The sequence below is a fragment of the Cyrtonyx montezumae genome, unplaced genomic scaffold (genome assembly GCF_038088225.1).
Source record: "Cyrtonyx montezumae isolate F1298 unplaced genomic scaffold, pur_monq_1.0 scaffold_8, whole genome shotgun sequence".
Classification (NCBI taxonomy): domain Eukaryota; kingdom Metazoa; phylum Chordata; class Aves; order Galliformes; family Odontophoridae; genus Cyrtonyx; species Cyrtonyx montezumae.
This window is the reverse complement of record NW_027072089.1, coordinates 75,982,072-76,119,482: the sequence shown is the minus strand read 5'-3', so window position 1 is coordinate 76,119,482 and position 137,411 is coordinate 75,982,072. Positions and strand designations below refer to the sequence as shown.

The 137,411-nt window shown below is 42.6% G+C and overlaps 58 non-coding genes and 2 pseudogenes across 58 annotated transcripts; all 60 read left to right on the top strand.

Annotated features, from left to right (window-relative positions):
• Nucleotides 1–76,664: 76,664 nt before the first annotated feature.
• Nucleotides 76,665–76,773, top strand: LOC136059532 (5S ribosomal RNA; annotated as a pseudogene).
• Nucleotides 76,774–80,191: 3,418 nt separating this feature from the next.
• Nucleotides 80,192–80,310, top strand: LOC136059529 (5S ribosomal RNA). The gene has a single exon (XR_010623233.1). It is a non-coding gene; the product is annotated as a 5S ribosomal RNA (ribosomal RNA).
• Nucleotides 80,311–80,544: 234 nt separating this feature from the next.
• LOC136059522 (5S ribosomal RNA) lies at nt 80,545–80,663 on the top strand. The gene has a single exon (XR_010623226.1). It is a non-coding gene; the product is annotated as a 5S ribosomal RNA (ribosomal RNA).
• Nucleotides 80,664–81,232: 569 nt separating this feature from the next.
• Nucleotides 81,233–81,351, top strand: LOC136059572 (5S ribosomal RNA). Its single transcript, XR_010623267.1, has one exon. It is a non-coding gene; the product is annotated as a 5S ribosomal RNA (ribosomal RNA).
• A 234-nt stretch (nt 81,352–81,585) lies between these two features.
• On the top strand, nt 81,586–81,704 carry LOC136059528 (5S ribosomal RNA). The gene has a single exon (XR_010623232.1). It is a non-coding gene; the product is annotated as a 5S ribosomal RNA (ribosomal RNA).
• A 569-nt stretch (nt 81,705–82,273) lies between these two features.
• On the top strand, nt 82,274–82,392 carry LOC136059571 (5S ribosomal RNA). The gene has a single exon (XR_010623266.1). It is a non-coding gene; the product is annotated as a 5S ribosomal RNA (ribosomal RNA).
• Nucleotides 82,393–82,626: 234 nt separating this feature from the next.
• Nucleotides 82,627–82,745, top strand: LOC136059521 (5S ribosomal RNA). Its single transcript, XR_010623225.1, has one exon. It is a non-coding gene; the product is annotated as a 5S ribosomal RNA (ribosomal RNA).
• A 569-nt stretch (nt 82,746–83,314) lies between these two features.
• On the top strand, nt 83,315–83,433 carry LOC136059570 (5S ribosomal RNA). The gene has a single exon (XR_010623265.1). It is a non-coding gene; the product is annotated as a 5S ribosomal RNA (ribosomal RNA).
• A 234-nt stretch (nt 83,434–83,667) lies between these two features.
• LOC136059520 (5S ribosomal RNA) lies at nt 83,668–83,786 on the top strand. Its single transcript, XR_010623224.1, has one exon. It is a non-coding gene; the product is annotated as a 5S ribosomal RNA (ribosomal RNA).
• A 569-nt stretch (nt 83,787–84,355) lies between these two features.
• LOC136059568 (5S ribosomal RNA) lies at nt 84,356–84,474 on the top strand. The gene has a single exon (XR_010623263.1). It is a non-coding gene; the product is annotated as a 5S ribosomal RNA (ribosomal RNA).
• Nucleotides 84,475–84,708: 234 nt separating this feature from the next.
• Nucleotides 84,709–84,827, top strand: LOC136059527 (5S ribosomal RNA). Its single transcript, XR_010623231.1, has one exon. It is a non-coding gene; the product is annotated as a 5S ribosomal RNA (ribosomal RNA).
• A 569-nt stretch (nt 84,828–85,396) lies between these two features.
• LOC136059567 (5S ribosomal RNA) lies at nt 85,397–85,515 on the top strand. The gene has a single exon (XR_010623262.1). It is a non-coding gene; the product is annotated as a 5S ribosomal RNA (ribosomal RNA).
• Nucleotides 85,516–85,749: 234 nt separating this feature from the next.
• LOC136059597 (5S ribosomal RNA) lies at nt 85,750–85,868 on the top strand. Its single transcript, XR_010623291.1, has one exon. It is a non-coding gene; the product is annotated as a 5S ribosomal RNA (ribosomal RNA).
• A 569-nt stretch (nt 85,869–86,437) lies between these two features.
• Nucleotides 86,438–86,556, top strand: LOC136059566 (5S ribosomal RNA). Its single transcript, XR_010623261.1, has one exon. It is a non-coding gene; the product is annotated as a 5S ribosomal RNA (ribosomal RNA).
• A 234-nt stretch (nt 86,557–86,790) lies between these two features.
• On the top strand, nt 86,791–86,909 carry LOC136059526 (5S ribosomal RNA). Its single transcript, XR_010623230.1, has one exon. It is a non-coding gene; the product is annotated as a 5S ribosomal RNA (ribosomal RNA).
• A 569-nt stretch (nt 86,910–87,478) lies between these two features.
• On the top strand, nt 87,479–87,597 carry LOC136059565 (5S ribosomal RNA). The gene has a single exon (XR_010623260.1). It is a non-coding gene; the product is annotated as a 5S ribosomal RNA (ribosomal RNA).
• Nucleotides 87,598–87,831: 234 nt separating this feature from the next.
• Nucleotides 87,832–87,950, top strand: LOC136059596 (5S ribosomal RNA). The gene has a single exon (XR_010623290.1). It is a non-coding gene; the product is annotated as a 5S ribosomal RNA (ribosomal RNA).
• Nucleotides 87,951–88,519: 569 nt separating this feature from the next.
• Nucleotides 88,520–88,638, top strand: LOC136059564 (5S ribosomal RNA). Its single transcript, XR_010623259.1, has one exon. It is a non-coding gene; the product is annotated as a 5S ribosomal RNA (ribosomal RNA).
• A 234-nt stretch (nt 88,639–88,872) lies between these two features.
• LOC136059524 (5S ribosomal RNA) lies at nt 88,873–88,991 on the top strand. Its single transcript, XR_010623228.1, has one exon. It is a non-coding gene; the product is annotated as a 5S ribosomal RNA (ribosomal RNA).
• A 569-nt stretch (nt 88,992–89,560) lies between these two features.
• LOC136059563 (5S ribosomal RNA) lies at nt 89,561–89,679 on the top strand. Its single transcript, XR_010623258.1, has one exon. It is a non-coding gene; the product is annotated as a 5S ribosomal RNA (ribosomal RNA).
• A 234-nt stretch (nt 89,680–89,913) lies between these two features.
• On the top strand, nt 89,914–90,032 carry LOC136059595 (5S ribosomal RNA). Its single transcript, XR_010623289.1, has one exon. It is a non-coding gene; the product is annotated as a 5S ribosomal RNA (ribosomal RNA).
• A 569-nt stretch (nt 90,033–90,601) lies between these two features.
• On the top strand, nt 90,602–90,720 carry LOC136059561 (5S ribosomal RNA). Its single transcript, XR_010623257.1, has one exon. It is a non-coding gene; the product is annotated as a 5S ribosomal RNA (ribosomal RNA).
• A 234-nt stretch (nt 90,721–90,954) lies between these two features.
• LOC136059594 (5S ribosomal RNA) lies at nt 90,955–91,073 on the top strand. Its single transcript, XR_010623288.1, has one exon. It is a non-coding gene; the product is annotated as a 5S ribosomal RNA (ribosomal RNA).
• A 569-nt stretch (nt 91,074–91,642) lies between these two features.
• On the top strand, nt 91,643–91,761 carry LOC136059560 (5S ribosomal RNA). The gene has a single exon (XR_010623256.1). It is a non-coding gene; the product is annotated as a 5S ribosomal RNA (ribosomal RNA).
• Nucleotides 91,762–91,995: 234 nt separating this feature from the next.
• Nucleotides 91,996–92,114, top strand: LOC136059592 (5S ribosomal RNA). Its single transcript, XR_010623287.1, has one exon. It is a non-coding gene; the product is annotated as a 5S ribosomal RNA (ribosomal RNA).
• A 569-nt stretch (nt 92,115–92,683) lies between these two features.
• On the top strand, nt 92,684–92,802 carry LOC136059559 (5S ribosomal RNA). Its single transcript, XR_010623255.1, has one exon. It is a non-coding gene; the product is annotated as a 5S ribosomal RNA (ribosomal RNA).
• A 234-nt stretch (nt 92,803–93,036) lies between these two features.
• LOC136059590 (5S ribosomal RNA) lies at nt 93,037–93,155 on the top strand. Its single transcript, XR_010623285.1, has one exon. It is a non-coding gene; the product is annotated as a 5S ribosomal RNA (ribosomal RNA).
• A 569-nt stretch (nt 93,156–93,724) lies between these two features.
• LOC136059558 (5S ribosomal RNA) lies at nt 93,725–93,843 on the top strand. The gene has a single exon (XR_010623254.1). It is a non-coding gene; the product is annotated as a 5S ribosomal RNA (ribosomal RNA).
• Nucleotides 93,844–94,077: 234 nt separating this feature from the next.
• Nucleotides 94,078–94,196, top strand: LOC136059589 (5S ribosomal RNA). Its single transcript, XR_010623284.1, has one exon. It is a non-coding gene; the product is annotated as a 5S ribosomal RNA (ribosomal RNA).
• A 569-nt stretch (nt 94,197–94,765) lies between these two features.
• Nucleotides 94,766–94,884, top strand: LOC136059556 (5S ribosomal RNA). The gene has a single exon (XR_010623252.1). It is a non-coding gene; the product is annotated as a 5S ribosomal RNA (ribosomal RNA).
• A 234-nt stretch (nt 94,885–95,118) lies between these two features.
• LOC136059588 (5S ribosomal RNA) lies at nt 95,119–95,237 on the top strand. The gene has a single exon (XR_010623283.1). It is a non-coding gene; the product is annotated as a 5S ribosomal RNA (ribosomal RNA).
• Nucleotides 95,238–95,806: 569 nt separating this feature from the next.
• LOC136059555 (5S ribosomal RNA) lies at nt 95,807–95,925 on the top strand. The gene has a single exon (XR_010623251.1). It is a non-coding gene; the product is annotated as a 5S ribosomal RNA (ribosomal RNA).
• Nucleotides 95,926–96,159: 234 nt separating this feature from the next.
• On the top strand, nt 96,160–96,278 carry LOC136059587 (5S ribosomal RNA). Its single transcript, XR_010623282.1, has one exon. It is a non-coding gene; the product is annotated as a 5S ribosomal RNA (ribosomal RNA).
• A 569-nt stretch (nt 96,279–96,847) lies between these two features.
• Nucleotides 96,848–96,966, top strand: LOC136059554 (5S ribosomal RNA). The gene has a single exon (XR_010623250.1). It is a non-coding gene; the product is annotated as a 5S ribosomal RNA (ribosomal RNA).
• A 234-nt stretch (nt 96,967–97,200) lies between these two features.
• Nucleotides 97,201–97,319, top strand: LOC136059586 (5S ribosomal RNA). The gene has a single exon (XR_010623281.1). It is a non-coding gene; the product is annotated as a 5S ribosomal RNA (ribosomal RNA).
• Nucleotides 97,320–97,888: 569 nt separating this feature from the next.
• On the top strand, nt 97,889–98,007 carry LOC136059553 (5S ribosomal RNA). The gene has a single exon (XR_010623249.1). It is a non-coding gene; the product is annotated as a 5S ribosomal RNA (ribosomal RNA).
• A 234-nt stretch (nt 98,008–98,241) lies between these two features.
• Nucleotides 98,242–98,360, top strand: LOC136059585 (5S ribosomal RNA). Its single transcript, XR_010623280.1, has one exon. It is a non-coding gene; the product is annotated as a 5S ribosomal RNA (ribosomal RNA).
• Nucleotides 98,361–98,929: 569 nt separating this feature from the next.
• On the top strand, nt 98,930–99,048 carry LOC136059552 (5S ribosomal RNA). Its single transcript, XR_010623248.1, has one exon. It is a non-coding gene; the product is annotated as a 5S ribosomal RNA (ribosomal RNA).
• Nucleotides 99,049–99,282: 234 nt separating this feature from the next.
• LOC136059584 (5S ribosomal RNA) lies at nt 99,283–99,401 on the top strand. Its single transcript, XR_010623279.1, has one exon. It is a non-coding gene; the product is annotated as a 5S ribosomal RNA (ribosomal RNA).
• Nucleotides 99,402–99,970: 569 nt separating this feature from the next.
• LOC136059551 (5S ribosomal RNA) lies at nt 99,971–100,089 on the top strand. The gene has a single exon (XR_010623247.1). It is a non-coding gene; the product is annotated as a 5S ribosomal RNA (ribosomal RNA).
• Nucleotides 100,090–100,323: 234 nt separating this feature from the next.
• LOC136059583 (5S ribosomal RNA) lies at nt 100,324–100,442 on the top strand. The gene has a single exon (XR_010623278.1). It is a non-coding gene; the product is annotated as a 5S ribosomal RNA (ribosomal RNA).
• Nucleotides 100,443–101,011: 569 nt separating this feature from the next.
• On the top strand, nt 101,012–101,130 carry LOC136059550 (5S ribosomal RNA). The gene has a single exon (XR_010623246.1). It is a non-coding gene; the product is annotated as a 5S ribosomal RNA (ribosomal RNA).
• A 234-nt stretch (nt 101,131–101,364) lies between these two features.
• LOC136059582 (5S ribosomal RNA) lies at nt 101,365–101,483 on the top strand. Its single transcript, XR_010623277.1, has one exon. It is a non-coding gene; the product is annotated as a 5S ribosomal RNA (ribosomal RNA).
• Nucleotides 101,484–102,052: 569 nt separating this feature from the next.
• On the top strand, nt 102,053–102,171 carry LOC136059547 (5S ribosomal RNA). Its single transcript, XR_010623243.1, has one exon. It is a non-coding gene; the product is annotated as a 5S ribosomal RNA (ribosomal RNA).
• Nucleotides 102,172–102,405: 234 nt separating this feature from the next.
• On the top strand, nt 102,406–102,524 carry LOC136059581 (5S ribosomal RNA). Its single transcript, XR_010623276.1, has one exon. It is a non-coding gene; the product is annotated as a 5S ribosomal RNA (ribosomal RNA).
• A 569-nt stretch (nt 102,525–103,093) lies between these two features.
• LOC136059535 (5S ribosomal RNA) lies at nt 103,094–103,212 on the top strand. The gene has a single exon (XR_010623235.1). It is a non-coding gene; the product is annotated as a 5S ribosomal RNA (ribosomal RNA).
• Nucleotides 103,213–103,446: 234 nt separating this feature from the next.
• Nucleotides 103,447–103,565, top strand: LOC136059579 (5S ribosomal RNA). The gene has a single exon (XR_010623274.1). It is a non-coding gene; the product is annotated as a 5S ribosomal RNA (ribosomal RNA).
• Nucleotides 103,566–104,134: 569 nt separating this feature from the next.
• On the top strand, nt 104,135–104,253 carry LOC136059525 (5S ribosomal RNA). The gene has a single exon (XR_010623229.1). It is a non-coding gene; the product is annotated as a 5S ribosomal RNA (ribosomal RNA).
• Nucleotides 104,254–104,487: 234 nt separating this feature from the next.
• On the top strand, nt 104,488–104,606 carry LOC136059578 (5S ribosomal RNA). The gene has a single exon (XR_010623273.1). It is a non-coding gene; the product is annotated as a 5S ribosomal RNA (ribosomal RNA).
• A 567-nt stretch (nt 104,607–105,173) lies between these two features.
• On the top strand, nt 105,174–105,292 carry LOC136059523 (5S ribosomal RNA). Its single transcript, XR_010623227.1, has one exon. It is a non-coding gene; the product is annotated as a 5S ribosomal RNA (ribosomal RNA).
• A 234-nt stretch (nt 105,293–105,526) lies between these two features.
• On the top strand, nt 105,527–105,645 carry LOC136059577 (5S ribosomal RNA). Its single transcript, XR_010623272.1, has one exon. It is a non-coding gene; the product is annotated as a 5S ribosomal RNA (ribosomal RNA).
• Nucleotides 105,646–106,214: 569 nt separating this feature from the next.
• Nucleotides 106,215–106,333, top strand: LOC136059591 (5S ribosomal RNA). Its single transcript, XR_010623286.1, has one exon. It is a non-coding gene; the product is annotated as a 5S ribosomal RNA (ribosomal RNA).
• A 234-nt stretch (nt 106,334–106,567) lies between these two features.
• Nucleotides 106,568–106,686, top strand: LOC136059576 (5S ribosomal RNA). The gene has a single exon (XR_010623271.1). It is a non-coding gene; the product is annotated as a 5S ribosomal RNA (ribosomal RNA).
• Nucleotides 106,687–107,255: 569 nt separating this feature from the next.
• LOC136059580 (5S ribosomal RNA) lies at nt 107,256–107,374 on the top strand. The gene has a single exon (XR_010623275.1). It is a non-coding gene; the product is annotated as a 5S ribosomal RNA (ribosomal RNA).
• A 234-nt stretch (nt 107,375–107,608) lies between these two features.
• On the top strand, nt 107,609–107,727 carry LOC136059575 (5S ribosomal RNA). The gene has a single exon (XR_010623270.1). It is a non-coding gene; the product is annotated as a 5S ribosomal RNA (ribosomal RNA).
• Nucleotides 107,728–108,294: 567 nt separating this feature from the next.
• Nucleotides 108,295–108,413, top strand: LOC136059569 (5S ribosomal RNA). The gene has a single exon (XR_010623264.1). It is a non-coding gene; the product is annotated as a 5S ribosomal RNA (ribosomal RNA).
• Nucleotides 108,414–108,647: 234 nt separating this feature from the next.
• On the top strand, nt 108,648–108,766 carry LOC136059574 (5S ribosomal RNA). Its single transcript, XR_010623269.1, has one exon. It is a non-coding gene; the product is annotated as a 5S ribosomal RNA (ribosomal RNA).
• Nucleotides 108,767–109,333: 567 nt separating this feature from the next.
• Nucleotides 109,334–109,452, top strand: LOC136059557 (5S ribosomal RNA). Its single transcript, XR_010623253.1, has one exon. It is a non-coding gene; the product is annotated as a 5S ribosomal RNA (ribosomal RNA).
• Nucleotides 109,453–109,686: 234 nt separating this feature from the next.
• LOC136059573 (5S ribosomal RNA) lies at nt 109,687–109,805 on the top strand. The gene has a single exon (XR_010623268.1). It is a non-coding gene; the product is annotated as a 5S ribosomal RNA (ribosomal RNA).
• A 992-nt stretch (nt 109,806–110,797) lies between these two features.
• On the top strand, nt 110,798–110,915 carry LOC136059533 (5S ribosomal RNA; annotated as a pseudogene).
• Nucleotides 110,916–137,411: the final 26,496 nt, after the last annotated feature.

The window sequence follows — 137,411 nt, the reverse complement described above, 5'->3', positions numbered from 1 at the left end:
ACTTCACTTCACTATGTCCTCTGTCATCTCTCATGTATTATTTTTTCCCCCACCCCATGTTGTTTGTATTTGTGTTCTGCCTAGCACAGTGGAACATTAACATTAGCTTGGACGTGCCGGAAGTATTGTAATATGAACAAGTACTTTTATAAATATTTAATCAGGAATATGATGAGCCATGTCACAATCCCACTGTAAAAAAATATCAGGTCAGAATCCCTGTTCATTGTGCCTTATTCTTCTTCGCAATTGCTTCCAAGAACAAAACAGGACTGTACTAGGCCAGAAAACTTCCCTTGGCTTGACATGGAGTCATTAACAAATGGCACACCTGAAAAAGCAAGCATAATCGCACTTCAGCTTCTTCAGAGAGCAGCAAGAATGGACTGCACTTCACAGAGAAGCAATCAGCGGTCTGAAGATGAGAGTAAAAGTCAGGCAAGGCAGCTGAACATGCAGAATAGAGTGGGTCTGGTCAGTGACCTCAAGCAGGGCCAGGCATACACTCAGGGCACCAGGCAATCCCTTCAGGATGAGGCAGGCCTGAAGCCAAGCTAGGCAGTCAGCAAATGTGATCAGGTCAGGATCATTAGAGCTCACAGTCAGCCACAGATGCAACACAGCTCAGGCATGGGTTTGAGCATAAATATGTCTCCTGAGGGAGAGGCTTCTCACACAACTCTTTTCCCAGTGTAACACAGATGCAACACTTCAGAGCCAGCCTTGAGCACAAGGGGCTAAACTCCAATGAGGGCCCTGAGATGTGCATTTTGGTTTTCTGCTCTATACAAAGCTAAGCACTTCCACCCTTCTGTGGCCTCAGCATTACCGAGGAAGAGCAGTTGTTAGGAAAGACATGTTCAGATCAGGCACTGAAAGTGTTCTGCAGTCCTGTGTACATCTGTAGAGATGAGTTCAACACATCTCCAGGGGCACAAGCAGTCTGGCACAATACACTTCAAGTAATTTGTTGTCATGAGCTGTGATGCAACTAGGTCAGCCACGGGTTCTGGTGCACTGCTTACAAGAGAGGCTCTGTACCACAGTTAAGAACCACCATCTTAACTAAAAGCACTAACAAAATTTGCAAGGCTGAAGGAAAGACTGGAGCCACTTCTTAGAGGCTACAGTTACTGTATGCTGTGCTGAACTTCGAAACTCTACATCAAAACAAGATACAGTCATTTATTTTTATAGCAATAACACTACAGGAAGATTAAAAACTATGCCAGACTACGTACCATTATGCAGAGAGCCGAAGACAAGTAAGCTACTGTGTAACATCTGTCCATTAACTTTTTTTAGTTCAGAGCCAAATAAAACATATCTACATGTGATGCAGGATATTCCCAATTCACCTGGGCTACTTCCAATCCCCCACATTCTTATGAAAAAGAAAAGAAAATAACTTAATTGAGGTTTGATTAAAAATTATGAAAAATAGGGCTGATGAAAAAGTATTGGTAAATAAACTTTATTAAGAAATGAAATCCCACACAACTTCATTACTTTGCAAATTGATAAGGGATAAAAATAGAATTCCTCCCCATATTTCTGCAATTCAGAAACAAAAACTCTACAGGAATGGTGAGGTTTGATACCATTTTGATTTATTAAACAATCAAAAATGATAATTTTCAAAGAAATATGAAAAATGGCTTTCACAGATGCAAATATCAATGAAGAATCTTTTTATAAAAACTAATAGAGTTAAATATGAGTCACAAATTTGGACAAAGCTCCTGCTAATGTAGAGAATTAATTAGCTCATCCCGTTCTGAAGCTGACATGATACTTCAGCTTTGTGATGGCACGGTGAAAATAGTCACTGGATCCTTTTCCAAAACATCAAAAAATGGAACAGGTTAGTGTTGCCATGAATTTGCAATTCTCACTTCTTTATCTCTGCCTTCATGGACTGTATTTCTATCCATACAAGAGAGAGATCCTTGATTTTCTAATTTTGCATCATCCCATTACTCTTATTATCTCAAAATCTGCTGTAGTATTCCTGCTCATTAATTAATTGAAAACAAAAGCCATAGAAGTGAAAGAGGAACAATGAACAAAACTTTTTTCTTACACGTAACCACAAAACTATGCCTGCCTGCACGTGTGACTGTCCTCGATATTTGAGGGCATGCATCTATATGCCAAAATCTCATTTTACAGTTACAAAAGAGGAATACACAGTAGTGTGAGACATACACAATGTTTCAAAATTTTCTTATTTAAAGGAACTCTGTTCTATAAAAACAGTAATGCCAGGGAAGAAAATACTGCCTGGTCCTTACAGTACTCTTCAGAGCTCACCCTGAGGTACACAAATCACTGTGGTGAACCAATGGTTCTACAGTATAGCCACTGGTTTGTAAAGCCATGTAGGTTTGTAGGTGATGTATGAGCCTGCACATTAGCTGTGGATCAAAACTGCAGCTTGTGGTGCCTTTGCTATAACTGCCTTTGGATATCACCTGAGAAAGACAAATCTGTGATTCTTCTCTTTAAAATGCTTGGGGTCTGGTTTCCCTTCCATTTGCACTGGTGTAAACTAATAGGAAATCTATTAAAGTTATTGGATTTTCATTAACATAAAGCTGCTGCAATGAATGGAAAAATTACCTTGCGGTTCAGCCTTTTCATCTTAGAGGGTTCCACTGACAACTTGATCCAAGCACACATACAGGCTGGGCTTGACTCGCTGATACTGCTTTTCAAAGTAATGCAGTACCTTAATTGTAGAATCTAGATTATGCTATTTATATGCAAGACAATATAAGTCAACAATGAAAGTAGTAGCAGCTACTAACAGATCTTTTTGTAAGAACACAGTTAAAAACAGGGGTATAGTTATTGCAATTCAACAGAATGCTAGTGTTTCATTTTCTCCTTAACAAATGAAACAAGTTATGAAGAACCAAAGGACCAAAACTGACTGAAATTCTCAACCTCATCAATATATTATCTCAGTCTCTAAAGCCAGGTTTGTTGTTCAAATTTTATTTTGGAAGACACTTTGAAAATAATTCTAACAAAGTCTGGACCGTTCTGCCACTTGGAGAATGAGGCTGTTTATTCTATATTTATTTAAAAGACGAAGAATGAAATTAAAAAGAAAATGGACCACAGCCAATTGTTTCACTCAGTCCAGACTGATCTTCTGGATTTCATTCCAATTTGAAATGACTGGGAGTTAATAAATCTTTGACTGTACCTCTGCAGAATTTCTGCTTCTAACCTTTCTGACTTTTATTTTTCCTCCTGATTTTCAAATAAAAAACAACCTCAGAGAGTTGAGATCCAGGATTTGCATAGATTGAAGGGCAAGAGACAGAACAGTGACTATTACTATTAGCATCCTCTAATACAAAGTTAAATGGAGCAATTTCTGCATCAGGCCTATCCACAAAATTCCTATTTGAATAATAGCCTAACTTCCAGTAAAATTTAGAACCTTCAAGGAATGGAGTAATGATCTGTTTAGATAAGTTCTTCCAACACAATTACACTCACCAAAAAGTACGCTTTGGTTTTCTGTTGATATATTCTTATCTACTTGTTTTACGGAGCCTCCCCTATTGCATGGCAGTGCAACATGGTTTGCTGGAGTTCAAGATGTGTCTGGACAATGCTCTCAAAAATATGGTATGATTTTGGGATGGTTCTGTGTAAAGCCAGGAGTTGGACTCAACTCTCTTTATGAGTCTCTCACAACTTGGGATATTCTGTGATTCTATGATTGCCTTGTTTTCCCATTTAGCTCACCGCAGCCTTGTACTCTTCCAGTTTTAATGAAGATTAAAATACTGTTATTAAACCTGACTTTCTGAGTTATTTCCTTTCCCTCAAAGGCAGATGTTACGTTTACCAGTGTAAAAGTTTATGCTGTTTAAAGCAGATCCTTTGACCACTGCTCCAGACAGATTTGCAAATCTCTTTATTTACTACTTAAAGACACGTGGCATCCACAAGTTTTACCAGCAACATTTCTGATTTCCAAGTACTGAATAGAATCCACCAATTTTTTTTTTTTTTTTTTTTTTTTTACTGAAATCACGTTCTCTATCAAAATCTCCACTACTGGTCTTCTAATAAGAAAACAATCTTATTATACCTCAGCTGAAAATCTACTTATTATTTTCCTTTTAACATGAATGCAAGACTTACCATCAACAAAAACAACAAAAAGAACTGCCACAATACAAACACATCTGACAGAAATGAAATATCTATCTTGTTATCAGTCTCTGTTTCTCGGCCTCGGCTAGAATGTGTAACTTACAAAGAATTTGCAAGCACCTGTTTTCTCACAGGAGTCTGTGAAGATGAGACATTCATCATAGTATGATAAATTCGAGACCTTAATAAGATTATATGAAGACACGATGAATTCAGTGCACTCCAAAAATTTTAGAACAGATAATTTTTTTTCCTGCAGCACATACATCTTGCTTCCAAATCCCAGCTGTGGACTTGAACCTGACCCAGTATTGTTCTTGTACTGCACCATGATGTAGCATCTTTGCCCTGCGACCATTAGAACTGAGATACCACTGACCTCAGAAGCACGAATCAGAAGCTTCCACAGGTGTTACTAGAGAGCAGCAGGGAGAAGGTCTACTGAAATAATATTTTACATAAATTTAAAATGTCTGTGTATTTGTTAACTGATGTCCTTGATAAGATTAAGAGTATATATGTCTTGGAGTTTAATTTCAGAGGCACAGACATTGATTAGGATAGATATAAGGGAGATGTACAGTATACCCCTATCTATTTTATTTCAAGTATTTCATTTGTACAGAAATCTATAGCATAGAAATGTGAAGAAATTATGCTTATGTCTGTATTTTGTCAGTCTTGGGTGACTTCTCCCTAGATAGTTAAAGGCTTAAATTATGTGAGAAATCCAAGCAATAGATACAAGACCAATTTACAGAGCAAACATTAACAACTCATGTGAAATTTTTGCTCTAATATTGATCTCTTATCACTCCCTTGAAGGCTGAAAACCACTCTGTAATTTAACACTGGAACACAAGACAAAATGGAGAAGAAAGGCATCCCTCCTTATTCTACTCATTCAGCCTAAGGCATTGTGTAGAACTTCTCTGAAGACAAGTCCAAGGCACCCACAGCCTGTGGGGCTCAGGCACTGGGGCAGCCTTCCTACCCATACTGCTGACCTGGGGCTGTCCATCCCCAAACCTCCATAGCCCAGGCTGACCCAGCAGGCCCACGAGCCTGCAGCAGTAAGTCCCAACCTTTGCTTGTATCCTGACTAGCAGCAGCACCACATAACTCTTGAAAGCAAAGAGCTACCACCCAAGGGTTCCAAAGCCTACAGTTAAATCTGAAGGTTCCAGAATACCCCAAATACCTCCCAGAGGAAGATCACACAGGACAGCATGCCCATCCTTGTGCAGACATAGTTGCCAAACAGCTTCCAGGAAGGTTGCTAGGGTAGGAGCCCCACACAGGGAACCTCCAGTCCCCACTGGCCAGAGTGGTTCAAATACATAAAGAATTCTATAATCAGGCAAATCGAGGGGCCAGCATGTGTACTCTTCAGTTTTACCCCTGCTAGTTTTGGCCAGCAGATAGGGAACCTATCTTTCACACTGAGAGAAGCAACAGGAATGAATGGAAAACATTTGAGCATCTCAGTGTGCACAGGGTTTTGACTCACTTTGAATTCAAATGAAGCCAGTGCTGCAAGCAAAACAGTTACAACTCAGAGAATTTTACTTAGCACAAAGTTTTAGTTACAAATTGATGCATTGTGGGGAAAAAAAATTACCAAATGCTCAGGGAAGCACCATTTGTTCCTCTTCCTGAGGCTCACTTAAAGTACTCTCCTTCCCCCTTTTCCTCTCCCCCTTCCCCCTCCTGGTTTCATCATACCACCAAGTTTTGCTCTGTACTGCATTCAGTCCCTTGGATATGGCAGCGGGTGACAGTGGGGATATAGGATCATTTTCTGTCTGTCCCTCTTTCATTCCTTGCTTCTCACTGCTTAGCTGCCCCAGTTTGGGCTGCAGTCCCCGGGGTATATATCCACTTAAAGGAACAAATCACTCTGTGAATAAAGCTTAATCACATGTGCCTTGTATCAAAGAGGGTGTGAAGCAAGTGTTCAGCCTGAAAGCACTTGGAACAGCAAAGCTGATGGCCAGACACAAGAATCAGTGCCAGGTTCAAGTGCAACTCATTGTTTCAGAAGAGAGGAAGAGCAACAGAGAGGACATAGTTCAGCTGTTGCTGCAGCAATGCACATAAAAACTCAGGATTTCTTCACAGTCACACAGACCACTCCTTCTCATTATTACATTTTTAGATAAGAAAGCCCACAGTAACAATGGTATTTAATTTGGACACACAGTACCATTTATACTATTCAGTAAAACGATACAAATCAATTGCACTTGAAATTTCTTTATTTTAAAAGAAATGAATAATTAATCATAACCAGATCAATTTGTTTTTATCATGGAATTCAATAGGGGTAGGAAAACATACTTCCACTGGCATTGAACCCTCTCTCAGGGCGAGAAAGGCTTTAACATACATAAATGTCTACATGGGGAGTAGTACCAGGCTACTTTGCAAATGCAAAATCACTGGTGTGGTACAGTGAGACACGAGTACATGGCATTATGTGGCCTGGGGGAAGAAATTTTTGTACCCTCAAACTTAGAGGTGAAAGGAATTAAGAAAAAAAAGTGAAGATAGTTGAAGTAGAATTCCCTTCTCACTGATTTTATGTGCTGGGAGAAGTACACAAATGTTCTTTACAAAAAGGGGAGCATTAAGGGTTTCACCCTAACTCTCATTCTTTCTGAAGTGGCAAGAAGACTGACCATATCTCACACACAAGAAAATATTAATACAAATAATCATCTGTTTGATTCAACTGATCTGTCACCTTCTTTCCTTCTGGGTGCAAATAACCCAAACACCACCACCACCACCCCCCCCCAAAAAAAAAAAGAAAAAAAGAAAAACCAAAGCTTAACTGTATTTAATTTCTGCAAGTATTTCAGTGAGAACACAGTAACTAGCATTTCATGCCAAATATAAAAACTCCCTCTCAGTCCAATTTCTTCTATGCACCATTGATTACTAACAGGATTGGAAGGGTAATTATGTGAAATAATTCAAGTGATCCTTCCTTCAGTACTCTCAGTGCCAGTGTGTGGACCCGTCCTGATTCCACAGGTCTGAAACCTAAACCAACACTTCCAACTGAAATGACTACTGATTCTGACACAGAACTGGAAAATAGACAATGTGGTGGAGGTCTGGAAAGCATATAAAGAGCAAATCAAGTTAAGAGATGTGCTGCTTGCTTTTTGTTTTTGTTTTTCTTTTTTTAACTTCTCAAACTATTTATTTGAAATGGTTGTTTTTTCCTCAGAGCTAAGAGTTAGATAACAAAATCTGTAAAGTCCCCTGCAGTAAATGCAGCAGCAGGCTGTAATACAGCAGCATTTTCTGAGTGCTGAATTTAGAACTCAATATTGTTTTCAAAGTGGTTTATTAATTCGTGTAATATATAATTAGCTAGCCACAGGTGCTGGGTGTTTTTTTGTTGTTTTTTCATTGTATTGCATTGCAAGTATAGAATAACAGATTGCACCTGCATTTATTTATTTTTTTATAATGTCATGTAATTTCTCAATATAATTAATACAGACTTCTTAGAGTCAATGTCAAGAACAGGCCAAAAATCTCAGGTGACACACACTGGCATAAATTGTATAAAGGCAGCACTCTTGTGCATTAAATAATTGTGGAGGTGAAGAAAAACTAAAGAATTTGTATGAGCGCTACCCACAGGGGCATGGGCACATACAACTCAAACTATTAATTAAAAGGCATCTAAATCTGTGTAGCCTGCACTCTAGGTCTGTGAAGAAGAATGTATAACTAGAGAGAACTCACAACATTTATTTTATCCTACATGCTAATCATCTTAGCTTGGACTCTTTCAGAACGTGTAAGCTTTTCTTCTATCCGTTTCCCAAAAGAATACTATAGTGCAAGTCACCTCAGATTTTACTTGAGAAAGACAGCAAGATTTAAAAATATGGATGAATAGAACTAGGATCAATTCAAAGTCACCACTGTGAGATCCGTTAGCCCATCCCAAGAGATTCAAGTTCTAAAACAGGGACAACCCCAATATCAGATAATTTGAAGTGTTCTATAAATGTGTATTCTCTGTATTTGAATGTGCCAAAGTTCTCCATATAAGAAGAGTAGAGATTTATTTGTAAGAAAGTTTTTTTACATGGACACTATTGGCCTTTTTTCACCTGGGAACAGTAACTCTCATTATCCACCAGTGATGACGGTGCTTTAGAAGTTTCAAATTTAGAAATTGAACCAACAATAAATCCTGGATGCAAAGAAAACCCTCTGATCAGAACAAACAGACTGACGAGATCTGCAAGTCTGAAAATTGTTTGATTTGGTAAAGTCCTGAACGGTGTAAGAATCAAAAACACTAATCAACTTGCAACCAGGAAAGAATGTCCTCAACTCTAACCAATACACTAACCAGTAATCCATAGCAGGTTTTAGAAGTATCCTGCCTTGAAAATTACCAAAGCAACATTAAGGAGATATGACAGCAGAATCCCTACCCAGAGTGGGTCATCATCTCCTTTCATCATTCCTTACCTAAAACCTGAGCTCAATGCAGGAGGATTCTGAGCCTCTATCATTGCAGCACCATTCCATTGCTCACTGAGATATTAACCTGTTTCATCATGTAGTCAACCTCTCCTTTTTTATTAGATCTATAGCCTCCATACATACAAGACTTGCTCAGTTTGTCAACATATAAAAACAATTTCAACTTCATTCTCAAGTGATTTTTTGGTCCAGCTGATCAGATTTAAGACTCAACTAGCCAGAGAATCATTTCTTTCTCATCTTCTATGGAAGTAAAAACTTATAAGCAACTGCCCCTGTTTAGTGTATGACTAGACTAAAATGAATCATCCAGATTCAAAACATTTTTGCTTCTTTAACTATCTTTCTTGACTATATTCTCCAAGCTGAAAACATTTTTTCCTTAATGAAGCCAGTGATGGGAATTGCTTATTTTTTACTAATAAATCTTACTCCAGTATAACACTTGACATGTGGAATATGTTATAGCAAATCACATTTCATTTGCATGATACTAACTGAAGCGTTAAGTTGATCTCATTAAATTGGAATGCTGTCGTATTGTGTAAATTGGTGCTGGTAAGAACCTTGGAAAATTTTCAAGGTTATTTACCTAAAGTTTTAAGCACATGCAGCCACACTTATGAACCCTGGTGGAAGTGCCCTCAGTTCTTCCTGACAAGGCTTCAAAACATCAAACACATTCATAAAGTTTAAAAGAATTGCAGCTATTCAGTGCCTTGGAGCAGGGAGACAACATGCAGAACATACAGCAATATCTTTCATGCTTATGATCCTTGGGGTCTGCAGAAGAAGTCATTCAAATGCCTTTTATTTTTTTTATCTCCATGGTCTTATTTTAATTGGGTGACTTCTCTTTAGCTGACCTTTCGTGAGCATGGTTAGTCAACATTAGTGGGGGAATAGCTCAAAAGTAAATAACTTACTGTGTTTTACTTATCACATTCCTTAGAAACTTTCAATTGACATCTCCTCCTTAGCTGCATCATCTCTCACTAGCTGCTCACATGCCAAATACCGCACCAAAAGAAAGGAAACTGAGTTGACATTTCACTGTAATTGAAATGCACAAATATAAATATTTATTGTTTATTCTATTTACCTTCACTCCAACAGTTAAGCATTATGGATCAGATCAACCTGCCAATTATTATATCATGATGGCATGGATTTGCATTTTAATTACAAGATTTAATTTTAAAGAGAGAGTGAGAAATTCCATGATAATTAAGGTAGGAAATTGCTTCTTTCAGGCATAGCAGTTGCTGCTGTTGGCCTTATTTATATCAAATGAGGCAAAAAAATTTCCTGCACTGAGACACAGATACATGGCCCAGTTTTTATTTTGCTTTCAACTCCCTTGGAAAATATTTGGGCTGTAAGTTGATGTCTATAATGGTAAAGTAAAAACACTCTCCCCGTGGCCTGCTCCACAATAACCGTTCCTTGCTGTCACTCTCAAGCCAGTGCACAAGTCAAGAGAAGCAAGAAAAATAGAGAAACTAAAGGACAAGGACAGTAAGGACAGTTTACTAAGGACACAGTGACATGGTGTTATTTATTTGCAGGCTGCTTTTTGCAGGAGGGACTGAAAATGAAGGGGCAGACCAGAGCCTTAGATTTCCAATTCTCAGAAGAGCGTTCTGAAAAAAAAAAAATCTATCATCTGTTCTGGTGCTTCTTTGCATTAACTCCAAGTTTTGTATAAGATTTTGATATTTATTAGAGAATAATTTGGGTTGGGATGAACTTTAAAAATCATTTAGTTCTAATCTCGCTGCCACAGGCAGGAAGAACTTCTACTAGATCAGGCCACCCAACTTGTAGCCTAGCATTTTCCAGACTTAGATTTGCAACCAAATGATAATCATGCTTGGGTTTGTGCCTCCATTAAGATATGTCAGCACAATTTGAACTTTAGTGTATTCATTTAATCTTAGAACATTTACATTTCTAGAATCATTTACATCACAAGTTCCAGTGGTTACAGTCTGACTAGCACATTGCCAGAAATCAAAGTAAGTACATCCTTGACAAAGAGGATAAGCTCTTCAGTATTTGGAAACTGGACTCAACTAGCTACAGTTTAAGAGTTGAAAGGAATCTCTGAAACTCAACTAGTCCAACCCCCTACTAAAGAGGACTCCACACCCTCTCCAGGCAGACTGTTTCAGTGATCTCTCATCCTGACGGAAAACAAGTTTTTTCTCACGTTCTTATGGAGCTTCCCCTGTTCTGATTTGCAGCCATCACTCCTTATCTCGTAGCCGAGCACCAGCAAAAAGAGCCTGTCCCCCTCCACTTGTCTCCCACACTTTCCATTATTTATGATCATTGAAGAGATCCACTCTCAGTCTCATCTCCAGGAGAAGTAGTTCCAGATCACTCAGCCTTTCCTCATATGTGAGATGCTCCAGGCTCCTCATCAATTCTGTGTCTCTTTGCTAGACTTCCTCTAGAAGTCCTTCCAGAAGACCCAGACTGAGTTTAATTCCTGTTATTTGGAAAGTCTCCAACTGACTAGGCTGAAGGGAAGCCTGGGGAAAAAGGACCCACTCTGAAAATACATAAAATAAGTTTATAAACCTGAGTCCTCTTCCCATTCTATTTCCACTTCAGGTTGCATTTTCTTCACCTTTTAAGAAGTTCTTTTCTACTTTATATTTGAACTGAATGATCAGGAACTTGTCTTTTAAAGGGTGTGGGAGATCCTGCTCAAAGCTCCAGACTCCTGAAGGGTCCATTTTATTGTGGTTTAACCCAGCAGCAGCTCAGAACCACACAGTCATTTGCTTCCTCCCCCCTAGGTGGAACGAGGGAAAGAATTAGCAACAAAATAGTTTTTTATCTCAGCCTGAGTACTAAGAGAAAAACAAACAAAAATGCAATGATAGCGACACACAGTTGTGATGCAATTACTCACTACCTGCTGACCCCACAACTCCAGAGCAGGAGCTGGCCCTCAACCAACTGTCCATGGCTTTGTAACCTTTCACATGGTGTCACCTTATATAGAAAAGGTCGTGGACTAATTCAGGCCACTTGTCCCTGCCCTGCACCACCAACTATTGCTGAGGCTCAGTTCAGCCCAACGTATGCTCCCATCACTCAGAAACAACCAGATGTCAGTGTGCTGTTAACAGTGTTTTGGCTGAAGCCAGGACACACACACACATTTTAAACCAGTGCTACTTATTCTTTAAAAATTCTGAGCCACCATGGAAGGATGTCTCTGTTCTTTCTGCCTCACTTATAGAATCATTTTAATTGGAAGGCATCTTTAAAGGCCACCTAGTCCAACACCCCAGCAAATAACAGGGACACCTACAGCGAGATCAGGTTGCTCAGAGCGCCATCCAGCCTGACCTTGAAAGTCTCCAGGGATGGAGCCTCCACCACCTCTGGGCAAGCTGTCAATTACAATACACTTCTGCTTTACTGTAAGACAACCTGGACTGGGGGCAGAATCTGCTCTCAAAAAATCTTTGTATTACGTGTCCTTCAATTTTGGGATTCAGATCTGAGACTTCTAGGAGAGTACCATGTTCCATGGACCAATATATATTTATCTTCATGCATACTTCAACTAAGAAAAGAGAATAACTTTAAAACTTAAAGCCAGAAATTACTGGAAGTCACACCTGGATTGTTTATTTCTTAAAACAGAAACATTAATGTTTTTAACTTTTCCTTAATCACTTACATGCCGTTTCCCATAGAAATGTAGAGTAAAAATAATCTTCAAATCAGCAGTTTACCTGATATGAATAATAATCTACCCAGAAGGGTCATAACACAAATACAAAAATGAGGAATGGTAATTTATTTCAAAATAGATCAGTAATATATGACAAGAAGGAAAAGAGCGCTCAGTATATAAAGCAAGCTCCAGCTGTTAAAAGACAAATATGTACATATATGAACTACCAGATTTCATGGATTTAGTATCTTCTGGATAAAGCTTTCTGCTTAGAACTTCCCAGCAGAGACCTTAAGTACTGTATTCTAACCTGGAATTCTGCATCACTGGGTAGTGCAGACTACCAGTAGGAATCCCTAAACCAAAGAAGGAGGGAGTGGGACAGAATTCTTCACTCTTTTTTCCAATAGTTCTGAAACAGCCAAGACAAAGCCATGCTCATAGGACAGGTACAGGTGTTCAGGGTCCTAACTTGGTGTAGTGAAGAGATGCAATGAGGAAAGCACTCTGTTCTGCAGATGTTGACTGCATTTTACTATTCCACCATCCCTGACCCCCCCTGAGCCTGACATACTGTGAAAAATTACAGGGTACTAAGAATCCAGAAGGTGCTATAAAGGACATAGGACTACTTGAGACCATCCAAAGGAGGGCTACAAAGGGGAAGGATCTGGAGAGAGCAAGGTGTACGAAGAGCAGCTGAGGGCCCTGGGTTTGCTCTACCCAGAGCACAGGAGCTGATGGGAGGCCTGATGGCAGCTGCAGCTCCTCATAGGGAGCAGGGAGGCAACAGGGCCCAAGGGAACAGCATGGAGCTGTGTCAGGGCAGGGGCAGGTGGGGGTTAGGGACAGGCTTTTCAGCAGAGGGCATGGAACAGGGCAGCGGGCACAGCCCCAAGTGCCAGAGTTCATTAAGTGTTTGGGACAACGCTCACAGACATTAGGTCTGGATTTCAGGTGGTGTGTGGAGCCAGTATCTGGATTCAATGATCCTTGAGGGTCTCTTCCAACTCAGTATATTCTATGATTCTGTGATGTGGGCAGTAACGTTCAAGGAAAAGGAAAACTAATGTACCTGTGAGTTTCAAGTGAGTGCTATAGTACCTTTCAGGTTTTGTGTATGCACACAAATTTGTACTGCACCAGTTCAGAGTGGAGATTTTTAAGCATTGATTTAAACTGGAATAAATCCCTACAGAAGCATCATTTAAAACTGGAATATAATGCTTCTGTTTAATTCAGTGAGCTACTGAGCTCAGCTTAGTCAATATTTTATTTATTTTGATTTAAATACCTGAAGACACCTCTCCAGCATGTTCAGAGCCTAATATACTAATAACAATGCATTTTAAAATTCAACAGTATAAAACAATCAATTCAGGGGAACTCATCCAGCTACCTATTGAAAACTGCTTTTTCCTTTTTGTCATTTCAGAAGGAGACCTCAGCATGCCTAAGGAGCCACTTTCTGAAAGGGATTTTGCAGCAGGTTGCAAGCTCACAGTGAAACGCAATCTAAGACAGATGTGTCAGCAGCAATTTAATTCCAGTTAATTAGAAACTGCAAAAACGAAACGGTCTCAGTTGAACTTGTTAAACTTGCATATTTGGCTTTTGAGAGCAAATGTATCTAGAGTAGGATAATACTCCAACTTTTTACCGAAATGCAAGTGGCTTTTAGATAATGTGCAGCCAGCTAATGAATAATCGAGCTTATCAGAGAATTTAAATTGGCTCTAGTGATATCATTCAAACTAAATAGATAATTTGCTTTACATATGAGCTTGATATTGTAGAACACCATAGTGACATATTCATGCAATAGAAACTAGGAAACAGGGTTTGTAATTACCCATCTTAATTATGCCTCTATAATCAAAGTGAATGCCTAAGTTGCACAAATGAATTAAAAACCTTCAGTTTTATCTCTTGGCCTACTAATAATGAAATATGAGCACTTGTTTCAATATTTGTTATATATGTTGAAGATAATATCATATAAAGAAAAATTGTTAATGCTATCTTAAATCTTCTCAGCATTTTTAAACAGAAGGAATAACTGCTGATTTCTCTGTAGTCATGGGAGTAAGAGGACAGTGTTTCTGCTATGAGGTCTGGCACCATGAGACTGCACATTGCAAAGTTCCTTTGCATAACCCTTCCCCACAAGGTCAGCAATATGATGATGATGAATGGCTTTCCCAAAGCAGTGCACCAACACAGCTGTTGTTCCAACATTTCTCCCCCTGCACAACTGCCCTACATTACCTCATCATCTTCTGCAGATTCCAGAGGAGGAAAGCTTTCTGTCCTAACATCAGATGTTAAATGCTGCAAGTCTGTTTTTTCTTATTAGGAGAGCAGAGATGTAGGTGGGCCAAAGCTGAAATTTTCTATCTCACCTTAAGGATTTGCAGACCCAAATACCATTTACTTTTGATAAAAATCACATCTCCAATCGCCTTAGGCAGCTATAAACCATGTCCAGCCTATGTAGCAGAAACATCAACAACTATTCCTGTTCTGCAGAAAATAAACATGTCCTGAACACACTAGAAATCAATCTTTTTCCCACTGTCACATGACATTACTGCAATCTTGCTGTCTGAGTCACACAAGAAGCAGTTTGTGCTTGTACCACAGAGAGATCACAGCAATAACCAACATGTTACTCAGACAATTCAGTTAGGCTTTTTCAAAGCTCAGTGGGGTAAGCAACCAGCAACACCCATCTGCTCTGCTGGAGGAAGGCCAATCCTTTTCAGTTGTATTAAATCATATTATTTACGTCAAAGTAGTATCCCAGTAGAGTTAGTTTTCTTCCTGAATGTTATTTATCACTCTTCTACCTCATCAATGTGCAATATTTAACTTCTGCTAAATCCAAATTTCTCTCACAGCAGGTTGAAAGATATTCACTTTAAGAAACAGGCTCAACAATCAATAAACCATTCTAAGCACACCATTCTCACAGTAAACATTAGATGTTGAGTTTCCTTTGCAGTTCCCACCACCATGTGACTCTCCTTGTCACTCAGTGCAACACATCCCCCTACAGGCTCTATAGGTTTCCTGGCTCAAACCACATAGCTATTACTAATGAAAAAGTAAAACAACATTCTTCAAATCCTGGACTCAAAGTTAAGCTGTAAAGGAAAAATCAGCTGTTGTCATTTCACATACAAATTTTCTGCCAAACATTACATATTCTGCCTGATTGAGTTTCACATTATGCTGTATTTTAACTGGAAGTATTTACTTCTGGTATGTCAGCCTTTCAAGCCACCTACTTCCCATTCCCATTTCTTGTTTACAAAGTTTCTTAACACAGCGCAAGCTTTGTGCCTGTATCTCATCATCTTCACTAACAGAAGTATCTATGCTCACTGAAGAAATAATGTTATGAAAAGGTATTCCTGTTTTTTGTTCCTTGACGTGGACAAGTATGAAAATCAACCAAGTTTAGTTTTTATCCCCCCCTCCCCCCAAAACAGTCAACCATTCTATACTTTCCACCTTACACTTAACTGATAATTGGCCTACATTCCTTTTCCAGGAGCTGAAAGTTTTAAAGACATTTTTACTTTCCAAGGAAGTTCGAAAATATTTTAAAGCGTACATGATATTTGCCATCTTAATGATTGATTTGTTAACTCTTTGAGGTACAAATCCAGTAGGAGGGAAGTGCCTCTGATGCTTGCTGTGGTACATAGGATGGACATTTCCTCCCCAATTTTCATGTCTTCAAGGGCATGAAAGGCCTATCAAAATACAGATGGACTACGCTGGTAATGAACATAACAGAATTTTAAAGGGCTGATGCAGAGGGAAGAAGAAAAAAAACCCAAAGGAAAAGGTTATTGTTCTTGTGATAGTGCACTCCACAGGCAATGGAACAAAGCCATGAACTGATTTAAAATGGTGTAAAGTAATTTCACAGGTAACTTAGGACTTCTTTTGTACTTGTGAGAGGATAAAAAAAAGAAAGCATTCTTAAAGCAGAGAAACAGTATAATTTCAGGACAACCAAATGCCAGAGTTAGATATATATATATATCTATATAAATGTAACTAAGATAATAGAACGTTATCTAGAACAAATTCAAGAAGAGATGGGACCAACTGGACATTTTGCTCACTTTCACATTCTCAGAAATGCTATTTCTAGAGGTAGAAAGGATCAGCTGACAAAAACTTATAGTGCAGAATATGGTTGCAGATGAGTTTCATCTCTGGAGGTGGATCAATGGAACTTTTGACACAGCTCCCTTCACAGATTCCCTGTGTTAAATGTATCAGGAGAGTTGTTCCTATGGTCAGTAGCCATGCAAAGGTGTTTTTTTTTTCCCCTCCAATCTCTCTAAAACACTTCAGCAATTCTCTCTGCAGAATAACTTGCTTTAAATTTTTGTTTTGTAGTAGCTGAATAAGAAATAATGCACTACTTTCATGAAATAAAAATCTTTAAAGTAAGGCTGACTGTAATTCATTTTAAGAAGAGATAAATGTAACAATCTCATTACTTGCAGTAATTTATGATGGTACTGCATGGTCACTTGAGGTGACAATGCAGTAGAAAGCATAATAATATTAGTTATTCTTAAACATCATTACTTCAGTATACTTTCTATTGTATTTTGCACAGTAGATTATTTTATCACAGTGAAGCGTTTTCTGTGTATATATATGTATTCAGAACACTTAGAGGCAACAGAAGATTTGCTGCCTGCACGGTGCAGCACTTTTGTTAAAACTTTGAAATACCATTTTGTTAAGCAAAATGTATCATAATGCAGAGATTAAAATGCATTTTCAATTGATTCACATTTCCCATTAAATTTATGGGCAGCAAAGACATAATGACATTATCCACAAAATTGTACCAGATATGATAATAGCACCCAACTGCATCTGTGCCATAAAAAGTATAACAATAGTGCGCTATCACTGGTTCTAATTACCTACTATTCTTGAGAGAGTGGCAGGTGGCCAATGAAATGTAGATATAAAACCAGAATATAATCAGATGAAGGAAGATGAAGCTGTTATTGGCTTTTAGTTATGCAAATTAAGAATTTTACTCAACAAGTTATTTAGTCATTCTGATGAGTGGAAACATTCATTCGGAAGACTAATTATACAGTAGTTACTATGATTAGAACACCCAGTTGTACTTTATACTCTCTGCAATGAAATCATCTTGCATTATATTAAGTTAGCAATAAGAATTAATGCTACTTATTTTTTCCCCCACAGGAAATCTTTAAAGAAAACCAAGTACAGACAAAAACAGTTGAGGTGGTGAACCTGTAGGAAGTACCCTTCTCTTCTAATTCAACCTCTTTCACTCTGCCTTTCAGACCTTCTCAAAGTCAACATCTCATGCACAGACATACCCAACTACCAAATAAGCCTTTCAGATGAAGCACACGACAAGCAATCAGGACCTCTAATGTCTTGAAATGGCATAGTATGTTTGCAAGGAGAACAGCATTAGCTTGTATCCTACTAGGATTTCTTCTCAGCTATTTGCTCAGCCTAGCAGCTCTTTTTCCTCCATAAACACTTGAGTGACATACAAAATGAACTTGTACTGTGCCAATCACCATACCACATTTACTTTATGCAAACATGGATGTTTCCTACTAGAAATACTCACTGAAAGTACAATCTTTACTGAGATTGCACCAAAGGGGAAAAAGCCTACATTATGCTCATGCCTAAATGCTGGGTTACTTAACAATATAAGTCACTCCAATAAGCAAGAACAATAGCATTTCATGATATTACAGACTGGTTTGTCAATAAATGACTTACACAGGTGTGCAATGTACAGACAAACCACACAACAAGAATGTAGATTTTGTATTACAAAAAAAAGTATCATAACACTTCATTCATAAGGGGAATGAATGAAGACTCTGACATAACTGATCTAATGCTGAACATCGTGGCAATGTGGCAGGTGAGAGTGGTGGTGGGTAAAGATAAGGAAAACAAAGGAGTAAACAGAGGTTATCACCATCAAAAAGTAGCAATTTCTGTCAAGTTCACTATGAAAATTTACATTGATTTTGTATGGAAGACGCTAGAATAAAGTATATTGTAGCACTGAAAAAAACCTAAAAGAAATGGAATTTTAACTATTCATTACCTTGGGTACTCTAAGTACAATTATCATACTTCACATTTCTACTGACAGATACAACAGAAAGGAGACACTTTTCAACTTTAGGATTCTAAAGTATTGTGGCATGTTTGGATTAAGTAGGCATATTTATTGTTGCACATTCCGCAATCATGGTAGCCTTTGCCTTCTTATCAAAATGCCTTATCTGAATCAACACTTCCAGATTATTTTTTTCTAGTTTTTCCAGATAGCTATGGTCTGTTGAATATCCAACTTTTAAGCTTTCAGTAAAGGCAAAGTAGAAAATTTTCTGATTTACAGGTATTCTATCCACCTCTATCTTTTCTATGCCAAAATATGACAGGGTTTCATTCAGTTCCTCCACTTCGTATCTTACTTAAGAATAAAGAAAGCCTGCTAATGTATATATCCTACTGTTGTGCTATTGACATTCACTTCATTTGGAAGCACTGTCATCTACTCACTCCAAGTTGGAACTGATTTGTATGAAAGATATTGTAGAGATAACAGGATAGCCTTAAACCCACAACTGCATTTAACTACAGCAGGATACCCTCACTGAATCAATGCTCTACAGTCTATGTCTCATTTTCTCTGAGGAACAAGACAAAAGAGCACAATACTTAGGGAGTCCTTATTGCAAAGATGGTATTTGTTAGAAAGAGATTTCAGGCCCAGAGGATGAACCTGAAAGGGAGCAAGACAATCAGCAGGGGGCATAAAGTTTTGGGATGGGCCACTAACCTTGCCACGCTCCTCTTGGAGTTCAAGTATCCACATGAGGTAACCCTGCACAGCCACACACCTCCAAGTAGTCAGACCACTCTTCTAGCCATGGCTTGCCTTACACCTCAATACTTTGTCACTCTCACTGCTTGAGAGACAGAGATGAGGTCTGCAGTTTTGCAGTAGCACAAACTAAGCTTGAGAACAGGGTAAGAATGTGATGAGTAGTTTCTGTCTTGCAGAAGATCTCTCACAGAGTCCCAAGGAGCAACATTAAAAAGCACTACAGCCCTTGCAGCCAATAGGCTGATAATATATGTAATCTCTCCTCTGAATCCAGTACCCAAACAGCAACAGGACACTCACACACATCCTTCATTTCTTCCATAAAGCATTTAAAGAATAACATTGCACCTACTGAGACTGCAGTACAGAAGGTCTCCACAGGAAGTTCATAGTGTTGACTGAAGAGAGAACCAGGCCAGAATATTGTCTCTACACGTATCCATATAGTGGCCTTCAACCAGGTCCCACCACGTGCAGGCTGCTCTGAACTGAGTGATAGAACAGTCCTCAGATCCAGTGAGTCTAACCATCTGATAAGCTTAGTAGTGTGTGTCCATCTAAGAGGCAGTTGTAGGTCTCTGTAACAGAGCACACTCGCTGCATCCCTCACATAGCTTGGCTGGCACTATGGTCTTCACTTCCTCACAGCCCTTGCAAGTCCTCTTCCACCTAGTAGCAATTGTAAGATTTAGAACCTTCTAACTCTTCTACTGAGATCTCTACCACTGGAGAGACTTCTCATTCAAAATCTGTTTTGAGAGTCTCAAGAGCAGCAGGAAACAAGCAGCTGCATTTACAGGGTAGCCTAGGCCAGGACTAATTGTCTCCAGCTGAGATGAAATTGGACTGCTGGGCTCAGATATAACCCAGGTGAAGCTAATCATGACATTAAGTGTCCTCAGGGCTCTGTCAAACTAGGGATTAACCCCAAAACTATGCTGCTGCTTTGAAACAAAACACTAATGTAAACATGGATGTCATGGATAGGCTGCAGATCTCTATATAAAATAAGGGTAGCAAGGTAGCTGCAGTCTGCTGTGCAGCTCTGTCCAAAAAAATATATATGCATATATATATTTAACATTTATCTTTTATTTTTTAAGGAAGTAGGGAAAAAAAACAACTCAGAAAAACCCTCTATTGAATCATGTAATTTAATAATAATTTCATCAGACACAACAAAAGTGATATCTATTGAACGCACATTCTGCTTTAAACAATAGCTGTAGGGTGAACAGGCTAAAACTAAATCTCAAAGATTTTCCAGTTCAGTGGCACAAGACTTGCACTGAGATTACATCCTTTAACTTTCGTGTTGCTCTTTACAATAAGTACCAGGCCATCTGCTTGCCAGCATTCCCTCTTCACTTCCTAACACAGCAACAGAAAACAGTTTTGAAGTTGCGTAAAAATCACATCCTTTTTGAATGTAATATAAAAAAGACACAAATAAGTTGACTTATCATTTTTTTGCCACGTGTTTCTTTCTTGTCAGTTTTTTTTTTTTTTTATAAAGTAAAGGAAACTTGAAGTCAGTCTAAGAAATTATTTCATTTTCCAAGTTGAAAGTTATTTAAATGGTGCATCAGAATAAGATTATGCTTCTGAAATCTCAAAATCTATGATAAAGTCCAGAGTCAGACCCCATATTTGCAGGAGGTCTCTAGGCATGATGGAGAAAATCTAATATTATCCAGCTGAACATGGATTTTTGGATTCAAATCAGGACCAAAATATTGTAGAGTAGGTTACAATCTAACAATCACTTAGTAAGATTTTATTTTTATCTACAAAATCTGAGAAATACTTTTTGTAGCCAAAAGGACAACACATTCCTTTTCTGAAGTTCCATCTATTTAAATTACTATTCCACTCTCCCTTTCAGGTTAGCAAAATGGGTGTTCTACTGACACCAACAGGGAAAACTAAGTAAGGAACCACATGTCTCTGCAGAAAACAGGAAAGCAATCTGCAGCCTGCTTCTTAATAATGCTTTTGTTTGAATCTCCGTGCATAATTTGTACTTTATTAGTAGAAAGAAGAGGAGAAAAATAAGGATAAGCATTCAGTAGGTCAACTATTGATATAAGAGTCTGAGCAAGCAGCTGCAAAATTCACGATGGTAATTTATCTGCATGGGTCAATGGCCATTGACTGACTGAAAATAAAGGTTGATCACAGTGATAGATTTCAATGCCATTGCTATGAGCATATATTAATAAGCACAGCACAGAAGTGATTTTTGGCTCTGTGGTGGAAAGGACAGGTAATCAATATTTTTGTGTCCTTGCTGAGGCTGAACTTTGTACTTGGATTATGCTAATTAAAGGCAAAATAAAGTTCTGATGTTCCCATATAATTAAGAGATGGTGGAAAATAATCAAGTGGTAAGTGGCTTCTGTTCGCCATTACATTCTGAAATGAGAAAACAAAACACTGAAGCCATCAGAGAAAAGCAACCTTTGTTGTTTGCAAGTATCCTCTTCTGTCTCAGATTTTACTTCCACTATATTTGTTACAAGGGCAGGTACAGCATTTTATGCCAAAAGCAGTCATGAACAAGTGGTGTGGATTTTATTATGTACAAGAGCCCACAAGGTCTGGGCCACTTTTTGTTCAGATAGGTGCCCAAGACATATAGATCCACTCAGCCCTCGGTGTTTCAGCCAGACCAAGCACTGTTTGTCAGGCATATAAAACTCTTCTTTGGGTGGAAGCAGAAAAGAGAATTCCTGGCACATGAATGTTATGATCCCCTTCACCTTGCTCACATTCCGTCATTCCCAGCACAGATGAGCTAGGTGAGGAAGCTAATTCAAGCAGAACCTCACCATGTGACTTGTAAGGTCTGGGTGGCCCTGGAGCAGCTTTCCTCTCTCCACATGTGCTCACCAAACTCATGAGGTTGATAGTGGGACTGGGAAACTGGGGCAGGGCTCAGTAGGTTAGATATAAAGAACCATGAACTACGGTGGATCCACCTTTGCAAGTTGCAAAGGCGTGATGATAAATATGCATCTTGTCATGTGTAACCTATTGTTCTGTGAAATTATTGAGTTTCAGTCACTCAGCACAACGACTGACACAACAGGTACATTGTTTGACTGCTCTATCTGGTCCTTACATGAAATGCCTGCATTATTCAGGTATTTCAAGAAATACATGGCATTGCTATTACAGTCATGCTGTGAAACCAGTCATTGAGTGAAATGACTAAAATTTCTATTCATTTGGAGAACAGATCCATTGTAGAAATAAGTCCTAATTTTCTGAAATGATATGTAGCATTCTATGTGGATGGAGGTGAGTACAAAAGATTCCAGATCATTACAAACATGTATAGTAGAAGCAGTTTAAGTTCTCTTTTTTACTTTCAAATTCAAAATAATCAGGAACTTGGTATTTTACACAATATCTGCTAATTATTTTCAACATTTCCCTGATATACAAATAAACACTTTTGCCAATTCTCAAAATGCTTGGACTTACAGATGTGCAGTAACAGTTCTTTCTTCTTTTTTCTTTTTTTTTTAATGTATCCTATATATGATCTAAAATTACATTTCATGCAAAATAAGCAGTTTGATTACATATAAATACCTACAGCAAAACGTGGAGATTCCTAGGTGACAAGTTCCTGGATGAACCTGTCTTTCAAAGCACATAAAAGTACACAGAAAGTGGCAGCTGCTATTAAACTTTGGCATCCTTTCAAGCCAGATATTTGAAATGTGGATGCACTTGGATAAACCTGCACCTAGGTGGCAGCGATACCAAGCAGTCAGTGTGGCAATAACCATGTGCTCAAAGTGCCATCCCTTACACAGAACAAGGTCATTTTATATTTGCACTGTGCTCTGTCTTGTTGTTTTTTTTTTGTTTGTTTGTTTGTTTGTCTGTTTTGTGTGTGTGTGTGTTTTATTTTTATTTTTATTTTTATTTTTATTTTTATTTTTCATATTCTTTCACTGTGCAGAAGTTTTCATCCCTTTTTGAGTCACAGAACAACGCCTATCCATATTGCCATGTAAAAGCACTGAGACATGCCAATAATATTGGCCATAAAATAATCATTAGTTAATCCATTAACTACTTTTCTTTAATCCTTTTCTTTTCCCGATGCCTCTCTGCACTGAAGTTAAACATTTTTTCCCTTCATTTTTCCTCTGAACTGAACCACAGTACCAGGCTGACTAGCTTCCTAGTGGCCCCATTGGTGAGTTTTAACTCAGTTCTTGAAACAAAAAGGAATTCTTAGCAATGTACTCAGGATGCTTCTCTCTTTCAGAAAGAATTGAATTTTTCTTGAATCTTTAGTCTTCATATTATCACTTAAGTTGAATGCAACATTTCAATATCTCTACTTCTTTTAATTTCCATGTTACCTTCATTTGCATGTGAACTTCAAGCTCTTAATTTAAAATTTAAAAATCTGCATTTTCCAAATGTTTTTCAACTCTTTTTCACTGAAACTAAAGGTCAAATTTTAACTGATTTTATGACTAGTTTTTGTTGGTTTTTAAGGGAACTTAGTAGTCTCAAAAAAAAAAAAAAAAAAAAAAATTCCCCTGAATGAGCAGAAATATCTACTTTCAAATTAACATTTTAATTCTTGCTACATGAGAACTGATGTGAAAAACAATATGAAATTGATAAAATGTGAATGGTGAGGTAATTGAACTTGCCTCTCTCTAATGATGACTTCAAACCAGTGTTGTCCAAACTCTAATTGCTACATTCACCACAACTTTAATTCCAGATATTTTAGTTGTGTACACAGAAACTCTGGAGATCACTGTTACACACTTACTGTTCTCTTATTTAACTCTTCCAGCTGTTTCATACTGAGTACTTTGTTTCAGAGGGCGCAGAGGAGCCCTGCTGCCATAAGGTAGCCTAAGCATTAACTCAAGCTGAGAGTGTGACTCCAGCCAACACCCCTAACACACTGCTGTGCTCATAATCTCCTCAGTAATTTCCATAGTAGCAAGTGGATTAAAAATTACTGAGAGTGGTTATAATATCTCTTGAAATCTCTTCAAGATGAAGTATAAAGCACTGAGAGCTGTAATTTCATTTCACAGATGCTGTCTCTAACTCTTATCAGTCTCAGCAGGAAAACAGTAACATTTGCAGCACTTTTCCATGAGGGCACTTCAGGAACTGGAAGGGGCTGAACAGGTTATCTTGATGGTGGAAACTTGCTCCAGGCTTACTGGACAAACCTCTTCACTGTTATTGATTCTTTTCTTTGAGTTCTTCAGATTTTCTGAGTGCATGCCAGGGATAGGAGAGCTCAGCCACCCTCAGGGGTCTGCCAGCCTGAGATGGGAGCAGACCCATCTATGGGGCTATGCAGCTGTGCAGATCACTTCCAAGGGGTTCCTTCACTCTGATTTTTGGAGGCTAACTTACATTCATGAAAGTTCAAGTTGTGTAATTTTTATTGTGCATTATGGTGGGCAAAGTGAGGAAATCCAGGGGCTTCCTTCTGATTTACTAAGCATCAATATGTCTCTGTAAAGTGGATACATGTCATAATTCATCAGTTTACCAGCCAAAAAATGATGCCTGGCATACACGTCCAGGTCAGTTGTAATTCCTTTTGGGTACCAAAGTGTTGGCCAGAACAGCCTGCTCCAGAAGTGCAACACATCCCACATGTAGAGATGCCAGAAACACCTGTGCTTGTTAAGGCTCTATGAAGAACAGAAATACAAGGGAGTCCCGAATTGACGTCAGTTAAGAAGAGCTGGTCAGATATCTGCTAAAACATTTTTAATAGAATTGTCAGAATTAGTAATGGAAAAAGATGACATTTAACAAGTCTCTAGATTAAAAAGTTGTGTTTATTATTTTAAAGAAAAAGAATTAATGTCACTGCATCTCAGTTTCAAAAGGAAATATTTTCCTGTCTTCTTGCCTATAGACATTTCAGTGCATTAATACCATGAAAAAAATTGCAACAGAAAAATATTTCAAAATCAGAACAGTTTTATTGATTCAACTATTTATGTATTAGCCATTAAGAAATACTTTCAAGTTCTTAACCCTTACAGTCTTCTCCTGGAAGGAAAAATGACCCCTTAGCCACCAATATTTCACATTATTAGGATCACTAATATTTCATGGCTAATGGAACATAGCTGCTGCATGTCCCAGTATTGTTTTGAGGTGGGTTTTTTTGGTTTGTTTTTTGTTTTTTAATTCTGCTTGCATCATTTTTGCTCAAGTGATTGATATTTCTTCTTTCCCCTCTTCCACCATCCCGGTTCTCCTCAGCCTCTTCCTTCATCATTGTCACGTCATTGTTGGGGAACAAGGATGATCCTCCAAAGGGCTCTCATGGCTGTGAGCTCAGCACTGTGGGTAGAAACATGTTCCCACTTCCCTACTTGGAGGGCCAAGTGGCCATGGCAAGGTGACAGGAGAGCTAGCATCTTTATTCTGATGGAGACACTGGGTGGAGAAATGGTGGGAACAAGACCAGTATCAACACCCCACAGGTCCCAGTTCTGCTCCTGGTGACTCCACAGGTGAAGAGAAGAGAACAATGTCAGGGCCAGACCTTCTGTCCTAATGGTACCAGGAAATGGCACGGATAAGTCAAGGAGATCCTTGTGGGCAAGACAAGACCTGATGCTTATTTTCTTAGGATAAGTATTGTAGAGAGAAGAGGAGATGCAGGAAAAGGAAGGGGCATTTCCCACCCCACAGAGAGACGCAGAGTTTTATAGCCTTATTTTACTGGTACTTAGTAAAGTGTAAGACCATAAACTCCACAACTTATTCAGAATGTCTTCATAGGTACATAGGTGGAAACCAGGCCTACAGTCCAAGATCTCGAAGTTCAAAATGAAGTATCTTAGAAGCATCACTTCTCAGTTATTTGCTTTTTCTCTTTCTGTAAATCAATCCTCCTTTTCCTCTGCTGGGAAAGATATAGAAAATCATTTAGTATTTTCTCAACCCTTAAGAACTTCACCATGGCTGTAGATGGTCCCACAACATACACTTAGCATGCAGGACTGGCAACATGAAGTGTTTGCTTCATGAAACAGCATCAGTACACCACTACATTCTGGAGGCCAAATCAGCGTCAGTTTCTACTAATATTTCATTTCTGTATATAAACAAAGCAGTCATGACTCTCCTGTGTCACAACTGCCAGAGGATGAGATGTAGATTTTATCTTCTATAAACTTACAGAAATTCTTTTCTCACCCCTCAGTACCTGCTTGCAGGTATTATTCACAGAGCAACAGAACCAGCTGACTAAAACAGCTAAGGCTTAACCATGTCTTAGTTTCATCTGGTTAGGAATTGTTTTCTTCAGTGTCTGGGTTGATGCTGTGTTTTACACACACACATCGTAACTATTTTCCTTTTCTCTGTCTTAGTAAATTGTTTCATCTTAAGCCAATGAGTTCTACTTTGTTTTTATTTCCCCAGTTCTTTCCGCCAGGGATTCACAACAGACAACCCCTGCACACCTTCCAGTCCCACAGCTACTTCCAAGAAGTTGCCAGAACTGAACTTACCATGTTTTCTTTCTCCTGCAGCTCGATGGAGAGCTTTGTAAGAGTGAACCGTCTGTGCCACCATGTGGAAGCTCGCAAGAAGCGCAGCACCCGGTCTTCGGAGCATTTCTGTGCCAAGTCTTCCCTTAAGTGAAGGCAACGGCAGGTACTGCAGTGCTCTGCCAGATCCTTTCTGCAAATCACACCAAATGACACGCGTTCAGGAAATACGCTTAAATTTCTCCTGCCTGATTTACCCGTGGATTAGCATTAAAAACACACCTTCAAACTGCCCAAACTCTTGAATTTGAGTATGCTCAGACTTTGAGGCATTTGTAATCTGGAGCTGTGTATGCCACAAACAATCATATCCTACATAAACTACCACTGACTAGTGAGCAGCAAGGAGAGTGTTTTCTCAGCAAAAAATGGTGAAGGGGGAACTCTCAGTAGACATGGCTCAAATGTATCAATGAAATGTGGGTTAGCTGCTCAAAAACCATTTGTATTTTGATGCAGGCAATTGTAAGTAATCCTAGGGCTGTGAGCATACATTTTAAAGCACTCAAGGAATAAATGTAGGTGGAGTAACAAATAAAACACAGATGTTAAATAAACAGATCATTTTGCATAGACTGTAATATTAATGGAGAACAGAAATGGGCATCTTGGCCTGAGTACACTGTAAAGCTTTTCAGCCACTTAAGTCCTATGACTGTTTTGGGCATGGAACTTTCCTAGGCAATGTACTGGGCATTGCTAATACATGGTACATGAGAGAGAATTTGTCATGAGTACCTTTCCAAAAATATTTGTTTACCGTATGTTTGTTTAATCTACCAGGAAATTTTCTGCATCTATCACATTCACACACACACACACAAAAAGTGGAGGTAGGTCAAAGAGAAACGGGTTTAGATCAGAGATGTGTGCACATTAACACAACCATCAGTGCTTTCTCATCTTATCCTGCAGCCCATCCAAAAACATAGGTCATTTTAATGCATTATAACAAAGCAAAGAAAACCCAAAACCCTTCATAGAGATTAAAGTAATGATGTAAAACTAGAAAAAAAAAATCACCAGTTTTCTTAATAAATGCTCTTTGTTCTTTGTATACATTCACACAGATATAAATGTGTGCATATATAAATGAATATACATTTATATCCACTGTTCTTTACGCTCAGGAAAAAGAGAAACAATACATGATCATCTTAGCTGCCTGTGGGAAGAACTGTCATTCTAATATCTGCTAATAGGAGTACTGCAGTGAATTCCCATGGAGCCAAAGGTTAAATGCTGTTGACAGTATAGTCTGACAGAGGTGAAGTCTTCAGCACCCAAGCTGGTCATGCAAAAGGAGGGGGAAAGTGAAATGAGAAATAGTGACACTGCCCCAGTGTTTTCCATCAGTTTTATCCAGACCCAAGTTAAATGAGGTTCTGTGGAATTCAGTTTGCTAATTACTGAAATAATAGGCTCACTATCTCCATATGAGTCATATATGTATTGCAAAATTTTAGATGTGCATGAATATCACTACAGCTGTCACCATCATTATGTCTTACTTAACTTGGGTGACTTTTAAGTAATTCTGTTAACCTTCATTTAAGTCTGACTTCTCATGCAATAGCCCATCTTTATCTTGCTAACCTTTATGTGCTGACTGAACTCTTTCCGTGAAGCATTTGAGAATATCTTATTAGCTACAGACAGACATAAAGATTGTAATTAAAAATCAGCTGTAGGAGTCAATTGCTTTAAGCACCTTGCATAGAAAACTGAGCATATTGCAGGACTGTGATCCTGTAGATTCTCCAGTGTGAACATAGGCTGTCCTATTCAGTGATCACCATGGGATGCTACTGTCATGTAGCAATGGCAGCATTATGGGACCCTAAAGAAATATGGAGCTTTGGAGCTGTTGCACTGAGCTGGAGATCAGGAGGATCCAGACCTTGTTTCTTGATCCACCAAAGACTGTTACTGGTCTTGCAGCCCACACTTCCTACCACCTAAAAAAGTCCCTGAAATCTCTGCCCTCGCATAGAGATAAGCAGACAAAGTTAAGCTTAGCGTCATGCCTCACTATCCTTATGCAATGCAATGACAAGCAAGTCATCTATGTACCGTGAGAGCCATCAGTCACTGCTACCATCCTTTCTGACTGCAGTTAAGGCCAAAGAGGTCCTTTGTCTCTCTGCGTACAGAATTTGGCTACAGCAGCTCCACATGATTAATGTGCACCAAAGGAAGGATCCCTCACTTCTCCTGGCCTTGTCCAGCAAAGTAGTTGATGACATGATGCAAGATAGAACCTGCTCTCTCAAATATGAGGAGAAAATGGAGATTGTCACAAGCCCAACATCAATGGCTCAGTCATGCCCTCGATAAGGTGGGAGTCTGACAGAAGCAGCAGTTGCTAAATAAGGAGAGCAAAATGGTATCTGCACTTGGAAGTTCAGAGAGCTATTCCTTTTCAAGATAATTCTAGCAAGGATTAAATAAAGTAAAAGATACTTACAGCTATGGAAGCTAATTACACTGCTTGTTATTATTATTTAAACAATACATCTACTAAAACAGATGCAGTGAAAGTTAAACAAACTCACTAACAGCTTCATTTTCAATCCAAGGCCTTTTTGGAGACATATGAGAAACACCAGAGAAAAGCTCACTATCTCCAATAATATTTTATGTCACAGTTATAATTTTATTCCAGAACTGCCTTGTTTCAGCCTCTGAGAGTAGTATTGTAACATCTTAGAGACTGCTACATAGAGTAATTTAATTACTATCAGATGGCTAGATCAACAGTGTGAGAGCATAGAGTTGTAACTGATGAACAAGCCAGCAAAATTAAACCACTCACTGGAAACTGCTCCTTAACTACTTTACAATAGCAGAGAAAATTGTATTACTATATTAAAACATCAAGTCATGCTTAATATCTTTTTTTTTTTTTTAACAAAAAGTAATCATTAGCAACAATAGATGGGATTTTCAGAATTGCTTCAACAACTACGGTTCTTACACTCCATTTCCAGAAAGATCCTAAATGTCAGGAAGCCTGTAATTAATAAAATCAATTATATGTGCACTCCAGAAACGTTAGAAGGTATTTACAAGAATCACCTAAGCTATCTCAGCAGAGAAAAGATGTATTGAACTTCAAATTAGTTTTCCTGAAATCTTGAAATGGGAAAGTTCTCAAAAAAAGTATTTCTGAAAGCCAAGATATACAAAAGTAGTTTCAAATAAAGTCGCCGGAATTTTTTGTTTTTCATCTGTAAGAGCATAAGTTTGACGCAGGTTAAACCTAGAGAGCTCAAATGTTACATGGGAACAATTGCCATAAGATAACTGAACAAAAGGACACACAGCTGATTGATCTTTCTAATCTTATTTCTATGCCTCTGAGGAATAAAACACAAAGTTTTCACAATTGTAAGCTCTCTCTCTGCAACTGAGCAGAAACTGCTGTGAAAGACAAGAGATGAGAACCTCTGTATGGTGCAGGACTGAGGAATGACTGCCTGTTGGCTAGTCCAGAGAGAGCAAGAGTTAAAGCACACTCAAGGAATAATTCTCTTTGGCAACTGATTGTCCATGGACACAACAGGGAGCCCAGACCAGCCCCAAGCTGGCACAACCCAGCTCTTGAGAACATCTTACATCTCTGCATGGACACAAGGTGCTACTTTTTATGGGGAGAAAATGTCATCTATTGGTTTTCTTTGTGAGCAATATTATATGAAAATGAAGTTGCAACTCTTTTCATATTCTTGAACAATGAGTAAACTTGGGACTGTGCTAGAAGCAGTTTGCTTTTTGCTTAGTTCAAAATTGCCTCTAGTCAGTTTTACGTCATTACCATTCCCTGCCTCCCCTTGCTTTCTATCCTGGGTTCAAATTCAAATCCCTGCTTATGGCCTGCTATCTTCATATCCCTTGGCAATGACTACAAGAATAAGCAGGTATTCTCTTGTCAATTAATTGTTAGACTTGTCCTTTGATGACGTAAACAGACATTTCCTAGAATCATTATTAATGTAAAACACTTCCACACACAGAGTATCAAAGTTGGTATGTTCTTTTTATAGCCTTTCTTTTCCAAATGTGGGGAAAATTAAGCTTCAAAGATATCCTGAATCAAAAGTACCATTTACCATTTACATCAAAACTATCATTTACTTTTAAAGTCTGAGATGCAATCTAGTTTTATGACTGCTTTCAGTGACTGAAAATAAAAGTATCTCTATTCATTTAAAGTCAGTGTGTACTCTGACAATAGCTCAAATTCTTCTTTTTCTTCTTTTCTCTCTTTTTTTGCCCACTTGAAATGAGTATTAAATGACATGTTCCCATTTTTACTGAGTAATTTAACCGAGTAGAAAATCATAGTATAAACTTAAGATATTACTGACAATGCAGGGTTTTGAAAAAAAAAATAATTAGACCTGCTGCACTGAATTACAGGAGAGTTGAATTGGCATTCTAACAAGAAGCATTGCAACATTTCATATAAATGGACCAAAAGAAGAATAATTATGTTAAGACTCCTAGTGGGTAGACAAAATCTTTCACAGGTTTTTAAACAGCGTGTATCATTCTTTTGAGGATATTTCTTAGTTTCACCCTGCTGAAATTAAAGAGCTTACTTAGAGGCAGAGATTAAATGGGATTCACTTATTGTTTTCCAATTAGTATTTAGGAACAAATGAAATCTATGTGGATGCTAATTTAAGGAACGAAATAACAGCATGTCAGCTTTCTACAGCTTAATAATGTACAGTAATAAAATCTGCTATAGTGATGACTATTCATTGGGTTGTTCTTTTTGTCTTGCATATTCTGGAGTGCCAAACAATGGTAACTAAAACTGCTCAGAATAATCTCAGACAGAGTATGGGGAGGGCTTAAAAACATTAAACAGACTTTCAAGGACAGAATACAAATGATCATGACAAAATAAACACCTTTCAGGATGACATTGACCCTCCAGACCATGATGGTGCCTAAAAGGAGATGGTCTTTTCAAATCTGTGATATAAGAGGATGTTTCTCCAGTCAGAAGTGTTATGTGGCAGTTGGGGTTTGCCTTCACTGAGAGCATAGAAAGTGGCTCTGGGTTGAACTGAGGCACAAACACTTGCATTGTGCAGTACCAGATGGAGAAGGTGGGAAGGAAAGGACAAAAACAGGAGACAGAAAGGGAAAGAAATAGTGGTGCAGAGGGGCTGATGTAACTGCTGAAGAGAAAACACTGAAAGAGAAAGAAAGCTGATAGCATCCTGACAGAGATGAAACTGGGTCAAGACATGAGTAATGTTTAAAGACCACAAAATTCTCTCTGTACACAGTATCAAAAATTGCCATCAGGCTACAAAGCTTCTTTTTCTTTTACTGTTCAATACTGCAGTTTGTACAACCTAAGAATGACAGATGAAAGGGTACTAAAAGACTTTGCTTAATATTATTACCCTTTGCTACAATTTTCACAAATCATTACATTTTTAAAAGAGAGTCAGCAGTTTTAAAATAACTTCAGTGATCTTTCATTACTGTTGCTAACCTACATCACACATACAGTATTTTTCTTTGCATTCTGAATATACAAATCAATGGGCAAACTGTCCTGTAGAAATTGAAGTAACTCCTGAAAAACCTTTTGCCACTCTTTGCAAAAAGATGTCAAAATATTTTTCCAGTTCTTGAGTGATCTGTCTCCTTGAGCTTTCAGTAATCTCTTATTAAGGAATCTAAAATTAGCTTTATTTTGTATGTTTGTTTCAGTAAATTGAACTCGTTCTCTTGTTGTTAAAGCACAAATAAATAGATTAGTAAAAAGAAGATAGAGGTAGTACTAGAAGTTGCACAAATTTCAAGAAGCTAAAAGAAAAATAGCACCTAATGGACAAAAATGATATTGTGCTGGTATGATATCCCTAAGGATGCAGCAAAAACTGCATTGATGAAATAAATTAAAATGAGCCAAGAAAACCAATTTGAAGAACAGTGCTTAGAGGATGGGGTAGGTTATTACAGGATGTAACTGTTACCATCAGGTTCACATTCAGTTTTACTGTTTGTTTACAGAACATTTTGTACTTTAAAGAGTGTCTGCATTCCACAGGGTCATACACATACCACTGCATAGGAGAATGGAAGCAAGTTTGAAAGAGAAATAATTGCATTTTTAATAACTTTGATATTAGAAGATTCAAATAAGCAAACCAATAGTAGAAAGCACTGTATTCCAATAGTTATCTACCAAATTTCATGAGAAATAACAATTTGCATCTCTTTGGAGAGGTAATATATGAAATGCCCTGTGGAGCAGCCATTGTATTCTTCTCAAATGAGCCTAAAGTGGAGAAATATACAAGCTTGAGAAGAAATATTTAGATACAAATTGCAATACAAATTTATTTTTTCTTCTTGCCTTCACTGAGTTGCCTCCAGGTGGCACACATCTTCTTGAGAGGAAATACACAAAGGTGGACACAGCCACCTTTGGCCTTTCTAATGCTACATAAAGATAATAGTAATATCTCTAATTCCTGTGGAAGAAGTCCTATCTCCCTTAGGAGCTTTAAGATGGCATTCTTTTGCTCATCTACATAATAGACAAAGCTGAGAGCTACTGGAAAATGAACAACAAATTGAATAATCACAGAGGGAAGTCTTAAGCCTTTTTTAGGCAATAACACAGATAAACAAGACAAGCTACAGAACTCAGTGCTGCAGACACAGAATGCAGATGAAAGCACATGAATATATTAGAAAACACAGCAGAAATAAGTACTCAAACTACTAAAGAGATGCAACAATATTTTCCACAAAGATGTGATGCAGTGTAGCAGAAAACAACCAAGAACACTAAAACAGTCAGACTGCTAAACACAGCTTCAGAGCTTCCTCTTGACCATATTAAAGAAAGCTGCAAGTCAAAACCTCTCAGGTTATGACTCTGCTCTACTTACTTTGCTGACAGGAGAGGGAATGCCATTTCTATAGTACTTTGTTCCAACTACTGGACCCAAATATACCAAGAAACTAAATCGTAGTCCCAAGCTGAATCATAGAATGATTTAGGTGGGAAGAGATCTTAAAGCCCACTCATTTCCAACCTCCTGCCCTGGGCATGGCTGCCACCCACCATCTGAGGCTGCCCAGGGCCCCATCCAACCTGGCACCCACAGCTTCTCTGGGCAGCCTGTGCTACCTCCTCACCACTCTCTGAGTAAAAATTTTCTTCCTCACATCTAACCTTAGTTTTTCCTCTTTTAGTTTAAAGCCATTCCCACTTACCCTATCACTATCAGACTGGGTAAAATGTCAGTTCTCCTCCTGCTCATAAGCTCCCTTCAAGTACTGAAAGGTCACAATGAGCTCTCCCCAGAGACTTCCCTTCTCTGGGCTGAACAAGCCCACTTCCCTCAGCCTGTCTGCATAGGAGAGATGCTCCAGCCCTCTGATCATCTTTGTGGCCCTCCTCTGGACCCGCTCCAACAGCTCTGCATCCTTTCTGTACTGGGAACCCCAGGCTTGGACACAGTATACCAGATGGGACCTCATGAGGGCAGAGTAAAGAAGGACTATCACCTCCTTCTTGCTGGCTGCTCCTCTTCAGAAGCAATCCAGGGTACTATTGGCCTTCTGGGCTACAAAAGCACACTGCTGGGTAGGCTTTAAACTTTAATTATTTTGAATTGAAAAAAGTCTTCTGCTAAAAACGGAAGAACTCAGTTAAGGAGGCAACATACAACAAGTTCTGGGCTTTGTGTAGTAGTAAAGAATTTCACAGGTAAACCAGTGCTGTGAAAACCTCTGTGCTTCTAGCACATAGCAATGGCAACCTTTAATCTAAAATTGAGTGATACAGCTAACAGGATAGAAATATTCTTCTTCTATATTTAGATGCTTCATGATCAAGAGATTAATCATTGGAAATCTTGCCAAATATTTCAATTTCTTCAAAGAAGAAGTTATCGTCTGTTTTCCTCATCACTGGTTTAGAGAAAAAAAACTCAGCTTTGTGACCTTGAGGTTGGTAGCCACTATTATCATTCATTCTTCTATCACCTGTAGTTTGATCTTGGAAGCCATCTTAATACAGAACCAAAATGAGTGTGTTTAATGCCTTTCCACCCCCCTCCAAAAAAAAAAAAAGACAAAAGCTTATTTCTCCCTCTCTGTCGTAGCTGGCTTTGCAATATAATGTAGCATAGAGTTCAGCCCAAATCAGAACATTTCATAGAAAAGTGTCCAATTGAAGAGAGGATTTGCTGGGAGAAGATCAGTGCATTACTTTGACTGTAGTTACCAATGTCACATGGTCTTTATTGAAGCCAGAAAGAACTCTGTTTGAAGAAAGTGGGAGAAGGGGATGGAATAATCATGACACAGAAAGACAGCAAGCCCCTGGATTTGAAATCATTTGATAAAGGATTAATGCAAATGCTTCATTTTGAGGATTAGCTGATGTGTATTTGATGTGACTAACATTTTCAGCAGTAATATTTCAATACTACAGCCCTATGACTAGTCAGATTAATGTTTGTTTCCTTATTAGTTCAAAACCCCACTAAGAAGTTTTCATATTGGCTAAATAAACAAGGGAGGCACCACAGAAATAAGGATGCTATCCCACCCACTGCAGTAAAAGATCACTTACTCCAGTACTACCTCTACTTCCCTGCCTGGTCTTGCAGACAGACCCCTGCTGATCCCATCTAAGTACAAGGTATGAAAATCCTTCAACTCCTTCCTGACTCTACCACAGTGCCACAAAAGGTGGTCATAGATTTCCTTAATCCTGCAATTGCAGACCTCTGTGTGTGGAAGCTCATTCAGGAATCATTAGGACTGCTCTGGGAGTGATGATAGTGCCACAGACTTAGCATGGTAATGGCTGGGTGACTCAGACAGCAACATAGGACAAGTTAGAGAAGACTAGTTGTATCAACACATCACAGCTTTGTTAATGTTGATATAACACATACTCGGATTTGTACTACTTCTGTGGTATTAAAGCAAACCTCTCCACTATCATAAAAACTTTATAGGCTGTTTCATCATTTTATTTGGAATATAAGTGCATGAGTTCTTATTTAGTTTGTGTTTGGATTTGCCTGTCCTGCTTCTGACATTATTGCTCTTTACATCTAACTCAAGCATTTACATTTGAATGCAGGTTACACTCAAGCAAAAAGAGCCTATTCTGTTTAGAATTACCACTAATTTCCTTAGCATCCTTCAGACTGATGGAATAATGCTAGAAACGTTACCTGATGAAGTAATTTATTCCATTCTAGTCCATCTGGCCTTCCTTTCAAACCTGTTAGGATGTACCAGATTCACACACTAGTGAGTTCAGGCTTCAAAAAGAAAAGAAGTTTCTTCCTATACCTAGGAAAGCCTGAATCATAAAAAAAGTTTCTGCTCTTCGGTCTGAACTCAGAGGCTTGACCATGAGTTGAGTAGTACCTATATGACTCACACTCTGAGTAACAAGCATTTTCCAGGAATTCTATTCTGTATCTAGAGAACTTATGTACTGACCAAAGCTAATAATTACAACAAATCAGTATGACCTCTTACGCCCATTGTGCTTGTTTTCTACAGAATTTTTCATCTATTAGAACTTTATGCCATAAAATATTGAGCACAATAATCCCTACATGGAATAACATTAAAGCAGGTGTTCAGTTGTTCTGAAATTACCTGCAGTACAGGATGTAGGCCCAAGAGTGCAATGCCACACAGAAAGCAGTCCAAATCTCCATTATTTATTCAATGCCAGCACTCTAAAAACAAATCATTCAGAACACCAATGAAAATAAGACTATATTTTTAAGTATTTTTAACTATGAGAGGTTCTAGTCAATGTCTTATCAAACCAATTCCTCAGCTGCACTCAGTCACAGAACTGTAGGGGTTGGAAGGGACCTCTAGAGATCATTGAGTCCAACCCCCTTGCAAAAGCAGCTCCCTAGACCAGGTTGCACAGGTAGGCGTCCAGGTGGGTCTTGAATATCTCCAGTTTGTGGCTATTTCCTCTTGTCGTGTCCACACAGACCACTGAAAAGAGGTTGGCCATATCTGTTTGTCTCTCACACTTATTATATTTATAAACATTAATAAGATCCCCTTTCAATGTTCTTTTCTCAAGGCTGAACAGACCCAGGTCACCTAGCCCTTCCTCATAGGGAAGATGCTCTAGGTCTATGAACTCTCCTCCCAGCTAAATGCTAAAAATAATTAATATTTTAGTCTGGTTTGCTACCTATAGTTGCAATTCTGAGAATGTTTGCTGAAAAAAAAAGAAAAAAGATAAGTTTAACGATGTCTTGTTTCTACAATAAATACATACTATCAGCAAGAGTATTCTCAATTATACAATATGACTGATGTTAACTGGAAAATTCCTGCTTCAATTAAACAAGAAATTAAAAAAAAAAATACTGTAAGCTATACAAGTTATACTCTTAACAAAGAGGACTGACTATGTGAGAAGTAAGAAGACAATCTGCAGAGAGCAGAAAGATATTTAATTTATCCATATTTTCCTTGTATTAAATACAAGCTCAAAGTTCTCTTGAACATGGTTCCTGGTAAAGGTACAAAGGAACTTCAATGAATCTTTGATAAGACTCTCAAAACCCAATCTTCCCTCCTGAATATCAATACATTTAGAGGAATGGCTATCACAATGAAATACATTCACTACATATTACACAGAAAAAATTATGTTGATAGAATATTATAGTCTACACTTGTCTGAGAACTATGTAGAACTGTGTAGAATATGCCAGCCATAGCTACATGGAAGTCAAAAGCTATTATGAAATAATACCATTTATTTAATAATCATTATTTTTGTAATTGAAACAGTACACAATTTATAAGGAATCTAGTCACCCTAGATTGCCAGTGATAAATATCGACTTTGTTTTTTGCTTTTAAACTGATAATATAATTTTCCATTTAGTGATTAATAAAAGTCTACTTCATTAGCTAATACAATACTTTTAGATTTTGAGGGTTTTAGAATTTGGCCTTATTCCTTGCCTGAAGGATTTCTTGATTTTTCTACATATCAAACTTGTTTTCATGAAATATAAATCAAAAAATGAAAAATTTCAAAGTAGCTTGAACTTACTATAGATCACAATGCAACATGATTGCTTGTCTCTTCAGCGTAGAAAAAGGAAGATTAGATCAGAACAACATTTTTTCTAAAAAGATGTACTTTGTCATAACATTTGTCATTGTGATTAAGTATAAAAGCAAGCGTGCACATTTTACATTTTACATTTACTATGTCAGCTTCTTTATAACTATACACTACTTCATATCTGATATGTATTTATCTAATTTGAAAAGAGCAGCGACAGTTTTTAAATAAAATGCAAATTACATACATAGACAGAACTATTTAGAAAAGAAAAACCAGCAACACCTTTTCAAGGAAAGGGACGTATTTTAAACATTAGAGGCTGGAGGTGTTTGGAAAACAAGGGTACACAACTAGAAATGTGCACTATTGCTGTCATAAAGCTGAGAAAGATAGAAGCTGAAAGAACTCAGCAATACCCACATGAATTTATACAGGCAGTGCAAAGCAATGGAGATACAGGCTTTTAAGGAGCATTAACCAACAAAGTTCACATGCCTATCACAGACAGTGCATCAGCCAGCACCAAAGCAATTAAAGTGAAGGACGCTATTCTAGTACAAAAGTCGCAGCAAGATCGTACAGCAGTTGGTAGGTGCCACTTTTATTCACAGATCTGGGATGGCAATGAAACTGAAAAATACAGCTATCTCTAGTTTTCCCCTTTTCCCCCTTCCCATAGAATCCTAAAATCATTAAGATGGAAAAAGACCTCTAGGATCATCTAACCCAGTCATCTACCTACCACCAATATTGCCTACTCAAACATTGCTCAGTGCCAAATCTACACATTTCTTGAACACCCCCAGGGACAGTGACACCATCTCCCTGGGCAGCCTGTTCCAATGCCCAATTACTCTTTTGGTGAAGAAAATTTTCCTACTATCCAAACTGAGCCTCCCCTAGTGCAACTTGAGGCCATTCCTTCTCATCCTGTAGCTTGTTACTCATCCCATAGTTTGTTACTGTCCTATAGCTGTTACCCAGGGGAAGAGGCCAACCTCCACCACACCACAACCTCCATTCAGGCAGTCATAGTGAGGTATAATGTCTCCCCTGTGCCTTCTCTTCTCCAGACTAAACAATCCCAGTGCCCTTAGCTGCTTCTCCTATGACCTGTGCTCTAGACCCTCCAACAGTTTTGTTGCCCTTCTCTGAGCATTGTCCAGGGCCTCGATGCCTTCTGTCTAGCACAGGGCCCAAAACTGAACTCAGAGGCGCAGCCTCACTAGAACTCAGTACAGGGGGGACAATCATCTCCCTGGTCCTTCTGGCTGCACTATTTCTGATATAAAACAACCCATAAAGAGGCTTTTGGATGACACGTTGGTATTTATAACCAACATAGAGATATGTATGTTCTGTCTGGAACAGATAGCCTGTGTATATCTGCTTACAAGACCATAGGAGATCCTAGTAAAACAATGTGTACTTATATAACTATATATAACATTTTGTAAAGATATATGTGCAAATAACTAGGAATAGAAAGAAAGAGAGAAAATGACTAACTGGAGATTTAAAGAAAAAAAAAGACTAAGATCTCTCCTTGTTCAAAGCCACACCTCCATCAACTGAAAAGAAATAAAACTTAATGAAGCAATGAGAGAATTTCTCTGGCTTACAGCAACAAAAAATAACAAGAAAACATGAATAAGAATAATGTGATATTAGAAATGATCACTTTCCCATATCTGTCTTTCAGGCATTTAATTTTAGCCTTAAGGAAACAGCTTTCCTGCTGTTCCCGTGGCTAAGAATGACAGTACCTTCCTTGGTAAATCTAACCACTAAATAAGCAAACCAGTTTACGTCCCATAACAGCTTCTCATAGATATGTCGAGTGCCTTTGCCATACAATATTAATGTTGGAAATAAATACTTAGAGTTCATAATCCCAAGTGGTAATTAATCAAAGCAACAGAAGCCATATTCCCCATGTGGGCTCCAAGGATTTGCATGAGAAGTTGCTTGCTGCATTTTGAAAGCTACTCCATTTTGAGTACTGGAAGAATTATTTGCTTAAGAAAAAAAAAAAACAAAACACTGAAAAGTAACTATCATGCTCTAAGTTTACACCATTCTGCTCTCTGTTGACTTCTCCCTTAAAAAAAAAAAGCCTCGGACAAACTTAACTCTACAAAGGGATTAAGGCACCCAGCAACACAAGGAATGATTTAATTTTTGCTAGGGTGTATTGTGCCTGTCAGGCTTTAATGTGGCAAGCAAGATTTGCTGTCAAAAGAGCAGGAGCTTTTATATTTATTTCTATAAGAAGGTGAAAGCAGTGAATAGTCTGCTATTTTGAATTATACAAAGAAAAAATACTTAGAACAGCAATTAACCCTTGGATGTGATAAATCCTTTTTAAATCTCCTTATTCAGTCTAATTCCAAATGTTTGAAATGGTTTAGAAAAAAAAAAAAAGCTTGGATTTGTTGGAAGAAGTCTGTACCATGTAAATTCAATAATAATTCTGTTTTTCAGTTTTACAGCTAAGTGTAAACACAAGATGGGCTTGTACTGCTTTGCAGAACTATTTGCTTCTTTTTGGGAAGTTTTCTGAACCAGATTCAAAGACATCACCTTTTTAGGTATTTCCTAATAAAATAATGCTTCTCGTGTGCCTAAGAATCCATGAAAGACATACATCCATTTTATGCTCATATTGAGTTTTGGAAATTGGTCTCATGTAGGCAGGGACACATCTCTCTCTACTCTTTTGACCAAAGCTGAAGAGGAAAGCTCCTCAGCTCTACGATGGTTCTGGAACAGGAAGCAACACTGGGGGTACTTAAGCTTTACAGCAGAAGACAAGGCCAACTATACTAACTAGTAGAAATCTCAAAGGAATACTGAAGAACTGGTTTTATTCTACCTTGATGCTAGGCTGAGCACTAAGCCAGGTTTTATGTTTCTAGCATTAATGGATCCTCAGATTCACTCAGAAGACTCATGCAAAATTCACTGTGGTAGATGTGGCCTATTCACTTTACCTTTAAACAAACAAGAAAAGCTGAACACTGCATCAGATGTCCATGACAGTGTCCTAAGTACCCCAGACTGATCTTACATACAGAGGCTTGCTTAACAGTAACACATGAACACCAGTCTGCATAGCACATTATTTGTGCCACACATTATGGATATGTTTTTCACCACAGAGCAGTATAGACTAGCATGATAGTAAGAGAAACCTACCTTCAGCAGCACCACAGGCTACTCTGTCCAGATTTGGTGGTTTAAACTAGTTGCAGATATCCATACAACACTTCAATCTACAATATAAGTAGAGCTGTAAACTCAGAGTATAAAAGAGACACAAGTGAACAAGTACAGAAATGAGAAGGTATCACTCTTAAGGGAAAAGCACTTCCAAGAAATTCGAAGGAAAAGAACAGAAAAAAATATATTTTAAAAAAAGAAAAGTCTTCTGACACATAGCAAGTATGTGCCATTTAAGGATTGCACTATGCCAGTATTTTGGTATGATATTCTAATATTTAGTATAACAGAATAAACTGGTTGTATTTGATTTAGTCTCAACTGTACAGAGTCCCACTGGCTCCAATATGGTTTCATGCATCAGTTAGACAAGCAGTATTTGGTACAATCACAAGAACTGAAACATTCTGATCACCTTTATGGCAATCCACGTTTCACTGTTTCAGTGAAAGAATGACTTCATCTGAAATTAAGCTTGATCTATAGCTACAACTAGTTGAGTTCCATGAATATTGGAAAAGAATTTGTCCCTGTATTCATTCCATTTTCCTTACTCATTTTAATTCCCCTTTCCACATACCCTGACCTCCTACCTTTGAGGTGCCAAACAACAGCTACCAGAGCAAGGCTACCTTACAACAAAGTTTCCTCATCTGTCCACATGATTAGATTGAAATCATCTTCATATTATTAAAAAAATTACAGGCGCAGCTATTTCAGTGGAATATATTTGTTATACTTCTAATATAATGTAACTGTACTGCAGGTAAAATGAGTGCTACATACATCAGATTCAGCTACTTAAGTGTCACAGACATTTTCCTAAAACGATTTCTTATTATTAGATATGCAAACCTAAGCACAGCATTTTTTTCTAGAAATTTACAGTCGATAAACTAGGGCTTTTGTGAACCTCAAAATTTGAAGAAAATCAGACTGTTTAATAACAACAGTATCACTTTAGAAGTAACATGTGTTATATTACTACAAGACTGCAACCTCCCAATTTGTAAAAAAAGCAGTCTATACCAAAAAGTATATAACCCCTTCCGTATTATTTTTACCCCAACAGTATCCATTCAAGCAAAAAATAAAGGCCATTTGTTTCATAATCTGGGGAAAGTGGCTCAAACAGGATTAATCTCAGTCCAAAAGTCTATAAGAATGCCACACAAGGTTTCCAGAAAGCCTTACAATCACATGCAGCCAGAGCTTTGTTTCTCATACATTAGCAGTGCCAGAAGGAGGCCAAAGGCTCCATCAACTGTGGTGCCAGCAGTGGCACTGATCAAGTTTGATGTAGCCCTGGAAGGGATACAAGACCATACATAAGTGCAAAAGAACTTCAAAGCATTCAGCTTTCCACTCACCTCCAGCAGAACTTACCTCTATAATTAATAATTTTAATAATTAATAAAAGGTTTTTTTTTCTGTATTATTCCATCTCTTTCCATTTCTGATATTCCTATTTCTCTTTAGAGTGGACAGGAAAAAGAGAGCTATCTTCGAAAAGAGAATCAAAACAAAAATACATAACAGTTAATCTGCAGGACCGCCAAGGTAGCATCCATAGGACACAACCCAAGTATTATCCACCAGAAAACTTCCATTGTTATTCATTTATTTTTTTATTTACCAGAAACTATTCAAAGATACCACAAGTTGTTAAGTGTTTTTGCAAACACAGATCCTATTCCTGCTGTGGTGGTAGTGTACCCGAAAAGCTTATTCTGAGCTTTCATGGCTCTTCTTCCAAACACAAACACAACTGTTTCAGTATTGGAGAAGACAATTGAACAGTAACAAAAGTCCTCATTTCAGATCTACCTGAAATGAAATATTTAAGCATCAAGTAACATAATTTTAAACCATTTTTTAAATAGTTCAAGCTGCAAGCCAGAGTCAAAATAGTTTGATAGTTTCGTGCTTTGTTTTAAAAAGTGAAGCATTTCATATTTTCTTTCATTTGAAGAAAACTGGCTAAAACACAGGCTAGAATTTGAATTAGCAGATAGTATTCACTGTCTTCAAAAATAGATTTTCAGCTATTTCCTGAGGGAATGTATCTATACGTACATATATCCTGCTTTGTCTTTTAGAATCATTATCAATGACAATTTTATGAGTCAACACTGCCAGAATTCAGATAGTACTGCCAGAGTCAACTCAACATTAACATTAAAAATAAGTGAAAGCAACAACCTGTCTTCTGATTTCCAGTATTCCTGTCTCTAAATCGGATGGAATAATTTTTGCTTTCTATCAAATGTTGATATGAAAGAAAAAGAAAAAGAACAAGGAATAGAACTGTGGTTTATTCCTCTGAATACTGTTTAAATATATCAGAGATCAAGTATCAGATTCTACTTCTAGGTACCTACTTCTAAGCCTTCTAAATAGTACAGCAGATGGCTAAAAATAACAGTCATTCAAATAAACAGAAAATGACAGCACATGCTCAGACAGAAGTTCAGATGATAGATTCCAGCCATGGCCATCCAAGTTTAAGATGCCATTTCCCACCATTGCTCCAGGGTGCCCAGATCCCTTTGCTCAGGCTGAGGTGACTGGGAAAGCAGGGATAAGTCTCCTACACTCCCATCTGCACAATATGCAGAAGATCTGTGATATGAGCAAGGGCCTCTCACCCCACACCAAATTCCTGGTCTCCTTTAATCTCTCAAAACCAATGTGTTGCAGGTCAAAGAAGCTGGAAAATTATCACAGCCCTGGAAAGGCTAGGGAGAAAAGAGAAATCTCTTCTCTCACATCTGTTTTCTTTTTCACATTTCCTGAAATGGCTGAACAAATAATTACTCTTAGAACAGAAGATGGAAAGAACACCATAGCCCCTTAATCCAAAATATTTTCTGCCACCTTGACTCAAATGAAAGAGCATGGTCTCCTACAATAAACACTGTGATTGGGGATCTTTTCTAAAACTGCTGAGTACTGTTGTCCAGGCCTGGGGTCCCCAGCACAAGAAGGATATGGAGCTCTTGGAACAGGAAGGTCCAGAGAAAGGCCACTAAAGTGATCAGAAGGCAGGAGCAACTCTCCTTTGAGGAAAGGTTGAAGAAATTGGGCTTATTTATCTATTATTCTATCTTGGAGAAGAGAAGGCTCCAGGGAGACAACATTGTGGTTTTCCAGTACTGGAAGGGAGACTATAAAACAGGAGGGGGAAACAACTGCATGCACGGGTTGATAGTGATAGGACAAGAAAGAATGGTTTTAAACTATGACAGGGGAGATTTCAAATAGATGTTATGAGAATGTTTTTCTCTCAGAGGGTGTTGACACACTGGAACAGGTTTGCCCAGAGAGGTTGTGGTGCCCCATCCCTGGAGCCATTCAAGGCAAGGCTGGATGTGGCTCTGGGCAGCCAGGTCTCGTGGTTGGTACTCCTGCCCACAGCAGAGGGGTTGAAACTCAATGAGCTTTGAGGGCCTTTTCAACCCAGGCTATTCTATGATTCATTCCACGATTCTATGAAGTGTTCAATGACTTTTTTCCCCATTTTGTTCTGCAGGTAAAACAGTCACTTCATTATTTATTTAATCTTAAATGAATAGAATAAGACCCCAGTAAAACCTTTTTTTTTTTTTGGACAGTGAACTTCATTTAAAACAGCCAAAGTTCATGTTATGAAATGAGTTTCCCACTAGGAAACAGAACCAAAGACATACTACATTAGAGGTTGTTAATCACAACAAAGTATTCCTGAAAGGCATGGTTAGCTTCAGGAGCTATCCAACTTCTGTAGTGCATTCAGTTGAGTTGTACTGTACCATCCCTTATAGGAAGCTAACAAACTTTACTCAGAGGGTTTCATATTGAGTACTGATAAAAAGGCCTTGTGAATGTATGCGCATATGTACACGTACACACCTAATGATAATTAGCTAAAAGTATGGTACTCAGCAATTTACTAATCAATTTCTTTCTGTAATTCACAAGGCAGAAGCAATGTCATAATGTCACTTGTAATTTATTACAATATTATTGAGCAAGACTATCACATACGCACTGAATATCATTAACCATTTAATTAGTAGCAGCAATACAACATCTGAATCATGGTTTCCTACCATATGTTTAATTGAGCTTAAGTTAGCCTCAAAGCCTTAGGTGAGAACACTGAAGTGTATAACTACTTAGCATTTCTCACATCAAACATTATAGGGGCTGTGCAAAACAAATTTATCTGAACTATTCTCCACTGCTTTTGTTTGGATGTTGATAACCTTTTACTACAAAGAGAAAAAGCCTCTCATGTTTGAGGAGACACCATCAATATTGCTAATTCTGTTGAGACACTAATGTCAGCTTTTACACACCCAGAAGATGTGGCTATGTTTCACAAATCCTTCCCTGCCCTAACCGTAAGTGAAGGGAAAAAAAACTGAAGACAACACTTACTCAATTCGGCCATGTGTTCTTTTGGTTGAAAACAATTTCAGTTTTGAAGGACTTTTAGGTCTTCAAGCTGTAATGGAAAATAAAATACATTATTAGCTGTTCTGTTTCATCAAAATGAAATAATTAAGTCAAACAAAAGGCTACTCGATGACATTCTCATTTGTAAAGAAAGGAGACATACTTGGTTTTGTCTGATACTTAACTGCTCCTTCAAAATGTCAAAATTACACTGTCTGGGAGCGAAAAATAGCAACAAATTAGAACTCCATATGTGTGCTCCTTGAGCCTAACTTGCTCATTGAAAGGGACAGCAGAATAGTGTTGCTCCTTCCATTCCTTACAGTAGTAAGCAGAAAGATGCACAGTCCAGGGATCTGCCTTCAGGAAGCATTGGTTTCTAGGTTAAGTGCTTATAAACAAACCACACTGTCCTTTACTCTATATGATACAAACTAAGGATCATATAAAGGTTTAGGCACTTAACATTAACATCTACATTCTGCAAACATCACAATCCAAGTGATAAAGAAGCACGCAGCACTGCTGGCTCAAATGTAGGGCTAGAAGTTCCTACATCATTAAGAATATTTTTTGCTTGCAATTCAAAGTATTTGGTGTTTTTCAGAAGTCACAGGCTGCACTCTAGCACAGGCATCATGGCACTCCTCACTGATACTGCATCAGACAGGCAGCATCTGAAGCATGATTGTGGTGAAATACTTACACGTTCAAAAAAAACAGCACAAGCCTTGTGGCAGCTCAGCCATGCCTGTAGTTTTAACCTCAGGGAAAGACTCATGCTTAGCCAGTAAGACACTGTAGAGGTTTGATATGATCCTTATCCTGGTTGCAGAATTGATTTTCTTCAGTGTCTGGGATAATGCTATGTTTTTTTGTCCTTAGGAGACAATACTGATAACACACTGATGTTTCAGTGGTGCTGCACAGAGCTGAAAACACTTTATCTTCCTGTACTGTGTGGTGCTGGGCTGATGCCAGGTGAAACAACAACAGTACCACCTAATGGCATAGCTATGGTACAAAGTTTTGAGTTTATTCCTTTTGCAGAATTTGATTATCATGTCCTCAATCTTGGGCAAGATCAAGGACACAGTACTCAGATCTCTAGCCATACATGAATTCATTGAGAGGTAAGAGAGTACTTCTCACATTGCCTACTGGCTACTTGTACGATCTATCAGCTGACCACAGAGCAGAGTGTTTCCTCCTTGCTGTTCAGCCCACTCTCTACCTCCTCAATTTTGACAAGACTAGAAAACTGAGCTTCATACATAGAGGAAAAAATAATTGGAAGAACTGTGGAGGAGAAGTACTCTGCATCCTCCTCATAAATCACGCCTGCAATTTATGTCTTTTTCACAGTTTATTGTTGTGTTGTTTTTTGTTTCTTTTACTCAGGCTACTTCCCTAATAATTACTTTGAAGAAACATTTAATTCTAGTACTCCCAAACATGGAAATGGTTCTGAGATATATGTATATATTTAGGGTGATAGAATTATTTAACCATATTTTCTGCTACATTTCAATTGTCACTACTTGTTTGTTAAAATGTCAATTTTGAAAATATATAACCCAAATGATGTAACTTCACAGTTCCACTGCTGTTTGCATTGGGATTAAGACTAAAGATCAAGTTATTACTTATTTATCTTGATACAAGCTCTTTTGCTCCCTCCAAAAGCACATCCTCCTCAAGAACCTGGTTCAAGTTAATAAAGTCAGCTCAGTAGGACTGGAAGACTTCATAGGCTGTTCACAACACACAAGGGGATAATTACTTTGCTCTATTTACCAGAAGAAGAAAAATACGCATCTGCTTCAAATTCCCTCCATGCAATATTTTCATTCATTTTCTTCAGAATAAGCCATTCCACATCAGGGAACAGAGGAGCTATTTCACATGTAAACCTAAACATACAAGCATTTCTGAAAAAGGAATAGCTTATGTTAAAAGTATTCTCCAGTGCAGGAGAAAACAAAATGGAGATTCTGAAAACCATGGAACACTAGGATTTGCCTTTCTGTAGCAAGACAAAGATGCTACATTTCCAATAGCTAAAAATGCAAATCATTTATGTCCATCACTGTCCAGTCAGTGACATGTTTTCTAAAAACTGTAGTTTTTTCTGATTTTTGTTACTAGATTTACATGATCTGTGAGTAAATTCTATACTGCAGCACCACAAACATCCTACAGTTTTATCATACCTGAAGTTTTACGTGCTGTAAATTAACCCAGGACCACATAGCACAGTCTCAGTTCTACACCACTGCATTCAAGACATTCTGAATGGAGTACTGATACATAGCTATCACATACCTAAAACATCAGTTGGTGATTTAAGGCAAAATTGCTATCCTGACAAATTATGTGAAGCTAGGGCATTTAACAGCTACCTGATGCCTCTAACAGAGAGTTATGGATTCTGTACCCAGATCAGATCTGGGGCAGGCAGACCAATAGAGTCCTTTTAGGACATGGATAGTACTGTATAGTAGAAGCCCAGTTCACCATAGAGTTCTAAACAAGCTGGCAGATAGACGACTATAGTGAGTCACGTAGGTACATGACTGAGAAAGGCTTACACAGTCAGTTTTCAGTCTCTGTTAAAGCTATGAACAGTACACCACATTGAGTTAGATTTATAGAACTGTTGTGTTGTGGTCTTTGATTTAACTAGAAAAAAAAATGAGCGTTTCAGTGTCATGCCTAGTAAGTCTGTATTAAATGAATTTGTTATATTGGGTTGTCTCTAACCCTTTATTTCAAAATAATTGAAAATTAAAAGTCTTACAGGAAAGTTCAGTTGAAAGAAAAGCAGAAAAGATTCCCTAGGGCTCCAGTACTAATCCAAAGTGCATAGCTGTACTTCATAAGCACCTTTGTCACAGATTTGTTTTTAGGTATGAATCTGTACAATTTTCTCACCTGACAGAGCAGTGTGAGCTACATAAAGATGATGAACAGTGCATGCAAGCTATCAAACAGTGCAGTTTTTGCATGTAGGGTAACTCACTTTTGCCCAAAGTCAATCATTATCATCTCACCAGGCTTGGTTAATGTATTGTACCATCACCTAAACTGAAAACCAGGCCAGAATAATCCCAACCTTTAGGTTACAGGAAGCAATATATATATACATGTATATGTATATATATACATGTATACATATATACATGTATTATTCTGGCCTGGTTTTCAGTTTAGGTTATATATATATATAATTTTTTTTATTTATAATATAATAATTTTATTTAAAATATAATAATTTTAATTATATATATATATAATTTTTTTTTCTTGAAGAACAGAAATCAGGAGCTGTGTTTTAATGCAGGAAAGAACTCTGAAACTGCAGACGACTCTCTACTGCCCCCAGCTCCATGGCCAAGTTTGACTGCAGTGCAAAAATACAGGCTAACAAGAGATAAAACATGTTCACATATCAGCCTGTCCAAGTGGTCCTCAAATTAATTATAAAGAATGGCTTTGCAATCTCTGATGAAGCCAAATACATATCTAAATTAAACATCAGGAATGAAAAATGGGGCATATGACCCATATGGCACACCATATGACACTACTCACATTTTTTCCTTGCAAGTTATATCACAGCTTAACAAATGAGGCTGACAGACATTTTCAGTCATTAGCAAAAAAACAAAAAAACAAAAACAAACAAAAAAAAAACCCCACAACCAAAACAATGAAAGTGTCCTTCTCCAAACATAAACTACATATATCCAATGCTAGGGAATTACTGCTGGCAAGGTAACATTGCTAGAGAAAAGAGAACAAGTCACTGTCTTAAAGATAAAATTACCAGACATATACTGCATAATTTTTTCAACCTACCCAAATCAGAGCAGCTTCTCTGCTTTAATTCATTCTATTTTCTTTTTCTATTTTTCTTCACATACTAAAGAGCAAAAGGAATGTTCTGACTGGGAAACAGGGGTGGAAACATTGTTTCCTGAAGCTGAATAAGCACCTGCTACTTCCATGAAAATACAAAATCCTGCATCTCAAAAGTGTTTCTCCTCACAAGTATAAATACACTGCTTTCTGCTCCCATACATTACAAACCACCACTAAGGTACATGCTTGAGAACAGACAATATAATTACAAGTGGGACAGAACATCCTAAGCTAAGCCTGCAACCATCAGAACTTTCCATTAGCAACTGCAGAAGCACTTCTCATTAACCTCATGATTTCTTTTCTTAAAAGCTTCTATTTGTTTTCCTTTATTCATGTATTTTAGTGCTATTTCCTTTCTCTCAAGTAGAACATTTCTGCTAATTCTCTCAAGACCATTCTTGCTCCATTCTTACCCTTTCCCCACTTCTCAAGAACTGTAGTTTCAGCCTTTAGCTCTACCAAAATATCTTTTGCAAAAAATCCACTTTTATTTGTGTTCACTCCATGTAGTTAAAAAAAAAAAAACAACAAAAAAGGAATTTTGGACAAATATCTATCAAACCTTGTACTGGAAATATTTTTTCTACTCATCCATTGCATTTATTTTCTACATCACATAAGCATTTGTTAGACATTCAATTTGGCAGATGTTCAGAAACATATCTTTAGAATTAGAACTTCAGATGGCCTTGAATTTCTCAACAAAACCAATTCACTTTGTTCAGATGTGTTCTTCTACTTCCAGGACAGACCTACTGCACTTTATTCTTCTGTAAATACAGCAGAAATCAGATAAATTAAAAAAAAAAGTAATAAAAACTGGAGATCAAGTAAGCGTCTCAATGTCTAAATGAAGAAGGAGTTGGGGAAAGCAGGAAAAATAATCCAGTCCTGCAAAAACATTACTGTTTCAAAAAGTGCTATTATGCAAGAGCAAGAGGGACATTTTCTTCATTTATACATACATATTGAATTTATTTAAATAATGAAATAATTCTTAATTTTAGGAGCCTATTCTTAGAGTAGTAATCTAAGAACCCATTCTTTCAGGGACCATACCAAGACCACAAAACAGTACTGCATCTCTTCCCATAAAATGCCACTATAGAGCTATAGAGACTCCAAGCATTAACTTTATGTCTCTAGGTTTAGAAAGAGTTTCATTGTATACAGAAATATCATCGGGAGAGGGGGGAGAATAAGAAAACAAATGAACATTGTTACTTGGAACCTAAAAACTTCAGAACCTTAAGATTAGCTCTTCACCTTATCCAACTGAAGATAGGATCTGTTACTTGACTATATTTTTTGGGTCTCACACAGCAATGATGCTGAAAAAAGCATCAGCTATATTTGATGACTCATTCTGAAAAGCAAACAAAACGTCTCTTTAAAATGAGACATACATGCATTCATTTTATTAGCTTATAGTACAACGCAAGCTGCCCTATGCTTTTAGCCTCTGATTTACAATCAACTGTTACATTTGCTAACCAGGAAAATTTAGCAACACTAATTGGGAAAGTCAGCCTTTAGAGAGCAAAGCCCACAAAAAAGCAGTATCTCCCCTAGAGCAGCAGACTACACACTGCTAGGTTTGACATACAACTGCTAGCACTAAGGTTCAAGCATCCAAAGAGTCCCAGATGATTCATACACAGAGCTCTTCAGAGTAACCAGGAAAAATGATCCACTAAAAGCTTCTCCCAGCCTAGACCCATGGATTTAGTAACACATTCCCCTAGGGAAAAACACTCAACCAAAACTCCTTTCTAGAGTAAGGAGTTCTGTTTTTTCTTAATTAAAGTTTCTGACCAGTTCAGAGCAGAAAATTGGTGGCATCTTTCTTTTATTGGGTATCAGCAGAAGACCCATTTTCAAAGCTTATCTCTGCCTTACAGCCACGCAAGGGATGAATCATCTGAGACAGGACATAAGAAAAGAAGGATCACACCCTCCAAAATGTCAAACTGAGGACTGGTCTTCAAAGGGCAGTGAACTGGTATACTGCTCTTGAAGCTGTAACTGTCTGGACATTTGTTATTAAAACTTACCTTAGCACTCTCCTTTGCCATACTCACTTCATGTCATATCTGACAGGCATTCTTAAGTGAGAAATCAGGTACTACAGATATTCCTCCTGACATCTCAGATGTCTATAAGAATAACATAATATACTGTTTTATGCACATTTTGCAGCAAGCTTAATCCAAAGAGAACAGCCTTTATAGTAGAAGCCTTAAACTTACCAGTTTAAGATAGAAGCATGCGATTTGTTTTTGTCATGTTAATGAGATATTTATCAGGCTGGGTTAAAAGAGCTATGGGCTCCCCATTGCTGTCAGACTTGTTTCAATGTACACATGCCAGGAAAGAACCTGTAACACCGTAAAGCACCATCCTTTGTCTGCATAGTGTCTTGCATCCATCACTGCCATATCTGTGACACTAACTTTTTCTTCTTTGTACAGATATGCACTGTCCCATGGAGAGGTATGGTCAGGTCACACCTGATAGCCACAGGAAAGAATTGATCTTGGGACAATTCTGACCGGCACTAAACCACATACTCATAGGGAAACAGGAATGTGTAGTGGTGCTGGCTCACACCTGCTTCCTCACAGTATGGCAAACAGACAGCTTCTGGGAGATAGAAACATGCCTCCATCTGCACATCTTCACATACATTAATCACTCACTGTCAGTCAAGAACCAACACTGTAATTTACATGTGGGCTAGACTACCCTGTTAGTCAACATTGAAGGTTAATTAAGTAAGCAAATTCAGGTTAGCGAACTGTCAATTCTTGCAGCCCATCATGCCAAACATTTCAGTAGTACTGATGCAGACACAAACCTAGTGAAAGGTTGCCACCAAAGGGGCATCTTTGTCCAACCCATGCTTTTCCTCAGACATTGGCTAAACATTCGTATCAACATTAGCGATCCTCAGGCCATGCAAGTCACATCAGACCACTGATACAGCAATAAACCTCATTCTTCAAAGGAGAAAACACCAAGAATATGGGGCTTGGCAGCTTACTCTGCCCCCTGCATAACAACACTGCAGAAATACAGGCAGAGGAGAGGATGAGGAAGGCATGCTGGCCCTTTGAGCAGCAGAGACTTCGATCAGCTTTAGCCAAGTGCTAACTTGTACTCCAACTCCAGCAGAGAGGAATGCAGATATAGTTTTCAAGATTAAATGCATCAATGAACTTCACCTCAGTTCCCTGTTATTTCCAACAGGCTTTTGTTTCTATGAACTCTTCACTTAAGTCATTAAGTAAGATAATGTCTTTCAATACATGGAACTATTCAGAAATAATAAGAGGCTATCACTTTACTTTCAAAAGGATTAAACTGTTTCCCTATCGTGAATCTTAAGAAGTTTAAATGGTATTCCTTTTGCTATAAATTACTCAATGGAAATCACAGAAAATAACTCCACAGATTGGTAAATGCACATGCCAGCTTTCATTAAATATTCTCCTCATGGCATATCCTGGTGGCAAAATACAGAGCCTAGTTCCTATCCTTTTACAGCAGAGAGCTTGATCCACAAGCAAGGTTCCTTGGCTGCACAGTGATGGAGGTCACACCATAGTTCACCCATAAGTCTTGGCTTTTGTATAAAACACTAATGTTTTGACTTTGAAATATTGACTTCCCACCTGTTCATCAGAATTATATCATGTTGTTTAATGACATCGAGGCTTTCTTTCAGATTTTGATGTTTATTGGCCTTAAACCAAAAATCAAATCTTGAAAGCAAAAAAGGATGCAAAGTTTTAGGAAGAGATTGAGCACATACTTGAATTTACTGTCTAAACAAAAGAAAAATTCGGTGAACAGAAGGGTAGTATTCAGCTTTCCAGAGTTTAGCTTCAAACAATCTAGCAAATAGAACTTTCAGAAGTATGACAACTTCCTTCAATAAGCAGAAGTACATTTGTAATCAGTTGGCTGGTTTCTTATTTGCAATAGTCTTTTTGTAAATATATTATAAATGTCACTGATATGTCAAAAACATTGGTCATCTGAACTTTGTCACCAACTTACTTTTGCTACCTCATCTCTATATCCTTTCACTGCATCAGAATGCAGAGAAAAAAAAAATAACCAGAACAGTTGTTAGGTTTCTATTAACTTTAATGGAGGGAATCACTTTCACTCAAGCAAAATAGATGATGCAAAAATAACCCACTTATCTGCAGACAGTTTAAGTCATTTTAAAAAGTAATAATAAGCCTCATTACTTTCCTTCTTGACCCCAAGTGCAATAAATGGAGTGATTATTTTTTAAAGGGTGTTAAATACTAAGTAGGATCCAGAAATATTATGACATTTTTAAACTTTCTCATCTTATTTATAGTCACTTTGTGATTCATACCTGTGCTTCTCTGGGTAACAGTGCAGAGCAGGAAAGTACAGGAGTTGCGCTCACAGTTTTAAACCAGAGGCAAGTAGGGAATGTTAGCTTCAGGACTGTCTGCATCTGTAGCTATCTTAAGCGCAGAACTGCATTCTTCCAGACTAATGGGAACTCTGAGTCACAGCTGGTAGGTACATAGACTGGGTCTGCTTTCGTTACATTTTACTGTGGCTGAACCCAGCCAGTTTTCACAGGTCTCTTATCTGTACACTACATTTTCCCTCACTGGTCCCACCATTTCCTTTAGGCAAAAAAGAGGTGGTGCTCTCATGCCTGACATTAACTCTATATTTGAAAACTCAGTGCTCATCTGTGGCTGTAACTTTAGATGTTGAACACCTTCTAGACTCAGCATGTTCAAGAGGAATTGGTAATGTTCAGGAAGTCTTAGGATCCAGCTATGCAAGTCACAATAAAACCTCTGTTCCACCAGCACAGCTTCCTCAGTCTCTAGCATGACCAGTTGGACTAAGTACCTCAGTTAGCATTGTCTCACTTTTCCTGTCTGACTATCCAAAAGTTATCCTCAGAGCTGACTTAGGTTCCAATTATTTAACGAGTATGAAAAAAATCTTCATGCCTCAGCTGACATACCCCCAAATCCAAATGGTGGAAAACCAAATAAAGCAACTGGATATGGGCTGAGATATCTGAAATACCTCCCTTTCTCAAACAGGCCTGTCTAGGTAAGAGATAACATTTTTGTCCTTGGAACCATCAAAACAGGTCTATAGACTGAATGAAGAGATGAGATTGAGATTTATATAAGCATCAGAGATAAACTTCCCAGAACCCTTGAAAATCTTTCTGTCATTAAGGCTTCGACGAATCAACTTACACTTGTAAAACTTCTGAAGCTTAGTTTTGTATATAAGACCAATGTTTTTCTCTACATGTTAAATTTTTAATATACCCGTGGCATTAGTAGATCCATTATCAGGTAGGTACTAAGAGCCAGATTTACTGTTAACCATAGAAACAATGTCAGATACCAGGCACTGCAATTCAGTAAATTCACCTTTTGCAAGTCCTTTTCTTTTTTTTAAATAAAAAGTAATGGCTGAATCTTTGACATTAGTGAGGCATAGAATCACATTCTGTACTATCCAAATAAATGTATCACTAAGAGGTATAATTAGTATTATTAGTATTTCACAAATTTAAATTAAGGATTATATTGGTTCAGCTCTGTTTCACTTGTTATCCCTGAAAATAAAAATAAAAACTGAGACTTGAAACAAGTTTTTTTTTTCTTTTTTAGTCTTTTGTTGAGAAATATTTCTCAATGAAAAATGGAAGGCACTTGTCATTTACATCTCTCTAGTTTCTGGGTATTTCGTGGATATATTGTTTACTTCTCATCAATGTGTCAAATGTTAAAGTCCATCTGTAATGAGTGTTTCTCCACAGTGCAGAGAGGAAGGGAGAGAAAAACATTTGCAGACTCTGGTTGTGAAACTTGCAACATAGGCACAGACAAGATCATAGCTGTTCCTTTTGCAATCATCTCCTACTTTGTGGAGATATCTGTATGCTGGGGTCATAATGCTTCTGAGGTCTGCTTGGATTTTTCAGTAGAAGATACTCTCACACTGAAATTTCCTTGTCTTCTTCTCCATTATAACAGGGGATTACAGAAGTGTTGGCCTCTGCCCAGCACAATCACCAGAAGTCCCAAGTTAAATCACAAGGCTTGTTTCACCAGACATTTTAGCTACCACCCAAGTAGCAGACACACAGCTGCTTCAAGTTTCCTCTATCTTAACAAATCACAAGCTGAAAAAGTCAGCAGCGGAATCTAGATGTATCTTCAGTATCAACAGAGCCAGGAGAAGCTGCTTCAGAATAGCATTGGGTGGGGTAGGTGATGCTGATATACCCTATTATAGATTTGGGATACATTTCCAATGCCTAATACAACATTCAAACATAGTAGAATTCTGCTTTTTTCTTCTTTTCTGACACAGAAAAAAAAAAGCCACCTACATGCTTATTACATAGGCCATGAAAAATGTATACTGTGTGGCAGAAATTGTTCATGCATTTCTAAGCCCATGAATTGTATACAGACAGGTTTTATAGAGTTTTCCTCTTTAAAATTTCATCTCTCAGCTAGCTCTATCTGATTTCCATTATTTTTAGCAGGAAGCATGTATGAAAATGTAAAAGATTAATCATTTGCCTGTAATGACAGTTTAAAATTAAAATCATTAAAATTTACTAAACTTCAATGTAGAAAAAGGCCAGTGGTTAACTTCACACTCAAATTTTCTCTAATACAAATTTTATATCATAATAAAGCTCTGCCTTCCTGAATCTCATATTTTAATTACTGTTTCAGTGGAAAAAAAAAAAAAGACATGAAAAGCCAACTACTCTCTAGGAAGAAATACTATATTAACATTCTGAATATCAATTCTTTTTATACAAGGATAGAAGGTTAACCTGAATAAATTTCCATCTGTTGAAAAGGATCTACATGTACCATAAAGTGTTAAGTTCTAAACACTGAGATTAAAAAAATGTTTGACTTCTAGTTTAGCAACTGTCAATTTATGAGCTAAATGACTATAGAGATTAACAGAAGTTGAAATTGCATTTCATGCCACAGGGAGTGCAAATATTTCTTTCCTCCCTGACTCTTCAGAGATTTTTGGATCTTGCTTTTGGAATTTGACAGAACCACAAGAGGGCAGACCAGAACATCATAAGCCAGCTCATTAATTCTCTCCTGAAAAGTTAGCCTCACTGCACTTGCATCCCTTCTGTCAGCCAATATGTTTGCCAGCCTAGAGAAGCAGCAACATAATCAGCAGTCCATATAATCCTAAACTGACATGTTGGGTGCTGTACACCCACCTCTTTCTTCACACATCAGAGCAAAACACCAAACAAATAGATGCATTAAATTCACCTAAGTACAAAGATTCTGCCAAGTAAGCACTGCTAGTCTAATGTGGGAAAAGAACAAGGCATAAGAATAGGCATAAAAAGAAACACACTGTACAAATAATTTTTGTTTTGAAGCCTCTCTCATCCACCTCCAACATAAGCCCCTTTCTTCATGCTTTAGGAAATCTAGCTAATTTTTACACCAGAGTAATGCGTCAGTTGTGCACCTGCATGCATGAAATATAAATGTAAAACAAGAAGCAGCTTGATTTCCCTCTGAATTCATTTGTACAGAAAGAGCTTGGAGACTTAACAGAGAAAAACATCTCTAACCCTCAGATTAGACATCATCTTTGAGGCACAAGCTAGCTTCCTCACTTAGCATATGGAAGAGGGGCTGAGAGAAGGACTGAAAAGGTTTTAAAGTGTCTGCTCACTTTGTATTTCCTCAGAATAAGAGGAGACAAGGACCACACAAAAGCCTGTCACAACAATTTTGGAAGCTGGAAAAACTACATTTGCCTTTTAAACAACTTCTTTGAGCACATCATGTCCTCAACAAGAATAATCAAAAGAAAGCTTCTACAGCTTCTGAAATGCTTGTTCCTGTTCCCTCTTCACACAGATCAAGGACAATAAGAGGGTAATTACTAACTCCCTGAAAATATACAGCCCAAAAAAGGCTTGAAAATGAGGAAGAAGATTGTAGAGTAAAAAAGTAAAAAAATAAAAACAATTTTAAAAAAGGGTGCCCTTTACTCATTCTTGCCCTGTTCCTTAATTTGCTAAAAAAAAATTGGATGAAGAGGGCTCTTCACCTTTGTTGAACATTTATTTTTAGAGAGTTACTTTTTCTCCTTGATCCTCCTTAGCAACTTGCACTGCCAAGTTGAGACCTAAAATTGATGTACTTTACTACTGGAGGATCACCTTCACTTGGGTGCTTCCTCTGTTTTTCAGTACAGTATTGTAATTACACACATATCAACTTTTCCTCAGGCATCAAGGAGGTGACTCTTCCAGCCCCGACATTTACACTGCTTCAAGGTTCTCTCTGGACAGATCTTCATATGACAAAGACAAAAGGTGCCCACAATACAAATGGGTCAGCATGAATGCTAAGATAATATCCACCCAGCTATGTCAACAGCATCTTTCTGCTTCTCTCCTCATGCTACCACCCCAGAACTCTACAGAAAGCCAAGAGAGATCTTGGACCTAAAACACTGTTCAAATTCTGCTCACTTCTTTCTATCAAGAGGGAGGCTGCAGCACCATGAATGGGTTTCTTCTAAGCACAAGAGATAGGGCAAGTCTGCTTCCTCAGCTCCAGCAGTAATTTCTGTAGTTTTAAAATGGTGGTGGTGGAAGACTCAAAGAGATGCGCTGATGGGTCTTGTTCTTACAAACAAGGAAGGACTGGTTGAGAATGTGAAAGCTGGGGGCAGCCTTGGATACAGTGAACATGAGATAGTGAAATTTGGGATCTTATGTGGAAGAAAAAAATGCAATGAGCAGAACTTCAATTCCAGATTTCAAGAGCCAACTTTGACTTCTTCAAGGACCTACTCAGAGGTATCACATGAATTAAAGCACTTATTTGTCTAAGAGGGCTAAAAGAATCCTGGGAAGCATGAAAAAGAGTTTGGCTAAAAGGTCAAAGGAGATGATCTTCCCCATTACTCTGCCCTGGTGTGGCCATATCTGGAGTACTGTGTTCAATTCTAGACTCCCCAAACAAACAAACAAAAAGACAGGGATCTCCTTAGAAAGAGTCCAGTGAAGAGTGAAAAAAAATTATTACTGTCCTGGAGCATTGCCCTTGTGAGGAAAGGCTGAGAGACCTAAACAGAGAAAACTGAGAGGTATCCTTATCAACGCTTATGAATATCTAAAAAGCAGGAGTCGAGTGAATGAGTTCAGACACATTCCAGTTTTGTCCACTGACAGGACATGGGGCAAAGGGCACAAACTAGAACACAAGAACTTCCATCTGTACACATGGCAAAAATGGGAAACCCCTTTAGCAGGGTGTTGGACTAGATGATCTTCAGAAGTTTTTTCCAATCTCTACAATTCTGTGATAATGGGATGACTGTCCATAACAGGATTTCCTGTGCAGTGATGCTCAGGATGTGGGATAGACTGACACACAGATTAAGAGACATAAAGAAACTCAGTCCCATCTTGAAAAAAGGCTTCAGATCTACCTTGAAAAATCGAGTATTCAGTGTGTGCTAAAGTTGGTATACACACAGCTTCATCTCCAGGGCAAAGGAAGTCATTTCACTGTGTATCTAATCTGGGGCTAGAACTGCTGCTAGATAATAATTCAATCCTCAAGACCTAGTTTGCAAACATGACTTCTGACCTTCTGCATTGCAGACTGTAAATTTCAGAAGAGGAAAACTTCTAGAAAGACTTCTGAGTAGCACACGCACAGCTTTCATTTGTAAGCATGAATCACAATGGAATCTGCACATGAGATGTTTTGCTATACTGCCTCTTACACTAGTATCCAAAAAACAGTGCAATTAGCAATGAAGTGCAAAAAAAAAAAAAAAAAGCAAAGAATAAACAAAACCAACTAATAAAAAGCAACCAAAATCGACAGAAATGTTCCTTCCATTACTTAAATATGACCCTCAAGCTTTTATGAGATCAAACCTCTTCACACAATTATGCCCTTGATTAAAAGCATGCATGAGTCATTTTTGAACACTTTACTGTGATACTGGAAATGCAATTTCAATACATCACAAAAGGGGAGCTTTCATTTCTGTATTACAACAAGCTACTTCAAACACAAACTCCACCAAAAAACAACAAGCATTCAGTGAAAGGATGAAATATGGAAAACAAAAAGGAAGCTACAGTTATTGATGTTCTTTGCATGCGACTTGAGAGCAATTCCCCAAAGCCACCCCAAAAACCTCTGGAGAATGCCAAACAGTTCTTAATGTCTTCCTGCTGAGGGCAAGCATTTGTCCCATTTGTGTGATGGATTAGTCCTGTGTCAGCTAATAACTATCTGCTTCATCTATAAATTAAATAAATGCTGTTGCAATCACTGGGAAGTGTTCCAGAAATAAAATAAAAATTTTTAAAGGGGTAAAGGGAGGTGGAAGAGAGGAAGTGGAAAACCAAAGCAATTCAGACAAAGCTTCACACCCAAATAATAAGAGTTAAGATTTGTCTGGCAAAATGAACATGAAAAGGCAAGACAAAGCAGTGGGAACAGGCTGGAATAATGGAAGAGTACGCTGTACGTAAATAACAAGGAAAACCACAACTTTATAAATGCAAGAGGGTCACATCTAAGACTTAAAGCATGCTAACCATTTCAGAGCACCAGCTGGTTAGTAATAACAGGCCACAACTCTGAAAGAATTCTTAAGGAGAATAATTACGGTTTGTAGACTAGGAACCAAATGCAGTCTTGGTTTCAGCAGTCAAGACTTACACCCCAGGAACTTCTTTCCCCTTTTCATTCTGTGTCTGCTTCTCCATAGGGAAGACCGTTGTCACAATTCTGTGCTAAGGGGTGGAAGCAAAGAACTGGGCACAGGGGACTGTTTTTACCCAGGGGTTTGGAGGAACCTGGGGCACAGCCTGGCCCTCCCAAAGCTAGCTCCCTAGCTGATGCTATGGCTCACATAAAGTGAAAGCGCTATAGGAGTGCTCTTTCACTGAACAACACAAAGCCAAAACAAAGCATCGCATCAGACATGAAGAATAAATTCTGTCCCAGCTGAACCCAAGGCAAATTTGGGATCTGTATAACAGAGACAGCATGATTTCTGCAAGTCCTTCGGAGAGCAGTGCAACTAATTTAGATAATTAGTACTGCTTAGAAGCAGTATCCACCCTGGACAGCAGTGTATAGTATTTTTTTTTTCCTAGGTGTATGGATTAAGTCAATTTCAATCAGCATATGAGTACAAGCAGACAGAAACAACAAATCAATGCCATTAATCATGCATTAATAAAAGCTAAGTAAAAAAAATAATCTCTGTGCTTCACGGTAATACAAATTTAGCAGTGACCACAGCCAAAAAGAAATTAAACAGCTAACAGATAAAGCATTTCTGCAAGAGGCTACTGCACATTTTCCTGTAGGGATCAGCTCTCAAATGTTTAAGAGCTTTCACAACATTTTAAAACAATCACTCATGCCTCCAATTTCTTACAATTCACTATATACACACATGCTCTCACATGAAGAGTGCTCCAAAACTAATGCCTCCTATTTTATTATGTTGCCCCACAACATCAGAGGTGGTATGGCAGTAGAGGCTGAACCTCCCCACCATTAGGTTTTACTGCCATTTGACAGGTGGCAGCAGAGAGGAAGTCTAGAGTCTGACATGGAAGTGCATATGAAGCAATGGGGTGCAATGCAATTCCTCCATATGGGAAAAACAGTACGCAGTGACATTCAGAGATGTTTGCTAAATGTTCATGGAGACTGTACAGTGGACGTGAATACACTAAGAAGTGCACTTCAGCAGTGGGGGTAGTTAGGCCACCTTCACTGCTGCAAGTTTTTACAGGATAAAGCTGATATACTAGCAATTGTAGGCTTGGGGTGAGGAGGAGACCCCAAGTAACATTGTGAAACCTTTTCCATACTCACAGTATAAATGCAAGAATTTTTGTTGGACTCAACTGCCTGACTTCAGAAGGGTACTGAGTTCAGAAGGGTATGAAATCCTTAACTTTCTATAATACAACCACAACAATTTTGCTTGAAATAGAATCTGAACAGAAGCTGGAACTATCTGAGAATTAGACAGTCTATGCGCATCACCAAATAATGGGTTTCTGAAATACTGCAAGAAAGCAATTAGCTTGAATAAGGAAAAAAAATCAAAATAAAACAAAAAATACTATATTTAAATAACCACATTTAATTTTACAGATTATCAATTATTTATAAAAACAGTGGGTTTTTTTTACTTTTTGACTTCATAGAAAACAGGGAAGATACAATTATTAGTTTTCATTAGGGCTGTTGTTTTTCTTAATAAATAAATCTGAAATAATTTCTTATTTAAAAGACTCATTAACTCAGAGTGAAAATCTTGTTTTCTATTCCAGGAATGACATTAAGCAAAAAAAAAAAAAAACAAAGGAAAGGAGAAAAAAGGAAAGGAAGGGGAAAGGGAGGGGAAGGGGAAAGGGAAAAGAAGGGGAAAGACATAGCAGAAAACAAGACTTTTTTCCATTAACTTCTACTTAGTTATCAAAAAATGCTCATATATTTCAATGATTAAAATATACCAGTACTCAAGTTTTGAACAGTAATTTTAAAAGAAATTTTTCTTTTACCAACTTTTTAATAGCTTATGTTTTCTTTCCCTAACATTAAAAAATGATTATAATAACATCTCATGTAGGTCTCTGGTCAACAGCTGTAGTCTTGTCATTGATAAAATCTTATTGAAATGTACTCAAAAAAGTACACACATGTACCTCTGCAGAGCTGCTGAAACAAAACATCCAATTGATACTACAAACACATTTCATACAGCATTTAAAAAGTAATTTCTGTCATGTTTTCAGGTGGTATTATTCCTTCTGTAAACACTGTCTTTAAAAGAAAAAAAGCACTCCACATTTCATTTTCCAAACATGACCTTTAGCTTGAATCACAGAATTGTAGGGGTTGGAAGGGAACCTCTAGAGACCGAGTCCAACCCACCTGCCAAAACAGCTCACTAGACCAGGGAGGCATTCAAGCGGGTCTTGAATGTCTCTAGAAGAGACTCCACCACCTCTCTATGCAGCCTGTGCCAGCACTCAGTCACCCTCACTGTGAAGAAGTTCCCACGCACATTTGTGCAGAACTTCCTATGCATCAGTTTGTGGCCACTTCCCCTCATCCTATCACCACACACTGCAGAGAAGAGGCTCATCTCATTCCTTTGCCCCCTGCTCCTTAGATATTTATAGATGTGGTTATAGATATGGATCAGTTCCTCTCTGAGTTGTCTTTTTTCAAGGCTGAACAGACACAGGTCTCTCAGCCTTTCCTCATAAGAGAGATGTTCCTCAACATTCGTCATCTTTGCAGCCCTCCACTGGACTTTTTCAAGGAGATCCCTGTCTTTTTTGTACTGGGTAGCTTGCTCAGATAGTTTTATATTAAAACATATTGCCTCCGAACTTTCATTGGGACCAGAACATTTCTTCAGGGCCTTTCATCTTTGTTAAATGACAAAATTAAATCAGTAGTCAATTATTGTAGCCCAAAGCAGGTGACTTCTTTACTTCCCTTAGTTACTATGTTTAGGGATTCAAGACAAACAGCCATCCCAGCACTGCAGTACCTCCAAAATGAAAACTGAGTTGAATGGCCTTGTACTTGCTCCTGCCTTGTTCCCCTCTGCATAGGGAAAGAAAGGGACAATAGTGACTTCAAATGGAACACAAGCAGTACAAAGCACTAACATGAAGTAAAGAAGGAAATTTGGCCCACCCCTTCCAACAGCCAGCAACAGCTCAAGAAACTGCTATGCAGAAAGATACTGCTCCTTCAGCTGCTAACCCTTAAATGAGGGTGCAAAATGGTGGATCCTGGCTCCACTGCTTCCAATCACTCACGGGCATTACTTGCACCTGAGTTCCCTGGGTTAACAACACCTTCTCACCTGGTGATCAACCATTGGTTCAGGTTGTGACCTGGCAATTTCACTGCACCCTTTATCTTAATTGCTGAGCTTTAGAGCAAGCTGAGGGAACAAGTATCTCATAGATGACATCCCATCATGAATTATTTTTTTTAAAAGTAGTATAATACATGAAGAAAAGTGAAACAGAAAAAGAAAACAGTAAATCATGACCAGGAAGTCATCATTTTATAGACTCTCTTTGATCTCAGTTAGAACCTTTGTGATGCATCTAAAACCACAATTAGAACCAGTTTAGGTCTTAAAGAAAAATCTTTTCAACCCTAGATATTTTTTCCTCCATTGTTGAAAGATGAGGGCTCCTGGAACCAGAAGCTGTTGGCAAGATTTCTCAGAGCTCAGCTTGCATTTCACATAAGAACAAAAGACAGAAACATGGCACGTTCACAAGCAAGGGTGTTCTTTAGCAACAGCTGTGGATCATGGTAAGGAATCTTCTAGACATAACTGATTTAACTTAAGGTGTCCTGCAGGCACATTTGTACCTAGAGAAGCCTGGTAGGAAGGAGTCATTCTTCCTTTAGTGTTTCTTGGGAAATGCACTCTTCATACACAGAAATCATTCCAAAAGAAGACTTCATGGTTTTACCTAAAGCCTTTTGTTTATGTTGAAATGATCTACGCAGAACTATCAATGCCAAAATTCAGCCTGCATGTCTCTGGGAACAAGATGCACAGCATCTCCAGGCTGGAAAGGCTTTTGTCAGTCATAGCTGCTTTAGTAAGCACAAACCACACAACACCTTTTGTGTGCTCTCTCTTATTTACACATTCAGAAAGGAACGAATCTAGAAACATTTATCGACTGTTTCCTCCTTTTCTGAAGAGTTTACAAAGTGCATTCTTCCTCTCGTAATATTTGGCTGTTCTGTGATCTCATTGCATCAGAATGCAAGATACGACATGAGATGCAGTACAGTTATATTTACATCAAAACACCAGCAATTACATAAGCATTTTAGTGTCTTCTATAAGCATATATGGCCTCTTCCCTTTTTTAGTGAGCAAGAGGTATGCTCACTCATAATACTTGAATTTTCTTATTTCAAAGTAGCTGTTAGCACATAACAAATCAGCTGAATTGGAAGGCATGGAGGCAGCACCGAGAAAAGTGTTAAAAGAGTAAATGTATTCTTAAATTAACTAGAAAGAAATCCAGAGAGTGAAATAATTTAAAATTACCTAAGGAGAGAGAAATGAAAGAATTTTCTCCAGATATGAGTGTGTTGCAAAGAATTATATACTCTACCTGCAACCTGGGTGTTCAGAGCAACCAAAAATAAAGTGGATTATTTGTAGAAAAAATCGAGATATGTCTAATATATTCTGAAGTGAAGAAACAGTTTTAAACTACAGACTACCCATACCCTTCCCACCAAAATTTCAACTCTATAGCCATCCAAGCACACACAGCAAATTTTCTATAGGCTGGGCTGTAGCTTTCTGTCAGGCAACACTGCTTTTCCCTTAAGTAACTCAAATAAGAGAATACTAAGCAAATATTTAGGAATATGCCTAACCAGGAGAAACCTTTCTAGCTTTCTGAGTGTTATCCCAAGAAAAATCAGAAATATGGAAAACATATTAATTATTAATATTTATATATTAATATAAAAATATTATATTTATATATTTATTTTATTATTACATATTAAATAATTATATATTATATAAAAATATTGATTTCTAATAACCATTTGAGAGGTTAGTAGGAAGAGTTAATCCCTTTCCTCAGAGCTGTAGCAACAGTCAATTCCAAGAGACTCAAAGAAAAAGAAGAAAAAAAAGAAAAACAAAACAAAATATAAACCACTAACACCAAAACAACAAACCAAAACCAAACCAGGTAGGTTGAAATCAGTCTGGAAGGGTGAATCTGTTCCACGCTGCTTTTGATCAATAGGAAATATTTTCCCAGCTCTGACATGGAAGATGACACAGCACCACCTTGTGAGAGTCCTTAAAAAATGCTCTTTAAGAGAAGAAAGACCCAGTCAGAAGCACAGGGATCAGTCTTGGAGCTTGGTTAGCAAAATGAATGAAGGCTCTGGAGCCTCCTCCCCATGATTCTATTTCTCTCTTATTGTTCCAATCTAATTTTACATGTATTTTAAAAAAGGATAAGTGAACATAATTACTCTGTATGTTAGACAATGTTTTAAGAGTGTCATATATATATATATACAGCGTAACATGCTGTTGTCCAAACTTTTGGCTTGCCTGGGCCTCACTGAGTGAAGAACAATTGTCTTAGGCTGCTGGAGGCAGAGCTGCCACCATGATGGCAGAGGGGAGAGGACAGCCTCAGTGCGATGTGGGCTGGGCTCAAGTGGTCCATAGGCTGGACATGGTCCATGGTGTTACTCTTCCATAAATTATATTCCATACAACACCCACTCTCCATATATTCTATATAACATCCCATCCATATAACATTGACATGCCACACAACACCGCCCCTATAAAAGGCTTTCCTCCATGTAATACCCTTGACCACATAACACCTTCTATATACCCTCCATACAACAGAAAAAATTCCCAAGTAGCTCACACTAAGTTAATAAATATGAAGATACATGTTTTACAGTTCAATTAAAAATAAATAAATAAATAAATAAAAAACTGACAGGAAGAGAGCATTTGTTCCAAAACTATCCTGCACTTAGAAATAAGTGACCATAATAATTCTGTATGCCAGGCAACATTTTAACAGTGTCATATATATAGACAGTGTAATACTTCTGTAAGTTAACCTCCATGAAACACTGTTGTTATTTCAGTCAAGACATGCATGTCCATCCTACAATACCTGCGCCTCTGTAAAATACTCCAGTCTGTATAACATTCATTCCCTCTGCACAAGGCCCTCTTCATGGCCTAGCCTATCAAACCCAATCTGACACTATTCAGCACCTTAACAGGAGAGAGGTCTCTAGATCTCACGATAATGAAACAGGCCATGTGGTTTCTCCAACCCCTGCGACGGGCCCTGTGGTTCAATTCCTATATGCAAGACCAAAAAAAAAATGGCTGTGAAAGTCAGCTCATTTAGTAATGAAAGAGAGTCTTACTAAAATGAGATGTAAGAAGAAGATGATAGAGAGCCATCATGAGGATGAGAGGAAGAAGAGTCAGTACTTGTGAAGAAGACAACAACCATCCGAACCCTTAATATGGACAAACTGTGAAACACTCTAAAAAACTTCAGCCATCATTCAGATGAGCACATTGTCATCTGACTGCTACGATGCTGGGATAACAGGGCCAGTAGCCTGTACATAGTGGGCAACAAAACCAGGCAACTAGGATCTCTTGGTAATCAATGTCAGTGGACATTGGCAAAGCAATTGGAAAAGGGACATAAGCTTTCACTTTATGGAGGCCACTCTTGTCAGTAGATTATCCCTTAGAGGAAGATCCGGTACATTACACAGGCAAGTGGACCACCATGCAGAAAGGTATCAAATTCCTGAGAACATAAGGTGTGCTGAGTGATAATGAGTTATCCCAAGATACAGATGATGTCAAGTGCTTGTGACCAATGAGGCAAAAATCTGTATAGAGTGAACCATCATTGTATGCTAATACACTGGAAGCCATGGCCTGGAAACATGAAGCAAATCCAATGGTAGATGAAATGTCGAGCCTACTTAGACAATACAAAGATCTCTCTTCCTCTCTGCAGGCTTGTGTCTCAGCTGTGGACAAATCCTCCAACAAGTATGAGCAATTAAAAAATGGTATGTGCTACTCCCCGCCTGTCTGGACCAGTATCTCAGCTATTAGAAGTAAGAATTTCCTTACTCAAGAGAGCAGATGAAGTGGATTCACCCCTGTTCCACCGTGTAGTTTTACATGTGTGGAGAAACCCCAATGGCAGCCTGCTGGGTTAAATCACAACTCTGTCTCAGTTATTTACTGGACCAAAAATGTGAATTACTGGACTGTAAAATGTAAGCCATCCTATTTCTATTAGTCTGTTACACAGAGGCTATCTGGAATGGTGCGCTATCCCGAGGTTCATGTATTATATGGAGGGGTAAGCACTACACTAAGATGAGCACCGTGAGTATTGCATGGTGGATTATTTATGAAGTACTATACAATGGGGATCGTTATTTGGAGGAAGCATTTTATTGAAGTGCAAGCATAATATGGAGGGATAGGCTATATATTATATTATATATATTATATTAGAGGCATAAATAACAGCTATGGTAATTTTTTGTTTTAAGTGATAGAGATTGTATTGGAACACTGAGAGACCTTGTTTTCTGTTGGGAGTTAAGCTTTCTGTCTCAGTTCTTTATAGAACTGTAAAATGTGAAGCTTTAAATTCGTATTATCTTAGTATGCACTGCCAGAGAATTTATTCTGTGCTACTGAGATTGTATGAAGGCAATTATAAGGGAGCTACTACATAAACAGCAAGGTATATGGAGCTGTGCAGATTCTATATGGAGGACAGTTATATTGAAAAGAATGTCACACAGAGGAGGTGAGGGTTGCAAGGAGGTTGGCACTACATGAAGTTGCAGGGTTTATAGGGAGAAGTGAGTGTTATGTTTAGGGGGTCATTATAAGAAGGTTAATTCACAGAATTATGCTGTATATGTATATGAAACTGTGGAGATATTATCTGGCGTGCAGAATGACTATGATCAGTTATCTAGACTAATACAGTGTCATATATATGGATGGTGTAATATTTCCATAAACAGTCCTTCATGTTATGTCCACTATATAAACCCTGCACCATCGTATAATGCTCCTCTTCCCTAAAATGTTCAGACTCCACATAATGCACTCTTCAATGAATCACACTGACTGTTCCTTTGCTTGCATTATTGGTTCTCTGGAACAGAGGGAGTTGGCAAGAAGCTCAATTCCACCACGTTATTCTGTTCACCAAGGCTTTAATTACTCTTCTGCTTAATAATTGCTTTTAAATTTCGTGTGCCACTGAGGTCCGATGAAAAATTTGCCAGAAGATGTGTAATCAGTAACATCACCATCTGACACAGCTCACCTCTTGACGGTTGCATGGAGATGCGCTTAAACTCATAGGGCATAGAGGGTGCTGTTGCACCGAGCATCTCTCAAAGGCTTGAGCACATCTCTGGGAAGATCGTTTCTTATCCATGTTTTTATAGGGCCTCAAGCAGCTGAAACTCAGAATATTACTGTCATTTGCTAAAAGGAAATACGATTAGAAATCATAATTCACTTTCAGCCTTGTAAAAATGAAGATGAGAGGACGGAACTGTCAGTTTTAATAGCAGTCCAATTTCTATTTCATAAGCCCAGTAGCAAAAGAACTGATTTCAATGCCTAATATACACTGTAAGTCTTCAGCACCATGAGAATTGTAAGATCAATTTGTGTTTCAGAGAACCTCATGTGGAAATCGTTTGTTCAGTCTCTTTTTATTATGAATCATAACAAACAAAATATGGCCACTTCCATTTCTCTTGCAATGGCCAATACCACCTCTGAAGCAAGGGAATGTGACAGGGCAAAGCAATCAGGCTCACAGGTGAACTGAAAAGGAACTAGCACTCTACATTACACTTCAACCCAGTTTTCAAGGCAGCCTACTTTTACACTGATCTTTGCAATAAACAAGATACCCTTTTTATATTGCTCATTGTCTCCAGTCTGCCAAAAGAGCATAACACCGCAGATGTACAAAGGAAGCCTAACTGCTTCTTAACAGTGGATTTCCCTTGCTGAAGAACAAGATTCTATCTTTTTTTCTGACTCAAACAACATGTTGCTCTCATTGAAAGGAAGTTGGTATCTAAGATTTCAGTTCAGGTACTCTGGAGAGCAGACATTTATTTATCTCACCTTACAGGCAACCTTGTAAGCCATTGAAATGGCAAAACACAGCAGGCAGCCATCGCCTTAAGGCAGGTAAGAGGATCTCTGCGTAGGTACAATTGAATCTAAGAGCGCAGAATCATTTATATTGCACAAATCTCAAACTCCGTGTTAGGGCCAACTTTCTTGTCCACATGCTCTTACCACTGAGACATCAAACCAGGGACATCCACTGAATTTTACCAGAGACAAGCTTTCCCCACTTGCTAGAAATAAAATAAAATCAACACATGTAATACTGTACTATGTTGTCAGAATTCAGAGAATGCAGGACCCTGTGACCAACTCCCTTCAGCAGCTCGTTCATTAAATCAGATTTCCTTCAGAGAGAATTCTTACTGGTGACAAGCTTGTATTGCTGTCCTTGTAGTCGATTTCAACTAAATTGCATGAAACAAAAAGAAGGGTGGGAGGTTGCTTCCCAGATGTCTAAAATCTACCACACAGTTAGTTAAAACTAAGGGAAGGGGCAGGGAAGGAAGGGAACAGTGTTGGGAGATTATTAATGAACTAGGCCTCAGAAAAATGAGAGCAGCTAATTTTACACTGACACAAAAAAAGACAAATACATCACATCTATCCATACTCTTCTGTCTTTTCATCTGACTCTCTCAGCTTGTCTGCCAGGTGACTCCATTATGGCTTTCAGCAGCATGCAGCTACAACAATATTAGTTATGTGTCAGAGTACACCTAAACATACCCAGCTAAAATAACAATAACGGCTCCACTATATTCTGCAGACATTTGGACAGAGCTAGGATGACTCACTCAGTCCTATTGCCAACCCCCTCCACTCCTCCCTTCCCTCTTCCCCCTCCAGTGCCTGACTTCTAAGTCCATCTGGAAAGATAAGGAGTCACTCTGAGCTGACCTGATCAAAGACACAAACGGCATCTCTCTGCAATGCAGCATATGTGAAACACTGGAGAAAGCAGGTGAACATACAGAAAGACATCTCAATGCAAATACATCAACACTGCTTCTTTCCCAGCAGGGGCAGATTGAAGGACTCCATAGGCTCATGTCCTAACTCAAAATAGGAGTGTGTTTCCTAAGGACAGGGCGCTCACTGAAGGGACATGAATGTTAGATTAAGAACAATCATTTTTAAGTGCCAGTTTCATATTCTCTTCAGTAGACATTAAGGAGTAGTAAAGAGTCCTGACTGACAAGAAATATGTGAATCAGCTAAGGCAGTCACTGAGGGACTTAAGCAACCATTGTCTTCATAATCTTCTGATGGAAACCTGGAAGAGTTTGCTTGCTAGCTACCTAGCATGGCCTGACAAGAACACAGCAGATTATGCTTTTTTGGACAGTTCTCAGTAGGCCCACACTTTAAGGGCAGAACATTTTACACTCATTTGTTGATGTCTCTGTTGAAAATGATTGCTTGGATCATAAGCTCTGTGAGACATGAACCTCACTGCTTCAAGTATGCAACTCCTCACAACCCTCAATGATGAGGGAAATCCTTTGACAAACCATACTGCAAACATAAGGGAATACAAAAGAGACATCTCAATGGACTCAGAACCAGTGCAGCCATAGTTCAAAAGGCAGTTTCTACTGTGCAAAGCCAATATTTTAAAGGATTAAGAATTTCATTATTTGACTGCCTCCAACAACACGCTCAGCTTGTCACAAGTAAAAGACATGCTGGCAACTTTAACTGAAAGCAGACAGCAACTTTCATGGTGACCTCCTGAAGTATATATTTTGCTGTCCATTTTCAGGGAATGAGCTAAAGTAAAAGATGACTCAGCTCCAGAGAACTAGCAGCTTATTAGTTTTTATGGGGACAGATGAAATGATGAGCCATAAGAACAGAAAACTGTCCATCAGGACAAGGGACCAATTTTCAGCGTAATGGAAGAGCACCAGCATCTGTACAGATGACAACTCTGTATCTGCTTGGTATGGAGGAAGAGCACTTAAACACTCACTGATACTAACATTTACAGGCTTACAGATACCTTAATTGCAATAAGCTGACTTGCTGGCACCTACATATTACCATTTAAAACAAATCAGCAAGCAAAGGTCAGGCTAACATAAGGTACTCTGAAGTTCAGCCAAAGCCTTTGATTCTTGGCAGAGCTGCACTGACCTGCAGTTCTGCAGCTCTTACTGTGAAAGCGTGGCAGGTTCCTAAATGAGCCTCATTTCTACCCAGCTCTTTTCACTGATGTATATCTATAGACAGATCTGAGTGCAAGTCAGCCCAACCAGTATGCTCTTCTAGAGTTCAAATCTGAAGACTGGAAGTCTTTTGTTTCTATGATGAGCTCAGCTTTGCTTCATTCCTCTGTGCTGTGACAACAACCAAACTTGCTTGCTGTTCTCTTCCTTTTTGAAGCTGTCCTGCCACAATATCAGTCACTCCCTGAATTTTTAGCTGACTGTCTTTTAAACTTCACTTCAGCAAATAGCCATGTTTCTGCCTGCATACCTGATGTCCTACCATGCTTGAAGAGTACCTTGCTAGCACTTCAGCTTCTTGCTGAAAAACCATCTGACTGATCTGTGTTACATGCAATATATAGTCACATCCCAGCTCCATTTCCAAGCGTTTATCCTTTCTTCTTCATTTCAATAGGCTTTTACATATTTATACTAGGATTATATACGTGTTTTGATTTCATTATACCGGTACAGCTATGATCTGGGAAATGGTGTTTTAAGCTAATAACAGAGAGACCTACATTTGAGAGACAAGATATCATGGAACTGGAACTTTCCCTTCTTCCTGATCCTTGCACTCTGGGTTATGACAAGGGAAAGATATTGTGAATTAGTCTTTGACAGGGGTCTGTGGAACACTACACATGTAGGATGTCAGAAACATCATCACTGGGGAGTTCTGCTGTTGTAGCCAACTTCAGTCTATCCCTGTTTCAAGCTGCCATTACAGGAGCCACAGCTTTTTATCTGAGACAGCTCTCTAGCCTGCTACTCACCATTCCTTCACCCTAAAATTTGATATATCATGCTTATGATCAGAATTCCAAGAATAAGACAAGCATTTGAAAGGCAGTGTGTGAAACTGAAATGGGAAGTCCATATTTAGTCTTCACAAAAAGGGCACAAGGTGAATTCATGACTTAGATACAGACGGCAGGCACACAGCACCCCAAGGGGCTACCATATCGCATATAAAGCAATTGCCACACTGCTGAAGCTAGCAGATTTGCTACTGTCAAAGACAAATACTTCAAACAATGAGGATAAATGTGAGAAGATATTAGGGCAAGAGCTTTACCTTTACTTTAAGTCTTTTCACTGAAATTGGACTGTAAGACATATACTGTGATACTGACAATGTAGTGAGACCAGTATCAAGCACAATTTTTTACTAATTCTGTTAAGGTTAGAGATCTAAGGTTTATTAGCAGTCTGGTTATTAAGAAGCAGTTTGTATTTGCCTCTGCTAACAGGAGAGTATCTGCTCTGCCTGTTCAGAAAGAGCTGTGTTTTTCTTCTCCACCTCAGAAAAAGAAGAGATTGGTAGCAGCGTCCTCCTTAAATAAAACAAACTACATTTTATTCTTAAGAGAAGGAGAAAAAGACTCCTACACTTCTACTACCTCTCTGCTTACAGCAGAGAATATGCCAACTCTGGCTAATTTTTTTTTCTGAGATAGCATCACTGTGAGCTTGTGCTGGAAGAGCACATCTGATCGCACTGGAATAGGTTGCTTCCCAGTAAGATGTCCACATCCGCTGCTGCTTCTCCCAACAGTTGCAGTTCATTGGCCAGAGCATACAGATTTCCTGCCCCAGTGACTTATGGAGTGTGCCTAGCCTAAGGATAGCGTGTGAATATTTAGAGCTCTCAAGTGAGATATTGTTGATTCTCCTCAGTTAAAGATGCTCAACAAAGATACCTAGAAATCATCCTTTGTGTTAAGACCTTCCAGTGGCTCCACACATTCTTTAGCTCTAGATGCCTTAACTGTACAGGCAAGCAAAATGTACACATACTTTCCCACATTAAACCCTCCACTGATTTACCAGTGCAGAAACTGGGTAGAATAAAAGGAAAGGGGGAAAGCTATCAAGGGAAAAAAGACAACAGGAAGGCAGGGATAAGAAAAGCCAGCAACCTGCGCAGAGAAAAAAAACTGCCCAGACTTCAAAACCCATATGAACAGCCTTGTGTCACTAGCTGCAGACACCAGTACATACAAGGATGGCTTTGACACTTAAGTTTCTTTCTTCCTTGCAATTCTGTGCTAGGAAGAGGCAGCTCACCTGGGGGTGGTGATCTGATACTGCCTTCTCTAACAGCAGGCTGCCCAGGAAAAAGTCTTGCCATACAACCAACAGCAGTCACCCAGGCAGGGGATCAGGGATAGTCCAGATCCATTTCTGAGAGGCAGAGAGGAAAGCAAGGCCCTACTTTGCCCACATCACCCTTGGAACATCATATTTGTCCCAGCCTCATCCAGCATGTCGAGGAAGGGGTTCACAGGCTGGTGGAAGCCATTTACTCTCTGAAAACTTCTCACAAAGCTTCTCTCCTCAGGAGACTTGAGGTATATGATACTGTTAGGGATGGCAGCTCATGGAGAGCCTATTTGAGTGAAGGCAGCAGCAGTAGATTATTTGATATGCATAAGGAAAAATAATGGAAAGGAAAGCAGATGCCATTTTCTCACTCCCAGTAGGTACATCCCCACTCACTCACCGTGTATGGCATACTTTGCTGCTTGAGCTGCTATCATGACTTTCACATCTTTCCTGTATATCATGGTTTTATGATTTTTTGTTATGGGTATTGAATCACAGAGACTTGTATAGACTTGTTTAAACTAGGCCTCATAGCTTGCACAAACAGGTAAATAGGAAGGAACACAGGGACCATAGAAAAGTGTGCCCCATTGGAGGTAAGTGAAGTAGAGCTGCTGTTTGCAACTCAGTGGCGGGTGGTTCTGTGAAGAGAAGGACAACACAACAATGGGTAGGGTTGCTGTTTACAACACAGTGAAGGGTCCAGTGAAGATGAGTGGAGTTTCTGTTTGCCACTGACTGGGGAAGTCCCATGAAGATAAGGAGGCAGAGTTGCTGTTGTGAAACAATGCAACCCCCTAAAGGTTTGGCAAGGATGTCACCAGATGGGCCCAATTTCTAAGTTGTAAGCATTTTCTTGGAAATGTGATGAGCATTTATACACTGTGCCTATGAATGTGTAGTCTCTGCTTTTCTTGGTGTGTATGTTTGGTGGAACGATCCCCCATGCACCAAGACCTGTGATAAAGGGAATACCTGCTTGACATAATTTGTTGTTGTGACAAGTTACTCGGTCAGTTTCCTCAGCTTCAATTGGTGAGCCAGGCGGGAGAATCTCTGCTCTGTTATGGGACCCATTGAGAGGGGAACTTCTCAGGCCCACCAGGAGCTTTCCCAGGTGGGACTCCAACTCTCAGACAGATCACCTCAGGAACAGACAAGATCCTCTGGATAAAGGTATTCCTTAATATTGGATTCTTTTCACTGGATCTTTTCTCATTTTAAAGCCTTGGGGACATACTCATAAGTCAGGATGGGCACCACATAGTCCAGAGCCATGGAAACTGTATATCAACCCTGAAGGCACCGAACAGGTAATTTATTTCAGCACAGGATGGAAACCATAAATCTGCCTGAAAGTTAACAGGGGTAAGGCCTTGGCACAGTAGCCATATTGGGTAGGACATTTACAGTCTGGGACAAAATGGGTCACTGTCAGGAGTGGCTTGGCAGGAAAGTGACTTTGTGGAAGAAGTAATGTTTGAACTGTCACTGTAATGTTGTATTTCCAGGAGAGCCTTGGGAGGAAAGTTATGAGTGGGAACTTTGCTGAAGGATTAAATGCCTGAACTGGTTTTCTTTCTCTTGACTGTATAAACGGTACTGGTTATTGCCACTGCCTTTTTGATTGTTAAATGCCTGTGTTGTGAGAGTAATTGGGGAATTCAATTTCTTGTTTCAAACACTCATGTCTTGCTGGGACATGTTAGCTAAAACTCATGGAAATTCTTACGGAATTCTTTTTTATAAAGTTACAGGAAGTGTAATTGACAGTATATATGGAATTGAAATTGATGGTATGAACAGTGGAATTGTGTGGGGAAGGAAAAAAAGCAAAAGAAAAGGGGGAGAAAACAGCAAAAGTGTTCAGGAAAATAGTGAGTTTGAGAACTAGAATGAATTAACAGATTAAATTCTAATCTTGCTAGGAGATACTAGTTATTGCTTCCCGAAGGAATTCAGTGAACAACCTTGCCCAGAGGGAGCCGGTGAACTCCACTGGATAGGAGCGACAGTTGTGCAACACGTCTCAGGCGGGAGGGGGAGGGCGGGGGGGAGAAGGGCGGGAGGAGGCGGAGACTCCTGCTGCAAAGAGTGCGTTACTTCTGAATGAGCTAGGAGAGCTGAGCGGATGTTAGAACCGAGAATGGTCGTCATAGGGTAGAAATCCAGGAAACCCGATATCCAAGTGCGAGCACTGGAAGCCTCGGAGGGTTGGAGGTGAAAGTGAATTGATTTTTGTTAACGATGAATGTTTGGAAAGTGATATAGGTAAGGGAAGAGCACAGGCTGAGGAAGGCAAAGGCGAGCAAGCAAGTTGCAACATATGAAAGGAACCGGAAATAAGAAAAGAGGACAAATTAGTGTAGGAGGTTGGAGAAAATATAGAAACAGGAACAGTAACAAAAGTACAGCAGATGCTAGGATTCCTGTAACAGAGTCATGGCTTGAGGACTGAGCCAGAGATCTAGGGGAAGAGGGCTGGAAGGGACCAGGGCAAATTCCACCCCCACAGGAAAGTAAGAAGTTCACAGACTGCAGTAAAAAGGGGAAAGGTAGTTTAAATTCAATAAAGAAAACCAAAGATAAGTCAAAAGGAAAATCAACAGTATGAAAATTAAGAGTTAGCTAAGTATTCGCATTTCCTTTAAATTTCTTTAAAATTCAGGTTACTTTTCAATTCTCCAGAGTTTAGTTACATTTTTCTTGTAATTTCTTTCAGGCTTTGTGAGAGGGAGACTGAGTGCATATTTTCTGTTCTGCTTGAATTCAGCGAGAGCCACGTGCTGGTGCGCAACTTGTGAGTGCCCGAGCAGCAGCTGGAGGTGTCTACGGCCACACCACTCTGGCAACGCCTGATCTCGGAAGCTAAGCAGGGTCGGGCCTGGTTAGTACTTGGATGGGAGACCTCCTGGAAATACCGGGTGCTGTAGGCTTTTCTTCTTCGCTTTCATTTATTGGCCTTCTTGTCACTCGCTTTTCTTTTCCGACGAAATCTTTTCCCGCCTTCTGTCTGGCCTAGCCTTCTCCTTTGCTTCGTCCTTTTCCTCGACGCTTCTATTTCTGACTGTTTTGGAGCCTCGGGGCGTGCTTTTGGCTGCTCGTGCTCGCCAGAGCGTGCGCTTGTGCGCAGCTCGTGAGTGCCCGAGCAGCAGCTGGAGGTGTCTGCGGCCACCCCACTCTGGGATTGCAGAATCGGGCCTGGTGACTATCCGGCCTGGTTGGTGCTCGGATGGGAGAGCTGCTGGGAAGCACGGGTGCTGCAGGCTCTTTTTTCCTTACTTGCTTTTCACTTCTCCTTCTTTTCCTACTCTCTTCTCTTCTTTTCCATTGAGAGAGCTTTAAACTAGCTGTGACGGGGGAAGGGCATAAAACAGGGCTCACCAGTAAAGAGCCCAAGGAAGCTCTGCTGGAAAAAGGGGCGAGGCAGATATCTCAGCTGAAGTGCATCTATACCAATGCACGCAGCAAGGGCAATAAACAAGAAGAGCTTGAAGCCATTGTGAGGCAGGCTAACAGCAGGAGAAAAATACCTTGTGGCTATTACAGAAACATGGTGGGACCTCTCCCATGACTGGAATACTGGGATTGATGGCTACAAGCTCTTCAGAAGGGATAGACAGGGAAGAAAGGGTGGTGGCATAGCTCTCTATATCAAAGAGTGTTTTGATGTTGAAGAACTAGTGGTTGGAAGTGACAAAGTAGAGTGTCTATGGATAAGGATCAGGGGGATAGTCTTTAGGAGTGACATCGTGGTGGGTGTCTGTTATAGACCACCTAGTCAGGATGAAGAAATAGACGAGATGTTCTATAAACAACTCGTAGATGTTGCACGATGGCCAGCACTCGTTCTCATGGGGGACTTCAACTTCCCTGATATATGCTGGAAATACAATACTGCGCAGAGGAAGCAGTCCTTGAGATTTCTAGAATGTGTGGATGATTGCTTCCTGACACAGCTGGTGCAAGAGCCTACCAGGGGAGATGCATTGCTTGACCTACTTTTCACTAACAGGGTAGGACTAGTAGGGGATGTGAAGGTTGGAGATTGTCTTGGCCAGAGTGACCATGAAATGGTGGAGTTTGCTATTCTGGGTGACGTCAAGAGGGTGACTAGCAAAACTATTACCTTGGACTTCCGGAGGGCAGACTTTGACCTGTTCAGGACACTTGTTGCAAGGGTCCCTTGGGACTTGCTCCTGAAGGATAAAGGGGTCCAGGAAGCCTGGATGCTCCTCAAGATGGAAATCTTAAAGGCACAGGAGCAGGCAGTCCCGGAGTCCCGTAAGTCAAGCCGGAGGAGAAAAAGACCAGTGTGGATGAACCAGGAACTTTTGTTGAGACTCTGAGAGAAAAAGAGAGTCTATGTCCTCTGGAAGATGGGTCAGGCTACTTGGGGTGACTACAGAGAACTGGCCAAGATCTGCAGGCAGAAAATTAGAAATGCTAAAGCACAGCTTGAAATTAGGCTGGCTACTGCTGTAAAGGAGAACAGGAAACCCTTTTACAAATATATTAACAGCAGGAGAAAAACTAAGGAAAATTTCTCTCCTTTACTCAACGAGGCAGGCAATATAACCACAGATGATAAGGAAAAGGCTGAGGTTCTCAATGCCTTCTTCACATCTGTCTTTAATAGACAGGACAGTTATCCACACGGTACTTGCCCTGACCTGGAAGTCCAGGACGGGGTGCATAATGCACCCCCTGTGATCCAAGCAGAGATGGTCAGAGATCTACTCCTCCATCTGAACTGCCACAAGTCCATGGGGCCAGAGGGGATCCACCCAAGGGTGCTGAGGGAGCTAGCAGAGGTGATTGCTAAGCCACTTTCTGCCATCTATCAGCATTCCTGGTTATCTGGAGAGGTCCCACAAGATTGGAGGCTTGCTGATGTGACTCCCATTTACAAGAAAGGCCGTAAGGAAGACCCGGGGAACTACAGGCCTGTCAGCCTGACCTCGGTATCAGGGAAAGTTATGGAACAGATGATCTTGAGGGAAATCACACGACACGTGCATGGCAATAAAGGGATCAGACCCAGCCAGCACGGGTTTACCAGGGGCAGGTCGTGCTTGTCCAACCTCATCTCCTTCTATGACTGGGTGACCAGACAGGTAGATGAGGGAAAGGCTGTTGATGTAGTCTACCTGGACTTCAGCAAGGCCTTTGACACAATCTCCCACAGTATTCTCCTAAGGAAACTGGCAGCCCGTGGTGTGGACAGGTTCACTCTTCTCTGGGTGGAGAACTGGCTGGAGGGCCGTGCCCAGAGGGTAGTGGTTAATGGAGTTAAGTCCAGCTGGCGTCCTGTAACGAGTGGTGTCCCCCAAGGGTCAGTTTTGGGGCCCATCTTGTTTAATATCTTTATTGATGACCTAGACGAGGGAATTGAGTGTACCCTCAGTAAGTTTGCAGATGACACAAAGTTGGGAGGATGTGTCAAACTGCCTGAGGGTAGGGAGGCCCTTCAGAGGGATTTGGATAGGCTGAACAGCTGGGCTGAGCAAAATGGGATGAGGTTCAATAAGACCAAGTGCCGGGTCCTGGACATTGGCCACAATAACCCCGTGCAATGCTATAGGCTTGGGGCAGAATGGCTTGAAGAATGTAGAGAGGAAAAGGACCTGGGGGTGTTGGTTGATGCTCGGCTCAACATGAGCCGGCAGTGTGCCCAGGTGGCCAAGAAGGCCAACAGCATCCTGGCCTGTATTAGAAATAGTGTAGCCAGCAGGAGCAGGGAGGTGATCATCCCCCTGTACTCAGCTCTGGTATGGCCGCACCTAGAGTACTGTGTTCAGTTTTGGGCCCCTCACTACAAGAAGGACAATGAGGCCCTGGAGCGTGTTCAGAGAAGGGCAACAAAACTGGTGAGGGGTCTGGAGCACAAGTCTTATGAGGAGCGGCTGAGGGAGCTGGGATTGTTTAGTCTGGAGAAGAAAAGGCTCAGAGGAGACCTTATTGCACTCTACCACTTCCTGAAGGGGGGTTGTGGTGAGGAGGGGGTGGGCCTCTTCTCCCTGATAAATAACGACAGGACGAGAGGGAATGGCCACAAGTTGCACCAAGGAAGATTTAGATTAGACCCGAGGAAGCATTTCTTTTCTGAAAGAGTGGTCAGGCACTGGAATGGCCTGCCTAGGGAGGTGGTTGAGGCACCATCCCTAGCGCTGTTCAAGAAGCGTTTAGATGAGGTGCTAAGGGATTTGATTTAGTAGTTGGGTAGAGATAGTGATAGGAGGATGGTTGGACTAGATGATCTTATAGGTCCTTTCCAACCTTATGAACTTATGAACTTTTCTTGAGAATACTTTCCCCTTGTTCTCCTTTGTCTCGCAGTGTCTGTTTTCTTTGTACTACGGCCATACCACTCTGGCAACGCCCAATCTCGTCTGATCTCGGAAGCTAATCAGAGTCGGGCCTGGTTAGTACTTGGATGGGAGACCTCCTGGGAATACCGGGTGCTGTAGGCTCTTTATTTTTTCCGTTTTCCTTTTGATTCCTGAGCTTGTCCTTCTGTTTTGTTGGCACCGCTTCTCGGTTGTTGACTTGTGTAGCGTTGTTTTTTGTGCAGTTTTGTTTTGGCCTAGTGTTTTCTTGTGGTGGTTGTTGTCGTCTGGGACGAGGGTATCGTCTGGGTTCCTTTTGTGCTCAGAAAAGCGTGCGTTTGTGTGCAGGTCGTGAGGGCAAGAGCCGGAGCTGACAGTGTCTACGGCCACACCACTCTGGCAACGCCCGATCTCGTCTGATCTCGGAAGCTAAGCAGGGTCGGGCCTGGTTAGTACTTGGATGGGAGACCTCCTGGGAATACCGGGTGCTGTAGGCTTTTCTTCTTCGCTTTCATTTATTGGCCTTCCCGTCACTCGCTTTTCTTTTCCGCCGAAATCTTTTCCCGCCTTCTGTCTGGCCTAGCCTTCTCCTTTGCTTCGTCCTTTTCCTCGACGCTTCTATTTCTGACTGTTTTGGAGCCTCGGGGCGTGCTTTTGGCTGCTCGTGCTCGCCAGAGCGTGCGCTTGTGCGCAGCTCGTGAGTGCCCGAGCAGCAGCTGGAGGTGTCTGCGGCCACCCCACTCTGGGATTGCAGAATCGGGCCTGGTGACTATCCGGCCTGGTTGGTGCTCGGATGGGAGAGCTGCTGGGAAGCGCGGGTGCTGCAGGCTCTTTTTTCCTTACTTGCTTTTCGCTTCTCCTTCTTTTCCTACTCTCTTCTCTTCTTTTCTTGAGAATACTTTCCCCTTGTTCTCCTTTGTCTCGCAGTGTCTGTTGTTTTCTTTGTTCTTGTGGCTTCTTTCTGTTTCTACGCTGTGAGGCAGCGCGTATTTTTTGTTGTGCTTGAATTCAGCGAGAGCCACGTGCTGGTGCGCAGCTTGTGAGTGCCCGAGCAGCAGCTGGAGGTGTCTACGGCCATACCACTCTGGCAACGCCCGATCTCGTCTGATCTCGGAAGCTAATCAGAGTCGGGCCTGGTTAGTACTTGGATGGGAGACCTCCTGGGAATACCGGGTGCTGTAGGCTCTTTATTTTTTCCGTTTTCCTTTTGATTCCTGAGCTTGTCCTTCTGTTTTGTTGGCACCGCTTCTCGGTTGTTGACTTGTGTAGCGTATTTTTTTGTGCAGTTTTGTTTTGGCCTAGTGTTTTCTTGTGGTGGTTGTTGTCGTCTGGGACGAGGGTATCGTCTGGGTTCCTTTTGTGCTCAGAAAAGCGTGCGTTTGTGTGCAGCTCGTGAGGGCAAGAGCCGGAGCTGACAGTGTCTATGGCCACACCACTCTGGCAACGCCCGATCTCGTCTGATCTCGGAAGCTAAGCAGGGTCGGGCCTGGTTAGTACTTGGATGGGAGACCTCCTGGGAATACCGGGTGCTGTAGGCTTTTCTTCTTCGCTTTCATTTATTGGCCTTCCCGTCACTCGCTTTTCTTTTCCGCCGAAATCTTTTCCCGCCTTCTGTCTGGCCTAGCCTTCTCCTTTGCTTCGTCCTTTTCCTCGACGCTTCTATTTCTGACTGTTTTGGAGCCTCGGGGCGTGCTTTTGGCTGCTCGTGCTCGCCAGAGCGTGCGCTTGTGCGCAGCTCGTGAGTGCCCGAGCAGCAGCTGGAGGTGTCTGCGGCCACCCCACTCTGGGATTGCAGAATCGGGCCTGGTGACTATCCGGCCTGGTTGGTGCTCGGATGGGAGAGCTGCTGGGAAGCGCGGGTGCTGCAGGCTCTTTTTTCCTTACTTGCTTTTCGCTTCTCCTTCTTTTCCTACTCTCTTCTCTTCTTTTCTTGAGTATACTTTCCCCTTGTTCTCCTTTGTCTCGCAGTGTCTGTTGTTTTCTTTGTTCTTGTGGCTTCTTTCTGTTTCTACGCTGTGAGGCAGCGCGTATTTTTTGTTGTGCTTGAATTCAGCGAGAGCCACGTGCTGGTGCGCAGCTTGTGAGTGCCCGAGCAGCAGCTGGAGGTGTCTACGGCCATACCACTCTGGCAACGCCCGATCTCGTCTGATCTCGGAAGCTAATCAGAGTCGGGCCTGGTTAGTACTTGGATGGGAGACCTCCTGGGAATACCGGGTGCTGTAGGCTCTTTATTTTTTCCGTTTTCCTTTTGATTCCTGAGCTTGTCCTTCTGTTTTGTTGGCACCGCTTCTCGGTTGTTGACTTGTGTAGCGTTGTTTTTTGTGCAGTTTTGTTTTGGCCTAGTGTTTTCTTGTGGTGGTTGTTGTCGTCTGGGACGAGGGTATCGTCTGGGTTCCTTTTGTGCTCAGAAAAGCGTGCGTTTGTGTGCAGCTCGTGAGGGCAAGAGCCGGAGCTGACAGTGTCTACGGCCACACCACTCTGGCAACGCCCGATCTCGTCTGATCTCGGAAGCTAAGCAGGGTCGGGCCTGGTTAGTACTTGGATGGGAGACCTCCTGGGAATACCGGGTGCTGTAGGCTTTTCTTCTTCGCTTTCATTTATTGGCCTTCCCGTCACTCGCTTTTCTTTTCCGCCGAAATCTTTTCCCGCCTTCTGTCTGGCCTAGCCTTCTCCTTTGCTTCGTCCTTTTCCTCGACGCTTCTATTTCTGACTGTTTTGGAGCCTCGGGGCGTGCTTTTGGCTGCTCGTGCTCGCCAGAGCGTGCGCTTGTGCGCAGCTCGTGAGTGCCCGAGCAGCAGCTGGAGGTGTCTGCGGCCACCCCACTCTGGGATTGCAGAATCGGGCCTGGTGACTATCCGGCCTGGTTGGTGCTCGGATGGGAGAGCTGCTGGGAAGCGCGGGTGCTGCAGGCTCTTTTTTCCTTACTTGCTTTTCGCTTCTCCTTCTTTTCCTACTCTCTTCTCTTCTTTTCTTGAGAATACTTTCCCCTTGTTCTCCTTTGTCTCGCAGTGTCTGTTGTTTTCTTTGTTCTTGTGGCTTCTTTCTGTTTCTACGCTGTGAGGCAGTGCGTATTTTTTGTTGTGCTTGAATTCAGCGAGAGCCACGTGCTGGTGCGCAGCTTGTGAGTGCCCGAGCAGCAGCTGGAGGTGTCTACGGCCATACCACTCTGGCAACGCCCGATCTCGTCTGATCTCGGAAGCTAATCAGAGTCGGGCCTGGTTAGTACTTGGATGGGAGACCTCCTGGGAATACCGGGTGCTGTAGGCTCTTTATTTTTTCCGTTTTCCTTTTGATTCCTGAGCTTGTCCTTCTGTTTTGTTGGCACCGCTTCTCGGTTGTTGACTTGTGTAGCGTTGTTTTTTGTGCAGTTTTGTTTTGGCCTAGTGTTTTCTTGTGGTGGTTGTTGTCGTCTGGGACGAGGGTATCGTCTGGGTTCCTTTTGTGCTCAGAAAAGCGTGCGTTTGTGTGCAGGTCGTGAGGGCAAGAGCCGGAGCTGACAGTGTCTACGGCCACACCACTCTGGCAACGCCCGATCTCGTCTGATCTCGGAAGCTAAGCAGGGTCGGGCCTGGTTAGTACTTGGATGGGAGACCTCCTGGGAATACCGGGTGCTGTAGGCTTTTCTTCTTCGCTTTCATTTATTGGCCTTCCCGTCACTCGCTTTTCTTTTCCGCCGAAATCTTTTCCCGCCTTCTGTCTGGCCTAGCCTTCTCCTTTGCTTCGTCCTTTTCCTCGACGCTTCTATTTCTGACTGTTTTGGAGCCTCGGGGCGTGCTTTTGGCTGCTCGTGCTCGCCAGAGCGTGCGCTTGTGCGCAGCTCGTGAGTGCCCGAGCAGCAGCTGGAGGTGTCTGCGGCCACCCCACTCTGGGATTGCAGAATCGGGCCTGGTGACTATCCGGCCTGGTTGGTGCTCGGATGGGAGAGCTGCTGGGAAGCGCGGGTGCTGCAGGCTCTTTTTTCCTTACTTGCTTTTCGCTTCTCCTTCTTTTCCTACTCTCTTCTCTTCTTTTCTTGAGAATACTTTCCCCTTGTTCTCCTTTGTCTCGCAGTGTCTGTTGTTTTCTTTGTTCTTGTGGCTTCTTTCTGTTTCTACGCTGTGAGGCAGCGCGTATTTTTTGTTGTGCTTGAATTCAGCGAGAGCCACGTGCTGGTGCGCAGCTTGTGAGTGCCCGAGCAGCAGCTGGAGGTGTCTACGGCCATACCACTCTGGCAACGCCCGATCTCGTCTGATCTCGGAAGCTAATCAGAGTCGGGCCTGGTTAGTACTTGGATGGGAGACCTCCTGGGAATACCGGGTGCTGTAGGCTCTTTATTTTTTCCGTTTTCCTTTTGATTCCTGAGCTTGTCCTTCTGTTTTGTTGGCACCGCTTCTCGGTTGTTGACTTGTGTAGCGTATTTTTTTGTGCAGTTTTGTTTTGGCCTAGTGTTTTCTTGTGGTGGTTGTTGTCGTCTGGGACGAGGGTATCGTCTGGGTTCCTTTTGTGCTCAGAAAAGCGTGCGTTTGTGTGCAGCTCGTGAGGGCAAGAGCCGGAGCTGACAGTGTCTATGGCCACACCACTCTGGCAACGCCCGATCTCGTCTGATCTCGGAAGCTAAGCAGGGTCGGGCCTGGTTAGTACTTGGATGGGAGACCTCCTGGGAATACCGGGTGCTGTAGGCTTTTCTTCTTCGCTTTCATTTATTGGCCTTCCCGTCACTCGCTTTTCTTTTCCGCCGAAATCTTTTCCCGCCTTCTGTCTGGCCTAGCCTTCTCCTTTGCTTCGTCCTTTTCCTCGACGCTTCTATTTCTGACTGTTTTGGAGCCTCGGGGCGTGCTTTTGGCTGCTCGTGCTCGCCAGAGCGTGCGCTTGTGCGCAGCTCGTGAGTGCCCGAGCAGCAGCTGGAGGTGTCTGCGGCCACCCCACTCTGGGATTGCAGAATCGGGCCTGGTGACTATCCGGCCTGGTTGGTGCTCGGATGGGAGAGCTGCTGGGAAGCGCGGGTGCTGCAGGCTCTTTTTTCCTTACTTGCTTTTCGCTTCTCCTTCTTTTCCTACTCTCTTCTCTTCTTTTCTTGAGTATACTTTCCCCTTGTTCTCCTTTGTCTCGCAGTGTCTGTTGTTTTCTTTGTTCTTGTGGCTTCTTTCTGTTTCTACGCTGTGAGGCAGCGCGTATTTTTTGTTGTGCTTGAATTCAGCGAGAGCCACGTGCTGGTGCGCAGCTTGTGAGTGCCCGAGCAGCAGCTGGAGGTGTCTACGGCCATACCACTCTGGCAACGCCCGATCTCGTCTGATCTCGGAAGCTAATCAGAGTCGGGCCTGGTTAGTACTTGGATGGGAGACCTCCTGGGAATACCGGGTGCTGTAGGCTCTTTATTTTTTCCGTTTTCCTTTTGATTCCTGAGCTTGTCCTTCTGTTTTGTTGGCACCGCTTCTCGGTTGTTGACTTGTGTAGCGTTGTTTTTTGTGCAGTTTTGTTTTGGCCTAGTGTTTTCTTGTGGTGGTTGTTGTCGTCTGGGACGAGGGTATCGTCTGGGTTCCTTTTGTGCTCAGAAAAGCGTGCGTTTGTGTGCAGGTCGTGAGGGCAAGAGCCGGAGCTGACAGTGTCTACGGCCACACCACTCTGGCAACGCCCGATCTCGTCTGATCTCGGAAGCTAAGCAGGGTCGGGCCTGGTTAGTACTTGGATGGGAGACCTCCTGGGAATACCGGGTGCTGTAGGCTTTTCTTCTTCGCTTTCATTTATTGGCCTTCCCGTCACTCGCTTTTCTTTTCCGCCGAAATCTTTTCCCGCCTTCTGTCTGGCCTAGCCTTCTCCTTTGCTTCGTCCTTTTCCTCGACGCTTCTATTTCTGACTGTTTTGGAGCCTCGGGGCGTGCTTTTGGCTGCTCGTGCTCGCCAGAGCGTGCGCTTGTGCGCAGCTCGTGAGTGCCCGAGCAGCAGCTGGAGGTGTCTGCGGCCACCCCACTCTGGGATTGCAGAATCGGGCCTGGTGACTATCCGGCCTGGTTGGTGCTCGGATGGGAGAGCTGCTGGGAAGCGCGGGTGCTGCAGGCTCTTTTTTCCTTACTTGCTTTTCGCTTCTCCTTCTTTTCCTACTCTCTTCTCTTCTTTTCTTGAGAATACTTTCCCCTTGTTCTCCTTTGTCTCGCAGTGTCTGTTGTTTTCTTTGTTCTTGTGGCTTCTTTCTGTTTCTACGCTGTGAGGCAGCGCGTATTTTTTGTTGTGCTTGAATTCAGCGAGAGCCACGTGCTGGTGCGCAGCTTGTGAGTGCCCGAGCAGCAGCTGGAGGTGTCTACGGCCATACCACTCTGGCAACGCCCGATCTCGTCTGATCTCGGAAGCTAATCAGAGTCGGGCCTGGTTAGTACTTGGATGGGAGACCTCCTGGGAATACCGGGTGCTGTAGGCTCTTTATTTTTTCCGTTTTCCTTTTGATTCCTGAGCTTGTCCTTCTGTTTTGTTGGCACCGCTTCTCGGTTGTTGACTTGTGTAGCGTATTTTTTTGTGCAGTTTTGTTTTGGCCTAGTGTTTTCTTGTGGTGGTTGTTGTCGTCTGGGACGAGGGTATCGTCTGGGTTCCTTTTGTGCTCAGAAAAGCGTGCGTTTGTGTGCAGCTCGTGAGGGCAAGAGCCGGAGCTGACAGTGTCTATGGCCACACCACTCTGGCAACGCCCGATCTCGTCTGATCTCGGAAGCTAAGCAGGGTCGGGCCTGGTTAGTACTTGGATGGGAGACCTCCTGGGAATACCGGGTGCTGTAGGCTTTTCTTCTTCGCTTTCATTTATTGGCCTTCCCGTCACTCGCTTTTCTTTTCCGCCGAAATCTTTTCCCGCCTTCTGTCTGGCCTAGCCTTCTCCTTTGCTTCGTCCTTTTCCTCGACGCTTCTATTTCTGACTGTTTTGGAGCCTCGGGGCGTGCTTTTGGCTGCTCGTGCTCGCCAGAGCGTGCGCTTGTGCGCAGCTCGTGAGTGCCCGAGCAGCAGCTGGAGGTGTCTGCGGCCACCCCACTCTGGGATTGCAGAATCGGGCCTGGTGACTATCCGGCCTGGTTGGTGCTCGGATGGGAGAGCTGCTGGGAAGCGCGGGTGCTGCAGGCTCTTTTTTCCTTACTTGCTTTTCGCTTCTCCTTCTTTTCCTACTCTCTTCTCTTCTTTTCTTGAGTATACTTTCCCCTTGTTCTCCTTTGTCTCGCAGTGTCTGTTGTTTTCTTTGTTCTTGTGGCTTCTTTCTGTTTCTACGCTGTGAGGCAGCGCGTATTTTTTGTTGTGCTTGAATTCAGCGAGAGCCACGTGCTGGTGCGCAGCTTGTGAGTGCCCGAGCAGCAGCTGGAGGTGTCTACGGCCATACCACTCTGGCAACGCCCGATCTCGTCTGATCTCGGAAGCTAATCAGAGTCGGGCCTGGTTAGTACTTGGATGGGAGACCTCCTGGGAATACCGGGTGCTGTAGGCTCTTTATTTTTTCCGTTTTCCTTTTGATTCCTGAGCTTGTCCTTCTGTTTTGTTGGCACCGCTTCTCGGTTGTTGACTTGTGTAGCGTATTTTTTTGTGCAGTTTTGTTTTGGCCTAGTGTTTTCTTGTGGTGGTTGTTGTCGTCTGGGACGAGGGTATCGTCTGGGTTCCTTTTGTGCTCAGAAAAGCGTGCGTTTGTGTGCAGCTCGTGAGGGCAAGAGCCGGAGCTGACAGTGTCTACGGCCACACCACTCTGGCAACGCCCGATCTCGTCTGATCTCGGAAGCTAAGCAGGGTCGGGCCTGGTTAGTACTTGGATGGGAGACCTCCTGGGAATACCGGGTGCTGTAGGCTTTTCTTCTTCGCTTTCATTTATTGGCCTTCCCGTCACTCGCTTTTCTTTTCCGCCGAAATCTTTTCCCGCCTTCTGTCTGGCCTAGCCTTCTCCTTTGCTTCGTCCTTTTCCTCGACGCTTCTATTTCTGACTGTTTTGGAGCCTCGGGGCGTGCTTTTGGCTGCTCGTGCTCGCCAGAGCGTGCGCTTGTGCGCAGCTCGTGAGTGCCCGAGCAGCAGCTGGAGGTGTCTGCGGCCACCCCACTCTGGGATTGCAGAATCGGGCCTGGTGACTATCCGGCCTGGTTGGTGCTCGGATGGGAGAGCTGCTGGGAAGCGCGGGTGCTGCAGGCTCTTTTTTCCTTACTTGCTTTTCGCTTCTCCTTCTTTTCCTACTCTCTTCTCTTCTTTTCTTGAGAATACTTTCCCCTTGTTCTCCTTTGTCTCGCAGTGTCTGTTGTTTTCTTTGTTCTTGTGGCTTCTTTCTGTTTCTACGCTGTGAGGCAGCGCGTATTTTTTGTTGTGCTTGAATTCAGCGAGAGCCACGTGCTGGTGCGCAGCTTGTGAGTGCCCGAGCAGCAGCTGGAGGTGTCTACGGCCATACCACTCTGGCAACGCCCGATCTCGTCTGATCTCGGAAGCTAATCAGAGTCGGGCCTGGTTAGTACTTGGATGGGAGACCTCCTGGGAATACCGGGTGCTGTAGGCTCTTTATTTTTTCCGTTTTCCTTTTGATTCCTGAGCTTGTCCTTCTGTTTTGTTGGCACCGCTTCTCGGTTGTTGACTTGTGTAGCGTTGTTTTTTGTGCAGTTTTGTTTTGGCCTAGTGTTTTCTTGTGGTGGTTGTTGTCGTCTGGGACGAGGGTATCGTCTGGGTTCCTTTTGTGCTCAGAAAAGCGTGCGTTTGTGTGCAGCTCGTGAGGGCAAGAGCCGGAGCTGACAGTGTCTATGGCCACACCACTCTGGCAACGCCCGATCTCGTCTGATCTCGGAAGCTAAGCAGGGTCGGGCCTGGTTAGTACTTGGATGGGAGACCTCCTGGGAATACCGGGTGCTGTAGGCTTTTCTTCTTCGCTTTCATTTATTGGCCTTCCCGTCACTCGCTTTTCTTTTCCGACGAAATCTTTTCCCGCCTTCTGTCTGGCCTAGCCTTCTCCTTTGCTTCGTCCTTTTCCTCGACGCTTCTATTTCTGACTGTTTTGGAGCCTCGGGGCGTGCTTTTGGCTGCTCGTGCTCGCCAGAGCGTGCGCTTGTGCGCAGCTCGTGAGTGCCCGAGCAGCAGCTGGAGGTGTCTGCGGCCACCCCACTCTGGGATTGCAGAATCGGGCCTGGTGACTATCCGGCCTGGTTGGTGCTCGGATGGGAGAGCTGCTGGGAAGCGCGGGTGCTGCAGGCTCTTTTTTCCTTACTTGCTTTTCGCTTCTCCTTCTTTTCCTACTCTCTTCTCTTCTTTTCTTGAGAATACTTTCCCCTTGTTCTCCTTTGTCTCGCAGTGTCTGTTGTTTTCTTTGTTCTTGTGGCTTCTTTCTGTTTCTACGCTGTGAGGCAGCGCGTATTTTTTGTTGTGCTTGAATTCAGCGAGAGCCACGTGCTGGTGCGCAGCTTGTGAGTGCCCGAGCAGCAGCTGGAGGTGTCTACGGCCATACCACTCTGGCAACGCCCGATCTCGTCTGATCTCGGAAGCTAATCAGAGTCGGGCCTGGTTAGTACTTGGATGGGAGACCTCCTGGGAATACCGGGTGCTGTAGGCTCTTTATTTTTTCCGTTTTCCTTTTGATTCCTGAGCTTGTCCTTCTGTTTTGTTGGCACCGCTTCTCGGTTGTTGACTTGTGTAGCGTTGTTTTTTGTGCAGTTTTGTTTTGGCCTAGTGTTTTCTTGTGGTGGTTGTTGTCGTCTGGGACGAGGGTATCGTCTGGGTTCCTTTTGTGCTCAGAAAAGCGTGCGTTTGTGTGCAGCTCGTGAGGGCAAGAGCCGGAGCTGACAGTGTCTACGGCCACACCACTCTGGCAACGCCCGATCTCGTCTGATCTCGGAAGCTAAGCAGGGTCGGGCCTGGTTAGTACTTGGATGGGAGACCTCCTGGGAATACCGGGTGCTGTAGGCTTTTCTTCTTCGCTTTCATTTATTGGCCTTCCCGTCACTCGCTTTTCTTTTCCGCCGAAATCTTTTCCCGCCTTCTGTCTGGCCTAGCCTTCTCCTTTGCTTCGTCCTTTTCCTCGACGCTTCTATTTCTGACTGTTTTGGAGCCTCGGGGCGTGCTTTTGGCTGCTCGTGCTCGCCAGAGCGTGCGCTTGTGCGCAGCTCGTGAGTGCCCGAGCAGCAGCTGGAGGTGTCTGCGGCCACCCCACTCTGGGATTGCAGAATCGGGCCTGGTGACTATCCGGCCTGGTTGGTGCTCGGATGGGAGAGCTGCTGGGAAGCGCGGGTGCTGCAGGCTCTTTTTTCCTTACTTGCTTTTCGCTTCTCCTTCTTTTCCTACTCTCTTCTCTTCTTTTCTTGAGTATACTTTCCCCTTGTTCTCCTTTGTCTCGCAGTGTCTGTTGTTTTCTTTGTTCTTGTGGCTTCTTTCTGTTTCTACGCTGTGAGGCAGCGCGTATTTTTTGTTGTGCTTGAATTCAGCGAGAGCCACGTGCTGGTGCGCAGCTTGTGAGTGCCCGAGCAGCAGCTGGAGGTGTCTACGGCCATACCACTCTGGCAACGCCCGATCTCGTCTGATCTCGGAAGCTAATCAGAGTCGGGCCTGGTTAGTACTTGGATGGGAGACCTCCTGGGAATACCGGGTGCTGTAGGCTCTTTATTTTTTCCGTTTTCCTTTTGATTCCTGAGCTTGTCCTTCTGTTTTGTTGGCACCGCTTCTCGGTTGTTGACTTGTGTAGCGTTGTTTTTTGTGCAGTTTTGTTTTGGCCTAGTGTTTTCTTGTGGTGGTTGTTGTCGTCTGGGACGAGGGTATCGTCTGGGTTCCTTTTGTGCTCAGAAAAGCGTGCGTTTGTGTGCAGCTCGTGAGGGCAAGAGCCGGAGCTGACAGTGTCTACGGCCACACCACTCTGGCAACGCCCGATCTCGTCTGATCTCGGAAGCTAAGCAGGGTCGGGCCTGGTTAGTACTTGGATGGGAGACCTCCTGGGAATACCGGGTGCTGTAGGCTTTTCTTCTTCGCTTTCATTTATTGGCCTTCCCGTCACTCGCTTTTCTTTTCCGCCGAAATCTTTTCCCGCCTTCTGTCTGGCCTAGCCTTCTCCTTTGCTTCGTCCTTTTCCTCGACGCTTCTATTTCTGACTGTTTTGGAGCCTCGGGGCGTGCTTTTGGCTGCTCGTGCTCGCCAGAGCGTGCGCTTGTGCGCAGCTCGTGAGTGCCCGAGCAGCAGCTGGAGGTGTCTGCGGCCACCCCACTCTGGGATTGCAGAATCGGGCCTGGTGACTATCCGGCCTGGTTGGTGCTCGGATGGGAGAGCTGCTGGGAAGCGCGGGTGCTGCAGGCTCTTTTTTCCTTACTTGCTTTTCGCTTCTCCTTCTTTTCCTACTCTCTTCTCTTCTTTTCTTGAGAATACTTTCCCCTTGTTCTCCTTTGTCTCGCAGTGTCTGTTGTTTTCTTTGTTCTTGTGGCTTCTTTCTGTTTCTACGCTGTGAGGCAGCGCGTATTTTTTGTTGTGCTTGAATTCAGCGAGAGCCACGTGCTGGTGCGCAGCTTGTGAGTGCCCGAGCAGCAGCTGGAGGTGTCTACGGCCATACCACTCTGGCAACGCCCGATCTCGTCTGATCTCGGAAGCTAATCAGAGTCGGGCCTGGTTAGTACTTGGATGGGAGACCTCCTGGGAATACCGGGTGCTGTAGGCTCTTTATTTTTTCCGTTTTCCTTTTGATTCCTGAGCTTGTCCTTCTGTTTTGTTGGCACCGCTTCTCGGTTGTTGACTTGTGTAGCGTTGTTTTTTGTGCAGTTTTGTTTTGGCCTAGTGTTTTCTTGTGGTGGTTGTTGTCGTCTGGGACGAGGGTATCGTCTGGGTTCCTTTTGTGCTCAGAAAAGCGTGCGTTTGTGTGCAGCTCGTGAGGGCAAGAGCCGGAGCTGACAGTGTCTACGGCCACACCACTCTGGCAACGCCCGATCTCGTCTGATCTCGGAAGCTAAGCAGGGTCGGGCCTGGTTAGTACTTGGATGGGAGACCTCCTGGGAATACCGGGTGCTGTAGGCTTTTCTTCTTCGCTTTCATTTATTGGCCTTCTTGTCACTCGCTTTTCTTTTCCGACGAAATCTTTTCCCGCCTTCTTTCTGGCCTAGCCTTCTCCTTTGCTTCGTCCTTTTCCTCGACGCTTCTATTTCTGACTGTTTTGGAGCCTCGGGGCGTGCTTTTGGCTGCTCGTGCTCGCCAGAGCGTGCGCTTGTGCGCAGCTCGTGAGTGCCCGAGCAGCAGCTGGAGGTGTCTGCGGCCACCCCACTCTGGGATTGCAGAATCGGGCCTGGTGACTATCCGGCCTGGTTGGTGCTCGGATGGGAGAGCTGCTGGGAAGCGCGGGTGCTGCAGGCTCTTTTTTCCTTACTTGCTTTTCGCTTCTCCTTCTTTTCCTACTCTCTTCTCTTCTTTTCTTGAGTATACTTTCCCCTTGTTCTCCTTTGTCTCGCAGTGTCTGTTGTTTTCTTTGTTCTTGTGGCTTCTTTCTGTTTCTACGCTGTGAGGCAGCGCGTATTTTTTGTTGTGCTTGAATTCAGCGAGAGCCACGTGCTGGTGCGCAGCTTGTGAGTGCCCGAGCAGCAGCTGGAGGTGTCTACGGCCATACCACTCTGGCAACGCCCGATCTCGTCTGATCTCGGAAGCTAATCAGAGTCGGGCCTGGTTAGTACTTGGATGGGAGACCTCCTGGGAATACCGGGTGCTGTAGGCTCTTTATTTTTTCCGTTTTCCTTTTGATTCCTGAGCTTGTCCTTCTGTTTTGTTGGCACCGCTTCTCGGTTGTTGACTTGTGTAGCGTATTTTTTTGTGCAGTTTTGTTTTGGCCTAGTGTTTTCTTGTGGTGGTTGTTGTCGTCTGGGACGAGGGTATCGTCTGGGTTCCTTTTGTGCTCAGAAAAGCGTGCGTTTGTGTGCAGCTCGTGAGGGCAAGAGCCGGAGCTGACAGTGTCTACGGCCACACCACTCTGGCAACGCCCGATCTCGTCTGATCTCGGAAGCTAAGCAGGGTCGGGCCTGGTTAGTACTTGGATGGGAGACCTCCTGGGAATACCGGGTGCTGTAGGCTTTTCTTCTTCGCTTTCATTTATTGGCCTTCCCGTCACTCGCTTTTCTTTTCCGCCGAAATCTTTTCCCGCCTTCTGTCTGGCCTAGCCTTCTCCTTTGCTTCGTCCTTTTCCTCGACGCTTCTATTTCTGACTGTTTTGGAGCCTCGGGGCGTGCTTTTGGCTGCTCGTGCTCGCCAGAGCGTGCGCTTGTGCGCAGCTCGTGAGTGCCCGAGCAGCAGCTGGAGGTGTCTGCGGCCACCCCACTCTGGGATTGCAGAATCGGGCCTGGTGACTATCCGGCCTGGTTGGTGCTCGGATGGGAGAGCTGCTGGGAAGCGCGGGTGCTGCAGGCTCTTTTTTCCTTACTTGCTTTTCGCTTCTCCTTCTTTTCCTACTCTCTTCTCTTCTTTTCTTGAGTATACTTTCCCCTTGTTCTCCTTTGTCTCGCAGTGTCTGTTGTTTTCTTTGTTCTTGTGGCTTCTTTCTGTTTCTACGCTGTGAGGCAGCGCGTATTTTTTGTTGTGCTTGAATTCAGCGAGAGCCACGTGCTGGTGCGCAGCTTGTGAGTGCCCGAGCAGCAGCTGGAGGTGTCTACGGCCATACCACTCTGGCAACGCCCGATCTCGTCTGATCTCGGAAGCTAATCAGAGTCGGGCCTGGTTAGTACTTGGATGGGAGACCTCCTGGGAATACCGGGTGCTGTAGGCTCTTTATTTTTTCCGTTTTCCTTTTGATTCCTGAGCTTGTCCTTCTGTTTTGTTGGCACCGCTTCTCGGTTGTTGACTTGTGTAGCGTTGTTTTTTGTGCAGTTTTGTTTTGGCCTAGTGTTTTCTTGTGGTGGTTGTTGTCGTCTGGGACGAGGGTATCGTCTGGGTTCCTTTTGTGCTCAGAAAAGCGTGCGTTTGTGTGCAGCTCGTGAGGGCAAGAGCCGGAGCTGACAGTGTCTACGGCCACACCACTCTGGCAACGCCCGATCTCGTCTGATCTCGGAAGCTAAGCAGGGTCGGGCCTGGTTAGTACTTGGATGGGAGACCTCCTGGGAATACCGGGTGCTGTAGGCTTTTCTTCTTCGCTTTCATTTATTGGCCTTCCCGTCACTCGCTTTTCTTTTCCGCCGAAATCTTTTCCCGCCTTCTGTCTGGCCTAGCCTTCTCCTTTGCTTCGTCCTTTTCCTCGACGCTTCTATTTCTGACTGTTTTGGAGCCTCGGGGCGTGCTTTTGGCTGCTCGTGCTCGCCAGAGCGTGCGCTTGTGCGCAGCTCGTGAGTGCCCGAGCAGCAGCTGGAGGTGTCTGCGGCCACCCCACTCTGGGATTGCAGAATCGGGCCTGGTGACTATCCGGCCTGGTTGGTGCTCGGATGGGAGAGCTGCTGGGAAGCGCGGGTGCTGCAGGCTCTTTTTTCCTTACTTGCTTTTCGCTTCTCCTTCTTTTCCTACTCTCTTCTCTTCTTTTCTTGAGTATACTTTCCCCTTGTTCTCCTTTGTCTCGCAGTGTCTGTTGTTTTCTTTGTTCTTGTGGCTTCTTTCTGTTTCTACGCTGTGAGGCAGCGCGTATTTTTTGTTGTGCTTGAATTCAGCGAGAGCCACGTGCTGGTGCGCAGCTTGTGAGTGCCCGAGCAGCAGCTGGAGGTGTCTACGGCCATACCACTCTGGCAACGCCCGATCTCGTCTGATCTCGGAAGCTAATCAGAGTCGGGCCTGGTTAGTACTTGGATGGGAGACCTCCTGGGAATACCGGGTGCTGTAGGCTCTTTATTTTTTCCGTTTTCCTTTTGATTCCTGAGCTTGTCCTTCTGTTTTGTTGGCACCGCTTCTCGGTTGTTGACTTGTGTAGCGTTGTTTTTTGTGCAGTTTTGTTTTGGCCTAGTGTTTTCTTGTGGTGGTTGTTGTCGTCTGGGACGAGGGTATCGTCTGGGTTCCTTTTGTGCTCAGAAAAGCGTGCGTTTGTGTGCAGCTCGTGAGGGCAAGAGCCGGAGCTGACAGTGTCTACGGCCACACCACTCTGGCAACGCCCGATCTCGTCTGATCTCGGAAGCTAAGCAGGGTCGGGCCTGGTTAGTACTTGGATGGGAGACCTCCTGGGAATACCGGGTGCTGTAGGCTTTTCTTCTTCGCTTTCATTTATTGGCCTTCCCGTCACTCGCTTTTCTTTTCCGACGAAATCTTTTCCCGCCTTCTTTCTGGCCTAGCCTTCTCCTTTGCTTCGTCCTTTTCCTCGACGCTTCTATTTCTGACTGTTTTGGAGCCTCGGGGCGTGCTTTTGGCTGCTCGTGCTCGCCAGAGCGTGCGCTTGTGCGCAGCTCGTGAGTGCCCGAGCAGCAGCTGGAGGTGTCTGCGGCCACCCCACTCTGGGATTGCAGAATCGGGCCTGGTGACTATCCGGCCTGGTTGGTGCTCGGATGGGAGAGCTGCTGGGAAGCGCGGGTGCTGCAGGCTCTTTTTTCCTTACTTGCTTTTCGCTTCTCCTTCTTTTCCTACTCTCTTCTCTTCTTTTCTTGAGTATACTTTCCCCTTGTTCTCCTTTGTCTCGCAGTGTCTGTTGTTTTCTTTGTTCTTGTGGCTTCTTTCTGTTTCTACGCTGTGAGGCAGCGCGTATTTTTTGTTGTGCTTGAATTCAGCGAGAGCCACGTGCTGGTGCGCAGCTTGTGAGTGCCCGAGCAGCAGCTGGAGGTGTCTACGGCCATACCACTCTGGCAACGCCCGATCTCGTCTGATCTCGGAAGCTAATCAGAGTCGGGCCTGGTTAGTACTTGGATGGGAGACCTCCTGGGAATACCGGGTGCTGTAGGCTCTTTATTTTTTCCGTTTTCCTTTTGATTCCTGAGCTTGTCCTTCTGTTTTGTTGGCACCGCTTCTCGGTTGTTGACTTGTGTAGCGTTGTTTTTTGTGCAGTTTTGTTTTGGCCTAGTGTTTTCTTGTGGTGGTTGTTGTCGTCTGGGACGAGGGTATCGTCTGGGTTCCTTTTGTGCTCAGAAAAGCGTGCGTTTGTGTGCAGGTCGTGAGGGCAAGAGCCGGAGCTGACAGTGTCTACGGCCACACCACTCTGGCAACGCCCGATCTCGTCTGATCTCGGAAGCTAAGCAGGGTCGGGCCTGGTTAGTACTTGGATGGGAGACCTCCTGGGAATACCGGGTGCTGTAGGCTTTTCTTCTTCGCTTTCATTTATTGGCCTTCCCGTCACTCGCTTTTCTTTTCCGACGAAATCTTTTCCCGCCTTCTTTCTGGCCTAGCCTTCTCCTTTGCTTCGTCCTTTTCCTCGACGCTTCTATTTCTGACTGTTTTGGAGCCTCGGGGCGTGCTTTTGGCTGCTCGTGCTCGCCAGAGCGTGCGCTTGTGCGCAGCTCGTGAGTGCCCGAGCAGCAGCTGGAGGTGTCTGCGGCCACCCCACTCTGGGATTGCAGAATCGGGCCTGGTGACTATCCGGCCTGGTTGGTGCTCGGATGGGAGAGCTGCTGGGAAGCGCGGGTGCTGCAGGCTCTTTTTTCCTTACTTGCTTTTCGCTTCTCCTTCTTTTCCTACTCTCTTCTCTTCTTTTCTTGAGTATACTTTCCCCTTGTTCTCCTTTGTCTCGCAGTGTCTGTTGTTTTCTTTGTTCTTGTGGCTTCTTTCTGTTTCTACGCTGTGAGGCAGCGCGTATTTTTTGTTGTGCTTGAATTCAGCGAGAGCCACGTGCTGGTGCGCAGCTTGTGAGTGCCCGAGCAGCAGCTGGAGGTGTCTACGGCCATACCACTCTGGCAACGCCCGATCTCGTCTGATCTCGGAAGCTAATCAGAGTCGGGCCTGGTTAGTACTTGGATGGGAGACCTCCTGGGAATACCGGGTGCTGTAGGCTCTTTATTTTTTCCGTTTTCCTTTTGATTCCTGAGCTTGTCCTTCTGTTTTGTTGGCACCGCTTCTCGGTTGTTGACTTGTGTAGCGTTGTTTTTTGTGCAGTTTTGTTTTGGCCTAGTGTTTTCTTGTGGTGGTTGTTGTCGTCTGGGACGAGGGTATCGTCTGGGTTCCTTTTGTGCTCAGAAAAGCGTGCGTTTGTGTGCAGCTCGTGAGGGCAAGAGCCGGAGCTGACAGTGTCTACGGCCACACCACTCTGGCAACGCCCGATCTCGTCTGATCTCGGAAGCTAAGCAGGGTCGGGCCTGGTTAGTACTTGGATGGGAGACCTCCTGGGAATACCGGGTGCTGTAGGCTTTTCTTCTTCGCTTTCATTTATTGGCCTTCCCGTCACTCGCTTTTCTTTTCCGCCGAAATCTTTTCCCGCCTTCTGTCTGGCCTAGCCTTCTCCTTTGCTTCGTCCTTTTCCTCGACGCTTCTATTTCTGACTGTTTTGGAGCCTCGGGGCGTGCTTTTGGCTGCTCGTGCTCGCCAGAGCGTGCGCTTGTGCGCAGCTCGTGAGTGCCCGAGCAGCAGCTGGAGGTGTCTGCGGCCACCCCACTCTGGGATTGCAGAATCGGGCCTGGTGACTATCCGGCCTGGTTGGTGCTCGGATGGGAGAGCTGCTGGGAAGCGCGGGTGCTGCAGGCTCTTTTTTCCTTACTTGCTTTTCGCTTCTCCTTCTTTTCCTACTCTCTTCTCTTCTTTTCTTGAGTATACTTTCCCCTTGTTCTCCTTTGTCTCGCAGTGTCTGTTGTTTTCTTTGTTCTTGTGGCTTCTTTCTGTTTCTACGCTGTGAGGCAGCGCGTATTTTTTGTTGTGCTTGAATTCAGCGAGAGCCACGTGCTGGTGCGCAGCTTGTGAGTGCCCGAGCAGCAGCTGGAGGTGTCTACGGCCATACCACTCTGGCAACGCCCGATCTCGTCTGATCTCGGAAGCTAATCAGAGTCGGGCCTGGTTAGTACTTGGATGGGAGACCTCCTGGGAATACCGGGTGCTGTAGGCTCTTTATTTTTTCCGTTTTCCTTTTGATTCCTGAGCTTGTCCTTCTGTTTTGTTGGCACCGCTTCTCGGTTGTTGACTTGTGTAGCGTTGTTTTTTGTGCAGTTTTGTTTTGGCCTAGTGTTTTCTTGTGGTGGTTGTTGTCGTCTGGGACGAGGGTATCGTCTGGGTTCCTTTTGTGCTCAGAAAAGCGTGCGTTTGTGTGCAGCTCGTGAGGGCAAGAGCCGGAGCTGACAGTGTCTACGGCCACACCACTCTGGCAACGCCCGATCTCGTCTGATCTCGGAAGCTAAGCAGGGTCGGGCCTGGTTAGTACTTGGATGGGAGACCTCCTGGGAATACCGGGTGCTGTAGGCTTTTCTTCTTCGCTTTCATTTATTGGCCTTCCCGTCACTCGCTTTTCTTTTCCGACGAAATCTTTTCCCGCCTTCTTTCTGGCCTAGCCTTCTCCTTTGCTTCGTCCTTTTCCTCGACGCTTCTATTTCTGACTGTTTTGGAGCCTCGGGGCGTGCTTTTGGCTGCTCGTGCTCGCCAGAGCGTGCGCTTGTGCGCAGCTCGTGAGTGCCCGAGCAGCAGCTGGAGGTGTCTGCGGCCACCCCACTCTGGGATTGCAGAATCGGGCCTGGTGACTATCCGGCCTGGTTGGTGCTCGGATGGGAGAGCTGCTGGGAAGCGCGGGTGCTGCAGGCTCTTTTTTCCTTACTTGCTTTTCGCTTCTCCTTCTTTTCCTACTCTCTTCTCTTCTTTTCTTGAGTATACTTTCCCCTTGTTCTCCTTTGTCTCGCAGTGTCTGTTGTTTTCTTTGTTCTTGTGGCTTCTTTCTGTTTCTACGCTGTGAGGCAGCGCGTATTTTTTGTTGTGCTTGAATTCAGCGAGAGCCACGTGCTGGTGCGCAGCTTGTGAGTGCCCGAGCAGCAGCTGGAGGTGTCTACGGCCATACCACTCTGGCAACGCCCGATCTCGTCTGATCTCGGAAGCTAATCAGAGTCGGGCCTGGTTAGTACTTGGATGGGAGACCTCCTGGGAATACCGGGTGCTGTAGGCTCTTTATTTTTTCCGTTTTCCTTTTGATTCCTGAGCTTGTCCTTCTGTTTTGTTGGCACCGCTTCTCGGTTGTTGACTTGTGTAGCGTTGTTTTTTGTGCAGTTTTGTTTTGGCCTAGTGTTTTCTTGTGGTGGTTGTTGTCGTCTGGGACGAGGGTATCGTCTGGGTTCCTTTTGTGCTCAGAAAAGCGTGCGTTTGTGTGCAGGTCGTGAGGGCAAGAGCCGGAGCTGACAGTGTCTACGGCCACACCACTCTGGCAACGCCCGATCTCGTCTGATCTCGGAAGCTAAGCAGGGTCGGGCCTGGTTAGTACTTGGATGGGAGACCTCCTGGGAATACCGGGTGCTGTAGGCTTTTCTTCTTCGCTTTCATTTATTGGCCTTCCCGTCACTCGCTTTTCTTTTCCGACGAAATCTTTTCCCGCCTTCTTTCTGGCCTAGCCTTCTCCTTTGCTTCGTCCTTTTCCTCGACGCTTCTATTTCTGACTGTTTTGGAGCCTCGGGGCGTGCTTTTGGCTGCTCGTGCTCGCCAGAGCGTGCGCTTGTGCGCAGCTCGTGAGTGCCCGAGCAGCAGCTGGAGGTGTCTGCGGCCACCCCACTCTGGGATTGCAGAATCGGGCCTGGTGACTATCCGGCCTGGTTGGTGCTCGGATGGGAGAGCTGCTGGGAAGCGCGGGTGCTGCAGGCTCTTTTTTCCTTACTTGCTTTTCGCTTCTCCTTCTTTTCCTACTCTCTTCTCTTCTTTTCTTGAGTATACTTTCCCCTTGTTCTCCTTTGTCTCGCAGTGTCTGTTGTTTTCTTTGTTCTTGTGGCTTCTTTCTGTTTCTACGCTGTGAGGCAGCGCGTATTTTTTGTTGTGCTTGAATTCAGCGAGAGCCACGTGCTGGTGCGCAGCTTGTGAGTGCCCGAGCAGCAGCTGGAGGTGTCTACGGCCATACCACTCTGGCAACGCCCGATCTCGTCTGATCTCGGAAGCTAATCAGAGTCGGGCCTGGTTAGTACTTGGATGGGAGACCTCCTGGGAATACCGGGTGCTGTAGGCTCTTTATTTTTTCCGTTTTCCTTTTGATTCCTGAGCTTGTCCTTCTGTTTTGTTGGCACCGCTTCTCGGTTGTTGACTTGTGTAGCGTTGTTTTTTGTGCAGTTTTGTTTTGGCCTAGTGTTTTCTTGTGGTGGTTGTTGTCGTCTGGGACGAGGGTATCGTCTGGGTTCCTTTTGTGCTCAGAAAAGCGTGCGTTTGTGTGCAGGTCGTGAGGGCAAGAGCCGGAGCTGACAGTGTCTACGGCCACACCACTCTGGCAACGCCCGATCTCGTCTGATCTCGGAAGCTAAGCAGGGTCGGGCCTGGTTAGTACTTGGATGGGAGACCTCCTGGGAATACCGGGTGCTGTAGGCTTTTCTTCTTCGCTTTCATTTATTGGCCTTCTTGTCACTCGCTTTTCTTTTCCGACGAAATCTTTTCCCGCCTTCTTTCTGGCCTAGCCTTCTCCTTTGCTTCGTCCTTTTCCTCGACGCTTCTATTTCTGACTGTTTTGGAGCCTCGGGGCGTGCTTTTGGCTGCTCGTGCTCGCCAGAGCGTGCGCTTGTGCGCAGCTCGTGAGTGCCCGAGCAGCAGCTGGAGGTGTCTGCGGCCACCCCACTCTGGGATTGCAGAATCGGGCCTGGTGACTATCCGGCCTGGTTGGTGCTCGGATGGGAGAGCTGCTGGGAAGCGCGGGTGCTGCAGGCTCTTTTTTCCTTACTTGCTTTTCGCTTCTCCTTCTTTTCCTACTCTCTTCTCTTCTTTTCTTGAGTATACTTTCCCCTTGTTCTCCTTTGTCTCGCAGTGTCTGTTGTTTTCTTTGTTCTTGTGGCTTCTTTCTGTTTCTACGCTGTGAGGCAGCGCGTATTTTTTGTTGTGCTTGAATTCAGCGAGAGCCACGTGCTGGTGCGCAGCTTGTGAGTGCCCGAGCAGCAGCTGGAGGTGTCTACGGCCATACCACTCTGGCAACGCCCGATCTCGTCTGATCTCGGAAGCTAATCAGAGTCGGGCCTGGTTAGTACTTGGATGGGAGACCTCCTGGGAATACCGGGTGCTGTAGGCTCTTTATTTTTTCCGTTTTCCTTTTGATTCCTGAGCTTGTCCTTCTGTTTTGTTGGCACCGCTTCTCGGTTGTTGACTTGTGTAGCGTTGTTTTTTGTGCAGTTTTGTTTTGGCCTAGTGTTTTCTTGTGGTGGTTGTTGTCGTCTGGGACGAGGGTATCGTCTGGGTTCCTTTTGTGCTCAGAAAAGCGTGCGTTTGTGTGCAGGTCGTGAGGGCAAGAGCCGGAGCTGACAGTGTCTACGGCCACACCACTCTGGCAACGCCCGATCTCGTCTGATCTCGGAAGCTAAGCAGGGTCGGGCCTGGTTAGTACTTGGATGGGAGACCTCCTGGGAATACCGGGTGCTGTAGGCTTTTCTTCTTCGCTTTCATTTATTGGCCTTCCCGTCACTCGCTTTTCTTTTCCGACGAAATCTTTTCCCGCCTTCTTTCTGGCCTAGCCTTCTCCTTTGCTTCGTCCTTTTCCTCGACGCTTCTATTTCTGACTGTTTTGGAGCCTCGGGGCGTGCTTTTGGCTGCTCGTGCTCGCCAGAGCGTGCGCTTGTGCGCAGCTCGTGAGTGCCCGAGCAGCAGCTGGAGGTGTCTGCGGCCACCCCACTCTGGGATTGCAGAATCGGGCCTGGTGACTATCCGGCCTGGTTGGTGCTCGGATGGGAGAGCTGCTGGGAAGCGCGGGTGCTGCAGGCTCTTTTTTCCTTACTTGCTTTTTGCTTCTCCTTCTTTTCCTACTCTCTTCTCTTCTTTTCTTGAGTATACTTTCCCCTTGTTCTCCTTTGTCTCGCAGTGTCTGTTGTTTTCTTTGTTCTTGTGGCTTCTTTCTGTTTCTACGCTGTGAGGCAGCGCGTATTTTTTGTTGTGCTTGAATTCAGCGAGAGCCACGTGCTGGTGCGCAGCTTGTGAGTGCCCGAGCAGCAGCTGGAGGTGTCTACGGCCATACCACTCTGGCAACGCCCGATCTCGTCTGATCTCGGAAGCTAATCAGAGTCGGGCCTGGTTAGTACTTGGATGGGAGACCTCCTGGGAATACCGGGTGCTGTAGGCTCTTTATTTTTTCCGTTTTCCTTTTGATTCCTGAGCTTGTCCTTCTGTTTTGTTGGCACCGCTTCTCGGTTGTTGACTTGTGTAGCGTTGTTTTTTGTGCAGTTTTGTTTTGGCCTAGTGTTTTCTTGTGGTGGTTGTTGTCGTCTGGGACGAGGGTATCGTCTGGGTTCCTTTTGTGCTCAGAAAAGCGTGCGTTTGTGTGCAGGTCGTGAGGGCAAGAGCCGGAGCTGACAGTGTCTACGGCCACACCACTCTGGCAACGCCCGATCTCGTCTGATCTCGGAAGCTAAGCAGGGTCGGGCCTGGTTAGTACTTGGATGGGAGACCTCCTGGGAATACCGGGTGCTGTAGGCTTTTCTTCTTCGCTTTCATTTATTGGCCTTCCCGTCACTCGCTTTTCTTTTCCGCCGAAATCTTTTCCCGCCTTCTGTCTGGCCTAGCCTTCTCCTTTGCTTCGTCCTTTTCCTCGACGCTTCTATTTCTGACTGTTTTGGAGCCTCGGGGCGTGCTTTTGGCTGCTCGTGCTCGCCAGAGCGTGCGCTTGTGCGCAGCTCGTGAGTGCCCGAGCAGCAGCTGGAGGTGTCTGCGGCCACCCCACTCTGGGATTGCAGAATCGGGCCTGGTGACTATCCGGCCTGGTTGGTGCTCGGATGGGAGAGCTGCTGGGAAGCGCGGGTGCTGCAGGCTCTTTTTTCCTTACTTGCTTTTCGCTTCTCCTTCTTTTCCTACTCTCTTCTCTTCTTTTCTTGAGTATACTTTCCCCTTGTTCTCCTTTGTCTCGCAGTGTCTGTTGTTTTCTTTGTTCTTGTGGCTTCTTTCTGTTTCTACGCTGTGAGGCAGCGCGTATTTTTTGTTGTGCTTGAATTCAGCGAGAGCCACGTGCTGGTGCGCAGCTTGTGAGTGCCCGAGCAGCAGCTGGAGGTGTCTACGGCCATACCACTCTGGCAACGCCCGATCTCGTCTGATCTCGGAAGCTAATCAGAGTCGGGCCTGGTTAGTACTTGGATGGGAGACCTCCTGGGAATACCGGGTGCTGTAGGCTCTTTATTTTTTCCGTTTTCCTTTTGATTCCTGAGCTTGTCCTTCTGTTTTGTTGGCACCGCTTCTCGGTTGTTGACTTGTGTAGCGTTGTTTTTTGTGCAGTTTTGTTTTGGCCTAGTGTTTTCTTGTGGTGGTTGTTGTCGTCTGGGACGAGGGTATCGTCTGGGTTCCTTTTGTGCTCAGAAAAGCGTGCGTTTGTGTGCAGGTCGTGAGGGCAAGAGCCGGAGCTGACAGTGTCTACGGCCACACCACTCTGGCAACGCCCGATCTCGTCTGATCTCGGAAGCTAAGCAGGGTCGGGCCTGGTTAGTACTTGGATGGGAGACCTCCTGGGAATACCGGGTGCTGTAGGCTTTTCTTCTTCGCTTTCATTTATTGGCCTTCTTGTCACTCGCTTTTCTTTTCCGACGAAATCTTTTCCCGCCTTCTTTCTGGCCTAGCCTTCTCCTTTGCTTCGTCCTTTTCCTCGACGCTTCTATTTCTGACTGTTTTGGAGCCTCGGGGCGTGCTTTTGGCTGCTCGTGCTCGCCAGAGCGTGCGCTTGTGCGCAGCTCGTGAGTGCCCGAGCAGCAGCTGGAGGTGTCTGCGGCCACCCCACTCTGGGATTGCAGAATCGGGCCTGGTGACTATCCGGCCTGGTTGGTGCTCGGATGGGAGAGCTGCTGGGAAGCGCGGGTGCTGCAGGCTCTTTTTTCCTTACTTGCTTTTCGCTTCTCCTTCTTTTCCTACTCTCTTCTCTTCTTTTCTTGAGTATACTTTCCCCTTGTTCTCCTTTGTCTCGCAGTGTCTGTTGTTTTCTTTGTTCTTGTGGCTTCTTTCTGTTTCTACGCTGTGAGGCAGCGCGTATTTTTTGTTGTGCTTGAATTCAGCGAGAGCCACGTGCTGGTGCGCAGCTTGTGAGTGCCCGAGCAGCAGCTGGAGGTGTCTACGGCCATACCACTCTGGCAACGCCCGATCTCGTCTGATCTCGGAAGCTAATCAGAGTCGGGCCTGGTTAGTACTTGGATGGGAGACCTCCTGGGAATACCGGGTGCTGTAGGCTCTTTATTTTTTCCGTTTTCCTTTTGATTCCTGAGCTTGTCCTTCTGTTTTGTTGGCACCGCTTCTCGGTTGTTGACTTGTGTAGCGTTGTTTTTTGTGCAGTTTTGTTTTGGCCTAGTGTTTTCTTGTGGTGGTTGTTGTCGTCTGGGACGAGGGTATCGTCTGGGTTCCTTTTGTGCTCAGAAAAGCGTGCGTTTGTGTGCAGCTCGTGAGGGCAAGAGCCGGAGCTGACAGTGTCTACGGCCACACCACTCTGGCAACGCCCGATCTCGTCTGATCTCGGAAGCTAAGCAGGGTCGGGCCTGGTTAGTACTTGGATGGGAGACCTCCTGGGAATACCGGGTGCTGTAGGCTTTTCTTCTTCGCTTTCATTTATTGGCCTTCCCGTCACTCGCTTTTCTTTTCCGCCGAAATCTTTTCCCGCCTTCTGTCTGGCCTAGCCTTCTCCTTTGCTTCGTCCTTTTCCTCGACGCTTCTATTTCTGACTTTTGGAGCCTCGGGGCGTGCTTTTGGCTGCTCGTGCTCGCCAGAGCGTGCGCTTGTGCGCAGCTCGTGAGTGCCCGAGCAGCAGCTGGAGGTGTCTGTGGCCACCCCACTCTGGGATTGCAGAATCGGGCCTGGTGACTATCCGGCCTGGTTGGTGCTCGGATGGGAGAGCTGCTGGGAAGCGCGGGTGCTGCAGGCTCTTTTTTCCTTACTTGCTTTTCGCTTCTCCTTCTTTTCCTACTCTCTTCTCTTCTTTTCTTGAGAATACTTTCCCCTTGTTCTCCTTTGTCTCGCAGTGTCTGTTGTTTTCTTTGTTCTTGTTGCTTCTTTCTGTTTCTACGCTGTGAGGCAGCGCGTATTTTTTGTTGTGCTTGAATTCAGCGAGAGCCACGTGCTGGTGCGCAGCTTGTGAGTGCCTGAGCAGCAGCTGGAGGTGTCTACGGCCATACCACTCTGGCAATGCCCGATCTCGTCTGATCTCGGAAGCTAATCAGAGTCGGGCCTGGTTAGTACTTGGATGGGAGACCTCCTGGGAATACCGGGTGCTGTAGGCTCTTTATTTTTTCCGTTTTCCTTTTGATTCCTGAGCTTGTCCTTCTGTTTTGTTGGCACCGCTTCTCGGTTGTTGACTTGTGTAGCGTTGTTTTTTGTGCAGTTTTGTTTTGGCCTAGTGTTTTCTTGTGGTGGTTGTTGTCGTCTGGGACGAGGGTATCGTCTGGGTTCCTTTTGTGCTCAGAAAAGCGTGCGTTTGCGTGCAGCTCGTGAGGGCAAGAGCCGGAGCTGACAGTGTCTACGGCCACACCACTCTGGCAACGCCCGATCTCGTCTGATCTCGGAAGCTAAGCAGGGTCGGGCCTGGTTAGTACTTGGATGGGAGACCTCCTGGGAATACCGGGTGCTGTAGGCTTTTCTTCTTCGCTTTCATTTATTGGCCTTCTTGTCACTCGCTTTTCTTTTTCGACGAAATCTTTTCCCGCCTTCTTTCTGGCCTAGCCTTCTCCTTTGCTTCGTCCTTTTCCTCGACGCTTCTATTTCTGACTGTTTTGGAGCCTCGGGGCGTGCTTTTGGCTGCTCGTGCTCGCCAGAGCGTGCGCTTGTGCGCAGCTCGTGAGTGCCCGAGCAGCAGCTGGAGGTGTCTGCGGCCACCCCACTCTGGGATTGCAGAATCGGGCCTAGTGACTATCCGGCCTGGTTGGTGCTCGGATGGGAGAGCTGCTGGGAAGCGCGGGTGCTGCAGGCTCTTTTTTCCTTACTTGCTTTTCGCTTCTCCTTCTTTTCCTACTCTCTTCTCTTCTTTTCTTGAGAATACTTTCCCCTTGTTCTCCTTTGTCTCGCAGTGTCTGTTGTTTTCTTAGTTCTTGTGGCTTCTTTCTGTTTCTACGCTGTGAGGCAGCGCGTATTTTTTGTTGTGCTTGAATTCAGCGAGAGCCACGTGCTGGTGCGCAGCTTGTGAGTGCCCGAGCAGCAGCTGGAGGTGTCTACGGCCATACCACTCTGGCAACGCCCGATCTCGTCTGATCTCGGAAGCTAATCAGAGTCGGGCCTGGTTAGTACTTGGATGGGAGACCTCCTGGGAATACCGGGTGCTGTAGGCTCTTTATTTTTTCCGTTTTCCTTTTGATTCCTGAGCTTGTCCTTCTGTTTTGTTGGCACCGCTTCTCGGTTGTTGACTTGTGTAGCGTTGTTTTTTGTGCAGTTTTGTTTTGGCCTAGTGTTTTCTTGTGGTGGTTGTTGTCGTCTGGGACGAGGGTATCGTCTGGGTTCCTTTTGTGCTCAGAAAAGCGTGCGTTTGTGTGCAGGTCGTGAGGGCAAGAGCCGGAGCTGACAGTGTCTACGGCCACACCACTCTGGCAACGCCCGATCTCGTCTGATCTCGGAAGCTAAGCAGGGTCGGGCCTGGTTAGTACTTGGATGGGAGACCTCCTGGGAATACCGGGTGCTGTAGGCTTTTCTTCTTCGCTTTCATTTATTGGCCTTCTTGTCACTCGCTTTTCTTTTCCGACGAAATCTTTTCCCGCCTTCTTTCTGGCCTAGCCTTCTCCTTTGCTTCGTCCTTTTCCTCGACGCTTCTATTTCTGACTGTTTTGGAGCCTCGGGGCGTGCTTTTGGCTGCTCGTGCTCGCCAGAGCGTGCGCTTGTGCGCAGCTCGTGAGTGCCCGAGCAGCAGCTGGAGGTGTCTGCGGCCACCCCACTCTGGGATTGCAGAATCGGGCCTGGTGACTATCCGGCCTGGTTGGTGCTCGGATGGGAGAGCTGCTGGGAAGCGCGGGTGCTGCAGGCTCTTTTTTCCTTACTTGCTTTTCGCTTCTCCTTCTTTTCCTACTCTCTTCTCTTCTTTTCTTGAGTATACTTTCCCCTTGTTCTCCTTTGTCTCGCAGTGTCTGTTGTTTTCTTTGTTCTTGTGGCTTCTTTCTGTTTCTACGCTGTGAGGCAGCGCGTATTTTTTGTTGTGCTTGAATTCAGCGAGAGCCACGTGCTGGTGCGCAGCTTGTGAGTGCCCGAGCAGCAGCTGGAGGTGTCTACGGCCATACCACTCTGGCAACGCCCGATCTCGTCTGATCTCGGAAGCTAATCAGAGTCGGGCCTGGTTAGTACTTGGATGGGAGACCTCCTGGGAATACCGGGTGCTGTAGGCTCTTTATTTTTTCCGTTTTCCTTTTGATTCCTGAGCTTGTCCTTCTGTTTTGTTGGCACCGCTTCTCGGTTGTTGACTTGCGTAGCGTTGTTTTTTGTGCAGTTTTGTTTTGGCCTAGTGTTTTCTTGTGGTGGTTGTTGTCGTCTGGGACGAGGGTATCGTCTGGGTTCCTTTTGTGCTCAGAAAAGCGTGCGTTTGTGTGCAGGTCGTGAGGGCAAGAGCCGGAGCTGACAGTGTCTACGGCCACACCACTCTGGCAACGCCCGATCTCGTCTGATCTCGGAAGCTAAGCAGGGTCGGGCCTGGTTAGTACTTGGATGGGAGACCTCCTGGGAATACCGGGTGCTGTAGGCTTTTCTTCTTCGCTTTCATTTATTGGCCTTCCCGTCACTCGCTTTTCTTTTCCGCCGAAATCTTTTCCCGCCTTCTGTCTGGCCTAGCCTTCTCCTTTGCTTCGTCCTTTTCCTCGACGCTTCTATTTCTGACTTTTGGAGCCTCGGGGCGTGCTTTTGGCTGCTCGTGCTCGCCAGAGCGTGCGCTTGTGCGCAGCTCGTGAGTGCCCGAGCAGCAGCTGGAGGTGTCTGTGGCCACCCCACTCTGGGATTGCAGAATCGGGCCTGGTGACTATCCGGCCTGGTTGGTGCTCGGATGGGAGAGCTGCTGGGAAGCGCGGGTGCTGCAGGCTCTTTTTTCCTTACTTGCTTTTCGCTTCTCCTTCTTTTCCTACTCTCTTCTCTTCTTTTCTTGAGAATACTTTCCCCTTGTTCTCCTTTGTCTCGCAGTGTCTGTTGTTTTCTTTGTTCTTGTTGCTTCTTTCTGTTTCTACGCTGTGAGGCAGCGCGTATTTTTTGTTGTGCTTGAATTCAGCGAGAGCCACGTGCTGGTGCGCAGCTTGTGAGTGCCTGAGCAGCAGCTGGAGGTGTCTACGGCCATACCACTCTGGCAACGCCCGATCTCGTCTGATCTCGGAAGCTAATCAGAGTCGGGCCTGGTTAGTACTTGGATGGGAGACCTCCTGGGAATACCGGGTGCTGTAGGCTCTTTATTTTTTCCGTTTTCCTTTTGATTCCTGAGCTTGTCCTTCTGTTTTGTTGGCACCGCTTCTCGGTTGTTGACTTGTGTAGCGTTGTTTTTTGTGCAGTTTTGTTTTGGCCTAGTGTTTTCTTGTGGTGGTTGTTGTCGTCTGGGACGAGGGTATCGTCTGGGTTCCTTTTGTGCTCAGAAAAGCGTGCGTTTGTGTGCAGGTCGTGAGGGCAAGAGCCGGAGCTGACAGTGTCTACGGCCACACCACTCTGGCAACGCCCGATCTCGTCTGATCTCGGAAGCTAAGCAGGGTCGGGCCTGGTTAGTACTTGGATGGGAGACCTCCTGGGAATACCGGGTGCTGTAGGCTTTTCTTCTTCGCTTTCATTTATTGGCCTTCCCGTCACTCGCTTTTCTTTTCCGCCGAAATCTTTTCCCGCCTTCTGTCTGGCCTAGCCTTCTCCTTTGCTTCGTCCTTTTCCTCGACGCTTCTATTTCTGACTTTTGGAGCCTCGGGGCGTGCTTTTGGCTGCTCGTGCTCGCCAGAGCGTGCGCTTGTGCGCAGCTCGTGAGTGCCCGAGCAGCAGCTGGAGGTGTCTGCGGCCACCCCACTCTGGGATTGCAGAATCGGGCCTGGTGACTATCCGGCCTGGTTGGTGCTCGGATGGGAGAGCTGCTGGGAAGCGCGGGTGCTGCAGGCTCTTTTTTCCTTACTTGCTTTTCGCTTCTCCTTCTTTTCCTACTCTCTTCTCTTCTTTTCTTGAGAATACTTTCCCCTTGTTCTCCTTTGTCTCGCAGTGTCTGTTGTTTTCTTAGTTCTTGTGGCTTCTTTCTGTTTCTACGCTGTGAGGCAGCGCGTATTTTTTGTTGTGCTTGAATTCAGCGAGAGCCACGTGCTGGTGCGCAGCTTGTGAGTGCCCGAGCAGCAGCTGGAGGTGTCTACGGCCATACCACTCTGGCAACGCCCGATCTCGTCTGATCTCGGAAGCTAATCAGAGTCGGGCCTGGTTAGTACTTGGATGGGAGACCTCCTGGGAATACCGGGTGCTGTAGGCTCTTTATTTTTTCCGTTTTCCTTTTGATTCCTGAGCTTGTCCTTCTGTTTTGTTGGCACCGCTTCTCGGTTGTTGACTTGTGTAGCGTTGTTTTTTGTGCAGTTTTGTTTTGGCCTAGTGTTTTCTTGTGGTGGTTGTTGTCGTCTGGGACGAGGGTATCGTCTGGGTTCCTTTTGTGCTCAGAAAAGCGTGCGTTTGTGTGCAGCTCGTGAGGGCAAGAGCCGGAGCTGACAGTGTCTACGGCCACACCACTCTGGCAACGCCCGATCTCGTCTGATCTCGGAAGCTAAGCAGGGTCGGGCCTGGTTAGTACTTGGATGGGAGACCTCCTGGGAATACCGGGTGCTGTAGGCTTTTCTTCTTCGCTTTCATTTATTGGCCTTCTTGTCACTCGCTTTTCTTTTCCGACGAAATCTTTTCCCGCCTTCTGTCTGGCCTAGCCTTCTCCTTTGCTTCGTCCTTTTCCTCGACGCTTCTATTTCTGACTGTTTTGGAGCCTCGGGGCGTGCTTTTGGCTGCTCGTGCTCGCCAGAGCGTGCGCTTGTGCGCAGCTCGTGAGTGCACGAGCAGCAGCTGGAGGTGTCTGCGGCCACCCCACTCTGGGATTGCAGAATCGGGCCTAGTGACTATCCGGCCTGGTTGGTGCTCGGATGGGAGAGCTGCTGGGAAGCGCAGGTGCTGCAGGCTCTTTTTTTTTTTTTTTTTTTTTATGTATTCAATTCTTTATTATATTTTTCCTCTTTTTCGCTTTCTGTTCTGTGTTGTTTTCTTTTTTGTTCTGGTTTTGTCATGGTGTTATCCCTGATTGGGACATAAGGTATAATGGGAGAAACTGAGATACTGCACCGTATCTGGCCATGCCACCACGCGAACAGTGCTGTGCCCTCCTGTGTGGTACTGGGGAAATAAATGGGTCTCCAAAAAAAACAGCACGAATTTAAGTGAACGATAACTTTACAATTTTTATTAAAACTGAATAATTGAGAGAGACTAATTTCCCAAACCAAAATTGATAGCTTACGTTAAGGAAGAACTGCAGGGGAAGCACAGAATCTGAATCTGCGCGGCAGCTGAAAGAGTGTGTTGCGAGAGAGCTGTCTGGCGTCTGGTGCGGTGCTCCGCCCCTTGGCCGCTCCCCAGCAGCATTAACTCCTTAACTGCCTGCCTGATGTTCTGACGTGGAATACCGGCATTAAAATCACAAATCTCCAACCGGTTTCTTTCTTTTTCTTTTTCTTTTTTTTTTTTTTTTTTTTTTTGTGAGGCAGTGTGTAATTTTTTACTATCTTCAGTGAGGCTCATGTGCTTGTGTGCATCTTGTGCGTGCACGAGTTGGACATGGAGGTGTCTACGGCCACACCACTCTGGCAATGCCCAATCTCATCTATCTCGGAAGCTAATCAGAGTCGGGCCTTGTTAGTACTTGGATGGGATTCCTCTTGGGAATACCGGGTGCTGTAGGCTTTTCTTCTTTTTTCCTTATCATTTCCGTTCCTTTTTTCTTTCCTGTTTTCTTGTCCTTACTTTCTCCTTTTTTCTCCTGCTTTTTTTTATCCTTTCTATTACTTCTATTCTGGGCTTTTTTTTTTTTTTATATATATACATTATGACATGCGTCTTTCAGGTAATACATACTGAGGTCATTCTAAACTTAACTTTATGATCATGCCTCTGAGATGCCCTTTTTGTTGCTTAACAAAAAGAGATATATTCATTAGTAAAACCCAGCAATGCTTTCCTTCCTCTGAACTACCATTTATTTAGAATACTTGGCAGTACCAGACAGATGTTGCATTAGGAGTGCCTTCCTCTGGTGATGGAATTCTGAAATTCTGGCATTTCTCTTTCACAGCTTTTGATAAGGATTTTAATTCTCTATAACTCTTGCTGTTAACTTCAACGCACATGGGTCACCATATTGGCAGAATATTTCCATTAACAAATCTGACCCAAGGAAAAAGGAAAATTAACTGCACACTAGCATTCTATGATTAAAGACAGCATAAGAATGAGAGGCAATGCTTTCATGGTCTCTAGGCAAATTTTACAGCTCTGTATATTTTGAAACAGCATGGTGACTTGGAAATAATCTGTGACAAATACTCTGTGCTGTTGTTTGACTCTACAATAATTTAGTCAGCCTCAGAGGTTTTGAACACTTGCTTCTGACCACAGACAGGGTTTTTCAATCAGTTATCTCAAGTGAAAGAGAGCTAGGACTGTGCGAGTTGGTCTCTACCATTAAGCTAAATGTTTCCTTCCCACAGATAATGCTGATGTATATTTTTACCTGCAGCAGCAGCAGCAGGCCATGGCTGTAGTCCTCAGAACATCAGTTCTGCACTGGAAGTCATTCTGAAGAGCAGCGTGACACACTGAAGGTTGAGCATGCATCTGTAGCAAAGATGAGCAGTTCCTGGAACCTGAGAAACAGGTGATAATCAAAAGACTGAGTAAATCAAAGAAAAAGGGTCAGACATGTTGTCACTCTGACACGGAAAATAAATTAAATGTAAATAGGCAGGTAATGACACAAGTCTACCCTCTTTGTATTTCTTCTTTGTCTTCCATGTCCTAGCTCAGTGCCGTGTAATTACACACAAATTGGTTCTGGGTACGTTCAGTTGGGCTGTGTAATAACCTTTGGATTCCTTTATAAAATGATATTTCTATTGTGGTTTATGTCAGTACTGAGACAAACTTTTGGAAAAAATAATAATGTAGTCTGACAAGAAATTCCTTGAATCTTACAAGGATTAGAAAACCTTCTTCATTAGATATCATTTATTTATTCAGTTCTGACAAGCAGGCCTTTCCAGGGAGGCACTCAAAGAATGATCTGGCTTTGTTCGGACCTGCGATTGTTTCCCAGTCACAGCTTCAACTGAACGTGCTCGTAGCCCTAGGCAACTCTTACCCATGTAAACTGACATAGTACAAACAAGGGTGCATGAGTGCTCTATCTGTGCCTGTTTTCCACAGTATAGCCTCTGCTCTGGTGAGGAGCTTGGGTCTCTGACTTGATGACTTCCTGCAAAGAGTAAAAATGAAGCACAATGATGAAAATTCATGGAAAGGTATTGTATTGGCCCGTGTTTCAGAAACAATCCAAACAGCAGAGAACAGAGAGAACTAATTTTGTTGGAAACTTCAGCAATAAAGTCAATGTCTGACATCAGAGAAGATAGGGAAACCAATTCAGAACAAATGGATGTGAAAAACACTTCTTGGAGAAGAAATGTAGGATGCTAGTGGTTCCTGCATTTGTGTATCCTCTCACTGAGGCCAATGGCAAAGAGAAACTCGCTTTATTCTCTTATGCTGTAGCTGATACTTAAGGACTCACTACAGAAGCATTCAAGATATGAAACTTCAAGGCCTGTTCAACTTGAGAAGCTATCAGGCATTTTTAAAAAAGAGCCTGGATTTCAATTCTCCTGAAAATATAACCTTCAGGGTATGTATGTTCTATCAATTCCCAGAGTATAGACCTGTCCACTAAGGCCTGGTTTTCTCACACCTAAATCTTAACTGAGAAACAGAGAGAGGCAACTCCGACAGAAAATCAATTGTACTGGCAGCTTCTGTAGAACATGAAAGCATTCTCTATATAAATAGCTGAACACAGTTGACTTTTATGACATTTATGTTAAATGTAATCCAGAAAGCACAGTTCCTCCTTTCGCTCAGTTCTGAGCGTAGACAGTTATAGACAAAAGAAAGATCAGCTAGGAAGTGATACTTAGGTAACTTGGGTGCATGTGGAGATACTTCCAGAAGGCTGGAAAGTTCACGTGGTGTTTCAGTTAACATGAATCAAAGCAGAGTTTATTCAGGGAGACTCTCCAGTGTCACAAGTTCAGCGGGGTAATCACAAGTACTTGCTGGATATTAAACATGCAGAACCAGATAACATGTCTGGCTGGAGGAAATGAGGGGACTGAAAGTGATAGGAGCACTCTTGATTTTACCTGAAGCCCATCTCTAAAATAAATGTTGAGGTACTCTTGTGAGTATTTCGAGAGTGATGTGGAACTGCATTGCCATTCTTTTAGTGAGTGTCAGCATAGAGAGCAGGAAGAATATCAGAGCTCAGACCACCTCATTGTAGAATTCTGCTATAACAGAAAGGCCACTAGGAACTTTCATTTAGTTCATTCAAATTCATTGTCCATCATAAGAATGTGCTCTGCAAGTATGTTTGGAACTTCATGTATGTAAATCCAGAATGTCAAAGGCTAAAATCTAAGAGCCAGAAACAAGTCATAATGTCAGCAGAGTATTTTCTAATGAGCAACACAACCAAGTCCATGTGAGGTGGAAAGAGGTAAATCTTGGACTGAACAATCTAGAATACACTAAATAAAGAATTGAACAGCTACATAAAAATAAAATTGAAATGAGCCAAAACATGTACAGAATCATATTTGTGCATACTATGAGAAGGATTTTTAAGCCAAGATGACGCATATTACAGAAGAATAAGACATCTCCTTCTCAGAGCTCCAGAAGAGATGAAGATAATAAAGAGCAAGGCAACCATTTCGCTCGTCAAAGTTTGAGACAGACATTGTAGCCAGAAGGTACAAAGAAATGGAAGCCCTAGAGCATGAGATGAGCAGAAGGATATTATTCTGTTTTTATACATTTTGAGAAACTCTGTCTTGTGCTCAGTAGTAGTTGCTCCAGAGGAAATTGGAAGGCACTACCCCTTCAGTATGCTCTGCTGTGTTGCACAGGAGCTCATGGTTCACTGGCACAATCATATAGATAGAGGCAGGAAGCAAACAGGATTGGGGGCTGCCAAACACCTTTCCTGTCTGGCACAACTACCACTGCAGCCAGCCTCAGCAGTAGCCTCAAAGAACGACTTCAGACTTGTGTCACTTAGCAACTTAAATCTGTAGCTAGTCTGAGCTCTCAATACCTGCTTTAAAGCACAGATTCAGGTTGTAGTTGGCAGGCTTCTTAAGTTATTCCTCCTCGTTTCCCCTTAGATTCCCTAATCCCACAAGAGCCTCTGCCACTTAAACCAACAGCACTTGGTCTAACAATGATAAATTTCTCCAAAAAGCTTTCAATGCTTCCACTAGCTTGTCTGGTGCACAGATGAATCCCTTCTTTCCTGTCCCAAATTAAATAAATCACAGGGGTTTAAAAAAAAATTAAAAAAATAAGGCTTTCATTTTCTTCTTCAGAGCACCCCTGTTATTTCTTTAAGTTTGCTCCTTTTGTTGCACCTGTCTTTCCCAGCAGCACTGCTCCCCCTGCCCTAAGCTGTCACTTAAGCAACAAAGATCACCGGAGCAATAGAGAGATGGGGAGAAATCTGCACAGCAGCAAGCTAAATGGACAGCTAGCTGCCTAGGTCATGCCCTGGCTTCTTCTCTCTTTTCCCACTTCAAAAAGTCCTCTGTGGAAATCAGAAATATCACTGCCCACCATATAAAGCATTTGTTGTCTTCTGTGTGTGCTGAGTGCAGGAAGGGTCTGTTCCATAACTTCCACTATTGAGCAGCCAAGTTCCTCCTGTTTACCGAGGAAAGGCCTAGTAAACGGACACAATGACAAATAAAAGATGCTGTTAACATGGTTTTGATATATATATTTAATATCTCGGTAGGCTTGCCAGTGTAGAGGGAGAAAACAATTACTTACCTCTGTTAATTTGAAAATAAATTATAGGAGATGGTTGCAAAATAGCAACAAAGACACACAGTAAACAGTTCTGAATCAACATCAAATCCAACCGATAAAAACCAGGTTTGTAACATAGGAAACAAAAGCCTATTGAAGCTACATAGAGCACATAGAAGGACTTCAGATGAGACCGCAGTAAGCTCTTTTTCTGCTGGAGTGAACAGAAGGAGATACAGACAGCACTCTTGGAGTAACAGATATAAACATTTCCCAGAAATGGCCATTAGATTCTGACCCTCTGCTAGGACAAGCCAGCACGTGATTCAGTGCTCAAGAGACTGTGAAACAATTGGAAGAAGCAACAGAGTAAGCTCAGGCTTTACAGGAAGAGAGATGTCAGTTCCTAGTAATACAGCCACACTCAAAACCCAGGCCAGGCTGCTCTCCATTTCCATACACTGCCAAAATTTCTGTGACGCCTATCTTCATATAATTTCCCAAATATAGCATGCTAATACAAATACAAAGATACAAATGGTACAGACTAGTAAACAACTAAGCAAGCCTTAGCTTCCCTCAGAAAACAATCTCCCTCCTTATTCTAGTCCAATTCCACACTCATGTTATATTAAAGTGCTCATAATTATTCTGCATAGCAGGCAATTTTTAGTATCATCAAACCTATACAGAGTGCTATACTTTTATAGATCATCCTGTGTATAATGCTTCCCCCAGTATATGAAGTTTCACGTTCTACAATCCAATAAATAACCAAGACAGGAAGGATTCCTTCACTGGTTTTAACTATAATTGTTGTGTATGCCAGACCATTTTTTAAGTGTCATATATATCGACTGTGTAATACTTCCAGAAGTAATTGCACATGTAATGCCCACCTCTGCTTAACACCCACCCCTCCATATAATGCTTCACCTACAGATTACATCATCCTCCTTATAACACTCACCATCTATACACTGACGCCATCAACTTGCCATACAACATAATTTTTCCCATATAAGAAAGCTTCTCACAACCTCACTATAATAAGTTATCTAGCAAAGCAGCTAAGATAATCTAATCAGTAAAATTCGCATTTTACAGTCCAGTAAAGAACTGAGACAGCAAGCTTTGCTTCCAACAGAAAACAAACTTCACTATAATCACAGTGCACCCTTGTGACCAAGAAGATCAATGGTATCCAGAGGTGCATTAAAAAAATAGGGTGGGCTGCAGGCTGAGGGATGTGATCCTTCCTGTTCTGCCCTGGGGAGGTCACATTTAGAATATTGTACCCAGTTCTGGGTTCCTCAGTTCAGGACCAGAAAGATGAGGGCACTGGAACATCTCCTTCATGAGGAAAGGACACCAGGGATTGTTCTGAAGAAGACTGAAAAGGGGTTTCATCACTGTTTATAAATAACTAAAGCATAGAAGCCAAGTAGATGGGATCAGACTCTTTTCAGTGGCATCCAAGACAAGGAACAACAGGCAAAAAGCACAGGAAATTCCATATGAACATGAGGAATAACTTCTTTACTATGAGAGTAACAGAGCACTGGAATAGGCTGCCCAGAAATGGTGTTAAGTCTCCTTGTCTGGAGGTATTCAAGACCTGCTTGGACACTTTCCTGTGCAACCTTCTGTAGGGAACTGCTTTCGTAGGCCATTTGGATTCAATCTCCAGAGGTCTCTTCCTGCCTCTACAATTCTGTGATTGTTCCAACCTAATTTTACTTAAAATAAATAAATAAATAAGTTGTAAATACATAGCTGTTATGAATGCCAGACAGTGCTTTAACAATCTCTCTTATAGTCTTCTGTAAATCATCCTCACTATAGTATCCACCTAAATAAAACATTGGTCTACCCTGGTTTCAGTTTGAGACAGTGTTAATATCACATTGATGTTTTGGCTGTTGCTAAGTAATGAGAGTGTACGCTGAGCATTTGAGAAGCAGCAGGGAAAAGGAAAGAGATACTTGTGCAAATGTAGATGTCAGAAGACAGCTGCAGGCAGGAGTCAGTCAGTCAGTGGTGAGAGAGCTGACAGGGTGAATAGATGACATGAACAGTATGTGAAGCGAGTGCAAGTAACATTGGCTTGATGAAATAGAGGGAAAAGGAGCCAGCAATGTGACATGTTGAAAGCAGCAAGTGAAGGAAATGGTCTTCTCAGAAATGTTCTGAGTGAACATAAACTTTACCTTATCACCTGTACCTTATCACTGGAGGGCCCAGTTTTCTCTCTTTTCCCCTCCAAATCTAGTTTACAGCCCCAATAACTCCTGTGGAAAAAATTCTTCTCCACCTTTGAGAAAGGCACATCCCATCAAGCACCAGCATTCCAGTGTCAGGTGGCCATTTCTATAATCAAGAAACTTGAAATTCTGCTAGCATACCAGCCTCAGAGCCACCTGTTGGGTCTGCCTGCACCTTTCAGTGTTGACCCCTGCTAATGGAAGGATAAAGTATTTTCTATCCTGCTGCCGCACATACTTCCCTATAGCATAGAATAGGGTTTTTCTTACTTCTCTTACCCTAGGCTTTTGTATCTTTCAAGATCAGGATGAAGAAACAGATAAGGGAGGAGAACTAAGCACTGTTAAAACCTTCTGCCTTATAGCAATCATTGCTAAGTGTAATAGTACAATTCTAACTTGTTTTCAATTACACTATATATACTACTCAGTGTGAATTTCATATTTACATTGCAAGCCTTACTTTAGGCTAAATGTGTCAAACCCATTTCCCGGGATGGCTGGTTACACAACACTGTGACATCATAGTGGCAGCTCTTTGAGCCACCTGGCCACAGCCACACACCCATGACTCATCAACAACCAAACAATGATGCATGATTGGCATTGTCTGGGCTGAAACATGTTGGTCTAGGCATTGTTGCTAATAAAACAAGAAAGACTTAAAAAAATTACTAGATGATACGCCTGCTGCTGGCAACTCATGCTTAATGAGATATAATTGCATCATAAATCAAGAAAATTTAAGTGGGAAAGTTTTAAAAGCAGATAATGTTATGCAAATTGTCAAAGCCATGGATTTCGTGAAGTCTAAGGGATTGAATCATCACCAGTTCCAGGAATTCCTGAAAAGTATGGATGTTGATTATGGAGATATAATTTCCTCTTCTGATGTAGGACAGCTACATCAGGGTAAGATGTTAGAAAGATTTTATGATTTGCAGAATGGCAGAAAGTCATGTATGGAATAATGGAATAAAAGGAAGATCTGTACCAGAAATTGAAGTTGAAAAATGGCTCACAAGTTTAGCATTTGTGGAGGATTTGACTCATTTAGGAGAGTTAAATGTGCATCTTCAAGGTGAATAATCAACTTCATGCAATGTTTCAAATCATAAGAGCGTTCAAAATAAAAATTACAGCAGGCTCAAGTTGGCAAATAGTTTTATGCATTTTGAAACACTGTCTAAACACAGTCCTGCAAACAGTAAAAAAAACAAAACACGGCCTTGCTTTCCATTTTGATAAAGAATAATAGAAACTAGAATAGGTTTCAAGATGGAAGAAATAATTTTATATATATATATATGCGATGCCAGTGTCCATTCAATTACCCACAAATGGAATGTACAGACATTAATTTTATACTTTATATATAGAGTTACAGGTGTTGTGTAGTGTCAGCTTCCCAATAAGACTCACCCCTTCTGTATGCCATGCATAATTTCAAGTTATTTAAAAATTAACTACACCTATAAGATGTGCTGGACAATGTTTTAATGTATTCTTCCATAAACTTTATTTTCTGTAATAATAATCTAAAATGCCCTCACTCCATTTAACACCTGAACAAATCTCCCTAAAAACATCTCTCCATCTAACATGCCATCTATATAGTGCTCACCCTCCCTATATAGCATCCCCATTTATGTAGCACAGTCCTCCATGAAATGCCCCCTCCATATAACCTCAATATAACGTCTCAAATATCATGTTCTAAGATAATGCAAATATGAAGTTTTACATTTTATAGTTCCATGAAGAATTGAAACAGGCAAGCAAACACTCTCTTCAGAAAACAAACTTGCTCATCCTTGCAGAAACATTCATGGTTCATTAAAAAAGTGACCATAACATTGTCTAACATATAAAATAATTACATATCATATATAGACAGTGTAATACTACTTTACATTATTCTCCATATAATACCCCTACAGCTCCTTATAGTACTCACCTACTCTATTTAACTCTATTTAATCACCTTCAATATAACACTCCCAACACATCACTCCCGCAGCACTACACAGAATGATCCCTGTAATATTATGTCTCCTATACAACACCCCTTATTGTTCCAATGCAATTTCATTTTTATTTGAAAAAAATAGTGACAATAACAATATTGTCCAGCACACAGTCTATTTAAGTGTCATATTTATACAGATAGAAATACTTCCGGAAATTACCTTCCATATAAGGCCCACCTAGATATAAATACCCAACAAAATACATAAGACTTCTCATTACATTAAACACTTCAAAATAGCTCTCCATTTTATAAAATACCACTTATACCATCTCAAGGTAACAGAATAAGTTCTCAAGTAGCATGTGCTAAGGCAATATCAAGTTGTGGATTCACATTTTTACAATGCTATTAAAGACTTGTAAAAATGTGAAGAGAGCAAGCAAGCTATCGGCATTTTCCTCAAACACAGCTCTCTTGTATTATAATCCACTCACTTATTTCAAAGTAAGAGACCATAAATGTTTTATATTCCGGGCAATATTTTAAGTGTCATATACACATACAGGTAGAGTTATATGTCCTTAAATTGACCTCCTTATGATAACAGAATAGTTTCTGCCCTGGAAAATGACTGCTGCGGTATTCCTGTTGCATTAAACATCACTTCCATAAAGCATTCTACTGCTCATAATGCCTCCCCTGTTCTACAGAGACTTTCATATAATCTCAAAATGACCACGTGCTACCTGAAAAAAAATTACAAATCCACAGTGGATCTCCATGAACAACAGACGAGATTTTTCTCCCCTCAGAAAACAAGCTCTCTAATTGTTTCAAAATTTTTGAAACAATGAGAGTTTTTTCAAAAAAACCCTCTTATTTTATAGAAATATGATTATTCTGCATTGCAGACAACGTCTTAACGGTCTTCTAAATGGTATAATAATTTAGTTAAATATTCATCTTGTAATATCCAGCTCAACATAACGCCTATCCCACCCAGTAAACCCTCTGCAACTCTGTATAATGCCCTCTTCAATTTCATAGTATGGTTTAGGTTATATAAACATGGGCTTTATAACTCCTCTGATATAAAAGCCTTCCAAACCTCTCCCTGATATAATAGAATAATTTCTATAGTAGTTCAGGCTAAAATAATAAGTAAGTTTTTTGTTGTGCAGCCCAATGAATAAGACAGCAAGCTTCACTTCCAACAGAAAACATGCTCTGCCATTGTTCCAATGCAGTTTCACATTACTTAAAAGATAGATAGGACAATAACTGTTCAGCAGATTAGAGACTGGATATTTATGCAAGGGTATATACACTTAAAACCATAGATAATGCTCACCAAAATATAACACATCTCCCATATAGCAACTGAACCTCAACAAAGAAGAGTTGCCTCCAAAGAATATTCTCCTTCATATAACACCCCCGTGCATATGGCACTTGCCCTTTCTATATAGCTCTCTTTTCAATATAGCACCTCTCTCATGTAATACTCCGAGAATAAAGTCTTAGATAGCACATGCTAAGGTAATATAGACTAACATTTTACAGTCCAATAAATGACTGAGCCAGCAAGATGATATTTTAAGTGTTACATATATATACACTTCTGTAAAACACCCTCACTATAATGCTCTATTAAATGTAACACCTGTCCCTCTATATAATGTCTGAGCTTCAATAAATGCACTCGACAAATAGTGCCTAACTCAGTATAACACGCTACATAACACTTGTGTTAACTACTTGCTACCCCTATGGTTACCACTCACTCGTCCTCCCATGTCACTTTGTGCTTATTGCTTACTCCTCCCCATACAATGCCTGTGTTTAACCCTCTACTCCTGCCACGTAACTCCCCTCCCATATATCATTTGAACTCTTATATAACACCCTCACATTTACCACACACCTCCCTTTTATATATACAATCATATCCTATACACCTGTGTTTAGGACTCTCTTCAAATAACACCACCTCCCATACAATGACCCACGTTTACCATAATTCATCTGTATGCAAGATATTTTGTCGTTCATACACATGCTTCCACAAAATATCCTCACTTTAAGTCCCTCATAAATATAGCACCAGACCCTCCATTTAAAGCCTGAACATCAGCATCCCCTCCAAATAATGCTCAACTCTGTACCACACCAACCATGTATGCTGCTTACCATTTCCAATCACCCTTTTGTATAATGTCCCCTCCTCCTCAGCACACCCCTATGTATTGCACTTGATGCCCACCAATATTAAATGGCCCTCCCTCAGATATTACTTCTACATAGAAGAACAGTTTCTGAATGAGCACACACCAAGTAAGGTATGAAGAGTCACCTTTTACAGTCTAATAGAGAACTGAAATGCATACAAGCCTTTGCTCCCCTCAGAAGAAAAACCTCTCATTGCTCCAAAAGAATCGCAAACTTATTTAAATAAGATAAGTGACCCCAATTATGCTGTATGCCAGAGAGTATGTTAACAGCTTCACATATCTATACAGAGCAGGCAGCCATCACCTTAAGGCAGGTAAGCGGATCTCTGAGTAGATACAATGGAGTCTATGAGTGTAGAATCATTTATATTGCACAAATCTCAAACTTCAGGTTAGGGCCAAATTTCTTGTCCCTGGTTTGATGTCTCAATGGTAAAAGCACGTAGATGTAAGCTGAATTTTACCAGAGACAAGCTTTCCTGACTTGCTAGAAATAAAATAAAATCAACACATTTTACGGCACTGTGTTGCCAGAACTCAGAGAATGCAGGACCCTGTGTCCAACTCCCTTCAGCAGCTCTTTCATTAAATCAGATTTCCCTCAGAGAAGATTCTTAAGAGAACGAGGGACAACACTGGTGACAAGCTTCTATTGCTGCCCCTGTGGCTGATTTCAGCTAAATGTCATGAAACAAAAAGAAGGGTGGGACGTTGCTTCCCAGACATCTAAAATCTACCACACAGTTAAGACTAAGGGAAGGAGCAGGGGAGGAAGGGAACTGTGTTGGGAGATTATTAATGAAGTAGGCCTCAGAAAAAACGAGACCCAAATCTCTCCGTGCTCTCTTTTCTTTCCACCTGACTCTCTCAGCTTGTCTGCCAGGTGACTCCGTTATGGCTTTCAGCAGCATGCAGCTACAACAACAGGATTAGTTATGTGTCAGTGTACACCTAAACATACCCAGCTAAAATAACAATAAGGGTTCTACTTTAGTCTGCAGACACTTGGACAGAGCTAGGATGACTCACTCAGTCCTAAAATTGCCACCCCCTCCCACCCTGCCCCCTCCAATGCCTGACTCCTAAGTCCATCTGGAAAGATAAGGAGTCACTCTGAGCTGACCTGGTCAAAGAACATGCATATATATACACACACACATACACAAACGGCATCTCTCTGCAATGCAGCATGTATGAAACACTGGAGAAAGCAGGTGAGCATACAGAAAGGCATCTCAATGCAAATACATCAACACTGCTTCTTTCCAAGCAGGGGCAGATTGAAGGACTCCATAGGCTCATGTCCTAACTCAAAATAGGAGAGCATTTCCTAAGGACAGGACCCTCACTGAAGGGACACGTTGGGTTGTTTTTAATCTACCACTATCCTCACAACCCTGAATGATGAGGGAAATCCTTTGACAAACCATACTGCAAACATAAGGGAATACAAAAGAGACAGCTCAATGGACTCAGAACCAGTGCAGCCATAGTTCAAAGGCAGATTCTACTGTGCAAAGCCAATATTTTAAAGGATTAAGAATTTCATTATTTGGCTGCCTCCAACAACACGCTCAGCTTGTCACAAGTAAAATCAAAAGACATGCTGGCAACTTTAACTGAAAGCAGACAGCAATTTTCATAGTGACCTCCTGTAGTATATATTTTGTTTTCCATTTTCAGGGAATGAGCTAAAGTAAAAGATGACTCAGCTCCAGAGAACTAGCAGCTTATTAGTTTTTATGGGGACAGATGAAATGATGAGCCATAAGAACAGAAAACTGAGATTTGTCCATCAGGGCAAGGGACCAATTTTCAGCGTAATGGAAGAGCACCAGCAGCTGTACAGATGCTCTGTATCTGTACAGACAACTCTGTATCTGCTTGGTACGGAGGAAGAGCACTTAAACACTCACTGATACTAACATTGACAGGCTTACAGATACCTTAATTGCAATAAGCTGACTTGCTGGCACCTACAAACTACCATTTAAAACAAATCAGCAAGCAAGGGTCAGGCTAACATAAGGTACTCTGAAGTTCAGCCAAAGCCTTTGATTCTTGGCAGAGCTGCACTGAACTGCAGTTCTGCAGCTCTTACTGTGTAAGAGCGGCAGGTTCCTAAATGAGCCTCGTCTCTACCCAGCTCTTCTCACTGATGTCTATCTATAGACAGATCTGAGTGCAAGTCAGTCCAACCAATACACTCCTCTGGAGCTCAGCTTGACGCAAACTAGACAGCCAGCAAGCTGAACTAGATCACCAGCTCAACCTGTGGAAGAGCATCCAGCCCTCCACCAACTTTTAACAACAGAAAAAACTCACCGTCAAGAGATGATGGTGTACTATTTACATGGAGTTTCTGGGCTCACCTTTAGCACCAAGCAGCTGAAACTTTCTCCCATGCATACACGTGAAATCTACAGTTACATTCACTCTTATGACAGGGTTGGATACTTCTGATTTCTCCGGCTTCCCTTGTGGCAGGAGCCCTGGGTAGAGCACCTGTATGGAAACTGAGGATGCAGAACAGATCTCTTTGAAATACAGCATGCATTTCTTCCATACGAAGATGGAGGGAGGACCAAGTGCAAAAACCAAAAATTGGCAGTCTTCTGGTTCTATGGTGAGCTCAGCTTTGCTTTATTCCTCTGCACTGTGACAACAGCCAGACTTGCTTGCTGTTCTCCCTTTTGAAACAGTCCTGCCACAATATCCGACTCCCTCTGAGCTTTTAGCCGATTGTCTTTTTAACTTCACGTTGGCAAACAGCCATACTTCTGCCCGCATACCTGATGTTTTACCATGTTTGAAGAGTACCTTGCCAGCACTTCAGCTTCCTGTTGAAAAACCATCTCACTGATTCAAGTGTTACATGTAGTCTGCAGCCACAACCCAGATCCCACTCCTTTCTACATTTATTTCAGTAGATGTGTATCAGGATTATACAGGAATAATGAAATCAAAACACACATACCTGACCAGGTAGAAGGCAGTTCTTTGTATTTTTATGATTTACAGAAAGAAGGCAGATACGAAGCACTTCGGAGGGCTTCTATATGGCACAGAAAACAGTTGCCACTCTGCTGAAGTCTTGATGTCTTTTGATTGAAATGATAATGTAATACTGTAATACATGTGCTGTGATATTGACAACGTAGTGAGACCAGTACAATGCATAATTTTTTACTGGCCCTGTTGAAGTGGGAGATTTAAGCAGTTCATGTTTACTAACACTAACAGGAGAGTATCTGCTCTGCATGTTCAGAAAGAGTTGTCCTTTTCCTCATTCCTTCACTAAGGAAGGAATACCTAAGGATAGTGTGTGAATTTTTATAGCTGTCAAGTGAGATGTTGTTGATTCTCCTCAGTTAAAGATGCCCAACAAAGATACCTAGAAATCATCCTTTGTGTTAAAGGATGATTTCCAGTGGCTCCACGTATTCTTTAGCTCTAGATACCTTAACTGTACAGGCAAGCAAAATGTACACATACTTTCCCACATTAAACCCTCCACTGACTTACCAGTGCAGAAACTGAGTAGGATAAAAGGGGGAGAACTATCAAGGGAAAAAAGACAACAGGAAGGCAGGGATAAGAAAAGCCAGCAACCTGCGCAGAGGAAAAAACTGCCCAGACTTCAAAACCCATATGAACAGCCTTGTGTCACTAGCTGCAGACACCAGTACATACAAGGATGGCTTTGACACTTAAGTTTCTTTCTTCCTTGCAATTCTGAGCTAGGAAGAGGCAGCTCACCTGGGGGTGGTGATCTGATACTGCCTTCTCTAACAGCAGGCTGCCCAGGAGCAAGTCTTGCCATACAACCAACAGCAGTCACCCAGGCAGGGGATCAGGGATAGTCCAGATCCATTTCTGAGAGGCAGTGAGGAAAGCAAGGCCCTACTTTGCCCACATCACCCTTGGAACATCATATTTGTCCCAGCCTCATCCAGCATGTCGAAGGGTTTCACAGGCTGGTGGAAGCCATTTACTCTCTGAAAACTTCTCACAAAGCTTCTCTCCTCAGGAGACTTGAGGTATGTGACGCTGTTAGGGATGGCAGCTCATGGAGAGCCTATTTGAGTGAAGGCAGCAGCAGTAGATTATTTGATATGCATAAGGAAAAATAATGGAAAGGAAAGCAGATGCCATTTCTCACTCCCAGTAAGTATATCCCCACTCATTCACCATGTATGGCATACTTTGCTGCTTAGAGCTGCTATCATGACTTTCATATCTTTTCTATGCGACAGCAACAACTTCTGGCTATGGTTTGGAGTGGTACACTTGTGGTATTTCTCCTAATCCCAAATAGTTTTCATCCTGTACTGAAACAGATGCTGTCCTCTGCTGACCAAAGAGAGACAAATACCTCTCCATGCCATTGCCAGACCAATTATAAGCAGGCTAAATCTGTAATCAGACTGTCATTGCCACACACCTGTAGAGCATGCTGCCATCACCTGAACTGCCAGGAGCCAAGCAGGCACTCACCTCCACCCCAGCCTCAGGCTGCACCATCTGATTAAGAAATTCATAGCAAATGCATACTCAGCCCTGCAAAGATGGTTCAGAAGGGAACAGGCAGCACCTTCCTAAATGCCACCTGCTTTGGGGCTATCTGGCTCTTTATCACAGCTAGGTTATTTTGAGACAAAGCCCCTGATCCCCAGGAGTAGGGCCTATGGAAACTCAGATACCAGATGGCTGTCCGCAGTTCTCCTGCTGTAAGCAGTGTACACTCCCATTTACATTACTGTAGTGTGTGCTAGCATGAGAACACAGCTAAAAATCTCACAAAACTGCATTACATATCATATTGACTCTAGTTGTCATCATTTTTCCTAAATAGCACTGATGCATCCCATTTAATTCAACCTACTTAGGTTTTTGTGTTTCTGCACCCAAAATAGCTTCCACTATTATTTTTTTTCCCTGTGCTGTATCAGCTGGTACAGTAGAGAGATTACCTTCCACCCTACAAATTTTTCTTCCTGTCTACAAGAAAAATCCTGCTGCACTTACTAGCACAAACAAGCAGAAAATGAATTTTGCCCAGTACGTGGCCGCTTAGCTCACCAGCAGTGATCACAGATAACAGTTCTGACATTCACCCACATCACAGCCATCAGACAAGCAAGGCACTGTGTGTGCTCAGTGGGAAATACAGCAGCATAAAGGGAGTTTTAGAAGTGAAATGCTCTACCAATGGCTTCAACCTAGTCTCCACTCCAGCAAGATAAAGAATAAGCATAATTAATTTTCAGCAGCACAGGTTGGTTAGCTCTCACACTATAGATACCTTCCCAAGCGGAAAGGGCACATGATGGCAACTGTGTTAGGACCCAGAGGGTGCGAAGTGCAGAACTGCATCTGAAGGATCAAGCAGAGTGAGAAACAGGTGTACCTGAGTGTAGTCAAATACTTCCAACAACTTCTCAATCAGACAAAGTTACCTACGACGGAATTAAGTCACATGGTCTGAGAAGTGAAATTTGCCACTAAGCAGGGATGAACATTCACTCCTCTACGACTTTAAAAGCTACAGTAAGGTCAGAGATGTAAGGCACTCTGCTAGGCTGCCCCTCTGCATATAGAGGTTTAAAACATTCTAAATGCCTAAATAAGTATTCTGTTAAAGCAAACAAACTACCAAAACAGATATGATCAATTAAATGTTTCTTACATATAATCACTTCCACATAATCTAGTATCCTAATGAAACCACCAGCTTCACAACAGGAAACTGATCTGCAGATTTTATCTTTTATAAGTCAAGGACTTAAGTGCAATACAATGGCAGAGAGGCAAGAGCTCAGACCAAAGAAAGTGAGAAACTGCTCAGAACTGACACAGTGATCACACACCCACCCACTTACCTTCAGAAGGCCTGTAACACCCTCAAGTAGGCAGGGACCTCCCAACAAAATACCCTAACTTCCACTGCCAACCCTAAAATGATGTCTGGGAAGGAGTGGATCCTGAGCTCCCCTGTGTTGGCCCTACCTTCCTACCAGGTGCTCAATCACTAGTTCAAGCTGTGTCTTAGCACTTCCACTACATCTTTCATTTGAGTGGAAAATAAAGTAATAGTTCTCATATTCTCATGATCATGCCTCTGAGATGCCCTTTTTGTTGCTTAACAAAAAGAGATATATTCATTAGTAAAACCCAGCAATGCTTTCCTTCCTCTGAACTACCATTTATTTAGAATACTTGGCAGTACCAGACAGATGTTGCATTAGGAGTGCCTTCCTCTGGTGATGGAATTCTGAAATTCTGGCATTTCTCTTTCACAGCTTTTGATAAGGATTTTAATTCTCTATAACTCTTGCTGTTAACTTCAACGCACATGGGTCACCATATTGGCAGAATATTTCCATTAACAAATCTGACCCAAGGAAAAAGGAAAATTAACTGCACACTAGCATTCTATGATTAAAGACAGCATAAGAATGAGAGGCAATGCTTTCATGGTCTCTAGGCAAATTTTACAGCTCTGTATATTTTGAAACAGCGTGGTGACTTGGAAATAATCTGCGACAAATGCTCTGTGCTGTTGTTTGACTCTCCACAATAATTTAGTCAGCCTCAGAGGTTTTGAACACTCTTGCTTCTGACCACAGACAGGGTTTTTCAATCAGTTATCTCAAGTGAAAGAGAGCTAGGACTGTGCGAGTTGGTCTCTACCATTAAGCTAAATGTTTCCTTCCCACAGATAATGCTGATGTATATTTTTACCTGCAGCAGCAGCAGCAGGCCATGGCTGTAGTCCTCAGAACATCAGTTCTGCACTGGAAGTCATTCTGAAGAGCAGCGCGACACACTGAAGGTTGAGCATGCATCTGTAGCAAAGATGAGCAGTTCCTGAAACCTGAGAAACAGGTGATAATCAAAAGACTGAGTAAATCAAAGAGAAAGGATCAGACAGTGCATGACGTTGAGTATCTTCTTATTTGACAACACGGCTGACAAGGATGTGCCCAGCATGGTTAACATGAAGATGGGACTACACTGCCCCTGTCTTAGATGCATGAAGGGGCTGGATGATGTCAGGCCAGGACAGGCCACACAGCTCTGAGAGTTCAGGGATGCACGGCACAGCAGCAGAAGTCTCATCTGCTAGGACAAGATGTAAGTCAGACTTCCCATCAGCTGTAACAGCTTCCTAGAACTGCAGGGTCATTTGAGACCTAGGCCTACACCTATTCAGTCAGCTTTTAGTCACTCTCTGTTTAGTTCAGGCTGCTGAGAGCAACATTTCAACCTCATAACTTGATAGCAGTGTGAGCTAGGCCTAGTGCCCTGATCACTGTGTAAAAATGTCTTTTTTATTTGGGAGCAAAGGAACAGGACAACTGACTCACAAGAAACAGATAACCTGTAGCACGTTGTGTACTTTACGTGCTGTAAAATTGTACTGGCAGCTTCTATACAACATGAAAGTGTTCTCAGTATAAATAGCTGAACACAGTTGATTTTTAAGATTTATGTTAAATGTCAGCCAGAAAGCACAGTTCCTCCTTTCGCTCAGTTCTGAGCATAGTCAGCTATATACAAAGAAAGAAAAATCAACTGGAAGTGATAATTAGCAGGAGACTTGGATGCAGATGGAGATCATTTTAGAAGGCTGGATAGTCCATGTGGTGTTTCAATTAACATGAATCAAAGCAGAATTTATTCAGGTAGAAGTAAAAAGTAATCATTTACAATCAGTAATAGACTTGTGCAATGTTACAAGGTCAGCAGGCTAATCACAAGTGCTTGCTAGATGTTAAACACGCAGAGCCGGATACGTGCCTGGCTGGAGGAAATGAGGGGATTGAAAGTCACTGGACCAATCTTGATTTTACACGACATCCATCTCTAACAGAAATGTATGTTTAGGTGCTGTTGTGAGTATGTTGAGAGCAACATGCAACTGTAATGCCATTTTTTATGAAGTGCTTTCTGTGGCAGTTCCACCAGCACAGAGGAGGGCTAAGAGGATATCATGCAGGAAGCAAACAGGAGTGGGGGCTGCAGAGTGTCGCTCCATTCTGACACAACTACTGCTGTAGCCAGGCTCAGCCTCAGCAACAGCAATAAACACAAACAGTTTACTGAGGACAGGCCTAGTAAATGGGCACAATGACAAATAAAAGATGCTGTTAACATGGTTTTTGATTTAATATCTCAGTAGGCTTGCCAATGTAGAGGGAGAAAACAACTACTTACCTCCGTTAATTTGAAAATAAATTATAGGAGATGGTTGCAAAATAGCAACAAAGACACACAGTAAACAGTTCTGAATCAACATCAAATCCAACCGATAAAAACCAGGTTTGTAACATAGGAAACAAAAGCCTATTGAAGCTACATAGAGCACATAGAAGGACTTCAGATGAGACCGCAGTAAGCTCTTTTTTGCTGGAGTGAACAGAAAGAGATACAAACAGCACTCTTGGAGTAACAGATATAAACATTTCCCAGAAATGGCCATTAGATTCTGACCCTCTGCTAGGACAAGCCAGCACGTGATTCAGTGCTAAAGGGACAGTGAAACAATTGGAAGAAGCAACAGAGTAAGCTCAGGCTTTACAGAAAGAGAGATGTCAGTTCCTAGTAATACAGCCACACTCAAAAGCTGGGCCAGGCTGCCTGCAGAAGGACCTTTAAAAAAAGATTTCCATACATATATTTTCAGTTTTTCAGGCTTAGAGCTTACTCTGAGAAAATGTAGAAGTAGGCTGACCAAAGTAGAAAAAAGAGGAGTAAATTCAAATAACTAGAGCCTATGCTAAGTACATAGGTACTCTTATACTTTTATAAACACTGTGTGCTTCAGTTTAAACACACATTTAAGAGTCTGATTAGGTTATCTTAAAACATATATTTAAGTTCCAGCTTTAAACTTTTTAAAATTTCATTTAATTTTTTTGCTATTTTAAATGCCTTACATATAAAATCTAGCATTATTTTATACCAGAACTCTTACAGAATGTATTGTAGGTTAGAGTACCGCTCAGTCTGTCTGGAACCCTTACATGTGATGAACTTTAATGATCCTTTCCAGATTCATTTCCCAGCTTCAGACATCTTTCATGTAATTTATGAATTTAGGCTCATTTTCCTTTAAAAACAGCAATTTACATTTTGTAAATGAAAAATTACTGTGTTTTTAGCTGACAAGCAAAAGAAGAAATACCAGGAAAATCTTGTTTCTAATTCACCTTTTTTTTTTTCTGCAAGCAGCCTTATGAATCCTAATATTTTATCAAAATTTGGCTACATTAACTGAAATGAGGTCATATAAAGCTACATTAGCATGAAATCAGGCATGCAGCATTGCAGCAATCTTAACAGTCACAGTAGCATATCTCATTTTCTGATGGCTTTTGCAGTCTCTCAGGCTGAACTGAGTTTATTAGGGAAGAATGCTGGACCTATATCTCAGGTGTTCTTATTCATAGGTTCATAGGTTCATAAGGTTGGAAAGGACCTACAAGATCATCTAGTCCAACCATCCTCCTATCACCATCCCTACCCAACTACTAAATCAAATCCCTTAGCACCTCATCTAAACGCTTCTTGAACAGCACTAGGTGCCTCAACCACCCCCCTAGGCAGGCCATTCCAGTGCCTGACCACTCTTTCAGAGAAAAAATGTTTCCTCAGGTCTAATCTAAATCTTCCCCAGTGCAACTTGTGGCCATTCCCTCTCGTCCTGTCATTATTTATCAGGGAGAAGAGGCCCACCCCCTCCTCACCACAACCCCCCTTCAGGAAGTGGTAGAGTGCAATAAGGTTTCCTCTGAGCCTCCTCTTCTCCAGACTAAACAATCCCAGCTCCCTCAGCCGCTCCTCATAAGACTTGTGCTCCAGGCCCCTCACCAGTTTTGTTGCCCTTCTCTGAACACGCTCCAGGGCCTCAATGTCCTTCTTGTAGTGAGGGGCTCAAAACTGAACACAGTACTCGAGGTGCGGCCGTACCAGAGCTGAGTACAGGGGGATGATCACCTCCCTGCTCCTGCTGGCTACACTATTTCTAATACAGGCCAGGATGCCGTTGGCCTTCTTGGCCACCTGGGCACACTGCCGGCTCATGTTGAGCCGAGCATCAACCAACACCCCCAGGTCCTCTTCCTCCTCTTCAAGCCATTCTGCCCCAAGCCTATAGCATTGCATGGGGTTATTGTGGCCAAAGTGCAGGACCCGGCACTTGGTCTTATTGAACCTCATCCCATTGAGCTCAGCCCAGCTGTTCAGCCTATCCAAATCCCTCTGAAGGGCCTCCCTACCCTCAGGCAGTTTGACACATCCTCCCAACTTGGTGTCATCTGCAAACTTACTGAGGGTACACTCAATTCCCTCATCTAGGTCATCAATAAAGATATTAAACAAGATGGGCCCCAAAACTGACCCTTGGGGGACACCACTCGTAACAGGACGCCAGCTGGACTTAACTCCATTAACCACTACCCTCTGGGCACGGCCCTCCAGCCAGTTCTCCACCCAGAGAAGAGTGAACCTGTCCACACCACGGGCTGCCAGTTTCCTCAGGAGAATACTGTGGGAGACCGTGTCAAAGGCCTTGCTGAAGTCCAGGTAGACTATATCAACAGCCTTTCCCTCATCTACCTGTCTGGTCACCCAGTCATGGAAGGAGATGAGGTTGGACAAGCACGACCTGCCCCTGGTAAACCCGTGCTGGCTGGGTCTGATCCCTTTATTGCCATGCACGTGTCGTGTGATTTCCCTCAAGATCATCTGCTCCATAACTTTCCCTGATACCGAGGTCAGGCTGACAGGCCTGTAGTTCCCCGGGTCTTCCTTACGGCCTTTCTTGAAGATGGGAGTCACATCAGCAAGCCTCCAATCTTGTGGGACCTCTCCAGATAACCAGGAATGCTGATAGATGGCAGAAAGTGGCTTGGCAATCACCTCTGCCAGCTCCCTCAGCACCCTTGGGTGGATCCCATCTGGCCCCATGGACTTGTGGCAGTTCAGATGGAGGAGAAGATCTCTGACCGTCTCTGCTTGGATCACAGGGGGTGAATTATGCACCCCGTCCCGGACTTCCAGGTCAGGGCAAGTACCCTGTGGACAACTGTTCTGTCTATTAAAGACAGATGTGAAGAAGGCATTGAGAACCTCAGCCTTTTCCTTATCATCTGTGGTTACATTCCCTGCCTCGTCGAGTAAAGGAGAGAAATTTTCCTTAGTTTTTCTCTTGCTGTTAATATATTTGTAAAAGGGTTTCCTGTTCTCCTTTACAGCAGTAGCCAGTCTAAGTTCAAGCTGGGCTTTAGCATTTCTAATTTTCTGCCTGCAGATCTTGGCCAGTTCTCTGTAGTCACCCCAAGTAGCCTGACCCATCTTCCAGAGGACATAGACTCTCTTTTTCTCTCGGAGTCTCAACAAAAGTTCCCGGTTCACCCACACTGGTCTTTTTCTCCTCCGGCTTGACTTACGGGACTCCGGGACAGCCTGCTCCTGTGCCTTTAAGATTTCCATTTTGAGGAGCGTCCAGGCTTCCTGGACCCCTTTACCCCTCAGGAGCAAGTCCCAAGGGACCCTTGCAACAAGTGTCCTGAACAGGTCAAAGTCTGCCCTCCGGAAGTCCAAGGTAGTAGTTTTGCTAGTCACCCTCTTGACATCACCCAGAATAGCAAACTCCACCATTTCGTGGTCACTCTGGCCAAGACAATCTCCAACCTTCACATCTCCTACTAGTCCTTCCCTGTTAGTGAAAAGTAGGTCTAGCAAGGCATCTCCCCGGTAGGCTCTTGCACCAGCTGTGTCAGGAAGCAATCATCCACACATTCTAGAAATCTCAAGGACTGCTTCCTCTGTGCAGTATTATATTTCCAGCATATGTCAGGGAAGCTGAAGTCCCCCATGAGAACGAGTGCTGGCCATCGTGCAACATCTACAAGTTGTTTATAGAACACCTCGTCTATTTCTTCATCCTGACTGGGTGGTCTATAACAGACCCCCACCACAATGTCACTCCTAAAGACTATCCCCCTGATCCTCATCCATAGGGACTCTACTTTATCATTTCCAACCTCAAGCTCTTCAACATCAAAACACTCTTTGATATAGAGAGCTATGCCACCACCCTTTCTTCCCTGTCTATCCCTTCTGAAGAGCTTGTAGCCATCAATCCCAGTATTCCAGTCATGGGAGAGGTCCCACCATGTTTCTGTAATAGCCACAAGGTCATAGTTAGCCTGCCTCACAATGGCTTCAAGCTCTTCTTGTTTATTGCCCTTGCTGCGTGCATTGGTATAGATGCACTTCAGCTGAGATATCTGCCTCACCCCTTTCTCCAGCACAGCCTCCATAGACTCTTTACTGGTGAGCCCTGTTTTATCCCCTTCCCCCGTCACAGCTAGTTTAAAGCTCTCTCAATGAGTCCAGCTAGCTCCTGTGCTAGGATTCATTTCCCCCTTTGGGATAGGTGTGTCCCATCAACAGGTAACAGGCCAGGAGCCGAGTAAACTGTCCCATGGTCAAAAAACCCAAAGTGGCTATCTCTACACCAACCTCTCAGCCAATTATTCATCACCTGTGTTTTCCTAGCCCATTCTGTGTCCTTCACCACCCCAGAAGGTATGGAAGCAAACACCACTTGTGCTCCCACCCCTTGAACTAATCGCCCTAATCCCCTGAAACCTCTTTTCATAGTTCGCAGACTTCTCTGAGATATTTCATTGCAGTCTGCCTGAACTACGAGTAATGGGTAGTAGTCGGTGGGGCGTATCAAGTCCGGGAGTCTTCTAGCAATGTCCTTGATCCGAGCCCCAGGGAGACAGCACACTTCCCTGCGGTTTGGGTCTGGTCTGCAAATGGGGCCCTCAGTTCCCTTTAGAAGGGAGCCACCCACTACGATCACCTTCCTTTCTTTCTTAGTAGCAGCAGTCTCAATGCACGGAGGTGACTGCCTTGCCATTGGTGACCTCCTGCGGTAATCTTCCTGCACTTCACCCCTTATCACCTCTTCAACTTCCAATGCTGCAAATCTATTGCTTAGGGGTATCTGGGGACACTGGGGAGGCAGAGGGGGAGATCGCCCACGGTACCGAGCAGGGACTCTCTGCCAGCCCTCCCTATCCCTCAGATATCCCCCTTCTGCCCTACGGGGACAGGTCAGGGAATCCACCACCAACTGTGGGGGATCTCCCCGGTGCCTTTCTCTCTGGCACTCCAGGGAGTTACTCCACCAGTCAATCTCCTGCTCACAGTCCCTGATGGCCCTCAGTCTCTCAACCTCTTCTTTCAGTTCAACCACCATGCTAAGCAGATCTTCCACCTGCTCACATCTCGCACAGGAGAACTGCTTAGCACCCTCATCTAGTAGTAGCAGGCTCTGGCACTCCTTGCAACCAGAGACCTGTGTAGCCACGCTTCTAGGCAGACCTTCTGTCTGGGTCGCCACAGCCTTTTAAGGCAAGCCCTCTGTCTAGTAGAGACCATGGCACAAAAAAAATAAAAACAAATAAATGAAAAATTGAAAGTAAATAAATAAATAAATAATAGTTTATAGTAATATATATATAGATATGAATTGTAATAACTTAAAAATAAATAAACAAACAAACAGTGGGTAGTGACACTTCGCTGCCCTCCCTGAGCCCTATTCAGCTGAGAGGTGAGGGCGCTGAAACCCTAGCAACGCCTACGCCTCGTTAACGCCTCGTTAACCTCTCGTGAGAACAGCCATAGGGTCTGCCCGCTCGGTTCCCGAGAGACTGGAACCTCCCGAAAACCCCCCTGTACCTCAATCAGCCACTGCAGCTCCGGCTGTGCCGATTTCAAAGCCGTTGATCACGAGGACTGAGTGGTACTTCCGGGTTCTGACCGTTTTAAATCCCCCGCCGTTGCCCTGGCAACGCCTACGCCACATCAGCCTCTCGCGAGAGAGAGCTGCCAGGGTCTGTCGGGACTAGCTGCTCTCACTCGGTTCTTATATGGAGGCATAGCTTCTAACATTTAAGTAGCTATGTGAAGTCTCTATACCCATCATTTCACTCTTTAAATTATCCTTCATGTTATTGGCAGGAATTCTTTCACTCCTATTTTTAAAAATAAATACTGTATCTATCTAAAAGAGAGAACAAAACCAAGGCATGGCTAGCCTTAGGACATTTTCAGAAATTCAACTGTGTTTCTAGCTACCATATGAAGATGACAGAAAAGTTGGAGTTTAGCTGCCTGCTTAAAATAAGCCATGTGCATAAATGAAATTACTGAAAGATCCACATGCCACTCAGCTGCCAAAGAAGGAAACATTTTTTTGTGTGATTCAGAAGGTCATCTAGCTGGGAAGTAGGCCTAAAAACATACAACACACAAGAGCCCATTTAACACATTCAAGGACAGACAGAGGACTCAGTCTGGTGCTCCTGCTTTGTCCTGGTTGACCACTTATACATGATATGACACCTCACACATGCCAAGCCTGCAAAAGGGCACTAACTGTCCCATCTCATGGCACAGTGAACTCTGTAAGCAGGCCAGGTACTGGAAGGAGCACAGTGCTGGATGGAGGGCCAGGAATGGTGATGTCTAGGCAGGAGGCGCCTGGCATCACACAGAGAGTCAGAGTGTCAGAACCACACTCCCAGGACAACATCTGGTGGCAAGTGAGAGTGAGCCATCAGTTGGTTTGGGAGATGCTGAAAGCAGCAGCCATCTTCCTCTGCAAGAAAAAAAATTAGTTGGAAGGACACAATGTACTCAGTATTGTAATAATTGTAATAGGGCAGAAGTGAAAGATCTAGAGAGAGAAGTTATTTCTTCTTATTTTGTTGCATCCAGAACCAGCCAAGCAACAAGCCCCTTTCAGAGAAAGGCAATACAAAACATTTCCATCATAATTTCTCTGAGTTCCCTTTGCAAACTACCACTGTGTGTCATCCACTTTGAAATATATCAGCCTCTCATTATACCAAGCAATCCAGGCCAATTGCCATATCCTGTCACATCTATTTTTGCTGAGGACCATTGGTTCTTCCGCAATCAATGTATTGTAGCAGGATACTTCATAGATACCTTCTATTCAGTAGTACATGATACAAGGCAGATGTTGCTAATTTCAACAAATATTACTAAGAGAATACTTCTCAATTTCTGTTCCATTTGGAGATAAAACCATTTTGCTAATGCAACCTGATAAGTAAAGTTAATTAACCTTTCTTTTCAGTCATGTGAAACTACCTTCTTAGAAGTCCCATATGCTTTTTTTTCCTCTCAGAGACAGTTGATGTGAATGAAAACTTAATTACACAATAAAATCCCCACTTGTTGTAAAATTATATTTGTAGGTCTTCATTCATTCCAGAGAATTAATATTCTAACACTTGAAAGCTGATAAGAAAGTACTAATTTATAATCTTCAGATACATCTTTCATGAAAGTTTTGCAGTCACAGAATCAGTAATTAAAGTTTTAGCATGACTAGTACAATTTATTTTTTAATTCTATTACATATATTCCAAAAGTAGCAATTTTTTCCTGACTTTTGTGTATAATTCTCTGAAAATTCCAAGCAAAAGTAGAGAGAATACAATGCTACAGTGCTTTCTTCTCTGTATTTCCCTTTTTTTGTGTGTGTTTGTGTGTGTCTCCTGAAGCTGCTCTCACACAGATAAAAGGAAACTTTTTTTGTTGAAGGATTTCCTATAGTGACTGGAGCCATTTATTAGTATTTAAAAAATCCAGATGTGTTTGCTAAAATATGTAGCTTATTTACACACTGGAAAAACTATTTGCTAGTCCTTGTTTTTTTCAAAATACAAAAATCTACAGTATGGGTGTGGGTGAGGCATGTGAGATATTGAAAATAACATCAGCATAAAGGCTGTCA